General features: G+C 42.0%; 1 protein-coding gene across 1 annotated transcript; it reads left to right on the top strand.

Annotated features, from left to right (window-relative positions):
* Positions 1 to 37872: 37872 nt before the first annotated feature.
* LOC126260227 (ribosome biogenesis protein SLX9 homolog) lies at positions 37873 to 135788 on the top strand. Its single transcript, XM_049957530.1, has 4 exons — positions 37873 to 38027; positions 82352 to 82673; positions 83339 to 83531; positions 135582 to 135788. The coding sequence occupies exons 2-4, from the start codon at positions 82361 to 82363 to the stop codon at positions 135700 to 135702; spliced, it is 627 nt and encodes a 208-aa protein (XP_049813487.1). The 5' UTR covers positions 37873 to 38027; positions 82352 to 82360; the 3' UTR covers positions 135703 to 135788.
* Positions 135789 to 144179: the final 8391 nt, after the last annotated feature.

Genomic DNA, 144179 nt, shown 5'->3' with positions numbered 1-144179 from the left:
CAATGGCACGCTGTTGGTTACTAAGGGCAACACCTTCTGGGGGTGTCTAGCACCGAAACAGTGGTCGCATACATGACTGCTATGTGAGGAATCAGTCGAAATGGCACACAGAGCCATCAACTATTCCGTATCTGTGACAGATGAGTTTCAATGTAGAGTTCGTCAATCATGTTCGGACTGCAGTTTGGAAATGTTGTCAAACTCTTCCAGTTTCCTTTTGTTGCAACTGTCTTTTATTTCAAATCATGCAGTGTGTGTGGTGTGTTATGGTAGCAGCAGTAACAACCTGATTTACACCGTACGACGTCTAATTTTCTGCGAGAGGAAATGGATCAGAATGTGTTAATGTCAGTTTAGAACCTGACACAGACCTCGAAATCGTGGCGGAAAAACAAAATGTATGGCAGTGTACAAAGCGTGTTACAGCAGAGAAAACAATGTTTCAAACAACGACACGTGATCACAGGGAGTGTCTCTTGCGATTTACAGTATAGTCTGTGGGATATGATCATTCTCCTATAGTACAGGCGATGACACTTTAACTCTGTTCAAACATTAATGCTCGCTTCCATTCTTCATGCAGTGAGCTGTGGATGCACTCCTCAGCTGAATGAATGCACGTAATACAGTTATTTAAACTCCCCCTGTCTGGCACTAACATCTTGCTAATTGAACACATGCTCCTTCCACACCGACAGCTCAAGAAGCACTGATATCTCAGCCTCTTTTGATGGTAACACCACATTAAGCCGCTATTGCTGTAGGTCGACAATAAATATCAACAAATATCGACAAAATTAAACAAATTTAAACAAATTATATTGGAAATGAATGATATCATGAGATGTCTCTAGTAGGGGCAAAACCTTACGAACTACCCTCAGTTGCAAAATTCCCTCAAAAATTCGAAATTGCCGCCCAAATATCCAAGAGGATAATGCGACAACATGCGAAAAGTCGTAAAGGGGAGGTGGGGGACTACCAGGTGACCCATAGAAGCACATAATTCAATTTTCCACCAAAATTCGAACTTCCTGCCAGGGGGGGCATGGCACTTTGCCGCAAAAAGCCGCCATCATAGATAACGGTACTCGCGCCATCTTGGATTATGTCATGCGATGTTGCCAATTCTACAAGCCGCCATATTGGATGACGTCATCGCCGCCATCTTGGATACATCTGGCAACAATGGAGAGTGGGGTGATACATAGTTTGTTCCACTACTGACAAGTTCAACACATCCCTTGATTCGAGTTACATAATGTACCTGGATGTAAATAACTTATATGAGCACATCTTGCAGCAATCATTGCCAATTGGTGAGTTTTGATAGGCACTCAAAGAGAAATGCAAGTGGTTTTTTGAATAAATTATAGGGGGTATGGCTGCTGATTCTGATGTAGGGTGTGTGGTCGAGGCAGAACTCATGTACCCTATTAGTTTGCATGATGTGCACGCTGGTTTGCCATTGTGTCCAGAACAACTAGTTCCACGTGGAGGCTCCACTCCAGAACAGATGACAACGCTGGGGAATAAGTGGTGATACATTATTCATTGTCCTAATCTCCAGCAGTGTCTCAGCTTAGGGATGGAGCTGTTTAAAATCACCCAAGCTACCTCCTTGAAGCAGTCCCCCTAGTTGGAAATGAGAGTATGGCAGTGAAATGCCTGGGCTAGCAGGACAGAGCGGATTAGGTTGTGGAAAAGGGCCAAAATAAGTTGCTATCAGTTGCACTCAACATACAACTTTATTTATCAACACACAATATTACAACAAGGATGCAAAACACTCTTTTTATTAACCTTTGATCGGCTGAAGGCCACATTCAAAATCCAATACACAAGGCCTAAGCAAGAAATTGAAATACAAGTTTCTTCTGGAGGTTTCACCCAAAAATATTTTCTAAATCTTCAGTCTAAAGGCCTTAGCAATTTAATTTTAATAGAACTTGGATGGAGGCTACATATTAAGCAATAACAAGAGATTCAATCAAAAGGCAGAAGGCCTTGTCTTAAAACATTTCATCCAAAATTCGGCTGAAGGCACCATAAAAAAGCATAACAATCTCGTGCCTTAAGGGCAAGACAAGAAAATTAATTTAAGAGATACTGAAACTCGGCTGAAGGCCGCACATCAACAAATAATTTAACTGCTTAAGTCCTAGAAATAAGAGTTTCAATTTTAAAAGGCAGAAGGCTGTATCTTAAAACATTTCATATAAAATTCGGCTGAAGGCCCCTATGAAGAATAATAATCCTCATGCCTTAAGGGCAAGACAAGAACATTAATTTAAGAGGTATTAATACTCGGCTGAAGACCACATATCAACCAAATATGTTTAACGGCTTAAGGCCTAGAAAAGGAGTATCAATTTAAAAGGCAGAAGGCCTCATCTTATAACATGTCATATAAAAATTCGGTTGAAGGCCCCATATAAAAGAACAATCTCATGCCTTAAGGGCAAGACAAGAACATTAATTTAAGAGGTATTAATACTCGGCTGAAGACCACATATCAGCCAAATATGTTTAACGGCTTAAGGCCTAGAAAAGGAGTATCAATTTAAAAGGCAGAAGGCCTCATCTATAACATGTCATATAAAAATTCGGTTGAAGGCCCCATATAAAAGAACAATCTCATGCCTTAAGGGCAAGACAAGAACATTAATTTAAGAGATATTGATACTCAATCAAATCACTAAAACCCAAACAGGGAAATTACTATGTAACACACAAGGAACGGCGCTCAGACGTTTCCGAGAGTCGGCCTGGGATTGTAACACTAACGCCCATTTAGGTGAGACCATGAGATTTCAATACAAAGACACGCAGAATTTTGGCACTCACAACGACCAACAACACATCAGCTGTCGAACCACACACGACGAGGAAAATACACTGTCGAAAATTACATCAACGACCAGGGTAGGTAACCAGAACGTCAACGGCCATAAGACAGAAAATACCGCTGGTCAACTGCAATAACAGGGAATAAATTAAGTTAAACTCCACAGGAAGACGGCTGGAATCTTGGCCAACTTGAATACACACACGTTGTTGCTCGCGGGAATGGCCCAAAAGCGACAACCAGGATCAAACGAAGAAATGCAAACAGTTGAGGCTCGATAGTAGGTTAAGTGAGGACTCAACATTTATGTCCAAAATCGGTGGGTGACGAACTTGGTAGCACTCACAAGCAGCACCTCACACTCCAACCGCACACGCACACAGCTACCGGCTCAGGCCAGAGTACGCTCGACGGAGACTTCCTTGCTGCTCCACGCCAACCGACCGACTGGTCACACACTGCCAAGCCGGAAACTACACTCCTGGAAATGGAAAAAAGAACACATTGACACCGGTGTGTCAGACCCATCATACTTGCTCTGGACACTGCGAGACGGCTGTACAAGCAATGATCACACGCACGGCACAGCGGACACACCAGGAACCGCGGTGTTGGCCGTCGAATGGCGCTAGCTGCGCAGCATTTGTGCACCGCCGCCGTCAGTGTCAGCCAGTTTGCCGTGGCATACGGAGCTCCATCGCAGTCTTTAACACTGGTAGCATGCCGCGACAGCGTGGACGTGAACCGTATGTGCAGTTGACGGACTTTGAGCGAGGGCGTATAGTGGGCATGCGGGAGGCCGGGTGGACGTACCGCCGAATTGCTCAACACGTGGGGCGTGAGGTCTCCACAGTACATCGATGTTGTCGCCAGTGGTCGGCGGAAGGTGCACGTGCCCGTCGACCTGGGACCGGACCGCAGCGACGCACGGATGCACGCCAAGACCGTAGGATCCTACGCAGTGCCGTAGGGGACCGCACCGCCACTTCCCAGCAAATTAGGGACACTGTTGCTCCTGGGGTATCGGCGAGGACCATTCGCAACCGTCTCCATGAAGCTGGGCTACGGTCCCGCACACCGTTAGGCCGTCTTCCGCTCACGCCCCAACATCGTGCAGCCCGCCTCCAGTGGTGTCGCGACAGGCGTGAATGGAGGGACGAATGGAGACGTGTCGTCTTCAGCGATGAGAGTCGCTTCTGCCTTGGTGCCAATGATGGTCGTATGCGTGTTTGGCGCCGTGCAGGTGAGCGCCACAATCAGGACTGCATACGACCGAGGCACACAGGGCCAACACCCGGCATCATGGTGTGGGGAGCGATCTCCTACACTGGCCGTACACCACTGGTGATCGTCGAGGGGACACTGAATAGTGCACGGTACATCCAAACCGTCATCGAACCCATCGTTCTACCATTCCTAGACCGGCAAGGGAACTTGCTGTTCCAACAGGACAATGCACGTCCGCATGTATCCCGTGCCACCCAACGTGCTCTAGAAGGTGTAAGTCAACTACCCTGGCCAGCAAGATCTCCGGATCTGTCCCCCATTGAGCATGTTTGGGACTGGATGAAGCGTCGTCTCACGCGGTCTGCACGTCCAGCACGAACGCTGGTCCAACTGAGGCGCCAGGTGGAAATGGCATGGCAAGCCGTTCCACAGGACTACATCCAGCATCTCTACGATCGTCTCCATGGGAGAATAGCAGCCTGCATTGCTGCGAAAGGTGGATATACACTGTACTAGTGCCGACATTGTGCATGCTCTGTTGCCTGTGTCTATGTGCCTGTGGTTCTGTCAGTGTGATCATGTGATGTATCTGACCCCAGGAATGTGTCAATAAAGTTTCCCCTTCCTGGGACAATGAATTCACGGTGTTCTTATTTCAATTTCCAGGAGTGTATATCGGCCACACCAAAGATCGTACAGCAGTACAAGTATCGATACACGCTGCTGCTGCCACTCGTGGAGAGGACAGCAACATTATGGTGATAACCGCAGGAGAAATAAAACCACAGGACTGCAACCAAGGTTTAACCCATGACAAGCATGACTCGAGCCAGCCACGGCTCAGGCATTGTGGGCTGGGAGCCCCCAATTCGGGGAAGGTCGGCCGCCGAGGGCAAGTACTTATTGCATTCGACGCCACATGGGGCGACTTGCGCGTCGGAGATGGAGATGAAATGGATGAAATGATGATGAGGACAACACAACACCCAGTCCCTGAACAGGGAAAATCTCCTGCCCCAGCCGGGAATCGAACCTGGGCCCCTCGGCAGGGCATTCCGCCGTGCTGAGCACTCAGATAACGGGGGCAGACAGTCTCCCTGGTTGAAGGAGTGTATTGATAGGAATACGAGACAGCTTCTGCAAAGTGTGACTTTGAGAAAGAGTTTTATAGATTAACGAATAACTCAATTTTCGGCAAAACAATGGAGAATTTGAGTGAACGACGTGAAATTTTGATTAGAATCGCATGGGATGGGCGTTATGGTTTAAGAAAACGCATTGCCAAACCAAATTTTAAGCAGGTCACCATATTCAATAAGATCTTTGTTACGGTGGACTTGGCGAAGACTGCAGTAGAGTAAGAGAAGAGGGGCACGAAAGGGAAGCAGTGGTTGAGAAGGGAATAAAACATGGTTGTAGCCTATCCCCGATCTTATTCAATCTGTATATTGAGCAAGCAGAAACGGAAACAAAAGAAAAATTTGGTGCAGGAATTAAAATGCACGGAGAAAAAATAAAAACTTTGACGTTTGGCGATGACATTGTATTTCTGTCAGAGACAGCAAAGGACCTGGAAGAGCAGTTGAACGGAATAGGCAGTGTCTTGAAAGGAGGATATAAGATGAACACCAACAAAAGTAAAACGAGGAAATGGAATGTAGTCGAATGAAGTCAGATGATTCTGAGGGGATTAGATTAGGAAATGGAACAATTAAAGTAGTAGATGAGTTTTGCTACTTGGGGAGCGAAATAGCTGATGGTGGTCGAAGTAGAGAGAACAGGGCAAGGAAAGCGTTTCTGAAGAAGAGAAATTTGTTAACGTCGAATATAGATTTTAAGTATCTGGAAGTCTTTTCTGAAAGTATTTGTATGGAGTGTAGCCATGTATGGAAGTGAAACATGGAAGATAAATAGTTTAGACAAGAAGAGAATAAAAGCTTTCGAAATGTGGTGCTACAGAAGAATGCTGAAGATTAGATGGGTAGATCACGTAAGTAATGAGGAGGTACTGAATAGAATTGGGGAGAAGAGGTAATTGTGACACAACCTGACTAAAAGAAGGGACCGGTTGGTAGGACATGTTCTGAGGCATCAAGGGATCACCAATTTAATACTGGAGGGTATCGTGCAGGATAAAAATAGTAGAGGTAGACCAAGAGATGAATACACTAAGCAGATTCAGAAGGATGTAGGTTGTAGTAGTTTCTCAGAGATGAAGAAGCTTGCACAGGATAGAGTAGCATGGAGAGCTGCATCAAACCAGTCTCTGGACCGAAGATCACAACAACAACATGTCGATATTACTTTCTTGTAGCAGTATAACTGTGAATGTGTATCTGTAAACGTTTTAGTGTGATTTCCAAATGAAAATGTCAACTGACGTCAATGAACGTGAAGTTGCTCACAAGCAACTAATTAAATTGCATGCCTGTGGAGTAGTGTCCTAGTTGCGCAACTGTGATTTCCCATCAAAAAGATCACTGTATGTAGAAGTGATATCCGGCGATTGCAAGGAAGTGTTACAGCCGCTCCTCTGTTCCTGATCTAATAAGCGATTTAGGAGACAATCTGAGCAGCCCTCTTAGACTGTTTGCAGATGGTGCTGTGATTTACCATCTTATAAAGTCATCAGAGATTAAAACAAATTAGAAAATGACTTAGACAAGATATATCTATGGTAGGAAAAGTGAGAATTGACTTTAAATAATGAAAAGTCTGAAGTCATCCACATGAGTACTAAAAGAAATCCGCTAAATTCGGTTTACATGACAAAATACACGATTCTAAAGGCTGTAAATTCAACTAAATACTTATGGATTACAATTCCAAACAACTTAAAATGCAACTATCACGTGGGTAACGTTTGTGGAAAGCAAATCCAAAGACTGCGATTTATTGGTAGAACACTAAGAAAATGCAACAGGTCTACTAAAGAGACTACTTACACTATGCTTTTTGGTCCTCTTTTGGAGTATTGGTGGCAAGTGGGTGATCCACAGCAAATAGAATTGATCGAAAAAGTTTAAAGAAGGGCACCTCGTTGTATATTTTAGCGAAATATAGAGACTGTCACAGATGTGATAAAAGAATTGGGGTGGCAATCATCAAAACAAAGGCGTTTTCCGTTGTGGCAGTCGCCAACTTTCTCCTTAGAGTGTGAAAATGCATTGTTGGCGCCCACCTTCATAGGGAGGAATGTTCATCACAATAAAATAAGAGAAATTAAGGCTCACGAGGAAAAATAAAAGCGTTCGGTTTCCTGCGCACTGTTCGAGAGGGGAACGGTAGAGAAATAGCTGGAATATGGTTCTATGAAGGCTCTGCCAGGCACTTAATTGTGGATTGCAGGACAATCAAGTAGGTATACATGCTTCACAAGCAGTCGATGAGGTTTATGTCCCGCATTTATATCTACATCTACATCTACATCTATACTCCGCGAGCCACCTTACGGTGTGTGGCGGAGGGTACTTATTGTACCACTATCTGATCCCCCCTTCCCTGTTCCATTCACGAATTGTGCGTGGGAAGAACGACTGCTTGTAAGTCTCCGTATTTGCTCTAATTTCTCGGATCTTTTCGTTGTGATCATTACGCGAGATATATGTGGGCGGTAGTAATATGTTGCCCATCTCTTCCCGGAATGTGCTCTCTCGTAATTTCGATAATAAACCTCTCCGTATTGCGTAACGCCTTTCTTGAAGTGTCCGCCACTGGAGCTTGTTCAGCATCTCCGTAACGCTCTCGCGCTGACTAAATGTCCCCATGACGAATCGCGCTGCTTTTCGCTGGATCATGTCTATCTCTTCTATTAATCCAACCTGGTAAGGGTTGTGAATCTGAAAGCGATGCTTCTATTTTTGACATTTTGAAGGCTCAAGAACGAATTGCAGAAGCACACATCGGCAAGAGAACTGTACAGAGAACAGGAGCTGTAGAAACCACAGGAAAATTTGTTTTCGTGTCGTCTGAAAATCATGCAAATCGTAAGAAACCTTAACACAAATAGATGGCTTTGACAACGATGTTTCAAAGCGCTCCGTGTTTGAAATGTATATAAGAGGAGAATACCCAACATCACAAACACTTGTTACAATCATGCCTGAGCATATTGGCTTCAAAGGTAGCGTCTCGTCAAGGTAAAAAAATTTAAAATACATTGGTTTTAAACATGTTAAGAAGAGAGTGTTTAATTGAAAGAACTGACATAGAAGCAGCACGAAGCACGTCTCTTATAAAGATGCAGGATAGAAGATGAGAATGTAGTTCTCAGCGCATTACCTTGATGGAACATGTGTGAATCAGAATCATTCCATGAATACCTGCTGGAAAATGAGTGATGGTACTGGCGGTTTTAAAGTTCCCTTAGGAAAAATTTCTCGGACACTTATTCTGCATGCTGGCTCTTCTTCTGATTTGGTTCCAGAGAGTAAGTTGTACACACATCAAAAAAAGTTTTACATCACCTAGGACCCGAGAGGTCCGGATCCTGTACATAAAATTGGAATAGAGATGAATATAAACATCACTTCGGCTCTTTTTATTGCTCATGAAAACCACACATTGCATGTTGTACCACCATACAGCGAGACCATCGGAGATGGTGGTCCAAATTGCTGTACACGGCGGTACTTCTGATACCCAATAGCACGTGCTCTTGCTTTGATGCATGCCTGCATTCGTCGTGGCATACTATCCACAAGTTCATCAAGGGACTGTTGGTCCTGATTGTCCCATTCCGCAACGGCGATTCAGCATAGATCCCTCAGAGTGGTTGGTGGGTCACGTCGTCCATAAACAGCTCTTTACAATCCATCCCAGGCATGTTCGATAGGGTTCATGTCTGGAGAACATGATGGCCGCTCTAGTCGAGCGATGTCGTTATCCTGAAGGAAGTCATTCACAAGATGTGCACGATGGGAGCGCGAATTGTCGTCCATGAAGACGAATGCCTCGCCAATCTGCTGACGATATGGTTTCACTATCGATCGGAGGATGGCATTCACGTATCACACAGCCGTCATGGCGCCTTCTATGAACACCATATAATGCTACCCCAAAACAGCAGAGAACCTTCACCGTTCTGTACTCGCAGGACAGTGGCATTCAGCCTGACTGGATTGCCTCCAAACACGTCTCCGACGATTGTCTGGTTGAAGGCAGATGCAACACTCATCAGTGAAGAGAACGTGATGCCAATCCTGAGCGGTCCATTCGGCATGTTGTTGGGCCCATCTGCACTGCGCTGCATGGTGTAGTGGTTGCAAAGATGGACCTTGCCTTGGACGTCGGGAGTGAAGTTGCGCATCATGCAGCCTATTGCGCACAGTTTGAGTCGTAACACGACATCCTGTGGCTGCACGAAAAGCGTTATTCAACATGGTGGCGTTGCTGTCAGGGTTCCTCCGAGCCATAATCCGTAGGTAGCGGTCATCCACTTCAGTAGTAGCCCTCGGGCGGCCTGAGCGATGCATGTCATCGACAGTTCCTGTCTCTGTATATCTCGTCCATGTCCGAACAACATCGTTTTGAAACTTCCTGGGAGATTAAAACTGTGTGCCGGACCGAGACTCGAACTCGGGACCTTTGTCTTTCGCGGGCAAGTGCTCTACCAGCTAAGCTACCCAAGCACGACTCACCTCCCGTCCTCACAATTCTGCCAGTACCTCGTCTCCTACCTTCCAAACTTTACAGAAGCTCTCCGAGTTCGAGTCTCGGTCCGGCACACAGTTTTAATCTGCCAGGAAGTTTCATATCAGCGCACACTACGCTGTAGAGTGAAAATTTCATTCTAGTAACATCGTTTTGGTTCACTCCGAGACGCCTGGTCACTTCGCTTGTTGAGAGTCCTTCCTGGCACAAAGTAACAATGCGGACACAATCGAACCGCGGTATTGACTGTCTAGGTATGGTTGAACTACAGACAACACGAGCCATGTACCTCCTTCCTGGTGGAATGTCTGGAACTGATCGGCTGTTGGTCCCCCTCCATCTAATAGGCTCTGCTCATGCAAGGTTGTTTCCATCTTTGGGCGGGCTTAGTGACATCTCTGGTCAATGGGACAACGTCTATCTTCAGGATATCTGGGAACCGGAGTGATGCAAAACTTTTTTTGATATGTGTGTTTAGGTGTAAGAAAAACTGAAGTGACTACCATTCGGAAATGAACGCTGTCACTTTCTAGAAGCGATTAACTGAACAGTTTTAGCCATACCTAGCTTCGAAGTCAGTCATTGTAATTACTGTGCCAGTTATCATTCAGTTGTTACAGAGAAATGACCAAGTAGGAGCATGAGCAAAGTGGATATTGTGCTCTGGTTGAAAAATAAAAATATTCCGTAGAATATAAGCGAGACTCGTGCTGAACTCCTTGAGCTCATTTATTTATAAAAGGCACGCGAGAGATTGTAGAAATTTCACTTTCCTGCATGTGAATGTGGTCACACAGTTTTACGTATTACTGTCAGTATAATCCCATAGAATAATTTGTGCACATGTGGCGGGAAAAAAACATTCAAGATAATAGACACTGAAAGGCTTGTGCAGTGTGGGCACACTGTGTGTGTCACTCTGAAAAGTTTCAAAAATAAGACTTTCACAGGGAGGTGAAGATGGATAAATTTATAATCAGATGGTTTGGAAATAGACTCAGATAGCAGATGGTATTACGATGTGGACTTGAAACAAAGCAAAGTAATGATCTTTCTTGGTTTTAAAGACTCATGGTTTAAGAACGTTTTTGTCAACATATCAATTGCATACACTGTACATGAGAACATCCTAGCTTTTATTGATCAGGAATATGTAGCCTGTGAAGTATTCAGAGTATAGTGTTCAACGCATTGCCCAAGGAGAAGTTAAGCTTTTCCCAGACTGTTGTATTACTTGCGAGAATGCGGCTGGATAAATTCGTCAAAAGCTCTAGTATTTCGACACGTAAACCCCTGTCATTTTCATAGCACGAATTGTAAAATTACTGGAAATAAAAGAGAAGGTTACCTGTCGAGATATCAGTGGTTTTCGGCGTTATCGGCCAGCGTCTCTTTCGACGTTATCGGTCAATACTCCGTCGAGTGTTAGGTTAGTTAGCACTAGTTAGCACTTGCTTGTTCAATGGATCATAAATGCGTTCTCCCACTGTAATGTCGAACGAGTTAATTTAAACTCATAACGCCTGTTGACACCGAAAAATATAACATACGGTACTGACAATTTTTATGATAGTCTTTTGCACTAGTGCTAGCTACCAGTAATTCTCTTTTATACATGGTGATTAACGTTGAACAGCAGTGGAACACACCCAAATACGCTCATTAAACACATTTAAGAAATGTGTGGAGTAGAAGCAGTTGTCAAACAATTATAATGATTCCGGTTTGAGTTTGAAGTTTATTTTGTTATGTATTAATTTTTTACCTGTAATACAGTCCAAATCGCAATAAATGCCAATTATTGCAACTACTTATTGTGATCTTGTCGTTAGACAATCGTCGTTTTGAGAAAATGTGTTCTTGATGTCTTCACAAAGCTGTATCAGCTGTTCTCGCCCTCCAGTGTCACACAGACAATTGCTGCAGAGCAGTGGACCCAACCTCTAGACTCACAAGTAAGATTTCTCTCATGTAGACGAATGATCGAAATCGGTTTTAAAATGTGTTATACCCTCATAGATTTGAACGTACAATACGATGTACTGAAGGCAAATGATCATGACTGTTGTCTGCAACAACACAGTTCGGCAACACGGACTTCGTTTGCCCGGTCTCTGCCTCCATTCCTCCTTATCGCTCCGCCTCTATGCGCGGAAGCGCCAACCTACGTGAAGCAGGCTATAGCTGCCGGGACTGACTCACAAACAAGACCTTTCATCTCTGCTGCGCTGCCTATTTGCTGCTTCTCTGAAAACTACAGCTTTTAGTTCACCTAGCAGAGAATTTTCATTAAAACTGCACAACATTACACTGTTTTTACTAACATTAACAACAATCTCTAACAAAAATTTTGACATATGTTACCTAACAGAACACTACTGTTAGCAAGGCATCTATCTGTGATTTAAACGTCGCTCCACAATGAGGTGTGGATAATGGGGCTCTATTTTCAGGATTGGTGCACTGCACAAATTATTACACACACAACATTTCAGAAGACCTACCTGGATTTAGTCTTATCCACACCTCCATAGCAAACAGCTCACAACTATGTAACCTTGCCTTAAGAGAGATTCACTGAAAGAAAAGCTATATCAACGAAAATTGTTTTGGTCACCAGCTCTGAAGCACCAATTTAAATACCTCCTTTCAGTTTAAGATTATGAATGTGCCAGAAGTATATTTACTTTAATGACTTTTTTGGGAACAACTTTTCTTGAAAACAAGATGGTGCCATACTGAGATATTCTTTTTTTTCTTTTTTTTTTTTTTTTGAGTCATCAGTCTTCTGACTGATTTGATGTGACCCACCATGAATTCCTCTTCTGTTGTACGTTCTCAATTATTTGCTGAATGTCTTCCAACCACTGTCTTACTCTACAGCTTTTGCCCTCCACAGTTTCCTCTAGTACAATGGAAATCATTCCCAGATGTCGCAACAGATGTCCTATCATCATGTCCCTTCTTCTTGTCAGTCTTTCCCACATATTTCTTTCCTCTCTGATTCTGTACGTACTCTCAAACTGGAAGAATAGGCTTCACAGCGCAACATGGCAAATTGTCAGCAGCAGGGATGACCCAAAAGCGGCAGTAATAATCACGAACGAATCATTGCAGGCAACTACTCTCTCGCAGTAAACTAACAGTCACTGCAATGTAGTGGAAATGCAATCTCCAGCAAGAGTAATAACTCTCATAAACATGTACTTTCGGTATGGAGACAACATCGAGCTACACTTAAACCATCTCACGGCATTGTGGGGACGAAAAGTAATTGTAACTGCAGGTATAAATGCGAAGTCCTCCCTATCATACAGTGGCACAAGAGACCCAAATGGAGTCTGCAGCTCGTGGTCGTGCGGTAGCGTTCTCGCTTCCCATGCCCGGGTTCCCGGGTTCGATTCCCGGTGGGGATAGGGATTTTCTCTGCCTCGTGATGACTGGGTGTTGTGTGATGTCCTGAGGTTAGCTATGTTTACGTAGTTCTAAGTTCTAGGAGACTGATGACCATAGATGTTAAGTCCCATAGTGCTAGAGCCATTTGAACCATTTGAAGACACAAATGGAGGAAAAGCAGAAGAATCGATCGTGGCCTTGCAACTTGTGGTGGCCAACGAGCCTGGTAACCCTCCCACCTACACAGTGGGAGGGGGACAAGGCACAAATATCGACGTAACGTTAACTACACCAAACGCCGTCAACATCATAAAAAATTGGAAGCTCGAAGATAATGCCAATACAAGTGATCATAATCTCATCAACTTCACCTTAGGCGACAGAGAGTGCCACTGGACCATGGGGTGGGAGGTTCAGTTTCACTATGACAAAGCAGATTGGGAACGCTCAGTGAGAGAGAGCGACATTCCTGCATTACCAGAAGGTGACCTACACTATGACATAGATGTGAACAATTATGCCAAAGAGCTGGTGAGTGTGATAACTAGAGCACTGAATGCAGCTGTACCAAGTAGGAGGATGGCCATGGTGGCCTCTCCACCACCATGGTCAACTGAATTAGAGGATATGCTCCAGTCTGTCAGAAGGCTGACGTGGCACTACCAGCCCAGTGTCGTCTGGTGGAAAGGCTAAGATGGCTGCAGCAGTACTGGGAGGCTAAGGAAAGTTTCCGAAACTAACATCGTGCTGCAAGGGTACGGAGCTGGGAAAGCCATGTACTAAATCAATTAGCTATAGGCCCATGCCCCCCCATGAACCATGGACCTTGCCGTTGGTGGGGAGGCTTGCGTGCCTCAGCGATACAGATGGCCGTACCGTAGGTGCAACCACAACGGAGGGGTATCTGTTGAGAGGCCAGACAAACATGTGGTTCCTGAAGAGGGGCAGCAGCCTTTTCAGTAGTTGCAGGGGCAACAGTCTGGATGATTGACTGATCTGGCCTTGTAACATTAACCAAAACGGCCTTGCTGTGCTGGTACTGCGAACGGCTGAAAGCAAGGGGAAACTACAGCTGTAATTTTTCCCGAGGACATGCAGCTCTACTGTATGATTAAATGATGATGGCGTCCTCTTGGGTAAAATATTCCGGAGGTAAAATAGTCCCCCATTCGGATCTCCGGGCGGGGACTACTCAAGAGGACGTCGTTATCAGGAGAAAGAAAACTGGCGTTCTACGGATCGGAGCGTGGAATGTCAGATCACTTAATCGGGCAGGTAGGTTAGAAAATTTAAAAAGGGAAATGGATAGGTTAAAGTTAGATATAGTGGGAATTAGTGAAGTTCGGTGGCAGGAGGAACAAGACTTTTGGTCAGGTGATTACAGGGTTATAAATACAAAATCAAATAGGGGTAATGCAGGAGTAGGTTTAATAATGAATAAAAAAATAGGAGTGCGGGTTAGCTACTACAAACAGCATAGTGAACGCATTATTGTGGCCAAGATAGACACAAAGCCCATGCCTACTACAGTAGTACAAGTTTATATGCCAACTAGCTCTGCAGATGATGAAGAAATAGATGAAATGTATGACGAGATAAAAGAAATTATTCAGGTAGTGAAGGGAGACGAAAATTTAATAGTCATGGGTGACTGGAATTCGTCAGTAGGAAAAGGGAGAGAAGGAAACATAGTGGGTGAATATGGATTGGGGGGAAGGAATGAAAGAGGAAGCCGCCTTGTAGAATTTTGCACAGAGCATAACTTAATCATAGCTAACACTTGGTTCAAGAATCATGAAAGGAGGCTGTATACATGGAAGAAGCCAGGAGATACTGACAGGTTTCAGATAGATTATATAATGGTAAGACAGAGATTTAGGAACCAGGTTTTAAATTGTAAGACATTTCCTGGGGCAGGTGTGGATTCTGACCACAATCTATTGGTTATGAACTGCAGATTGAAACTGAAGAAACTGCAAAAAGGTGGGAATTTAAGGAGATGGGACCTGGATAAACTGAAAGAACCAGAGGTTGTAGAGAGTTTCAGGGAGAGCATAAGGGAACAATTGACAGGAATGGGGGAAAGAAATACAGTAGAAGAAGAATGGGTAGCTCTGAGGGATGAAGTGGTGAAGGCAGCAGACGATCAAGTAGGTAAAAAGACGAGGGCTAATAGAAATCCTTGGGTAACAGAAGAAATATTGAATTTAATTGATGAAAGGAGAAAATATAAAAATGCAGTAAATGAAGCAGGCAAAAAGGAATACAAACGTCTCAAAAATGAGATCGACAGGAAGTGCAAAATGGCTAAGCAGGGATGGCTAGAGGACAAATGTAAGGATGTAGAGGCTTGTCTCACTAGGGGTAAGATAGATACTGCCTACAGGAAAATTAAAGAGACCTTTCGAGAAAAGAGAGCCACTTGTATGAATATCAAGAGCTCAGATGGAAACCCAGTTCTAAGCAAAGAAGGGAAGGCAGAAAGGTGGAAGGAGTATATAGAGGGTTTATACAAGGGAGATGTTCTTGAGGACAATATTATGGAAATGGAAGAGGATGTACATGAATACGAAATGGGAGATATGATACTGCGTGAAGAGTTTGACAGAGCACTGAAAGACCTGAGTCGAAACAAGGCCCCGGGAGTAGACAACATTCCACTAGAACTACTGATGGCCTCGGGAGAGCCAGTCATGACAAAACTCTACCATCTGGTGAGCACGATGTATGAGACAGGCGAAATACCCTCAGACTTCAAGAAGAATATAATAATTCCAATCCCAAAGAAAGCAGGTGTTGACAGATGTGAAAATTACCGAACTATCAGTTTAATAAGTCACAGCTGCAAAATACTAACGCGAATTCTTTACAGACGAATGGAAAAACTGGTAGAAGCTGACCTCGGGGAAGATCAGTTTGGATTCCGTAGGAATGTTGGAACACGTGAGGCAATACTGACCTTACGACTTATCTTGGAAGAAAGATTAAGAAAAGGCAAACCTACGTTTCTAGCATTTGTAGACTTACAGAAAGCTTTTGACAATGTTGACTGGAATACTCTCTTTCAAATTCTGAAGGTGGCAGGGGTAAAATACAGGGAGCGAAAGGCTATTTACAATTTGTACAGAAACCAGATGGCAGTTATAAGAGTCGAGGGGCATGAAAGGGAAGCAGTGGTTGGGAAAGGAGTGAGACAGGGTTGTAGCCTCTCCCCGATGTTATTCAATCTGTATATTGAGCAAGCAGTAAAGGAAACAAAAGAAAAATTCGGAGTAGGTATTAAAATTCATGGAGAAGAAGTAAAAACTTTGAGGTTCGCCGATTACATTGTAATTCTGTCAGAGACAGCAAAGGACTTGGAAGAGCAGTTGAACGGAATGGACAGTGTCTTGAAAGGAGGATATAAGATGAACATCAACAAAAGCAAAACGAGGATAATGGAATGTAGTCAAATTAAGTCGGGTGATGCTGAGGGAATTAGATTAGGAAATGAGACACTTAAAGCAGTAAAGGAGTTTTGCTATTTAGGGAGTAAAATAACCGATGATGGTCGAAGTAGAGAGGATATAAAATGTAGACTGGCAATGGCAAGGAAAGCGTTTCTCAAGAAGAGAAATTTGTTAACATCGAGTATAGATTTAGGTGTCAGGAAGTCGTTTCTGAAAGTATTTGTATGGAGTGTAGCCATGTATGGAAGTGAGACATGGACGATAACTAGTTTGGACAAGAAGAGAATAGAAGCTTTCGAAATGTGGTGCTACAGAAGAATGCTGAAGATAAGGTGGGTAGATCACGTAACTAATGAGGAGGTATTGAATAGGATTGGAGAGAAGAGAAGTTTGTGGCACAACTTGACCAGAAGAAGGGATCGGTTGGTAGGACATGTTCTGAGGCATCAAGGGATCACAAATTTAGCATTGGAGGGCAGCGTGGAGGGTAAAAATCGTAGAGGGAGACCAAGAGATGAATACACTAAGCAGATTCAGAAGGATGTAGGTTGCAGTAGGTACTGGGAGATGAAGAAGCTTGCACAGGATAGAGTAGCATGGAGAGCTGCATCAAACCAGTCTCAGGACTGAAGACCACAACAACATAGGCCCATGGGGAGTACCCTAAAAGTTAGTTAGAGAAAAGATCCGCTCTCCAATGGTGAAATCAACAGTCAGGCATGGGGACAGGATGACAGAAACATGGCAGGAACCGCTGAGGTCCTCCTCCAGTCCCTACTGCCTGGCGACAGTGCAGATGGGGATACCGAAAGTCAGCGCCAATTAAGAAATGATGGTCTTGACAGATATATTAATGGTAAGGCAGTTTATCCTTTTTCTGAAGAGGAGATACCTGTCCACATTAAATCCGCTCAGCTGGTAACAAAACTCACCCAATTATTCAATGAATGCAAAGCTTCCTGAAGACCTGGAAAGCTGCAAATGTACCATCAAAAAAAGACCCGATAAAGACCCAGTTGAAACTAAGTCGTACAGACAAATCTGCTTGTTGGACTTGTTTGGAAAATTACTAGAAACTGTTGGCTGACAGACTGACTGCGCATTGAGTGTTGTGCAGATGAGTGGCAGGCAGTTCGGCTTCAAGCCTGGGCGGTCAGCATCTGATGCGATCGCCCTGGCAGCCGGTTTCTGTGACTCAGCCCTGTACAAGTATTTGGTAGGCATCATGGTGGAGCCTTGGTCAACCTGTGGTGACCTTCGCTCTTCTCCTGTCTAAGGGAGAAAGAGTGTCCAGGGAAACTATACGGTTGCCTGAGAAGCTATTGCGAAGATAGGGAGATCTGGCTATCATCCCCTAGCAGGAAAACTGGAAAAACAATAACAAAGAGATGCCCCCAGGGTTTCGTGTTAGGCCCCCTGTTCTGGGACATACACATGGAACCACTACTGGATAATCTACAGCAGAGCAAAGAGGTGCTAGAGGCGATAGCCTACGCAGTTGACCTCCTCCTGTCGGTTGGCGGCCATAGCTGCCAAGGTATAGAACCAAAAATAGAAAGGGCAATGGAAAAATTACAACTTTGGTGCAGGAATACAAAAACGACAATTTCACCGAATAAGTCAACATATTTTCTGATAAAAGGACAACTCATAAGGAACCCCACCGTGAGAATTGAGGGCTCAGCAGTTCTTCGACGAAGTGAGGTACGCTACTTGGGAACCATCATTGATGAAAGGTGGAACTTTGGAAAGCACTTCGAAACTGTAATCCAAAGAGCCATACGAGTACTTAATAACCTTATCTCCATTGGTCACAAAAGATTTCATCTTCCCCCTCATTTCATAAAACTATATCACAACAGCATATTAATGTCAATAGTGGGTTACGGCTCGGGAGTCTGGGCGCACAGGCTCACAAGGGTGGTACCAGCCATGTCAGTAAGAAGAGTGCAGAGTAATATGATATTAAGGTCAGTGGGGGCCTAAAATCTCCAGGTGGGACCCTGTTAGTGATAATGGGGCTCTGCCCTCTGGACATCAAGATTAGAGAGCAGGCAGCATGGTTCTGGGCCAAGAAAGTGAATACTGAGAAAACTGAGGCCATTCTGGGTGTTCGGGTTGGGGACAAGAGTGCGATTAGGAGAAGAGGTGAGGAAATGTGGCAGGAATAGTGGGAGACTGATGATACTGATGGTGGAACATTTTAAAAAAATTATTTGATATAAATCTGTCAACTGCTGTTGATACTATTTCTTTGAATTCAAGCCACATCTGCTCTACACTTACATTGGCAGTTTTCTGGGAGTGAGGATATTCCCTAGGAAGGTTTGATGCATATTTTTATCTGCTTTTTTGAATACCTGCATTTTTTGTTTATTTTTGGGAATTTAGGAGTTAAAATATTCAGTCTTGCTATGACAACCCTGTGTTTGCCAATCCCTGAATCCGTTTTGATGCTAGTTATTAGCTCAGAATTATTTGTTGCTATGAGGTCAAGTGTGCTTTCACAACTGTTTACTGTTTGAGTGTCCTCACGAACTAATTGCTCGAAATAATTTTCAGAGAATGCGTTTAGCACAATTTTGGATGATGTTTTATGCGTACCTCCGGATTTAAACATGGATTTTCGCCAACATATCGAGGGTACATTAAAGTCACACCATCTGTAATTGTACGAGTCAGGTACGTGTTTGAAATTAAACTAGATTTTCTTTGTATCATCTGACTTGAGAGGTCGGTCCAATTATTATTTTATTCCGGTTGTCAGTAATGACCCCTACCCAGACTAACTCACAGGAACTATCTACTTCAATTTCGCTACAAGTTAAACTACTTCTGAACACAATTAGGTACTTCGCTAAAATTTTGGGCTGAACACATCTCCGGTTTTGCCGAGCTTTCAGTACCTATAACGATTTGAGCATCAGTGCTTTCTGTTACCGCTTGGAGCTCTGGTGCTTGCCCAACACAGCTATGAAATTTTGCAACTGTTATTCCAATGGTTTCTGTATCTCCGTTTTTCCTGTGTTAGGCTTGTGCCCTTTGAGACTGAAGCCCTTTCTGTGTATCCACGAGACTCTATAACCTAAACAATCACCCATTCCACGCCACACAGACCCAGCTACTCGTGTAGCCGTCTCCTTGGTGTAATGGACTGTCGACCTATTCAGCTGAACCCAAAACCCAACCACCCAATGGCTCAATTGAGGAATATGCAACATACACGGTCACAGAGCCGTCTGAGCCTCTGATTCAGACCCTGCTCTCATTCTGTACCAAAGATCCGCAATCGGTCCTGTCGACTGCACTGCAAATGGTGAGCTCCGCTTTCATCTCACAAGCAAGACTGGCAGTCTTTACCACTTCTGACAGCTGCTCGAAACCAGAAAGAATCTTCTGATGCAAAGCGACACACATCATTGGTAGGGACATGACCCCACACCTGCAGTTGGCTGCACCCTGTGCTCTTCATGGCATCTGAAAGGATCCATTCCTCATCTGGAATGACTCCACACGGTATGCACACTGAGTGAACATTGGCTTTCTTTCCCTCCTTGGCAGCCATACCCCTAAGAGATCCCATAACGTACCTAACATTGAAGTTCTCAGCTATCTATAATCCCTCCTTCTGTGACTACTCAGATCTTGACACTGTTGTACTTTACTAATCTACATCTACATTTACATCCATACTCCGCAAGCCACCTGACGTGTGTGGCGGAGGGTACCCTGAGTACCTCTATCGGTTCTCCCTCCTATTACAGTCTCGTATTGTTCGTGGAAAGAAGGATTGTCGGTATGCCTCTGTGTGGGCTCTAATCTCTCTGATTTTATTCTCATGGTCTCTTCGCGAGATATACATAGGAGGGAGCAATATACTGCTTAACTCCTCGGTGAAGGTACGTTCTCGAAACTTCAACAAAAGCCCGTACCGAGCTACTGAGCGCCTCTCCTGCAGAGTCTTCCACTGGAGTTTATCTATCATCTCCGTAACGCTTTCGCGATTACTAAATGATCTTGTAACGAAGCGCGCTGCTCTCCGTTGGATCTTCTCTACCTCTTCTATCAACCCTATCTGGTACGGATCCCACACTGATGAGCAGTATTCAAGCAGTGGGCGAACAAGCGTACTGTAACCTACTTCCTTTGTTTTCGGATTGCATTTCCTTAGGATTCTTCCAATGAATCTCAGTCTGGCATCTGCTTTACCGACTATCAACTTTATATGATCATTCCATTTTAAATCACTCCTAATGCGTACTCCCAGATAATTTATGGAATTGACTGCTTCCAGTTGCTGACCTGCTATTTTGTAGCTAAATGATAAGGGATCTATCTTTCTATATATTCGCAGCACATTACACTTGTCTACATTGAGATTCAATTGCCATTGCCTGCACCATGCATCAATTCGCTGCAGATACTCCTGCATTTCAGTACAATTTTCCATTGTTACAACCTCTCGATATAGCACAGCATCATCCGCAAAAAGCCTCAGTGAACTTCCGATGTCATCCACAAGATCATTTATGTATATTGTGAATAGCAACGGTCCTACGACACTCCCCTGCGGCACACCTGAAATCACTCTTACTTCGGAAGACTTCTCTCCATTGAGAATGACATGCTGCGTTCTGTTATCTAGGAACTCTTCAATCCAATCACACAATTGTTCTGATAGTCCATATGCTCTTACTTTGTTCATTAAACGACTGTGGGGAACTGTATCGAACGCCTTGCGGAAGTCAAGAAACACGACATCTACCTGGGAACCCGTGTCTATGGCCGTCTGAATCTCGTGGACGAATAGAGCGAGCTGGGTTTCACACGATCGTCTTTTTCGAAACCCATGCTGATTCCTACAGAGTAGATTTCTAGTCTCCAGTAAAGTAATTATACTCGAACATAATACGTGTTCCAAAATTCTACAACTGATAGACGTTAGAGATATAGGTCTGTAGTTCTGCACATCTGTTCGCCGTCCCTTTTTGAAAACGGGGATGACCTGCGCCCTTTTCCAATTCTTTGGAACGCTACGCTCTTCTAAAAACCTATGGTACACTGCTGCAAGAAGGGGGGAAAGTTCCTTCGCGTACTCTGTGTAAAATCGAACTGGTATCCCATCAGGTCCAGCGGCCTTTCCTCTTTTGAGCGATTTTAATTGTTTCTCTATCCCTCAGTCGTCTATTTCGATATCTATCACTTTGTCATCTGTGTGACAATGTAGAGAAGGAACTACAGTGCAGGCTTCCTCTGTGAAACAGCTTGGAAAAAGACATTTAGTAATTCCGCCTTTAGTCTGTCATCCTCTGTTTCAGTACCATTTTGGTCACAGAGTGTCTGGACATTTTGTTTCGAACAACCTACCGCTTTGACATAAGACCAAAATTTCTTAGGATTTTCTGCCAAGTCTGTATAGTCTGTCTGTAAACTCAAGAGCGAGCAGCGCTTTTGGTGGGGGAAGTGGCCTTTCCCAGAAGAACGCTGCCACCGGCCTACAGGGGCACCCAAAATGTGTTGCCCATTATCGGTCTAGCGGTGTTGATCGGCGTGCAGTGACATACGTCGTTTCTGTTCGTGGGATCTTAGTTGCCAGTGTCAGTGAGTTAACTTTGTATACTTACTGATGTACTTCGATATCCGGAAGTGATGGATAATAGTCTAGCATTGCAAAAAAATCTGCAGAATACGAGGAAGAGGAGGTATTTGGGGAGTGACGAGCGTTCGATCGTCTCTAATGTTATTACAGCGTGCATTAAAGAGGCGACCCAGAAACAAGTATTGGCTAATGTTACTAGTCCCAATTAAAGGGCTGCAATCTATGCAAACGTCAGTCTCACCCAATACGACACATAAGTAAGGAACGGAAAAATAAGCCGCATGGTTTACTGGAATCGCCACGAAGGAAAACTAATAATTTTGGGAGGAAACCCATCGGTATAGACAGTTTCAAAATCATGTAAAACCTTTGATGCTTATGGAACACCAAATCTGTATCTCGGTCACTATTCACCTGATTCTAAAACATATAGCTTAAAACATGTGCGTAATAGCTATTCTAAACATTGCTGAAATTTCCTTCGAAACATGTATACCGATTCTGGACTTCTAAGCATAAAGCTTGACATTCGAGGTGCGTTCACATATTCATTTTTATTTTTTGGTAAGAACTTATGCCAGTGCTTTTTCCAATTCCCGAAACACTTTAGGAGCTGTTTCTTCAGGATAGTTTATAGGTCTCTTAACTGTGCACTTTTAATCTCATCCATGCTTGTAAAACCGCTGTCCTTTAAGGTCTGCTTTGAAATGTTTACACCACTTGTCTGCCCTGGTTTACTCATAACAGGCTCACCAAAAGCAATATTTACCATTTCTAAAAATTTCATACACTTTATTCCATTCTTTAACAGAATTTAATACAGATTCTCTAATTTTTTTATAAAAAACAAATAATCTTTGATGCTGCCAAAACACATGTAACCTTTCTGACAGCTGACAACAGAGTAAATACCCAATATGCATAACATTATACACGTACTTTAGAGGCATGTTTACAAAGGCAGTGACAAAAAAGTGGTGCAAATCGGACTAATACAACATAAAAAATTATAAATTTCTGCTAACTTTTTAAACACTCTTTGTGTTGCAAGAATTGTTAAGTTTCAATGCAGTCCTTCAAAGAAAACTTCGACCTTTTAGTAGAAACACAAAATTAGTACAAGCCTTAAATTCTACAGATTAATTGCATTATATGGGGTTCGTTTTACGAATAGCAATAGAGGAACATCCATTCAAATGAACAGGCATTTGGTTCTATGTTTTAGTAGAATCCTGACTTCCGTTCTTATGTTAATAATATTTACTCTATAATGTTGTGTTTAGGAAGAAGCTACCTTTTTTTGTATTCCTTATGCTCTTAATGCATTTGTCTAAAAATAAACGCAGTCGGAACGTATCTGTACACGGCGTCGCCACAGATTTAAAGCACGCGCCGCGGCAGGGCCGGTACAACGTTGTGAAACAGACTGTAGAAGCGCCCTGTGACGTAGTTGGGTTGGCAGAGTGGGGACTCGCTTGCTCGCTCTTCAGTTTACCGATAGACTATACATAGAACTTTACTTTTGAATTCATTGAACGCCTCTTGCAAAGACCCTCCTCACACTACATTTCGCTTCGCGTAATTTTTTTTTGTCTGCAAGGCTTTGGCTATGTTTATGTTTTCTGTGAAGTTCCCTTTGCTTCCGCAGCAGTTTTCTAACTCGGTTGTTGTACCACGGTGGCTCTTTTCCATCTCTTACGATCTTGCTTGGCACATACTTATCTAACACACATTGTACGATGGTTTTGAACTTCGTCCACTGATCCTCAACACTATCTGTACTTGAGACAAAACTTGCGTGTTTAGCCATCAGGTACTATGAAATCTGCTTTTTGCCACTTTTGCTAAACAGAAAAATCTTCCTACCTTTTTTAATATTTCTATATTACGGCTGAAATCATCGATGCAGTAACCGCTTTATGATCGCTGATTCCCTGTTCTGCGTTAACTGTTTCAAATAGTTCGGGTCTGTTTGTTACCAGAGGGTCTAATATGTTATCGCCGCGAGTCGGTTCTCTGTTTAACTGCCCAAGGTAGTTCTCAGATAAAGCACTTAAAAAAATTTCACTGGATTCTTTGTCCCTGCCACCCGTTATGAACGTTTGAGTCTCCCAGTCTATATCTGCCAAATTAAAATCTCCACCCAGAACTATAACATGGTGGGGAAATCTACTCGAAATATTTTCCAAATTATCCTTCAGGTGCTCAGCCACAACATCTGCTGAGCCAGGGGGCCTATAGAGACATCCAATTACCATGTCTGAGCCTACTTTAAAAGTGACCTTCACCCAAATTATTTCACATTTCGGATGTCTGTCAATTTCCTTCGATACTATTGCACTTCTCATCGCTATAAACACGCCTCCCCCTTCACTGTCCAGCCTGTCTCTGCGGTATACATTCCAATCTGAGTTTAGAATTTCATTACTGTTTACGTCTGGTTTCAGCCAACTTTCTGTCCCTAGTACTATGTGGGCATTGTGACCGTTTATTAATGAGAGCAGTTCTGGGGCCTTTCTATAGGCGCTCCTGCAGTTTACTATTAGCAGATTAATATTGTTATTCCCTGTTGCATTTTGCCTACTCCTACCTTGCCGCATTTCAGGAGGCGTCTTGTCGGGCCTAGGGAGGGAATTCTCTAACCTAAAAAACCCACTTGTGCACTCCACACGTACTCTGCTACCCTTGTAGCCGCTTCCTGCGTGTAGTGCAAGCCTCACCTATTCAGGAGGACCCTACATTTCTCCACCCGATAGCGAATGTCGAGAAATTTGTACCCCAGATCTCCGCAGAATCGTCTGAGCCTCTGGTTTAAGCCTTACACTCGGCTCCAAATTAGAGGACTGCGATCGGTTCTGGGAACGATACTACAAATAGTTAGCTCTGATTCCACCCCACGAGCGAGGCTTTCCGCCTTCACCAACTCCGCCAACCGCCTGTATGAACTGAGGATGACCTCTGAACCCAGACGGCAGGAGTCATTGGTGCCGACATGAGCAACAATTTGCAGTCGGGTGCACCCAGTGCCGGCAGGGCCTCCTCCACATCTCGGCTGAGACCCCCCAGCAAGCAGACAGAGTGAACACTGCCCTTCTTCCCCGACCTTTCTGCTATTTCCCTAAGGGTCTCCATCACCCGCCTAACGTTGGAGCTCCCGATCACTAATAAACCCCTCCCCCCATGTGCCTGCTCGGACCTTGCTGAAGGAGCGGCCACATGTCCACTCACAGGCAGAGCGGGCGATGCCACACGGCCAGCCTCCACATTGACCCCCCGCCTCTTGCGCCGCGAACGCCGCTGAACCTGCCATTCCCCTGGGGGAGAGGGTGGCCCAACCGCGCCCGGTACCCGCGAAGATGTCTCGACAGCAGGGACAGTGGGTGAAGCATGTAACACCTAGGGTGTACCATGCAACGCACTAGACTCCCCACTGCCGCTACACTCGGAGGCAGCAGCCTGAAGACGGCTGACCGCGGCCATCAACACGTTCAGCTGGTCGCGAACAGTGGCCAGCTCCTCCTGCGTCCGTACACAGCACTCACACATCCTATCCATCCTAAGAAATCAATTTACTGTAGAGAGTTAATCAAATTTTAACTAGACTGATAATTCACTAAAAGCGGCTGATAGTTGACTAAACTGTGGTTACTAGATACTTCTTGTAGAAAACAATGAAAATAGTACTACCTGTCTCTGGACTGTATTAGAAACAAACACTAGCACTACTGGCACTGTGGCTGACTAAAGGGACTCTCTCTGACTGTATTCAAATCAAACACGAAATCTATGGAACACTATTACTAGCACTCAACAATTAAAGCTTCCTAAAAGCAAAAACACACGGAAGAAGAAGTGACAAGTAAGAAAAATACAGTTAATACGTAAATTAACGTAGCTCGCTGCACAGCAGACGTGACGCAGACGGCGGTTATGACGACACTGACACTACTGGCACTATGGTTACCTAAAGGGGCTCTCTCTGACTGTATTCAAAACAAACACGAAATCTATGGAAAACTGTTACTAGCACTCGACAATTAAAGCTTCCTAAAAGCAAAAACACACGGAAGAAGAAGTGACAAGTAAGAAAAATACAGTTAATACTTAAATTAATGCGATGTTGCGGGATGTAATACTTAATCCACACCGAAAGGATTTGTTTCCAGCTTTCCTCATGACGGATTTACGATTTCTGCCTCCCCTCTTGACTATCATATGCTGGAAATTCGCATCACAGTGTACTTTTACAGTCAACTGTGCAGAAATCTGCAATGTTTCCACAGTACCCTTCAGAATTACGTAACTCGAACCAGTCATAACCAGTAAATGGCCGTAATTAAAAATCCATCTTAAAAGCATTCTAGTAAAGTGTGACACAGACCCGATTTATAGCAGGACTGTTCGCCGCTTTTATTTTCATAAAGTGAAATGAGAAATGGCACACAACAGTGGAATGAGATATCTCTGTATCTCCGTATCCAATTAACATTTTGAGTTTGACTACAGAGTGCTGCATTAGCACAGACATAATACTAACGGACAGAGACACAGCTAACGATGCCAAGAACGTTCCTCAGTAACATACATAGTATCAGAGCTGTCAGACAGGCACTAACCACTCTTTGCTGGGAGGAGTTAGTGTCTCTCCGCATTTGCACAGAAGTTAAGACGAAATGACATGTCAGTCAATGTTCCCACAACAGTCAACAGCAACAGAAAAATAAAAAGCCTTCTAGATGCTTATTGGCTTTCGTCTAATTAAATGCCAGTTAACGACACATCGACGGTAAAACACTTCTGCAGATCAACGACACTATTGTTGAAATTTGTATGTGTTTATTATGGTGGGGTGCTCAGGGACGTGAGTTATGGAGTCAAAAGGAGTAGGTTCGCGTTTGTAACACATTATGGAACTTTCCTATTAGTAATCGAAGTATGTTTTGCAATATTCGATATCACTTACGTTTATGATCATTCTCTCTCTGGAATGAGTTTTTTCGATTTTGTGACTAATCTGAACAAAAAACAAAGATTAATTTGCTGTGAATGAGATGAGCAGCTATAGCACTTATTTTCTTACTTATCACAGATAATAAGGATTGTTTGAAGACCACAGTGCTTTACTAAGAATTGTCCTAATGAAAATAGTATGCCCTAGGCATCCTGTGGCACTTTTCACTGACTTACCCCATCAGTTACATGGGAATCTACAATTTAACAAGGATTTCAAACTGCAGAGCAGTTAAGAATTTTTCACATAAGCATGTCCTTGCAAAGGTGAAAAAAATTATCTGTGGGAGAAAAATTCCTATGAGAGACTAGGATTGAGTTTCAGACCTTTACATCTGTAGCCTGGCACTTAAAAGCACACAGAAAGACTTCATAAAAGTAGTGTCACATTAGTTATAGGACTGGAGGATATGAGCTTACTCAGTTTTCAGTTCTTGGCAAAAAAAAAGCTTATATTCAAATTTCACAATAGAGATAGCAACAGATATCATGCAAAGTACTTCTTATATGCGACTCTGTGAGAAGACATCAAAAGAGCACTAAAAGACCTCACAACAGGGCCCCTGGAGTAGATAACATTCTATCGGAACTACTAATAACCTTTGGAGAGCTAGCCATCACAAAACTATTCCATCTGCTGTGCAGGATGTATTAGAGAGGCAAAATAGACTTAAGGAAGAATGTGATAATGCCAGTTCGAAAGAAAGCAGGTGCTGACAGTTGTGAATATTACTGAATTATCAGTTTAATAAGTCATGGTCACAAAATAATAACACTATTCTGTACGGAAAAATGGTAAAGCTGGTTGAAGCCGACCTTGGGGAAGATCAGTTTGTGTTCCAGAGAAATGTAGGAATGCATGAGGCAATACTGATACTATGGCTTACATTAGCAAATAGGTTAAGGAAACACAACCAAACACTGAGAAAGCTTTTGATTGCTGAAAATCTGAAGGTAGCAGAGGTAAAATACAGGGAGAAACAGAAATCACACAGCAGCTATAATAGTTGAGGGACATCAAAGGTATGCAGTTGTTGAGAAAGGAGTGAGACAGCGTTGTAGCCTTGCACTGATGTTATTCAATCTGTACATTGAGCAAACTGTAAAGGAAACTAAAGAAAAATTTGGAGTAGGAATTAAAATCCAGTGAAAAGAAATAAAAACTTCGAGGTTTGCTGATGACATTGTAATTCTCTCAGAGACAGTAAAGGAAGTGGACGAGCAGCTGAATGGAATCTACAGTGTCTTGAAAGGAGGATAAGAGATAAAAACATCTACAAAAACAAAACAAGGATAATGGAGTATAGTAGATTTAAATAAAGTGATGCTGAGGGAATTAAGAATAGTAAACGAGACACAGAGTAATAGATGAGTTTTGCTGGTTGGGCAGCAAAATAACTGATGATGGCCAATCCAGAGTGGTCGTAAAATGTAGACTTCCAATGCAATAAACGAGTTTCTGAAGAAAAGAAATTTATTAATATCAAATGTATATTTAAATGTTCGGAACTCTTTCAGAAAATATTGTGTGGAGTGTAGCCATCTATAGAAGTGAAACATAGACAATGAACAGTTTAGACAAGAAGAAAATAGAAACTTTTGAAATGTGATGCTCAGAAGAATGCTGAAGATTAGATGGATAGATTGCATAACTAATAAGGAGGTACTGAATAGAATCGGGGAGGAAAGAACCTAGCTAAATAAAGGGATTGGTTGATATGGGACACTCTGAGACGTCAAGGGATCTCCATTTTTTATTGGAAGGAGGTAAAAATGATAAGGGAGACCAAAAGATGAATACAGTAAACAGATTCAGAAGGAATTTGCTGTAGCAGTTATTCGGATATAAAGAGAGTTGAACAGGAAAGAGTAGCATGGAGAGCTGCATCAAACCAGACTTCGGACAACAACAACAATCAGAGAACCTGAAATTTATCAACTGCCCAGGCTAATTTTGACTTCCAAATATTTCAGATGGAAATAGATTTGTATGCAAACTAATGGGCTCTTAGATAAGACAAAAACTGCTACCAGGACACCGAGAATCTGGATAGCTTTTATCACAACCGATAGGTCTACGCAAAATCAGCATATAGTCCATAAAGCACCAAACAAAACCCACAGAAAAGCAACAATTTATAAAATATGTGAGACTTGTTTAAAGTCAGCAACTGGACAAAGTGACAGGGAATTTTTAATCAGACATACCTCTGCAAGAGACTAGTAAGTCTCAATGGCCACATTCAAACAAAACACACTGTCCTTCACACACATTAAACAAAATTTTAATGATTGCAGCAGTTAAACAAAAATAAAAGAATAAATCTAATAGGAGAGAGTCTTCATGCCTGTTTGACTATTACACAATGGTGAATAGGTGTAAATTGTGACAATTTTCTTCTTAGATGTACTAAGGGCATCAACCGTCAATATTTAACAAATGCTAAAAAGAATGACATATTTTTGATAGATCTTCAATGCGCCGCTGCCCTGAAATTACATACTTTTACAACCTGCAAAACCTAATGTGAAAGCAATCAAATACAATTCTTTACCGCTAACATAACGTTTTTCGTCATTTCGTCATTTTGTTTTCACAAATTCTACTAGTAACGACACGTTTTCGTACAGCGCTCTTTCCGGAGTAAATCGTCATTGTCTATAATTTCCAAATTATCCATGAACTAAGTAATTCAAGTAAATATTCAAAACAAGTTGATAAGCTAGTAAAACAACGTGACACCTCGAATAAAAAACATAGATAAGACTGACACACATTAAAAAGAATTTAAATGTGGCTTAGTCTCAATTGTCTGTGAATGATAAAAGAAAATTCCATACTAATTGTTTTAGGAGACTTATTTTCTAAACAAGAATGTTAATTAGAGTAAATAGCCTATGTAGATGACATATATTCTATTAACAATACAGGGATGTGTCAGCTGGTTTTTTTCCTCATAGTTTCAGTTACTTTCAAGTGGAAAGAAAGGATACTTTTCTGGCAGTGAATTGTGATTTTCCGCATAAATTAGAACATAACTAATTTATTTACTTTGACTTCTGGCCTGGTGTGATTGATATCTCCAAATTAAGACATATGTCACACAACTAGCGCATTTCCAGAACGAGATTTTCATTCTGGAGCGCAGTGTGCCCTGATATGAAACATCCTGGCAGATTAAAACTGTGTGCCTGACCAAGACTCGAACCTGAAGTTTCAACTAGCACATTTGTTTACCATTGGAGAGATTCTAGTTTTACATACTTAAATAACGAGTGTGAAGTAGGTAACTTCTGACTCTCAAAGAAAGAAGAGGCAGCAATAGTTTCCAAAATTACTATGACTAAGCCAGCTGAAGATATAATGACAGCTCCTGCTTTAAATCATCTGCTACAATGGCTACCAAAGTACATCTTAGAAAGGATCACAGCCAAAGTACCTCTCGTGATGTATATATTATTGTAAAAGTAATATAATTGGAAAAACCTAGAATTAACTGGTAAACCTAAGATTTACCGTCGCACTGTGGTAAAAGTCCGAAAATTACCTTTATATGCATAGATTTCGAACTCTTACCAAGAAACATTGGCAAATCTTAAGATTTACGAATGTAAATTGATAAAAGCTGGATCAAAGACTCCTGCCTCCGTTGTGCAGGTTCATACAAGTTTCATTGTTGCCTATTTCGTGTTCAGATTCGTTTCTTTGTGAGCAATTTTGAGTTCTCAATCCGCTTATCACTTCGTACCTTCAGTCAGTGCTGAGCATTGTGTGAACTGTAATCTTCGCGACTCATCTTAGTGGTGTTTCTTCTGCAGCTTTGCATCAGAATGAGTGATGTTATGTGTAACAGATTTTAAGAATTTTTAAGTGTGTCAGTGAATAAGAATAAGGACAACAATTTTTATGTCACTGCTGAGCAATATAATATTCTATTAAGTGAAGCGAAAAATGCAAAAATCGTTTGCAATAAAAAGTCTCTTCACTACAGACATTTGAAGTGATACGACTTTCTCAACATCAGAGGTGAAGAGAAATTCATAGCACTGGCGTCTGTTGGAAAAGAAAAAATTCTTTATTATATTTGTTTTGATGAACTGTTTATTGTACTACATAAGACCCACATTGCTATAGGCCATATTTTGAAGTAAGCTATTAGGATGGCAATCTACAATACAATGTTTGAAACATTGTTATTCTGAGAATGTTTTTGTCTTCTACTTAACCCTACCATATTTTCCCCATGAAAATACAGGAACTCCTGTAAAGCTGTGATAAACTAATCAGCAGTTTCACAAATACTGTAAAATGTGTGGGCCTCTGTATGTAAAACCCGATTCTACTTAAATTTCTTGTAGAAATTACGGGTAAGTATCAAGTCAATCCTCCATTACTGTAATTAATGTGAAAGCTCTGTGGTCTTCAAAATCTGAGCTTTGATTTAATGACACCCATTTAACAAAACATGTTGATACTGGGAATTGTTTTACATTTTTAAACACACGTTTATACGAAAAGAACATAAACAGAATTTCTAATAATGTGTGAAATACACTTCACAACAGTTTAAAATATTTATTTATTTATTTACTTAGTCACTTTTTTGGCGAAAAAAGAAGAAGAAACCAGCTTTTGTTTTTGTCATTTATTGTGCTGCAGCCTAAACGATATCAAAGTTCCCATTCTGTGCAATCGAGTAGTATGTGGCATTGCAAATTTTATATTTAACTTCTCAACTAAGCTTTTTTTCTTTGAGGAAAGGTTATTTTTATTTTATGTTGCAACATAAGGGGCAATTGCATCTAGACATAACACCAGTGTTCACACACGTGACATCAGCTGCCAACAAGACTACATAAACTTTGTAGTCTGTCTTCTCTGCCCACAGAAACCACTAAAATGTTACAAGAACAAGTGGGATAAGAGACGATCCAGCACACATCACTGCAAGAAATTATAAAAATTATTTGCTTTTTAAATTAGAAAGACAGTGTCAAGAATATTCAGAACATATCTGCGTCCCAGCTAAAATTCCGGCCAAAAAAGGAACCATCCCGTTTTCTTTACGAGACAATTCCAGCCGGCAGGTGTACTTCTACTGTTCACTGCCAACAGAGGAACAGGTGACAATGAAATTAAGTTATTCTGCATTGTCGTTCTTTCATAGCACAGTTACGTCGAGCAGTCCGAGTTGATCAGTTCATCGCTCCGTGTTTAAGGGAAAAATCTTTGTGCTCGTATTTCGTGTTTAAAGTAACAAGCTTTGTGCTCTTGTGCGGTGTAGTACGATTGTAACTGGATACAGTCTTTCGCTTTTTCCTTTTACACATTTTTCTTCTTTTGTTTTGACTGTTGGTTGACAATTATGTGAGTATCTTAACATGAATAACAGTGGAAAAAGCAAACGAGCAAAATTAAGTGGCGCAGTATTTCGGAAATGCGAGAACGAGAAGCCAATGGTCTGAAAACGCTTGGCAGAGTAGATAAATTTTTCGAAAAAACTGTTGCTGATTCGACTTCGAATTCAAGTAGTACAGATGACATTTCTGGCACTACAACTGTTGTAAATGAAGTAAATTCAGACGAAAAACATGAAGAAAAGCAAATTGTTCCTAATTTCGAGTTCCACGAAAAACTAAGTGTCGAGTCAGAAATTACAGAAGGAAATAACCTCATTAGTGATGATCCTGCAGAACAGTGTGTCAATGAATCAATAATCGACATTCTCTTACAACGTGGCATTAATCAAAATTGTAACGGTGATTTTTCTAATTCAAGAAGATCAATAGGCAATAAAACCAGATATTCGAACACAAATGTATTTTACCATAAACTTTTAAAAGGTGAATCAACTTTGTGTGATTATCTAGTATACTCCTGCAGCAACAGTGCTGTTTTTATGCGCCATGTAAATTGTTCTGAGGTAAGGCCGCAATTGCTACTAATGGTATTACAGATTGGAAAGATATTTCCAGTTTTTTATCTCATCATGAGAATTCACTTCAGCACAAAAATTCTGAGTTATCACTCTTAACAAAAATAAAGTCACTTAGAACAATAGGTAACCATTTCAAGTCATATGCTGAGACAGAAAAAATGTACTGGTGTAGTGTTTTGAGAATGATGTTTGCAGTACTGAAGTCAGGGACTTCCCCTACGTGGTCACGTTGAAAGATTCCATTCATTACATAATGGTCAATTTATGATGTCTCTTGAACTTATAGCCGAGTTTAATACTTTTCTCACAGAGCACATTGAACAATATGGAAATCCAGGGCATGGATATACAAGTTATCTTTCTTCAACAATCTGTGATGAAATAACAGAGCTTCTTTCTGAATGAATAAAAAGAATTATCATAAGTGAAATAAAACATGCCAAATATTTCTCTATAATTGCAGATTCTACTGTGAACATTTCACATATCGATCAATTATCTTCCACATTAAGATATGTAAACGAGAATGGTAAACCTCTTGAACGTTGCCTTCTGTTTTTACCAAACCCAGGATAGAAGTCCGAGAACTTAGCTGAGGCCATACTAAAATTCCTGTCTACAAATTCCACTGAAATTACTGACTGTAGAGGCCAGTCATATAACAACGCAGGCAATATGTCAGGAACCTACACTGGTTTGCAGGCACACATTAAAGAACGAAATCCGAATGCGCGTTATGTGCCTTGTGCAGCACATTCTTTGAATTTAGTTGGCACTAGTGCTGCAAGCTGTTGTCGCGAAGCGCGTTCATTTTTCAATGTAGTGCAGAACCTTTGCAATTCTTTCTCTGGTTCTACGCAGCACTGGGATAAACTTCTTTCTTTCATTAAACCAGAAAGCAAAACGTAAAAAGTTTATCAAAAACACGTTGATCAGCAAGAGAAGAAGCGTGTGTAAGTCTATATGAAAACTGGGAGGGCCTTATTAATGCCCTCACACATATTGACAATAATACATTTGAAAACCACTCTTGCAAAACGAGGCTTCAGCTTTATTGAACCAACTCAGCAGACTAGAAACAGTATTCATGATGACAATTTGAAAAGACATACTCCAGAGATTTAATAGTGTAAATCTGAAATTGCAAAGTGTAAATATTGATACTAAAACAGTGCATGAATGCACCTATAAAAGATCACGAAAACGCAAACTTCATGATGACGAAGAAGTGGAGTCTGAAGAAGTTTTTCTGACTGGAAGGGAAAAATTTAGACTCGAAACATTTCTCCCAGTACTCGACAACATGTACGCCGAATTAGTGAGGAGGAAGGAAAGCTATAGAACCTTGGTGGACTCCTTTACAGTTTTCAGTAACATTAAGAACACTTCACCTAACGATATTGCTGAACGTGCAGCAAAACTCCAAGTGTCATATGACAGATTTAGAGCCTTCCTTCCCTAATGAATATGTACATTTCGCGAAACTTTTGAAATCTTCTGAGATTAGTAATATACCGATCGAAATGAGTAAATTTTTACAAAAAGAGAGGTTACAGTCCGTATTTCCGAATGTTGACATTCATCTTAGAATATTTCTGTGTATGGCACTTACAAATTGTTCAGCAGAACGCTCGTTTTCGGCTCTTAAACGATTGAAATCGTACCTATGTTCTATGTTGGCTGAGGAGAGACTGAACGTCTTGTCCATTCTTCCTATCGAAGCTGACCTTCTAACTGATAACTGTCTGAACTATGAAGATACAATCAACGAGTTTTCTGCTGTCAAAACCAGATGCAAAATTTGCTGACTGGTTAGTTTTTTTATTAATTCATATTAGTTCTAAAAATTTAAAATTGTAATGTGATTTTTATTATAAAGTAGAGCACATTCATTGGATTTACACACTATGTATTACCTGTTTATTTTACAACTGTTGATGGCAGAACGCGGAACTAAACCTCGTTTACGTGCAGACGTGACCAAAGGCGCCCGAAAATACTAAACAATATCGAAATGACCCAGGCCGCTGTACAGTCAGGTTATACTGATACTGTAGTATATTACAACTGATACATATTCTTGGCGTCTGCTGAAATGTGTAGCTATCGTGGAAATATACGTTATCGGAGAGTACGCTCAGATGAGAAAGTGTTAATAAATAACGTAGTTCAGTTCTGTCGATAAATATGTAAAAGCTTTCCTAATACTGTTAGAATGAGCTATGGTGAGAGCAGTAGCTGTAGTACAAAACTGTCCAGCCTTTACATGTATTAAAGGTATTGTGTACACTTATTATGCAGCATCTAGCTACACAGACAGTAATGCTTTACACGTTAACTATTAGACTATAAAAAAAGATTTTTCCATACTAGTCTGTGAAATCATATAATAGCAAATCTAGTTCTGTGTTTGTTCGTCTATATTTACTTATTACTTTGTGCACCGTAATCTCTATTTTATTTTTGTTTCTTGTACTTTCCTATAGATTCTGTATTAATACCGAATGTGTTTTTTTTAAAATCTGCTGTACATTCAAGTTATTAGATCTTAAAACGACAGTTTAATTTTAATTTTGAATGTGTCTCTGTAAAAGTACATATTAATTTCTAACGTATGACACGTTCGCTTCAATTTTTAGATCGTAACACAACTTTTTTATTTTAATTTTCAACGCTTTCGTGTAAAAGAACATATTAAAAGTGAATGTATAGCAGAAATCCGTTGTCTCATACATGCCTTGCTGAATTTTTAGGCCATAAAAGAAAAGTTGTTTTCCTTGTATTCGTTTCTATTGTCTTTTGACAGAAGAATGTGTTAATGCAATGCAGTTGTAAGTTTGTTTTATCTGCTGCCATACACCAAGTACAGTTAAGGAACCATCTTACATTTTGATTGAGAGCGACTAGACCACTGACGCGTCCTTCAGAACAACGAACAGCAGAGTATGGAAACAGCTCACAGTGCTCTCACCCAAAACGGCAATTGTGAAGTGATCGGGTAATAGTTATTATTTAAAACATGTTTTTTTGGGGAGGGCGCAAAATTTTTAAACCGCCACTGAAAAGGGGTGTTGTTGTGAAACCTATCATACACAGTGAAATGAATTCACGATACCAAACTGATTTAATCGATATGTGGGCAATCCTGGAGAAAAAGTCGAAGTTCATACTGTAATACCAAGATCATTTGACAAAATTTGTTATCCTCCGCGCACTAGCTTCTAAAAGGAGTGATTGAGTAGCAAATCATCTTTTGGACATTTTTACCACCTTCGGTTCCCCAAGTATCCTTCATTCTGATAATGGTAGAGAGTTTTGTAACCAAGTCATTCACAGTTTATGTGGGTTGCGCAGTGATATAAAGATAGTCCACAGGAAGCTGAGGCACCGTCAGTCTCAGGGATCAGTCGAAAGAGCAAATCAAGATATCGAAAATACGTTATCAACTTGGATGGAAACAAATGAAACTTCAAAATGGTCCGAAGGGCCGAGGTTTGTGCATGCAAAGAAAAATAGGGCTTACCATGAAAGGATCAGATGTTCATCATATGAAGCCATGTTTGGGGTTCCAATGAAAGTAGGCATTGCAACCTCAGTTGTTCCACGTGATTTAATAAAAGAATATAAACACTGAAGAAGACTTGGAAACAGTGTCAAACACAACTGCCACTGACTCACAGGAAATTGAAAATGACGAGCTATGAATTGCTGCCAGTGAATCAAGTACTGGAACAGAGGTAAAAAGTACAGCTGCAGCAGGTGAGGAAGCACCAGAGACACAGAATTTGATGACAGTTAAGAACTAGACACCGGCAACAGCTGATGGTTGTGACGAGACGCTGCCAACTTCCAACGGTGTTAATAAAGTGAAGAGGATCCGAGAAGCTGCCAAAGAAGGTCTTCAATTGCAGGCAAAGAAAATGAAAGCAACCTCATGTAACAAAATGCCAAAAGTTTCATTTGGACAGAATGTGAGAATTAAAGCATCAGATGTAGACAGGGCAAAAATTATTGCAAAATATATAATAGCTGTAGTGATAAATATTCAGGGTGATGAATTTTATCAACTTGGTACAAAATCTGGTAAACTGAAGTCATTGTAAACTAGGAACCAATTTACATTGTGCAAGGAAAATTTTATCAACGGCGAAGAAGTAGCAAGAGAAGAAATTAGTCTATAGGAAGTGGTTGCCAAACAATCTTTTGTTGAAGTACAAGGGTTCTAAAAGTGCAAATGCTTAAAAAAGTGTTCAATTTAAAAAATGTTTGTGTAAATTGTTTTCCATATTATGTAATTCGAAATGCCACAATAGTCAGCCTTGTTGTAACAAAAATTAACGTTACAAGTTAACATTTTGTACAACATTTTTCACTAATATGGAATATTGCTCATTAGAATCACATTGGAACGCAAAAAAGTTAAAAATAGATAAATTTACAATAAATATAAACTATTTCAATAAATTGCTAAGCTGATTTAGCTTAATAAATCCGGTTTTACCAGTTGGTGTGGGTACATCCTAAGATTTAGGAACGTCTCTAGGTAAAAGTTCGACATCTATGCATAAAATAAGAAATTTCGGACTTTCACCACAACGTGATGGTAAGTTTTAGGTTTCACCAGTTAATTCTATGATTTACCAATCATCTTACTTTAGCAGTAACATATATACAAATAAAGTCAGATGTTAATAAGGGCACGGCACCTCGGTGCGCAAGGCAATGTTTGATCAAGTCACAGATTTTGCAATTCTCGCACGTTTGCGATGGCCTTAGGGATCGATATCCTCAGGTTGTTTAGTGTTTACTAACTTCAGGGTTCAGGTGTAGGATAAACAAGTATACACAACGTTGCCTTCAAGCGCATCTGAAGATATCTTGATAGCATCGTATTTGTAACTGAGAAGGTGGGTACTTGCGTTTTTGATAACCCACTGGATCATATGCGTTTCAGTGTAGATTATAATCTGGAGTTTGCATTTCTATATGATAGAATATCAGTTATTGAATAATAATAGAGCTTCTGTAGGTATTTTCGTAGAAATCTATAAGAAGCCTTTTTATTTGCAATGCATTTCATGTTTTACAACTTCTTGAACAATTTTATTCCCATATTATGTGCACCTTTCTGACGTATGAACTGCCTGAGTTAACATAAAAGCTTCTTTTTAATCTTGTGTTGTGAATGTGTATGCGTGAACAGTCTTCGTCATACTGTCAGCCCTCGTCACAATTTTTGGTTAGAATGTGATATATGATAACTATCTCCCGTCGAAATCTTGCTCTGCCAACAGAACAATGTGTAGCAGCATTTGCTGTCGGAGTTGGATTGCTTCGTGGTAATCTACATAAGTGATGGTTTAGCAAATATATGTGAAGCCGAAATAAATTTATGTGGTAATAGATTTATCCGTAGCGTAGTCCGATGTCTACGTTCGCGACATATTTAACGCACATTTCATTATAAAAACTCCAAGGTAAATTCAGAAAAATTGTTTTACATAACATAAAATATTTAACGAATATGGCCTATACTAACTACGAAAAATGCAAGAGATGGTCCCTGTGTAATACTGACTCTGAATGGTTGAAAGGAACATTTAAAGGACTTGACATTTGGCAAAGCTTGTAAATGATGTCGTGCTTGAGACTTCAATTTTGTTAGGAGAATGTTAGAGATGCAAGATAGGAAGAAGGGCAGCATCTGCAGTACATTTTTAATCTGTTTATTGCAGGTTGATTTCACTGCTCTTTAGCTAACTTCAGTGCAGTCATGACGACTCACTGTAAATGTCATTGTTTCTTATCTGTAATGTCTATGGGAGTACTATGTGTGATTTTATTTATTATGAGCCATCATGTCTTGGATACAATTGCACTGAAAATAGCAACGCAGTAGCTAAAATCAATCTACAGTAAACAGATTAAAAATTTACAACCAGTGCTACCCTTCCTCCTCTCTTGGATCTCATGAACCATTTCAGTGGCTGTTGGGGACATACTTCCTACTAAATGTTTTTCTGTACAGCATTTAAAGGAATACTGTACGTGTAAACTAAATTGACACACTGGCGCAGTGGCTGGTGGGAGCAACTTCAGAGGCATTTCCCATTTACAGCCGCTCCCATCAGCCAGCGCACCGAGTGTTAGATTTGTTTGTGCATTTAATATGTGTTAACACTTCTGTACGCCCCTGGCTTTAGTGGCAGTCCACTGCACCAACTGTAGCTTCTGTTTGTAGTGAAATATATCCTTCAGGACTGTGGGAAGTATATATCCCACCAAACAATGGTGTTTTAATGATTATTGAGAAATATTGTTGCCACCAAAATAGTATCTGGAAGGGGCTCGAGAAGTATACTTTCCACACAATTAATCTGTCATTTGTGGTCCTTGGGAAGTATACTTACACCAACTTAGGGGTATCCCAAAGCTTTTGGGAATACTTCTTCCCACCTCTGTCTATGCCTGACTTCTTGTGCTAGTACACTGCACCAGGTGTATGAAAACTGCTACAACAATCAGTTTTTGTTTGTCAAGGGATCACTATTATTGTTGGAACACACTGCTTCACTTCTGCAATATACCTGTATCAGCTCGTTATTGTGTGATAAAGTTTCAAGGATTGTTTTCACATTGTGGTAGGTAAACTTGAATATCGGTAACAAGTATTTTTTAAATAAAGTAAAAAGGAAAAACAAAATAAAAACAGAAAACACTGTTCATTATTTTTTTATGTGTAATGGCAGCACACAACAGTACACAAAGGGGAAGTGGGAAATCCATTTATCACCACAGTTTTAATACCGCACAAAGGTGCTGTGGTGATATGTGTACCAGAATAGTTTTTGGTCCTAAATCACAAAAATGGCAGCACACAACAGTACACAAAGGGGAAGTGGGAAATCCATGTACCACCACAGTTTTAATACCTCACAAAGGTACTGTGGTGATATGTGTACCAGCATAGTTTATGGTCCTAAATCACAAAAATTAAATTATCAAAAAATAAATATAGGCCTAGTCAATTGATCACAATTGTAATAAGATAAAAAAAATTTGCTCTGCTGCTACAAGAAATGTGTCCGCAAAACGGTTAATAAGGTTGTGTAACTAGTTGTTCCTGATGGAAACAAACGTGAAGGGTATTAGAATTTATCGTGTTGATTCCTTTAGATTAGTCCTAAAAAGTGCATGCTATTTACTGTTTTTTTGTGTATATTGCTTTTGAAACAGTGTAAATGCCCTTTTAATTTACTCAGTGGATAGATTTCTGGGGTCGACAGAAGCGTCCGATCCCACGCGTCGGCTTTGACCTGTGACGTAAGGGTGTTGTCGTGTGTGACGTCATGACGGCGCGGAGTTTGGTATGAGTGTGGCTGTCTCCAGTTCTGTTTTATCTTATTTTATTTACTTTTCTGATCTGTTCGTTCTATCTCGTGAGATTTTTTTTTATTTAAAAACACTTATTACTTATTTTAATTATCTGTTTCCTCCAATTTCTGTTTTAGTTTATTATATTTATCTTTCTGATCTGTTCGTTCTATCCCGTGAGATTTTTTTTAAAAAAGACAAAAAACACTAATCAGCTACTGAAGCATCTTTATCTTCTATGGGTTGCAGGGCTTACGACCCCTGGGGAGGTGGGTGGGTATTCATGCATGGCTTAAATATAAACAAATTTAGACGCCTTGCGTAGCTACAGCGTGTAAGTGAAGACAGCCATGCATGAATACCCACCCACCTCCCCAGGGGTCGTAACCCGTGCAACCCATAGAAGATAAAGATGCTTCAGTAGCTGATTAGTGTTTTTTGTCTTTCTAAAAAAAAAAAAAAAATCTCACGGGCTAGAACGAACAGATCAGAAAAATAAATATAATAAACTAAAACAGAAATTGGAGGAAACAGATAATTAAAATAAGTAATAAGTGTTTTTAAATTAAAAAAAAAAATCTCACGAGATAGAACGAACAGATCAGAAAAGTAAATAAAATAAGATAAAACAGAACTGGAGACAGCCACACTTAAACCAAACTCCGCACCGCCATGACGTCACACACGACAACACCCTTACGTCACGGGTCAAAGCCGACGCGTGGGATCGGACGCTTCTGTCGACCCCTGTCTTCACTTACACGTTGTAGCTACGCAAGGTGTCTAATTTTGTTTACATTTAGTTTGTCCCCCCTACCCAAAACACCCCATTTCCCACGCTTGTCCCGTTAGTGTCATTAGGCTTCTTGTGGAAAGTGTGTGTGTTTGTTTTTGTTTCCGCCATATTTGTGACGTCATGGGTCAAAGCAGACGGGCGGGATCGGACGCTTCCGTATTTCCGATTTCTGACTTTCTAAACCTTGCTGGGAATTAATTTGGTTTAATTTTGATAATGAACTTTATCAACTTATTGTTCATTACTTTATCCAGCATATTGTTAAAACTGGAGGATTTGTAGTTGGTTGATAGATAATCCTTATATCTTTCTCACTAGCTTTGAAAGTAGTTTTTACTTGGATATTTTGAACACTCACAGAAAAGACACCTGATTATAGTGCACACCATTTAAATTTCAATTTATTTTATTTGATGAATCAGCTTCAGCACTACATTACACCATCTTCAGACCCCCTGACTGATGTATAACAAGAATCCCAACTATGGTCCAGCCAAAATAAGTGCCAGCATTCAGTGGCTGGTATCCGTAGATTCCTTCATAACACGGGGATCCCTTCAATCATCACTGTGTTAAGAAGAAATCTATAGATACGATCACTGAATGCTGACCCTTATTTTGGCTGGACCATAGTTGGGATTCTTGTTATACATCAGTCAGGGGGTCTGAAATGACATAATATAGCGCTGAAATTGGTTGCTCAAATAAACTAGCAACTGCAAATTCAGATAGCTGAAGGTTTTTATTCGACATCTTATACTGAACAGCTGATGCCCCACAACCATCTGTATAAAGATGATCTGACAGAGACTTAAGTATGTTGTTTTGTGTGACATCGTTGAGGCTTTGAAACTGATTGTGTTTTTAGAGGGCATGCTGGAGGAAGCAGTGACGCATGCTAATGTCAGATTATTTTTATTTATTTATTTATTTTTTTGAGTGATGGTAATGCTGCAATGGAGTTTTCCCTATGTAGTTTTTGGTGATTTTGGAGGTTCTTGGTGGCATGTAAATTGGTTATTTAATTTCAGTAGTTACTGGATAACAATTTCTTTTTTTGGGGAGGGGGACTTTTAGTTTATTTTTGAAATTTATTTGTTGAATTAAATTTTGTGTTTGTCATTCATTTTTAGGTATAATCTAACCATTAAATTCAACATTTGTTTGTTGTTGGCAGTGATAGTGCAGGATATGGGTGCCACCACAAAGTTTTAAAGTTGTACGGTGTAATTTCCCAGAGTGTTCGGTGTCACCAGTGTGGTGCGTCGATGCAATTAACAAGAGGTCCTGTTTATTGAACAGAGAACTTTATGTGTGAGGGTATCGTCATGATAATGTTTGGAGGTCCGTTAGTAGATTTCTTGGTTAAAGCAATCTAGGCTAGCCTCGCAGGATATTGTATTGTTAACTAGCCATTGGTGTTATTGTTATTCTATTGCATGCATGATAAAAGTGTGACTGATAGGTGTGTCCTGGATTGGTATTCTTTTTGTCGTGGGGTACATACTTAGGTTTTTTTGGTAGAGGTGTATTTAGAGGGCTGGGAGTATTTGGAGAAATTGATTAATTGCAGTTTGAGAAGATTAAGCACGAGAGGGGTGACCATCCTATGGAAACGTGTGGAGGCTGTTGTCTCCAGGGGTGGGTGTTCTTATGTGGTTTTCGGGTGGGTTAATAGAGAAGTGTATTGCAGAGGGGTCAGCTATAGTTGGATTGTTTTTCTTCATGTAGGGATTTGGTTAGTAGGGGGTTTTCATCATTTAACAGTAAATCATATTGTAGAGTTTAAAGACTATTCAATGAGGGACACATTAAAGATCTGGTGTATGTACCGCCTCTACCGTGTGGTGTAGCAGAGCTCCAGGAGAGAGTACGGGAAGCGACTGCCAAAATCAACGTTGCCATGCTGGGACGGGTATGGCAAGAATTCGATTACCGTACTGACATATATGCCGGGTCACTCATAGTTTGCATATGGAATGTTTGTAAAAAATACTTTCAGAGTTTCTCTTCAAAATGCAGTATGTATGACATCCGTACAATGTTTAGTTCTTGTGCAATAAATAATTGAAAGTGTTCCCAGACTTTATGTAGAACCTGTAAGTGCTGAATTTTCTATCAGCTGACCAATTTTCTCTCATTGGTGAGCCGGCCGAAGTGGCCGAGCGGTTCTAGGCGCTACAGTCTGGAACCGCGCGACCGCTACGGTCGCGGATTCGAATCCTGCCTCGGGCATGGATGTGTGTGATGTCCTTAGGTTAGTTAGCTTTAAGTAGTTCTAAGTTATAGGGGCCTGATGACCTCAGATGTTAAGTCCCATAGTGCTCAGAGCCATTTGAACCATTTTGATCTCATTGGTGATGAATTAGTTTATGCTATCGTGATGAAAATTCCTGCACTTTGAGCATGCTGTTCTTTAATAGTTCTGAAAGTTGTTGTTGTTGTGGTCTTCAGTCCTGAGACTGGTTTGATGCAGCTCTGCATGCTACTCTATCCTGTGCAAGCTTTTTCATCTCCCAGTACCTACTGCAACCTACATCCTTCTGAATCTGTTTAGTGTGTTCATCTCTTGGCCTCCCTCTATGATTTTTACCCTCCACACTGCCCTCCAATACTAAATTGGTGATCCCTTGATGCCTCAGAACATGTCCTACCAACCTATCCCTTCTTCTAGTCAAGTTGTGCCACATACTTCTCTTCTCTCCAATACTATTCAATACCTCCTCATTAGTTATATGATCTACCCATCTAATCTCCAGCATTCTTCTGTAGCACCACATTTCGAAAGCTTCTATTCTCTTCTTGTCCAAACTAGTTATCGTCCATGTTTCACTTCCATACATGGCTACACTCCATACAAATACTTTCAGCTGAGAGTGGCCTTCCTTCCTTTCCGGGCTGCATACCTTCCCTTTCCGCATCCTTCCCCATCCCCCATCTTCGCCCCCCCCCCTCACCTCTGGCTCTTTCTTTCCCTTTCTCCCCCTCTGGGGTTATGGTTTGTGCCTACGTCCGGAGACGGACGCTTGTAAATATACTACATTCTTCGCCTTCCTTGCTTGTAAGTCTTCATCCTTCCTTTGCCCTTCTCTTTTCTTTACCTCTTCTCTCTACCCTTTTCTCCGCTGCGGCGTTTGAGACCTCTTCTTTCCTTTCCCTTTCTCTTTCTTCCTCCCTGTGCGTGTCTGAAGGCCGACCCACGCACTTCCATGCGTAGCCGGTGACGGGGTAACCCGTAATTCCCCGCCCCGGGTAGACAGGTAGGACACGTACGTACCCCCTGGTAACGGCCAGGCCCAGGGAGGGGTGATTACCCGAGCTGATACCTTCTGAAAGTGCCGATTGGTCCCTCCGTCCGTTTGTCGGGAGGTGTGACCTGAGGTGTGAACAATCACCTAAGGCGGGAGTGCCCTCAGAGAGGGCCCCCACAAGGGAGGAGCGCACCATCGGAGACACCGGTAATCATGGGGGATTCTTCCGCAATGGTTTCCTCACCTTCCACAATGTCTGCTCACAAACGTAAGTTCACTGAGTCTCAGCCACAGTCAGTTCTTCCATCGTTGCCACAGTTCCTTGTTGTTTCTCGGTCTGACGAAGGTCACGACTTCTCCACGGTCAACCCTTTCATTATTCAGAAAGGTGTCGACACAATTGCAGGTCCAGTAAAGTCTTGTTCCAGATTACGGAATGGCACCCTGTTGTTAGAAACAGTCAGTGCCCACCAGGCCCAAAAATTGCTGCGTACCTCACTACTACACACTTTCCCTGTCCGGGTGGAACCGCACCGTACCTTAAATTCCTCGCATGGAGTCGTTTATACATGCTCCCTCGATGGACTGTCTGACGAAGAAATTCAGCACTACCTGTCTGACCAGGGCGTAACGGCTGTTCATAGGGTTATGAAAAGGGTTGACACGAACATCATTCCAACCCGCACTGTCTTCTTGACATTTGACAAAGTTCAACTCCCATCGAAAATCAAAGCAGGCTATGAGATAATTTCCGTTCGCCCTTATGTCCCAAACCCTATGCGTTGCTATCGGTGTCAGCGGTTCAATCACACCAGCCAGTCCTGTTCCAATCTGGCCAAATGTGTTACGTGTGGCAAGGATGCCCATGAGGGTGCTTGTCCACCTCCATCCCCTCGCTGCATCAACTGTATGGGTGACCACGCTGCTTCCTCTCGAGATTGTCCCGTTTTTAAGGACGAAAAGCTCATCCAGGAAATTAGAGTAAAGGAAAAGGTGTCGACCTTTGCTGCTCGACAATTATTCGCCAGTCGACAGCCCACCGTGCCTCAGAAAGGAAAATACAGCGCTGTCCTTGCTTCTCATCGGCCAACAAAGGAGGCGGCCACGCAGACATGCGACCTCACCTTTAGTGCCACGGTCGTCAGTTCGGCCAGCGCAAAGATCGCACGTTCAACCTCACCACTTTCGCCTGCCCACTCTCTGGCTCACCCTTCGTCGAGTTCTGCTAAATCTCGAGCCCAAAAGTCAGACACCAAGACTTCGAAAAAAGAGCATACTCGTGACGAGTTTTTACGTACGGCAACTTCCCAACCATTGGTTCCTCCTTCCTCTAAACATCATACTTCCAAGAAGGCTACAAAGAAACCCAGTTCCTCTCCTTCTCCGCCAAGGCGTGTCCCATCTATAGCACCACCTGGCGGAAATCGCCCTCGGCCATCTTCTGTGTCGCCGAGGCGCACTGCTGGCGGCCGATCAACCGGCCGGTCGCTTGTGGCAGGAGCTGCTCCGGACCAACCTATGGATCAGGATCTTCTGCCTTCGGCTGAATGCCATTCCATGCTGTCGGTCACACGCTCAGAGCAGTCGTTGAGTTGACAGCGACCTTGGTCACATTCCTCCATTTTCTGTTCACCCTATGTCCATTATCCACTGGAATATCCGCGGTATTCGAGCCAATCGGGATGAATTGTCGATCCTCTTACAATCCCACTCGCCGGTCATCTTCTGTCTTCAGGAAACAAAGCTGCGTCCCCAAGACCACTTTGTTCTCCCTCATTTTCAGTCCGTCCGATATGATCTCCCCTCTGTTGAAGGCACTCCAGCACATGGAGGACTCATGATTCTTCTCCATGAAACTCTCCATTATCACCCAATCCATTTAAACACCTCCTTCCAAGCTGTCGCCGTCCGTCTTTCCCTTTCCGGATACACATTCTCTCTTTGTACTGTATACATTCCATCGTCCACACCAATGGCACGAGCTGATCTCCTTCATCTTCTTGGTCAGCTTCCACCCCCATATTTGCTGGTTGGGGACTTCAATGCCCACCACCCGCTTTGGGGATCTCCACATCCTTGTCCACGTGGCTCACTATTGCTAGACGTCTTCCACCAAGCAGATCTAGTTTGCCTCAACACTGGGGTCCCTACATTTTTGTCTGCCTCCACGACAAATTTATCTCATTTGGACCTTGCGGTCGGTACTGTTCCGCTAGCTCGGTGCTTCGAATGGTTCGCCCTTGATGATACACACTCGAGTGACCACTTTCCATGTGTCCTTAGACTGCAGTCTCAACTGCCCTACATGCGCCCGCGACGCTGGAAGTTTGCCCAAGCCGATTGGACACTTTTTTCGTCTCTAGCGACATTCGATGACCGTCACTTTCCCGGCGTCGACGATGAGGTCACACATATTACCGACGTTATTCTTACAGCTGCGGAACATTCAATACCACGCACCTCCAAATTGCCCCGGCGCCCCCCAGTTCCTTGGTGGAACGAGGCATGCCGTGATGCACTACGTGAGCGGCGACGTGCTCTCCGCGTTTTCCACCACCATCCTACTTTGGCCAACTGTATCCGCTATAAGCAGCTCCGAGCGCGATGCCGTCGTGTCATCCCCGATAGCAAGAAGGCAAGCTGGAAATTCTTTATTAGCTCATTTAACACCTTCACTCCCTCCTCGGAAGTTTGGAGTCGGCTTCGACGGTTCTCAGGCGCGCCTAGTTTCTCCCCGGTCTCTGGGCTCACTGTCGCGCATGACACATTAGTGGACCCCGTCGCAAAATCTAACTCGTTGGGTCAGCACTTTGCTGAGATTTCGAGCTCTTCAAATTACCCGCCAGCGTTTCTCCCGAAGGAACGTGCAGCGGAAGTGCGACCTCTTGCTTTCTCCTCTCAAAATCGCGAAAGCTACAATATTGTTTTCTCCATGCGGGAACTCCAACATGCACTCTCTTCTTCTCGCTCCTCCGCCCCAGGACCGGATGGTATCCACGTCCAAATGTTGCTACATTTATCAACCCATAGTCTGTGTTACCTCCTTCGCCTTTATAATCGAATTTGGACCGACAGTACTTTTCCCAGACGATGGCGGGAAGCTATCGTTGTTCCTGTTCCGAAACCTGGAAAGGACAAACATCTCCCCTCTAGCTATCGCCCCATTTCTCTCACGAGTAGTGTCTGTAAGGTTTTGGAGCGTATGGTGAATTACCGTTTAGCGTGGTGGCTGGAATCCCGCAGTCTTTTAACACCTGCCCAATGCGGATTCCGAAAGCATCATTCTGCAGTTGTCCATCTTGTTGCTCTCTCCACTTATATCATGAACAATTTTCTCCGGAAACGCCAAACAGTAGCAATATTTTTTGATCTGGAGAGAGCATACGATACCTGTTGGAGGACAGGCATCCTCCGCACACTGTTCTCTTGGGGCTTTCGAGGTCGGCTGCCCCTTTTTCTTCGCGAATTTATGGCAGAGCGCACATTTAGGGTGCGGGTGAACACTACTCTCTCCCGTACTTTCTCCCAAGAAAACGGGGTACCCCAGGGCTCCGTGCTGAGTGTTGTACTGTTTGCCATTGCCATCAATCCAATTATGGATTGTCTCCTTCCTGATGTCTCGGGCTCCCTCTTTGTGGACGATTTTGCGATCTACTACAGCTCTCAACGGACCAGCCTTCTTGAACGACGTCTTCAAGGATGTCTCGATCGCCTCCACTCTTGGGGCATCGACACCGGCTTCCGTTTTTCTCCCAGTAAGACCGTTTGCGTTAATTTTTGGCGATGTAAGGAGTTTCTTCCGCCCTCCTTACATCTAGGTCCTGTCAACCTTCCGTTTTCCAACGTCGCTAAATTCTTGGGTCTTATGTTTGACAGAAAACTGTGCTGGTCCTCCCACGTTTCCTATCTTTCGGCTCGCTGTCTGCGATCCCTTAACACCCTCCGTGTCCTGAATGGTACCTCCTGGGGAGCGGACCGAGTGGTCCTTCTCCGCCTCTATCGCGCCTTAGTGCGCTCGAAATTGGACTATGGAAGCATAGTCTACTCCTCTGCTCGGCCGTCTATTCTTCGGCGTCTCGACTCTATCCACCACCGTGGATTACGTTTAGTGTCTGGAGCTTTTTACACCAGCCCTGTGGAAAGCCTTTATGCTGAGACTGCTGAACCTCCACTGTACAATCGGCGAGCAGTTCTTCTGAGTCGTTATGCTAGCCATCTGTCTTCCATGCCTGCTAATCCAGCCCATGACCTTTTTTTCGACGCCTCCTTTGATGTACGGTATGCAGGCCGCCCCTCCTCCCTACTACCACCGGGAGTCCGCTTCCGTCAACTGCTCCATTCTCTTTCCTTCCGCTTTCCTAAAACCTTCTTGACAACTTGGGGTACAGCACCACCTTGGCTCCGTCCCCGGATCTGCCTGCTCCGTGACCTTTGTCGATTTCCCAAGGATGGTACCCCTTCACTTGTTTATCGTCGGGCATTTGCTGCTCTATGTGCACAAATGACAGACGCCACATTTATTTACACCGACGGCTCGAAAACATCGTTAGGTGTAGGGAGTGCCTATATTGTTGGCGACACCCCAAATCACTTTCGGCTTCCTGACCAGTGTTCGGTTTATACTGCGGAGCTTTACGCTGTTCTCCAGGCCGTCCACTACATCCGCCGCCATCAGCGGATACAGTACGTTATCTGCTCAGATTCTCTCAGCTCTCTCCTCAGTCTCCGTGCTCTTTATCCTGTGCACCCTCTGGTCCACCGGATTCAGGACTGTCTGCGCTTGCTCCACCTGGGGGGCCTCTCGGTGGCGTTCCTCTGGCTCCCAGGACATGTTGGTATCTGTGGAAATGAGGTGGCCGATATTGCAGCCAAGGCTGCAGTCTCACTTCCTCGGCCAGCTATTCAGTCGCTTCCCTTTGCCGATCTACGGAGCGTTCTATGTCGTCGTGTTGTTCATTTATGGGACACGCATTGGTCGACACTTACCCATAATAAATTGCGGGACGTGAAAGCTCTTCCTTGTGCTTGGACCTCTTCCTCCCGAACGCGTCGTCGGGAGGAGGTAATTTTAACTAGACTCCGGATAGGGCACTGTCTTTTTAGCCATCGACATCTTTTAAGCGGCGATCCTCCCCCACTATGTCCCCACTGCTCTCAGCTGTGGACGGTAAGACACCTTTTAATTGAGTGCCCCTATTTTAATCCGTTACGCCCCCGTCTACAGCTATCGCCTGATATATCGTCGATTTTAGCAGATGACACGCGCTCTGCCGACCGCGTTCTCAAGTTTATTAGTGCCAGTGAAATGACGTCAGTCATTTGAAGCTTTTTTTGGGGACAACCAACCCCTTTCTGTAGTGGATTTTTAAGCCTTCCTTCTGCTTTTAGTTTCTCCAATTTTATGACTTTCGTTCTCATTGCTGCTGGTTTTAAATTTCGGTTTTTTACTGTTTCCTAAGTCACGGACCGGGCGCTAATGACCATAGAAGTTTTGCGACCCCCCCCCCCCCCCCCCCCAAAAAAAAAAAAATACTTTCAGAAACGACTTCCAGACACTTAAATCTATACTTGATGTTAACAAATTTCTCTTCTTCAGAAACGCTTTCGTTGCCATTGCCAGTCTACATTTGATATCCTCTCTACTTCGACCATCATCAAATCTTAAATTTTCAAGCTTCATGGTCATTGAATTCTGTATAACTTTTATAGACAACATGAATTTATGTGTACTGTGGAACTTCGATTATATGCCCTCCAGTTTTATGTTTTTCGTCATTCTATGCCATCAATTCATAGCCCCTGTGAAAAGCACATAAGATCAATGCTAAAAATTCCTTGATTTTCCATTTCTTCCTAGTAAGGTTGCCTCGATTCTAAGTTCCTACCTGATGTCCTGCTTGACTTCATAATGTTTTCTTCCTATTTACCTTTGGTATGACACAAAAGACAGATGGTTTGTACCACGGATGGCGGTGGAGTTAAGGGAATATTTTAGTCAGTTGCGGTGAGGTCAGATGTGAGAAAGGAAATGCTGATGTAATTCATGATCAGTGTTGCCACCACAACTTCCAACATTTAGCTTAACTGTGAATGCAGTGGTAATGAGAAAACAAGACAGTCGACATGAAGTGTTCTGGACCGAATCAATATATGACAAAGAGGTTCAGCCACCACCTTTTCTTATGCCACTTATAACTTGGTCTCAACTTTTTGCATGTATTTCCGATGTGCTGTATTCAGCTACAGTATCAATTGTCAACCTTTTAAATTCAAACACTGAATGTGGAAGAATATGCTTGATCATAATAGAGGAAACATCACCCATTTCTGGCTAGTGAAATCTTATTGGCTGGTGAGCTGTTGTTGGATGGTGACTTGTTAAGTCACCCAATAGCCAGCGCAGCCACCACACCACACTAACACATGTAAAATGAGCTTGCCTACTGGACATGTGAAGAGGGATAGTGGCCCTTCAACAATGGGAGTGCAGTTAGGGGTGAAAGCATTTTGTAAAGTGCTGCAAATATACTTCTTGTGCAGATGATGTGCTATCACAAAGATGTCACATGGAAATAGAACAAGGGTTTTGCAGTGGCAAATTTTTAAAGACTTTTGTGTTCAAATTTGACACGATACAGTTGCACCATGCACACCACACACTGTAGAGCGTAAAGACTGGTACCAGTGATAGAGGGCATGTTGCAAAACTGTAGCACCTGAGCTTTCTTTCACATTTACATTTTAGGCAGTGTACAGAATTTCACTGAGCCAACTTCTAACAAGCTTGTAATGTCAGCTGGGGAAGTAAACTCATTTTTTTGTGTCTCTGTTTCTCTAATCAAGCCTAAAATAGAAATTTAATGCTGGTGAGCTTATGAAGTGCGGCTCATAAGAAAAGCATTAAACAGTAACAATGATGGTGCCAAATTTTGTCATTAAGAAGATGTTCACATTTATTTTTATTGTTTAACCCCTTAGCTGCTGTGATGTTTTTGGTTTAATTCAACATAATCGTCAATTTTTGCTTTTTTTCTGGGTGAGCACGAAGGATGATATCTCAAAAAACGCGTGTGCTGAATGTATAGTTTGTGGTCATAGAATGTTGGAAAATAGCTCTATTGCCTTGCACCCAGGTACCAATTTCAGTTTTTTGATGAGTTTTCACTTGCCGTTGCACATCTGTGATTTTTTAAGAACTGACGAAATTCATTACCGCAAATTATAGTATAAACATTGTATCGCACATTTAATTTTCTTCACTTAGACAGATTTTATAGAAAGTATTGCAGAGGATTGCGATTTTTCATCATATACATGCCAATTAATTCTGATTTTGCTCTTATTTTGAGAGGCTTTAGCATTTTCCTCGATTCTGAGTTTTCCTCTATTTTTCCTTTTTTAAAGACTGGGGTGCATGAATACGTAAAATAGGGGTTTCAGTATATCACTTAGTATTTGCTCCATCTCTGATTGGTCCTTGTTATAAGATTTATAGGGTGATTGATTCTATGGATACTGGATGTCAGCTGTGTCCCATAACATAATGACAATGTGGCTTGTGACGACATACATGCACAAAAGGAAAGAGGACAGACACTAACAGTATTTCTTATGTGTCTTTAGTAGTTTTTGGACTATAGGTTGTGGTGACAGTGTAGTTCGAGGTCTGTGTTAGGTTGAATGGTGGCAGTTTGGTGGTCACATGGTATCGGATGCTTCTGTCAATCCAGATTCGCTGTAACAGTAAAGTTGTATGGCCTGATGAAGTTCAATACAGTGGTCTACTTTTTACATTTACTAAGGAAGTAAACATTACAGAATACTGAAGACCTAATAAAACTTACCTTGTTTGAGAACCATTCCATTTTCTCCAGCAATTATGCTAAATTTCCTGATGGGGAATGGGAGGTCTATACAGCAGCTTTTATTGCTGCTGTCTCAGAATGGTTCTCACTGCTCTGGAAGTACAGTTGATATCTTAATGACTTCTGTATCATAGATTGCTACTTACTGTAAAGGAGACACGTTAAGTTGCAGGCACACACAATTAAGACACTTACATAATCCTTTCGGCCACAGCTTTCATCAGCAAAAGACAAACACACACCATTCATACACACATGACCGCCACCTCCAGCATCTTGAACTGGAATGCTGGAGCTGATGGTCAAGTGTGCATGAGGTGTGCTTGCTTGTGTGTATGAATGGTGTGAGTTTCTCTTTTGCTGATTAAGGCTGTGGCTGAAAGCTTTATGTAAGCGTTTTTTAACTGTGCCTGTCTGTAACTTAAAATGTCTCCTTTGTGGTAAGTAGCAGTCTGTCTTTCCCTACATTGTTGATGTTCCACTGTTTGACTTATGTATCAGTCAGACTTGAAAATAGTGTTAAGGGAAGGAAAGTAGATGTATATGAGATGAGATAAATAATGTTGTGAGAAGAATAAGACAGCCCACAGAATGACTGAAGGCAATAAAAGGCCCCTGGAGATGAAAACATTTTCTCACAATTATTGAGATACTTGGTATAACACAGTATAGCAGCACTTGGGGAAAATGTGTTTTTAACCATCAGCTGTTTATTATGAACCTACATATGTACCAGCTTCAGTTATAGACCATCATCACAGGATATAACGTGAAAACAGATAAAGTGAGAGCATATTTCATATTACATCAGTGTTACCAAAGTAGAAGTCTATAGTCAATAGTAGAGTGCAGCATTTCAAATGATTACACAATATCATAGTTACTGTGTAACTATTGTAAATGCTGTGCTTTACCATTGACTTTCATTGTCATGATGTTACATGAGTCCGCAAGGAACATGAAATGTGCTTTCACCTGATCTATGATGATGGTCTGTGACTGTTTATAATAAACAGCTGATGATTAATAATGCATTTTCCCAAGTACTTAACAGCTGTAGGTTGTCACTTAACCAAAATTTTAAATTACATGACAGAACTGTTCCATCGGGTGTGCAAGATTTATGAGACAGTCAAAACAATTTAAGAAGAATATAATTGGTTGCATAATGCTGACATGAATTATTCACAGAAGACTTCAGAGAAGATCAGATTGATTTCTGAAGAAACATACGAACGTGTGAGGGAGTACTGATCCTACGATTTCCTTCAGAGAGCAGTTCTAAGATCTGAAAGACATTAGAGGGAAGCACTGGTTGAGAAGGTAGTGAGACAGCATTGTAACCTATCTGCACTGTTCTTCAGTCTGTACATTGAACAGCACTAAAAGAAACCAAGAACATATTTGGAAAGGGAATTGAAAGTTCAAGGAAAAGAAAATCGTTGTGGTTTACTGACTACACTATAATTCTGTCAGAGAGAAAAAAGGACTAGAAAGAGCTGTTGAATGGAACAGGTAGCCTTTCGAAAATAGTTTTAGGATGAACATGAAAAAAAAAAATAAATAAAATGAGGACATTGGATTTTAGGTGAATTAAATCAGGTGATGCTGAAGGAATTAGATTAGGAAATGAGATGAGTTTTGTTATTTGGGCTACAAAATAAATGACGATGGCCAAAGTAGAGAGGATATGAAATGCATATTACCAATATCATGAAAATCATTTCTGAAAAAGATAAATTTGGCAATTTCAAATTTAAGTTTAGGAAGTCATCCCTGAAATTGACTGTGTAGAGTGCAACCTTGTATGAAAGTGAAAAGTGGATGACAGGCAGGGCAGACAAAAAGATAATAGAAGTTTTTGAAATGTGGTGCTATAAAATAATCCATGACGATTAGATGGGTAGATTGAATATCTAATGGCAAGGTACTGAATCAAATTGAAACGAAAAGAAATTTGTGACACAAATTGACTAAGAGAAGAGATTGGTTGATAGAACATATTCTGAGGCACCAAGGTATCAGCTAAAACTGTAAAGAGGTGAAGGCTTGACTGTAGTAAGCAGGTTCAAATGGATGTAGTTGTTTTGGTTGTACAGAGATGGAAAGGCTTTCACAGGGTAGCCCAGCATTGAGAGTGTCATCAGGCCAGTCTTGGGACTGAAGGATAAAACACCACCATCAGGGGGCTCACCACTCTTTGGTGAGTAGATGCGTGGCTACAAGGGGGGCCCAACCTTTGCTGCACTACTTCCTCTTTCTGTGCCGCAAACCTATTCTTCACTATCTCATACCTCCTCTGACTTTCTGCCAGATGGCTGGCCCTTTTGGTGCAGACTATAACCTGGACTTGGTTCCTGATTTTGGTCTTGATTTCCAGCTTCATTCCCAGAGCTATATTCACCTTCCAGTAACGATTATACAGTCCCCCTTCATTCCCAGAGCTATATTCACCTTCCAGTAACGATTATACAGTCCCCATTATTGCGTTTGACCTGTCATCTATTCCAAATTTTACATAACTGCGTGTTGTGCAGGGAAGTTCACTCGCTGTGGTGTATGCTGTGCCTCGCTGGGCCCTCAGACACAATGGATGTCAATGGCACAGGTATTCATCTGGTGGCAGCAGGTGACCCTGAGGTGTAGACTGCCTCATTGAGTGTTTCATGCCTTCCCAGTCTCAAGATCACATAATCCTCCAGTGGAATTGTGGCGGTTTCTTCCACCACCTGGCTGAGCTATGGCAACTGTTAAGCTTTACACCTGCTTTCTGCATTGCCCTCCAGGAAACCTGGTTCCAAGCAATGCAGACCCCTGCCCTCCGCAGCTATAAGGGATATTACAGGAACCCTAGCGGCTATAATAGTGTGTCAGGTGGAGTTTGTGTCTATGTTCTGAACTCAATATGTAGTGAACCTGTGCCCCTTCAAACCCCTCTTGAAGCTGTGGCTGTCAGGATATGGACAACACAGGAATTAACTATCTGCAATCTTCCTCCAGATGGTGCAGTACCCCTGAACGTATTGGCTGCACTGATTGATCAACTCCCTAAACATTTCCTACCTTTGGGAGATTTTAATGCACATAACCCCTTGTGGGATGGCGCCATGCTTCTGGCCGAGGTAGGGAGGTCGAAAATGTACTGTCAAAACTTGACCTCTGCCTCTTAAATACAGGTGCCCCCACACATTTCAGTGTGGCACATATTCAGCCATTGATCTCTCGGTTTGCAGTCCTGGCCTTCTCCCATCTATCCACTGGGGAGCACATGATGACCTGTGTGGTAGTGACCACTTCCCCGTCTTCCTGTCATTCCCCTGGCATCATGGCCACGCACACCTACCCAGATGGCTATAAAGAAGGCAGACTGGGAAGCCTTCACCTCTGCTGTCACTGCTGAATTTCCCCCACATGGTGCTATCGGTGTTGACGTTGGGCATGTCACTACGATGACTGTTTCTGCGGCGGAAAACATGATCTTTAGGGTGCCCCAGTTAAAAGACAGTCCCTTGGTGGTTACCAGAAGTCGCTAAAGCAATTAAAGAGCGTTGGTGAGCTCTACAGTGGCATAAGTGGCACCCTTCCCTAGAGCACCTAATAGCCTTTAACCGGGTCTGTGACTGCTTTTGCCAACCTATAAAATGATCGAAAGAGCATTGTTGGGAGCAGTATGTGTCGACCATTGCGTGCCATAAATCAGCTTCCCAAGTCTGGATGAAGCTCAGATGTCTTTTTGGGTACCAGACCCCAACAGGTGTCCCTGCAATTAACATCAATGTTGTATTATCTACTGACGCAAATGCGATTGTTGAGCACTTTGCTGAGTACTATGCTCGAGCCTCTGTGCCAGAGAACTAGCCCCCAGCCTTTTGCACCCTCAAACAGCAAATGGAAAGAAAAGTCCTCTTGTTTGCTACATGCCACAGTGAACCCTGTAACGCCCAATTTACAGAGTGAGAGCTCCTCAGCGCCCTTGCAAATTGCCCCGACACAGCTCCTGGGCTGGATCGGATCCACAGTCAGATGATTAAACATCTCTTGTCTGACTATAAGAGATGTCACCTCGTCATCTTCAGCCAGATCTGGTGTGATGGCGTCTTTTCATCACAATGGCGGGAGAGCACCATCATTCTGTTGCTCAAACTCGATCAAAACCCACTTGATGTAGATAGCTACCGGCCCATCAGCCTCACCAACTTTCTTTGTAAGCTGCTGGAACATATGGTGTGTCGGCAGTTTGGTTGGGTTCTGGAGTCATGTGGCCTACTATCTCCATGTCAGGGTGGGTTCCGCCAGGGTTGCTCTACCACTGATGGATAATCTTGTGTCCCTTGAGTCTGCTGTCACAACAGCCTTTTACAGATGTCAACATCTGGTTGCCTTTTTTTTTTACTTGCATAAAGCATACGACATGACCTGACGACATCATATCCTTGCCATATTGTATGAGTGCGGTCTCCAGGGCCTGCTCCTGATTTTTATCCAAAACTTCCTGTCACTGTGTACTTTCCATGTCCAAGTTGGTGCCTTCCATAGTTCCCCACCCCCGTATTCAGGAGAATGGCATTCTGCAGGGCTCCGTATTGTCTCTCTATTTTTGGTGGCTATTAATGGTCTAGCAGCAGCTGTAGGGCCGTCGGTCTCACCTTCTCTGTATGCGATTGACTTCAGCATTTTGTACTGCTCCTCCAGTACTGGTGTTGCTGAGTGGCACCTACAGAGAGCCATTGACAAGGTGCAGTCATGGGTTCTAGCCCACGGCTTCCAGTTTTCAGACGCAAAATCATGTGTCATGCATTTCTGTCTGTGTCGCACCATTCATCCAGAACCAGAACTTTACCTTAATGATGATCTATTCACTGTAGTGGAGACATATCGATTCTTAGGACTCGTTTTCGATGACCGATTGACTTGACTATCTCACCTTCCTCAGCTTAAGCAGTGCTGGCAGGACTTCAATGCTCTCCGCTGCCTGAGCAACACCAACTGGGGTGCAGATCGCTCTACATTGCTGTAGCTCTACAGAGCCCTTGTTCAATCCCACCTTGACTATGGGAGTCTGGTTTATGGTTTGGCGGTGCAAAAGACAAAACCAGAAGGTTTAAGGTTTACGGAGACTGTGGATCAGCTTATTACTCAGATAAAAATGGTCAACAAATGTGCCTTTCTTTGTGATAGTGCATTTCAAATATTTAAACAGGAGCAAGAAATGGAAAAAATTTCAAGATCTCACTGAAAAATATATTGGCGTGTAAATTATAATGCCTAGTCTAAGCACATTTTGCGACAACACTGATTTAATTATGTACTACTGTGACTTTCCTAATGATTATTGTTAGTTATGTAGTGATATATGCTTGAAAATTTGGTGCTTTGAAATATTAGAGATCATTGTCATCTACATCTACTCTCTGCAAAACCACCATGAGGTGCATGGCAGAGGGTACATACTGTTGTACCAGTTATTAGGGTTTCTTCCTGTTCCATTCACACATGAAGCGAGGGGAAGAATGACTGTTCTGTACACCACTGTGGTGTTTGCCCAGCATGGGAGCTTTTAGAATGAGTGGTGACCAGTGTCCTGGTGGAGGCCGGAGTCCCTCCATTGAAGATTAGGTGTGCACAACTGCTCGCCAGTTACATTGCTCACATTCATATTTCTCTTGTGCATCCATATTACCATTTCCTTTTCCCAACCATGGCGGTTCATTTCCAGCATTGGCGGCCCCAGGTCAGGGCTTACAATTATGGTTCGCGTACAGCACTCCTTGCCAGATGGCTGCAGTGTTTTCACTGCAGAGTTGGTGGCCATATCTCATGCTCTTGAGCGCATCCACTCGTGCCCTGGCGAGTAGTTTCTCATGTGTACTGACTCCTTGAGCAACCTGTAAGCAATCGACCAGTGCTTCCCTCGCCATCCTTTGGTAGCATCCATTCAGGAGTCCATCTATGACCTGGAATGTCCCGTTGTTCAGTGGTGTTTGTGTGGACCTCAGGACACATCGGAATCCCAGGCAGCGAACTTGCCTACAGGCTGGTCAAACAGGCTACGCAGAAACCACTTCTGGAGACGGGCGTCTCCAAAACTGTCCTGCATTCTGTCTTACGCCGCAGGGTTTTTTGGCTTTGGGAGATGGAGTGGCGCCCGCATCTCGTGGTCGTGCGGTAGCGTTCTCGCTTCCCACGCCCGGGTTCCCGGGTTCGATTCCCGGCGGGGTCAGGGATTTTCTCTACCTTGTGATGGCTGGGTGTTGTGTGCTGTCCTTAGGTTAGTTAGGTTTAAGTAGTTCTAAGTTCTAGGGGACTTATGACCACAGCAGTTGAGTCCCATAGTGCTCAGAGCCATTTGAACCATTTAGATGGAGTGGCACAACAAGCTGCATGTCATTTAGGAGACTACGAATGTGTGGAAGTCTTCCATGTGGGCCTCTCGCAGGAAACCAGTTGTCCTCTGCCGGCTCCGCATTGGCCATATGTGGCTAACACATGGTTACCTCATCTGTTGGAAGATCCCACCTCGGTGTCACTGTGGCTCACAAATGACGGTCGTCCACCTCTTGCTGGACTGCCCACTTTTAGCCACTCAGCGGCGGACTTTTAACTTTCCCAACACCCTACCTTCGGTGTTGGGCGCCAATGCCTCAACAGCACCTTTAGTTTTATGTTTTATTCGTGAGGGTGGGTTTTATTATTTGATCTAAGTTTTAGCACATGTCTTTTGTCCCTCTGTGTCCTCCACCCTAGTGCTTTTAGGGTGGAGGTTTTAATGTGTTGCAGAGTGGCTGGCTTCTCCTTTTTATTCTTATGGTCAGCCAGCCATGGTAATCTGCTCTCTGCTTTTGATGTCTTCTACATGTTTCTTGCATCTCTCTTGGTTTTCTTGTCCGGTTTTGTCCATTTTTGTGTTTGTTGCCCTTCTGTCATTTTTCTGGTTTTCTCCTTTCTTCCAGCTGTCTTTTGTATGTCTCGATTATTTTACTCCCACCCTTGTGGAATTATTTTAATCGGAACGAGGGAGTGGTGACCTAGCAGTTTGGTCCCTCCCCCTCTTCTAAACCAATCAACTAACCAACCATCACCATTCAACAAAACCCAACATTTTAATTTCACAAAATGGGCATATGATTAGTGAAACTGAAAAGCTGAAATCTGCAGATATTCAGATAGATAAACTGTCATGGAAAGCCCACGTTAAGGATCTTGTTCAAAGATGTAATGCTGCCATTTTTACTATTTGAATGGTGTCTGAAGTAAGTGATTGTTTGACAGCAAAAGTAGTCTACTTTGCCTATTTTTATTCACTTGTAATGTGTGGTATTATATTTTGTGGTAACTCTTCCCATTCTCAAAGGACAGTTTTGGCTCAGAAACAGGCGCTTCGGGCAATAAGTGGTGTATGTTTGTGAACCTCTTATCGACCCCTGTTCATTAGTCTGGGTATTCTGACATTGGCCTCTCAATATATATATTCTTTATTGCCATTTCTTGTTAACAATATCAGCTTGTTCCCAAGGCTTTGACCCAGTTAATACTATGCAGGAATCCAATCTGCTTTTGGATCATAATTCCTTGATTCTTGTGCAGAAAGGTGTGCAATATGCTGCTGCATCCATTTTCAATAAACTGCCACAAGAATTCAAAGATCTTAGCAGTAATCCACATGCTTTCAAATCGAAACTGAAAAGTTTCCTCATGGGTCATTCCTTCTATTCTGTTGAGGAGTTCCTTGAAAAATTAAGCTGGTTCCTGTGTTATATTGTTGATTGCATTTAAATAAACTTAGGGCTTGTCTTTTTTTGGGTTCTAAGCATTTTATTTTATCTGTTATTACTTTTATGTTGTAATTTCAAGTACTGACACATTCCCTGACCTTGAGATTTGCTCCTCAATGTGGTCCTATGGAACTAGACGTGTAAAATAAAAAATAAAATCAAGTACCTGCCCGGTGGTAGCCCCCTGACCATGCAGTGATCGCATTGTGGGTACCTGCTCTGCACACTCCCCATGTGTGCCACGGAGTATGTGCCCCATCATGACTGGAACATGAGTACTCCTGGGAATGGATTAACAGCCAGGTAGCCATTGCTGTGGCAGGTGGCACCATGCCAGATAGTTCACACGTGAATCAACTTAAACTTTCTCCTGCTGGTGCTCACACGGCTGCAGCAGTCTCTTCAAATTGAAAGGCCTCATACAATGTAACGAAGTATGATCCCAGTGCATTCCCTTCCCTTGCCATGCCGTCAGAGGAATGCAGGACTAGATGACAAGGAGCAAATCCTCCCACTAATACCTGTCTGTACCAGGACCAACAGGGACACCTTTTTGACCACAAGGCCTTCCCAGTCGTAAGTGCTGCTCTGTTGTGGAAAGTTGGGTGACATTCCTGTGACTGTCACTCCCCGCAAGAGTCTTAATATGGTCCAGGCTGTCATCTTTCTCTGTGATATGCTTTTGCAATCTGACGATGAGCTGCGGGGCCAACTTTGAGTTACAGGATGTGCATTTCATGCATCGTGTCCATTGAGGGTTATACATTGCCCGAGAAGGTCAAGGTGATGGTCTACTGGTGTGATGTGTAACTCTGTGTTTCTCCTCCCATGAGATGCTTCAGGAGTATGAAGTTTGGAAGCATGTCTCTGTGTTGCATTGCTGCCCCTGTCTGCAGGGATTATGGATGTCCACTGCACACAAATGTTCTATGTGTCCCTCCCTCCACCTGTGTAAACTGTGGCGAGCTCCACTCTCCCTGCTCACCAAATTGCTCCATTTTTAAGTGTGAGAAGAAAATCCTGGACAAGCTGTCAATCAGGGGGCCAGAAAAAAGTATGAGCATGTAAATCCCATACAAATGATACAGTGTTACGCTACAGTTGCAATGTTGTCTCCATCTCCGTCAATGGTGCCTTTCTCTGTTGTGCCTCTTACAGTGGACCCTCAGAACCACATGCTGAAACCTGTCCCCCAGGTGCTAGGAGACCCTTCTGATGCTTCCACCACACCCATTTCAGGAATATTGGCTCCCAACCAGCCAAGTTCACCAGTCCCCATCCCCAAGGTGGTGGCACCCCATCCTCCTCCAGTTTCTCTGTCTAGGAAGAGGTCTCTCAGGACTCTGCCTTCCATGGACTCTTCCTTGCTGGTCCAGGCTGCTGGCTCTCGAGCTTCTCATTCCTCCTCTGTCTCTGAAACCAATTCAGGGACACCTTCCCAGTCCTTCACTTGTAAGGAGGAGGACAAAATTCCTGTGGCCCCCACACCACTGGACTCTGCATGTACTCCTTCTGTGCCCAAGGTGGAGATTCTGGTGGCTCCTGAGGCACCAGATCTCCACAGAATCTATTTCACTGGATCCCCTGATGTCTGAACCTGTGGTAGCACATGACCGTGGGTCATAATCTACGTCCTCCCCTGCCCCGGATTGCTTTGTGCCCCCACAGTATTCAGACAGTCTGATCCACCAAGGAATTGTAATGGTAGCTGGCTGAGCTGCTCCAGCTTTTAAGCATGTACCCTGCATTCTGTATTGTCATCCAGGAAACATGTTTTCCAGCAAATCGAATTCTGCCCTTCACGGCTACTGAGGTTATTTTAAGAATTGTACCGACTATGAGAGGGTATCGGGTGGAGTTTGCATGTATGTGCTGGACCCTGTATATAATGCCTTGATCTTTGGAGGCTGTGGCTGTTCTGGTAAGGGCACATCAGTATTTTACCATCTGTAATGTTTATCATCCTCTCGATGATGTCGTGTTCCATTATGTACTGTCTGCATTCAGCTATCCCCACCTTTCCTAGTCTTGAACGACTTCAACACCCACAACCCTTTGTGGGGTGGTACAATGATCACTGGCTGTGGTAAAGGAATAAAAACTTTGCTTACCCAGTTCGATCTATGCCTCTTGAACTTGGTGCCCTCATACACTTCAGTGTGGCACACAGGACTTACTCAGCTGTTGAGCTTTCCTTTTTTCAGCCCTGATCTACCATCTATCTACTGTACAGTCCAGGATGGCCTGTGTGGTAATGACCACTTCTCGATCTCCCTGTCCTTCCCATCCCGTCGATGCCCACCCAGATGGGTTCTCCGTGACGCAGACTGGGATAGGTTCACCTCTGCTCATCCTTAGCTCCCCATTGCAATGCAGTATGGATGCGACTGTTCAGCATACGGTGGCAGCTGTTCTTTTGGCATTCGACCAAGCCATTCCATCTTCCTCGTCTGAAGATGGTACCTTGGTGTCCACAGGGACTGCTGCATCTATTAGAGATCGAGATCGTAGGAGGGCTTTCCAACACTGTAAGCAGCACCCTTCACAGGAGCACCTCATTGCCTCATGTGCCCTCATCTACTATCTCATAGAACAACAAAAGCAAGAATGCAGGGGGCAGTATGTTTCCACCTTTGGATCACATACTTTTCTATCACAAGTATGGGCAAGGATCAGATGCCCCTGTGCTTCCAGACCGCTGCAAGTGTACGAAGTATTTCCTTAGAGGGTTCCATTTATAACAATCAAGATGCTATCGCTTGTAATTTTTCCTCCTATCTACATGATTATGTAGCTCTCAATTCGTTCGAGCAATCAGTCATTCATAATATGAAACACAGTCATAGCTCATTCACTCAAAATGATTCAGAAATTTTACTTGTTAGAATGAAATCAGGCGATGATTCTTCTTCTCTGGAGGCTCGTGCTTTGCGGCAGTCGGCTAATCTGTACAAATAAAATGCCTCGTAATTTTTGGGAGCGTTGTATAATCAGTCGGGAAACCTCAGATCAAGCGGATATTTGGCTTTGATGAAGTTTAACCTTCCGAAGAAGTAATGGAGCTCTTGGATTATTAAATGCAGTTTCATATCCAGTCTTTCGGAAGTTCCCTTCTGATTAACAACTACGCAATATATCGATGAATATCATTAATTCTCAAATTTCAGATACACACCGTTTGTATGAAGGAGCAATATATATATATATTTCCCTTTCAATCGTACAATTTCATATCAGTTATCTTCTGTCATAAATCTCAATAATCAGATTAGAGTTCTTCAAAACAAAGCTCAGGCTAATGGCACGAAGACAATCTCGGAAGCTTTTTTTCTAACAACCACCAGAGAGAGTACTACAAAGAATAATTATGCGCTCATGGCATAGCTATTGTATGAAACTACTTTGCGCATGGATTCTGCGAGTATGAAGATAGAAAATTAGTAAACGTCATTCAAGGGTAGAATTGTATCAGAATAATTCATCGAATATAAAGAGATATTACAGTTGCCCCTCGCAGCGAGCAAAGTTAATGATAATACACTTTGCGAGCCAACAAGAAAAATTTGTTGGGTTGTTTATTCAAAAGAGGAATATTTTGAATTAATAGAATTTTACTATAGAGAGTATGGGTATCATGCTAAGACAGTAAGTTACGAGAATACCCAAGCTGTAGCTTTTACATGTACCGGGGTATACCCACATCCAGAGTACATAACCAGGGAATATATAGATTGGTGTAATTACGAAAAAGGTCTACCCATTTGGGAACTGGCCTTCACAGGGAAACCCTGGAAAACCCGGAAGAATAGACCCCGGCTAAGGTATTAAAGAAGATAGGAAAGCCTAAATCCAGTAATTTTGAAATATATAGAAGCTCGATATATTGCCTCATAGCCAAAAAAAAATTTACAATATTGCTCAAAAAAATTTTCAAAATTCTTCTTTCGACGATGTAGCCGGCAATCTCGTTGTGAAGTCGATGGAACAGGAACACTGGGTACGGACAGCGGGTAGGCAACGTACAGCGTTTGGTTGAGGCGGTACAGAGGACAGGCGATGGCTTATGGTACAGGATAGAAGCTGGTAATGTGCCGTAGAAACAGCAAGATGATATCTGGAACAGATGGTCAGGGACGTGAACATGGAACAGGTTTAAAGTGGAATAAGAAAAGGTTCTGACTGAATAAAAAGGCAACGAAGTCCATATTTCATCATTGAACTCAAAATCGGAGTGGATTCTTATATTCTTCCATCTGTACTAGACTGGAACATCCATCAGTCCTGACAATCGCGAATTTTTATTTTTTTTTGTAGTCCTCAATACCAAAGTTGTTTTGCATTACAACTTCTGATTGTCCAAAACATTGCCAAATAGACTGTGGGCATTTAAATCGAATGTATTCCTCTCAATTTTTTTTTTTTTTTCTAATCTTCGTTTTGTTATAGTGCAGGTGGAAGTAGAGCATTGAATCCGTCCGAGGTTTGCTTTCAATTACGAAATTATGGATAAAATTTAAGTTTACACCTGATGAAAAATTTTAAACATAGGCATATGACACTGACTCCACAAAAGGAATAATTTCTAGAAAAAAATTCTCTGAAAAATTTTCATTATTCTTATAATTAATTGATTTATAGATCCACCTGCAAATACATATCATTAATGATGACGTATGTTCATTTAACAAATCATCCACTTGCGGAATCTTCTTCATTCTCTCATGAACATTTATGGAAATATATTTCAACAATTACGTCCATAATATGAAACACACAAACTGCTATTCTTAAAATGTTAATTAATATTCTTAAATTAATTCTCCTGGTAGAGAAGGCATAATGAAAAATCTAAAAATTATAATAATTTTCTCTCACACAATCAGAGAGTTTCTTCAATTGTTTGCAGCAGTGACATTATCGACTGTTGCTTCATTTCACAGTCCATTTGTTTTCTTGCGCGAACAGCGCACATCATACTCACAGCGTATTTACCTACATATCCCACACTGTTCAAGTTTCACACGCAATTCTCACATAAGTGCCGTGTCTTGGGGAAATGTAGATGCACTTTCATTGTATATCACTATGGCTTCTGCTCATAGTCCACACTTAAAAACACTAGTATTTAACAATTTCTTCTGCCTATCTTAAAATTTTGTGCTAGACTATCAGAGGAGTAATCTCACTGTCTCTTAACCTATCACAGGAGTAATCTCACTGTCTCTTAACCTATCACAGGAGCAATCTCACTGTCTCTTACCCTCTAGACAACATAAACTTCTTGATATTTATATACACATTCGACTCATAGTCAAATTCCACTCTAAATTCTTCTCCATATTTGGTATCACAGATCTACGATCCTTCAAAAAATTTCTTAATATCATTATGCGGGAATAATCCCTTCATTCTTTTCGATTCGGGATATGCCAACAAGTATGATCCAGGATTTGGTATATTTACAATAACATATGGTCCGGTATAAATAAGATTCCATTTCTTTATGTTCTTCATCAGTTTTGAGGAATGGATGTGTCGCCTCAATAAAACCTTTTCTCCAAGATGAAATGTCTGAATTCGGTGAATCCGTTTATCATATGTCAATTTCCGTTGTATTGCCTTTTTAGTTAAATTGACAAGTGCGAGTCGAATCTTTTCCTCCCATTTTAAATTCTGGTCTTCATACTTTTCTTACGTTGCCTCCAGGTTTTGGAATGACTTAGAGCGGAGAACAATATGGACTAGTTGATTGCTCAATCAAGTTCCATTCCAACATTCTATTTATCTCCCTTTGAACAGATTGTTTTAAACGCCAGGGGATCGGATAGTGCGTATAACAGTAAGTCTGATGTGGCTTCACTTGTAGGTGACAAATATACCCTTTAATAATTCCTGGTTTCTCATCAAAAATCTCTTCATATGCCTCTAACAAATAATGAAGCTGCTGCCTTTGTTCTCCGGTAAGCTGATTTGATTCACTAGCTTTTATCATTGTTGTTTGGTTAAAGTCCTCCTGTTGTATCAAATCCTTTGAAAGCTCCTTCCAACGACCATTTGTAGTGTCAATTAATTGAACTATGGCACCACGACGATATTTCTCATGCACCGTTTCCTTTCTATTTAAAGCCAGTGCTATCTCTTCTCCATTTAATCTAAATTTAACTATTCCTTCCAAAAAATCAATCTGACAATCGTACTCCTGCATACTCCCAATACCACTAATAACTTATCCACTACAAGGAACGTGCATTTTATTGCTACATTTCCAATTTTCATCTCTAATTGTGTTTGTATTTTGACATTGGGAGAGCGTGCTCCAACAGCTCCGGTGATTTTGCAGTTCTGTACCGGCAAAATTGGTACCTTCTTCTTCCTAATAATTCTCCTAAAAAGAGTGCCTGAGATGACATTGGCGGAAGTGGCGGTGTCTAATATCACATTCGTTGGAACTTCCTCTATTTCAACAAATACTTCCGATACCGGAACACTCGATCTGTCATTATGACACGTTATTAAATCCTTTGTTAACTCTTCAGTCAACAGCTCGCCATCATTATATCTTAACAATTGTAATTTTACTGTTTCGCCCCTAACAGATCCCCTGACCGCTCCTCCGGGGCACAATGCGGTCATGTTTAGTTTGACTGATTGTTGGTCTGATTGTTATTTGTCTCTCTAGCTACTTCAGTGATTATCGGTTGTTGTGGTGAATTCGGTCTATATTGTCTTGCTTGATTCGTGTAATTATTGTTGTTGTTCTGCTGGTGTTGGTAGAACTGTCTTGTGTTGCCATACATTGGATTATATTGATTAAAATTCCTATTGCTCCTAAAATAGTCCCTCGCTGCACCATTACTAAAGTTTCCATTATGGTAATAATTATTGTTTGCATTTTGTCCATTTCTAAGTCTCCTCGGAGAGTGTAGTTGGTTATGATTATTGTTACTGCTACCATTACTGCCATTCCCATTCGAGTTGCAGCTCGGATTCGCTTCTATTACTCTTCTTTGATATGACATTTCTCTTGCCCTTTTATTGTCCTCCTCAATTATATCAATATGATCAAGCGTAGTCATAAATGAGTCTATATCCTTATCAGTTATATATAACAGCTGATTCCTTATACTGGTGGGTAGTCTGGACTTGAGTATCCTAAGTATATCCGGCAAAGGAATCGGTACATCCCAATACAAAGATTTATTAATTTATTTCTCAAAATATCTCTTTAGAAATCCTCTAGAAAATAAGAAAGGCTCAGGATATAATACTTCCTGCCTAAGTCTTTCTTGTATTCCAGCAGACCAATATTTTGCTAGAAAATCCTGCTCAAATTCTTTGTAACATTTACAAGAAGATGTTTGTTCGGATGCCCACAATGCTCCTGATCCCTGTATATATCCAGATACAAAACTAATCTTTTGCCATTCTGTCCAAGATCGTGGAAATAGACCTCTGAAACTTCGAATAAAGACTACAGGATGAACATTCTTTTTGTCAGGGATAAAGATTTGAAATTGTCTCTGTTTAATCATCTTTTCCTCAAGGTACTAAGATTCCAAAAATCATCCTGTTCGTACTCTTCCCTGTGGCTATCCGTTATATCGAATCTAACTTGTGACGTTCCAGTTCTGTCTACATCGAATCTTGACGTGGACGGAATGTCAGGCGCAGATTGAGAATTTTGTTTCCTACTTCTCGCTGTTTCTAAATCCTCCTGCGAGAGATTTAGTGATCTTTCGATATTTTCTTTCCAACGCGAGAATTCTTCGTCAAGTTGTTCATGAACTTCCTTTAACCCTTTGTTGAAAAAATTCTCCTCAGAACTCTCTGAAATTGACTTTAAAGCTACTTTCACAGTTTCTTCTATCGTTTCCGAAGGAAAATTTGGCGGCTCTAATGTCATTTCTGAAAACTTTCTCGCAAGTACGTTCATTCTATGTTCCACTGTCGTCTGTTTTTCCTTCACTTTGTCAAATTGCTTCTTTAGATTATCTTGGGATTCTATAATTTCTGGTATCATAGCTACGGAACACTGTATGTCCTCTTGAGCTTGTATTACTTGAGGAAACAATTCTACTTGTTTTTGTATGGTGTCAATTTTCACGGATACATATTCGGTTAGTTCCGCTTTTAATTTACTATTATTTTCTTGGCGTTGTTGGCGGACCTGCTCAATTTGAGCAATAAGATTCTGTTCGGTCCTTACTGCCTGTTCTTTTATTTCCTGTGTCTGGGTATTTAATCTCTGATCTAATTCGGTAAAGGTTGCTCTTAATTGATTTTGTAATTCTGTTTGATTTTCGGCTAATTGATTTTGGAGTTCATTTTGTATAAAGGATAAGTCTCGTTTTACCTCCGCTTGGCCTTCGGCTAATAGAGACAACTGTTGCATAATAACAACTAATGTGTCAACAACACACTGATCAGCTGTTGTATGAATGTTTTCTGAACCAGTGGGATTATTTATATTGCTACCGCTAGCCACAACATTCTCAGAATTGGTATCCGTGGCCTCTGCTTCTGTGCAAACAGCTGAAGGCTGTTGCGCTTCTCGTTGCTGATTCAATGACATTTTAAATGCCGCTCTAGTCAATACCATTAAATAACTGTCAATATCAGGTTCTAATCACTAAATACAGTTTCAAATTTACTGTCGTAGACACACTTAACTTTCAAATTACTTCACAGATGGTATAAAGTTCAATGTCCAGATACAAAAATCACACAATATACAGTTCTACGATCTAACTACTATCTGGAAAAAAGTTATTTCTAAATTGTTTTCAAACTATTTTAACTACAGGATTTAAAAAATTAGATTTCTCTGGCCTTGTTCTGTAGTCTCGTTGTTGTCCAATAGTTGAAATCGTTTCTTGGTATCAGCAATCTTTTACTATGGGCACTGTATCTCACTTCAGGTTCGTTACCTCTCGTTCTCATTGGTTTTCATGAAACAAAAAATACATATATTATATAACAATCCAAGAGAGTCCTGTCACGCTGGCGCCACTGTAATTTTTCCTCCTATCTACGTGATTATGTAGCTCTCAATTCGTTCGAGCAATCAGTCAATCATAATATGAAACACAGTCATAGCTCATTCACTCAAAATGATTCAGAAATTTTACTTGTTAGAATGAAATCAGGCGATGATTTTTCTTCTCTGGAGGCTCGTGCTTTGCGGCAGTCGGCTAATCTGTACAAATAAAATGCCTCGTAATTTTTGGGAGCGTTGTATAATCAGTCGGGAAACCTTAGATCAAGCGGATATTTGGCTTTGATGAAGTTTAACCTTCTGAAGAAGTAATGGAGCTCTTGGATTATTAAATGCAGTTTCATATCCAGTCTTTCGGAAGTTCCCTTCTGATTAACAACTACACAATATATCGATGAATATCATTAATTCTCAAATGTCAAATACACACCTTTTGTATGAAGGAGCAATATATATATATATATATATATATATATATATATATATATATATATATATATTTCCCTTTTAATCGTACAATTTCGTATCAGTTATCTTCTGTCATAAATCTCAATAATCAGATTACAGTTCTTCAAAACAAAGCTCAGGCTAATGGCACGAAGACAATCTCGGAAGCTTTTTTTCTAACAACCACCAGAGAGAGTACTACAAAGAATAATTATGCTATTGTATGAAACTACTTTGTGCATGGACTCTGCGAGTATGAAGATAGAAAATTAGTAAACGTCATTCAAGGGTAGAATTGTATCAGAATAATTCATCGAATATAAAGAGATATTACACGCTGAACATTTTGCTGATCATCATGTTCGTGCATTTGCATCTGAGAACTACCACCATGCCTTTCAGCTAATTAAACAGCAGTTGGAGAGAATGCACCTATCTTTTACTACCCGCCACCTGGTGCTCCATTCAGCAAATGGGAACTCTCCAGTACTCTAGTCCATTCCCCCATACTGCCTCAGGGCCAGACTGCATCCACAGCCAGATGCTGAAACATCTCTCTCCTAGAGATGGACAGTTACCACACAATCAGCCTTACTGACATGAGTGGGGTCTCCGGGATCAACTCCCGATTTTTGTCTAGACCTTCCTGTTGCACCATATGGTCTGGGTTCAAGTGGGTGCTTCACTCAGTACCCCGTATCTAAGAGAACGGGGTCCCGCAGGGCTTTGTACTAAGAGTTCCTCTCTTTATGGTGGCCATCAGTGGTCTAGTGGTGGCTGTGGTGCCTTGGTATCACCCACCTTATATGCCGATGAGTTTTGCTTTCAATATTTCTCCTCTAGTTTGTGTGTTGCTGAGAGTCACTACAGGGCGCCATAAGAAAGGTGCGGTCATGGGTTCCCAACCATGGCTTTCGGCTTCCTGCCACCAAGACTCATGTCACACACTTCTGTCACCATTGCACTGCCCACCCACACCCAGAGCTTTACCTAGACAATCAGTTACTTCTCGTAGTTGAAACACACCAGTTTTTGGGAATGGTCTTCAATTCCTGGCTGACGTGGCTTCCTCTACCTTCACCAGTCTATGTGAAATGTTGACATACCTCTATACACTTCACTGCCTCACTAACGCTATCTGGGATGCAGACCACTCTATCCTTTTGCTGCTCTACAAACCCCTGATTTTATTCTGTCTTGATTATGGGAGTCTAGCATATGGTTCAGCATAACCTTCAGAATTGTGAATACTGGACCCCATTCATCATTGTGGGGGCTGACTTGCGACAGGAGCCTTCCGAACTACCTCTCTAAACAGCCTACTAGTCAAGACTGGAGTCACTCCATTACCTATGAGGTGCCAACAACAGCTGCTGAATTACGATATATGCGTTCATAGCTTCCCTGAACATCCCAACTACCGTGTCCTTTTTCCTGGAATGGAACTCCACCTCACATAACAGCAACACAGAACTGATTTCACATTTGCTGCCTGCATCCAGTGTGCCTGTTAGGAACTGCAATTTCCTCCACTGTCACCTGTCCACATGGCGTATATCCCAATCTCAGATTTGTATCTGGCCCAAAAAAGATTCTGTTGACCCCATGATTTTTTGTTGCCTGCTCTTGGCTGTTCTAGAGCCATATCCGAGTTCAGAAGTGGTATTCACCAATGGCTCAACAGTCGACTGGTGAATAGGCTTTGCAAACACACATGCACGGTGCTGTCAACTCCACTCTCTGCTAAACAGCTGCAGTGTCATCACTGCTGAATTGATGGCCATTAAACTAACCCTTACCCATGTTCATTCTTGCACTGGCAAGGGTATCCTAATCTGTAGTGACTCCTTAGCAGCTTTCACACTATAGACCAGCACTACTCTCCTCACTCACTGGTTGTGGCTATCCAGGATCTTGTCACTGACCTCCAACAAGCTGGATGACCAATTGTTTTTGTTTGGCCTCCCAGTTATGTTGGGATTTTGCAAAATTATTGAGCCGACCTGTAGGCCAACGTGGCCACCAGAATGTCGATTTGGAGGTTGGGATTCCAGAAGCAGACCATCAGTTGCTGGAAGTCTGAACCAGAATGGTCTGCCTTGATCTCCCCAAACAAAGTGAGGACAATTAAGGAGATCATGACCATGAGGCAGTCTTCCCTGCATGCTTCTCACAGGGAATCCACTGCCCTCTGTCGACTCTGCATTGGCAACACTTTGCTGACCCGTGGCCACATTCTCTGCCATGAGGATGCTGAAGCAGAGCCCACCTGACGGTGGCCTACTTACTCATAGACTGCTCTAGTTTGGTTGCTTTTGCCTCATTGACTGCCTGAGGGTTTGGTGGGGCACCCCTCCACACCTCTCCCCCCCCCCCCCCCCTTCCTCCTCCTGGGTTCCCTTGTCAGACCTTGGTCTGTGGCCCAGCCTCTGGCCTTTCCACCTTTTTATTCTCTTTATTCTTTTTCACTTTTTGGTTTTAATGCCTTGTCTTGCTGATCTTGTCTTTGCTGTCTTTTTTCTGGGCCTTTATCTCTGTTTTTTTATTGTGTTAGTTATACTTAAGAAGACTTTCCAGGATTTACCTTTCACGTTCTTTCTTTGATGACCACTCCTGGTTTGCCAGTTAACAGATGAAGGTGCTGATGACCTTGCAGTTTAGTCCCTTTCACTCCAGACCAACCAACCAACCAACCAACTACAACAACAATGTGCCATTCTTAATGAATATGCTAACTTCTCTGCAGTGACCCCCAGAGCTATAGTTGCAGCTATTTTACCTGAAATTTTGCAGAGAGATTGAATTTATTACGTTGACATGAAGCCAACATCTGAAAAGACTAATTATCAAAACATCATCTACTGCAGAAGTTAATAATATGTTTGTTTCTGATGGTGTCAATTTCTCCTTAGATGGTCTCCTTGTCTAACACCAGTTCTTATCTTGAATTTTCTTGACACTTTTGTAAATTTTACTTTGGATGTCATATTGGTCAGTTTTTCTTTCAAAGAGTTGAAGGTCTTATCTACACCCAATTTGGTTCATGTGCAGAAGAGGGAATATTCGCCTACAGAGTTGGGTATTTTGGAAGTCAACAGATTTCTACATGAGGTGAGGCTTTGTTGGATTTGATTTGGGGAAATAATCATCTGGCTCTTCTCTTCAGTTGGTGGAAATCCCAGAGTACAACTTCTCTTCAGGTTGAGGAATCTGGTGAAGTATTCTGAGATTGCTACCCTGCAGTCCTTTTTACTGAGTTTAAATTTCCCATCTGGTCCATGGAGGTGAAGTGTCTGGGCCAAACAGGCAGTTACTTGCAGATGGATAGTTTAATGAAGGTCTCTGTTGTTCTTCTGTAAGGCCCACTCAATGATGTCCTTGTATACTCTCTCTTGGGTTTTCTGATAACTTTGGCTGTGGTTTTTCTGGTTGTTAGGAAGATTGTATGATTGTCCTTTTATTGGTGTGTCACTTGAGCCACACTTGCTTGCATACTCAATTACCTTGCCACACGCTGTTGTGTGCCACGGATGTTTGTTTTTCTTGGCCGCTGATGTAGTAGCAATTGCTGCATGTCATGGTTTTTTGTAGTTGTTAGCTAATGCATTGTTGAGAATGTCATTATCTTGCAGACAGGCTGAATTGAATCTGTGAATTGTGAATTTATTGCAGTTATTATTTCTGTGCTTTGTGAGTGGGAATTACTTTCGCCTGACCAGTGACTGATAGTGATCTGATAGTGATCTGAGTCAATTTTGGCACTGCTCAGTACCTTCATATTGAGTATTTTATTGCCATTTTTCCTGCTAATAGCAATATGATCCACTTGAAACACCCCTAATTTATTGTTCAAACAACGGAAAATCCAGGATGGAATGTGACAATATTATGAAAAGGAAAGCTGCTACTCACTATATAGTGGAGATCTCCCTTAATGTAGTGTTGTGACATTTCCATGTCTTTTGTGGGAAAATGTTCAAATGCTGTAGATCTAGGGACCAGCTTGTAGTTTCTGCACGGGTCTACCAGTCTGTTTCTTCTGTTGTGGGTTGGGTACTCTCCAGCTATTCTTGAGTTTCTTCTCCTGCTCCATTGTTTCCTACTTATCCATTGTTTCTTCTAGTTCTCTCCAGTGTTTTTGTACTTTTTCAATATCCTTCCTATCCATGTCATTGGAGGGACCATGGAAGTTAATGATTATATAGGCTTTATTGAGAGCTGTGAAGGATATGGCACATGTTCTTCCATTTGTAGATGAGAAAAAGTTGATTTTCTTACTGACAACGTTTCTTATTCTTGTAAGAATGTGTAGGCTGTAAAGAGTACATAAGTGAGCTTACCCCAACATATGTGAATGTTGACTGATTACCACCTGGTGTATACATTCTGTTTGTTGTTTGTCCATATTACTAGTAGTGTGAAAAAGTTTGCATATGGTTACCTGAAGGGAACATTATGTTAACTATGAAGGTTTTAAGCCTAGAAGTCACCTGCATTGATTGGTTTGCTAACATAAGTTTTCAGCTGGGATTGGTTACCCAATCTTCTGCTAAGTTACTTGCATAACACTGGCATCTTGTGTGGGTTACATGCTGGAACTGGAGTGTAAGAGGTTAGTTGATTCTCTTGCTCTAACCAATATGTTACCACTGCAGATGATTAGCAAATGATAGTGAAATGTGTTGTTGCCAGAGTCAAGGCCTTTGATTCCTGGGATTTCATTTATTATTTTTCATACTCTTTGTAAGCTGTGGACCTTGAAATGTTACCAGGATACTGAAGAATCTGTGTTGTTTTGGCCGTGCAACCAGTCATTGTTTACTACCATGCACGATATTTCATTTAGGCACCTGGCATCAGGTGAGCCATCAAACACAGATATCGGCTACGTACGTTGCACAATTCATTATCACACTATACGCACTTTGTGCGTGTGTCATAATCATAATTGCAAGACCGACCACACTGCCAGCAGGCAATGCCATCAGTGGTGGAAACTCAGATGTCCATTGGGTTGCCGCTCGCTGTGTCCCTCGGCTTACTCCGTTGTGTTCACTGAGAGCAAATCATGGAAATAATAGGATTCCCTGTGTTAGCCAATTGATAGCCACTGGTCTGGTTAAAAGGTTTTTTGCCTGATGTATGTTCATAAAATGTTTAATAATCCCAAAGTGCATAACCAGTAGACAAAATTTTTGATTCATCATATTCAGTTGTATGCTCAGTGGATATCTAATGTTCAACAGTGGAGATTTCATTGGTTGCAACACGCGAGTGCTGCATTGATAGTGTACATAATGTTCTTCCAATGTATGTGTGATCTAAACTATTATACCATACCACACTGACAAGGGTTTACATGCTCAAAAAGTATCTGACTTTTATTGATAAAATCAATTTTTATTCACACACAATTGTTTGACAGTAGTCACCTTCAAATTAGTTCCCTTTGACTTCTACACATCTCTCCCAAAGTTGCTGCCACTTCTGAAAGCATCACAGGAAAGCTTCTTTTGACGTGGTGCACAGCTGCTCCATGGAATTCTGCATGATGCCTCCCCTCCCCAGGGGGCTCGCCACTCTTTGGTGGACTCGTGCTTGGCTGCCACGGGGCCCCCAGCCTTTGCAGCATTTTCCCCCTTCCGTGCTGCATGTCTGTCCTCTTGGTATTCTTTTTCCCCTCCCTTGGGGAACATGTCTGGGGTGCTATTGGGAATGTTGAGCATTGTCTGTCGCTGACATAAGAAAAGTCTCATCCCTGTCTTTTGTTCCCTTTTCCTTTCTTTGTTTCCCTTCTCCTCTCGTTCCTCCACTTCTTTGTTTGAGGTTCCTCTTTTTCTTCTCCCTCTCTGTGCGCTCCTAAAGGCTGGCCCATGTGTCTGATGCGTAACAGGTGACTGGGTAACATGTGAGTCCCAGCCCCAGGTCGACAGATAGGGTTTGCACGTACCAGGGGGTCACTCCGTCTTCATTGGTGTTGCCACATGATACTTAGCCTGGCCAGCCTCTGTGTCACTGGTGCGCACCACCAACAATTTTGCTGCGTTGGACTCCACAGACCGGCAGAACAAGCAAGCTGATGCTACTGTGGACCCCCATGTGCCCTGTAGCAGCAACTCTTCGCAAACTGTCACTTGGCAACTGCGGAGGTGACACCCTTTCATCACTTCCGCATCATGATTCTCTTCCAGTTTAATATTTGTGGGCTTTGGTCTCACAAAGAGGATTTATGGCCGCTTTTAGCATTGCAGCATCCCCTTGTATGCCTTCAGGAAACAAAATTGTGTCGTCATGACCACTTTGACCTTTCACATTTCTTCCCAGTTCGTTTTGACCTTCCCCCTGTGATTGGCTTTCCATCTCATGGGACCGTCATGCTGCTCATACTTGATGACATTCCAGCATCCCCTTGTATGCCTTCAGGAAACAAAATTGTGTCGTCATGACCACTTTGACCTTTCACATTTCTTCCCAGTTCGTTTTGACCTTCCCCCTGTGATTGGCTTTCCATCTCATGGGACCGTCATGCTGCTCATACTTGATGACATTCATAGTCAACCTATCTCCCTGACTACTCATCTTCAAGCTGTTGCAGTTCGCCTTTTCCTTCCTCACCTGACTTTCTCCCTCTGTACCATTTATGCCCATCCATCATTTGATGTCACCAGGACAGACTTCCTTCAGCTTATTGGGCAGCTACCTTCCACATTTCTGCTACTCGGTAACTTTAATGTGCATCATGCCCTTTGGAGTACTCTCAGAACCTGTCGGAGAGGTGCCCTCTTGGCTGATCTTCTTAATCAACGCAACTTCTTCTGCTTGGAACACCCACATTCGTTTCCGACTCCTCACACACCTATTCCCATTTGGACCTATCCTTCTGCACTGCCCAGCTTGCCCCTTCATCTTGAGTGGTCCATTCTCTCTGATGCCTACTCAAGCGACCATTTCCCATGTGCTGTCCATTTGCTGACTCCTACCCCACCTGAGTGTACTTGCAAATGGCAACTTACTAAGGCTGACTGGTGGCTTTACACCTCCCTGACGACCTTCGAAGAACAGGATTTCCCCAGTTATGATGACGAGGTGGGCTATCTCACAAACATTATCCTTACTGCTGCAGAACATCGCGTTCCTCGCACTTCCTCTTTACCACACTGTGTCCCAGTCCCATGGTAGACTGAGGCATACCGCAGCACAATTCACGCACGGAGACATGCTCTGCATTTTTAACCATCATCCTACAATGGCAAACTGCATTCATTATAAACAGATGTGTGCAAACTGTAGTCGCGTTCTCCGGGATAGCAAAAAAAGCTAGCTGGATGTCATTCACTATTTCTTTTAACAGTTCCACCCCTTCCTCTGTCGTGTGGGCCAACTTGCGACAGCTCTCAGGGACTAAGATCCATTTGCCAGTTTCTGGCCTGGCAGTAGAAGATGATGATGTCGTGGTCACTATTGCTATCTCCAACACCTTGGGCCGCCATTTTGCGGAAATTTCGAGCTCTTCCCACTATCACCCTGCCTTCCTTCATCGGAAACAAGTGGAGGAGGCTCGGGTGATACCCTTCTCTTCTCAGAATCGTGAGTGCTACAATGCTACCTTTACTGTGAGGGAGCTAGATCATGCTCGCAGTTCATTCCGATCCTCTGCCCCAGAGCTAGACGCTGTTCACATTCAGATGTTGCAGTACTTTTCTCTTGTGGGCAAGGACTTTCTGCTTAACACGTACAACCACATCTGGGCAGAGGGCACATTTCCTGGACGTTGGTGTGAAGCCACCGTCATACCCATACCTAAGCCCGGCAAGGACAAAAACCTTCCTTCTAACTACCGCCCCATCTCTCTCACCAGCTGTGTCTGCAAGGTGATGGAACGTATGATTCATGCCCGGCTAGTACGGTGGCTCATGTCATGCAATTTACTAACGACTGCACAGAGTGGATTTTGAGTGTGGTGTTCGGCAGTTGACCATCTTGTTACTTTGTCCATCAATGTCTTGAATGGTTTTCTGTGAAAATCTCAGACTGTGGCCGTGGTTTTTTGATTTGGAGAGGGGCTATTACACCTACTGGAGAACTGGTATCGTCCGTACTCTTTACACGTGGGGCTTCCGTGGCTATCTGCCCAGTTTCCTTTGGGAATTTTTAAAACACCGAGTTTTTAGGGTGCTCGTGGGTTCTGCCTTGTCGGACACCTTTATCCAGGAAAACAGTGTGCTTCAGGGTTCTGTCCTGACCGTCATCCTCTTTGCTATCGCCATTAACCCAATAATGGCCTGTCTCCTGCCGGGCATCTCCGGCTCCTGTTTTTTTGACAATTTTTCCATCTATTGCAGTTCTCCATGGACCTGTCTCACTGAGTGGTACCTTCAGTGTTGTCTTGATCGTCTTTACTCCTGGAGCATTGACAATGGCTTTCGTTTTTCCACCGACAAAACAGTCTGTATGAATTTTTGGTGGCACAAATGGTTTCTCCCACCACCTTTACATCTTGCGCTGTTGCCTATCTGTTCATTGAAACTACAAAATTCCTGGGGCTCATGCTTGATAGGAAACTCTCTTGGTCCTCCCATGTGACTTACCTGGCAGCCTGCTGTAAGCAGTCCCTCAGTGCCCTACTTGTCAATGGTACTTCCTAGGTGCCAATCGAACCACCCTCTTCTGTTTGTACTGGTCTCTTGTCTGTTGGAAACTTGATTATGGGTGCTTTGTTTATGTGTCTGCAATTCCATCCCTCTTACGTTGTCTCTACACTATCCTCCATCGTGGCATCAGTTTGGCCACTGGCGCCTTTTATACTAGTCTGGTTGAGAGTCTGCATGCTGAAGCTGCTGAACTACCACTGTGCTACCGCCATGAGTTTCTCCTCAGCAGCTATGCATGCCATTTTTCTGCCATGCAAAGCCACCCATCCTATGCCTCCTTCTTTGATGATTCCATCGATTGCCAGTATGGGGCGTGTCCCTCTTTTCCGTTACCTCCAGGAGTCCGCTTTTGGCATTTACTTCGGCAGCTTAACTTCACACTACTTGCAACTTGCCTGGTGGGTGTGAACCCTTCACCACCTTGGCTTCATGAAGTGGCCCATGTTAACCTTGGCCTTCATTCACTTCCTGAGGATGCTACTCCAGCCTCGCTCTGTCGCCTTCAGTTTCATGACCTTTGCATGGAATTTCGCGATAGAATCTGTATGTACACTGATGGCTCTCAGACTGACCATGGTGTTGGTGTGCCTTCATAATTGGCACCCACATTTTTAGATGTCGGCTTCCGGCACACTGCTCAGTATTTACAGCTGAGCTCTTCGCCCTGTAACAGGCCACGGAGTATATCCTGCAACACCGTCTTTTCAATTGTGAACTCTGCTCAGACTCTCTAAGCGCCCTTCAAAGTCTATGTGTGCTGTAACCACCCATCCGCTAGTGCAACAGGTCCAGGAAAACTGTCACTTGTTCATAATTGATAGAGCCACTGTGAAGTTTATATGGGTTCCTGGTCATGTTGGTCTGCCAGGAAATGAGGCTGCTGACACTGCAGCCCCAAGGCTGCAGTCCTCGTACCTCAGCCCACTAGTTCCTTTATTCCCTCCAATGATCTCTGTGTTGCCGTCTGTCAGGAGGTGTCCTTTTGGCATCACCATTGGTCCTCCCTTCATGGGAATAAGCTCAGGAATATTAAGCCTCTCCCAGCGGCTTGGACGATCTTCTCTCAGCCCTCCTGCCGGGAGGAGGTCATTTTTACTAGGTTGCGTATTGGGCACTGCCATTTTAGTCATCATCATTTGATAAATGGCACTCCCCCACCACTTTGCACACATTGTGCCCAAGTTTTAAATGTCTGCCACTTCCTAATGGAATGTCCATTTTTTAACCATTTACTTTCCCGCTGGGGTTTGCCATCTTGAGTTATCGGTCGTTTTAACAAATGACGCGCAGGCTGTCGACCACATTTTACTTTTTATCCATCAAAGCAATATGCCGAAGGTCATGAAATTTTTAGTTTTGGACCTCTGTTACTGTATGGTGTCTTTCATAGCCCTTTCTCCATGTCCTTGTTTTTTGCTGTCTTCTGTTATGTCATTTGGGATTGATGTATAGTCATTTTTTTAACTCCTTTCTGTTTTTCATGTTCTGTGGTTTTGATGTGGGCATGTATGACTCCAATTGTTTCTGCACCCTAAAACAAAACAAAACAAACAAACAAACAAACAAACAATGTCTTCCCTGTTCTGAAATCTGGTCCCTTTTAGGGTCAGTTTAGGGGAAAGCCAGAAGTCACTCGGTGTTAGGTGAGGGGAATCAGGAGGCTTACGAAGAACAGCCATGTGGTATTTGGTCAGAAAGTCTGAATTAATTGAGGATGAAAAGTGGGTGCATTATTATGGTGAAGGTGCCAACTGCTTGCTGTCCCCAAGTCTGGCTGTTTGTGTGTCGGTGCTTCACAAAGGCAGTGCAGAACGTCTTAGTAGTACTCATTATTGACATTAGTACTTTCAGGGGTGTTCTTGTGATGGACCATATTATGTGAGTAAAAAATAAAAAGGACAGCATAACTTCCACATTGCTGCAGACCTGCCTCTCTTTTTGGGTCTCAGGGTTGATGGATGCTTCCATTGCAGTGACTGGAACTTTGTAATTGGATTGTGCCCATAAACTCAAAACTAATCACCAGTGTTAAGTTGGGATTACTGTTCAGTGTCCAGCATGTCCTGTGTGATCACCAGACAAAATTGCTTCTGTTCCAGTCATTAACAACTTTGGCACAAATTTTGCTGAGATCCTCTTGAGATCCAAATGTTTTGTTAAAATGGAATGGATGGGTCCAGTACTAATTTTAACCTTGTCTGCAAGTTCTCTGATTCTGATTTGTCTCCCTGTACCGTCAGTGTCCTCGCTTCATTTACGGACATTTAGGACCTTCCTGAATGTGCATCACTCGTCACTGATAAGCAGCTGTTTTTGAGACTGGTGTATTATTCCTTTATCTGTGTGGTACCTATCCCCTTGTCCTCAAACACTTCTTAAATCTTGCTGAGTGTTTCAGCTTTAGAACTGCCAAGATTAAAATGGAATTTGATGCAATAACATTGTTCCACTTTTTCTGTAATTTTATCTACAGCACACAATCCGATGACTACCATTTACATGTGTTCACTTATCAACGGTTAGCCAGCTACTGACTGTTTTTGCAGGTGTGAAAAAATTGGGCAGCTGCATCACTTGTGCCTACAAACAGAGAGTGTTTGTCTTGATATGATTCTTCATGTCTAGAGTAAAAAAATATTGGATATTTTTTGAACAGCCCTTTTATACTCCATCCTTCTGCAATAACAAAAGTAATCCACTGATCAAGAATGTCCTCAGTGTTGGATGGTGGACAGAAAGCCACTGTCACTTGAACTTTAATAGGACCCTGCCTGTCTTGATAGAGATGTCGCCAACAAACAAAATGAAACTGTGGATTTTGCTGGCTTACTGTCGTCATTGTCAGAATTTTTTTCTTTTTCTTTAGTTGATGACATCCTTTTGATCTACCAAATGGAATATCAATTTTCCTTAAAGAGGGCTCTTAGATGGTCAAGTTTTTTATGCACTCTCTCAGAATCAGAAGAATATTACAACTGGAATACTAAATATAAATGCATGTGATTGGGCTTACAGTGAACTGAATGACGTTGAGAGCCATTGTCCTGTCTAATCAGAACATCATAGAATGGGAGACAAGCATATTTTCCTGTTGCTATAGTAAACAGGATGGTCTTATGAATTAAGCTGAGATGGTGCAAAAACTACATTAACAGTTTCTCTCCAAGGGGTGTCCATTATAAAAGTGTCATGAACATATTGCCAAAAATCTTTTGACTGAAGAGCTACTGATTCCAGGGCACTTTCCTCAAAACCCTACGTACATAAGATGGCCACTAAGGTTTGGAGGGAGGTGAAGTGGCAGAGGGGCAGCTTCCCACAGCTATCACTTTCTTCAAAAAGTATCTTGTTAAACATTATAGAGGTTGAGGCAGAAGAATGCAAGAATAAGGCTGTGATGTGTACTTGAAATTTGTTGCCAATCGGTCCCAGAACTTTACAAGTCGGGGTGCTGTAAAAAGATAGACCACATCAAAGCTAACTTGGAACAGCTCAGATAACTACATCTCTTGATGAAGTCTATCAAGTTGCAAATGTGGTATGAACATTTTCTCACAAATGGTTTCAAAAATGACAAAAGATGTTTAGCTAAGTAATATCTATGAGCACCAATATTTCTTGCTCTCGGCTGTAATATTTAGACCCTTGTTATGAATTTGAGTAAGTCCATACAATATGGGTGGAACACAACCCTGTTCTCTTCAGTGCTGTAGTTTATTTTCATTTATTTCTGTTCTTGTGTGTACTTTGTATCTTTTTTTTCCAAGCCATTTACTGTTTCTTTCTGTATATCTGTCTGCTGATTATTACTTCTTCTATTTGGCCAGTAGTAATCCATCCGCATGTATTTGATTGTTATTATTACTATCACTGATCAAATTAAGTTAGAAAAACTTCTACTTTACAGAATATTGCCTTTTGTCTATTCCTGTGTACCAGTCTTTTTTTTTTTTCCAGCTTCCTTACAAAGTGAAGAAACCACTCATTACAAAAGTGATATTCCTGTCACTGTTTATTCATGTGTGTACCCATTGCAAAGTACATTATATTTGTGACGCTAACAGTTTTCTTGTATTTTAGGCCTTCAAAATGGGTAAAGTGAAAAGATTGAGGAAGAAATTTCATTTATCAAGAGAGGAGCCTGAAGTAAAAGATGCTGGAAATTTCACTGTCTCACTGAAGGATGAAACTATCCCACAGGACACAGATACTTTAACACCCCTCCCAAACATATCAGAGAATAACATTTTTGCTGGAATGGATATTAAATTTGAAGACTTGAAGAAGGACCTCAGTTTTGATGACTCAAGAAGTGTTGTCTCAGTTAGCAAGAGGGAATTCAAAAACCGTATTACATCAAAGAAAGAAAGGCGACTTGCCAGGCATGAGACCTTCATTAGCAGTAAGTAATAAGTGTGAAATACAGTTTTGCTATGTTACCTGACAATAAAATTACCAGTTTACTTTTTGAACACAAAGCATTGCACACATGCGTGCCCGCGCACACACACGGTGTCATTGTTGATAGTAAATTTCTTCAGTGTATGAATGTGCTGTGAGGCTGTAATTAATATTCCAAACTTCTTAAACAGTCATTACAATATTTACTCTGTTGGATCTCACATGCAGTTTAAAGTACTTTCTCTTGTGCACTCATTAGTTTGTTGAAAATGGCATCCCCAAAATATTATTCCGTATTACATGTATGAATAAAAAGGTGCAAAATTTATTAAATTATTCCTTTAAGATGAAATTTATTCTCATGGTAGGAGCAGCTGAATCTAAACATTTTAGCAGGTCTGCTATGTACTGTTCTTCCTCTAGTTCACCCATACATTGTATTTTGTAAACCCCATAATGCTGGAACAGTGTATTTTTCCAAATTTATATAAGTCCAGTAGTGCAAACCCAGTCACCAATGTTAACCAATATTTTTTTTATTAGTTTATTTGTTGATAGCAATACAGACTATTGGACAAAACGTGGTGCTATTTCACAGTAATGGTTTTTATAGTAGTCTGGATTTCTTGAAGGGATTCTAGAAATTGATGAAGAAATCTGTTACAGAAATAAATGCAATTCAAAAGTTGAAGATAGAGGAGAAGGAAAAACGACGACGTCAGAAAAGAGCAGTAATAGGAGATTTAAAGGCTCTAGTTGATGCTCTGCCAGCCATTGAATGTCATAAAAATAAAGAAAGAAAAAGACCTGCACCTAAGAAGAGATCAGTTCCAAAACTAAAATGGAGGCAGAAAAATATGTAAGACATTATTTCTATTACATTTCTTGCATAGAGATATTTTCAGTAAGCTTTCTGTGATGCCTACCCCTAGTTCTGGCTTCAGTACAGGCATGTACTGGTAGTCAAATTTTATCATTTGTGACAGTGTCTGTAGAAACTCGGTTCACCACATAATACTCAACTTGGTAGTTGTAGTAAATCATAAAGTACATACCAGATAGCAAAAATATGTTTTACAAATCATAATTAACACTTTTTATAAAAATTTTAATTCATAGTAGCTTAGAAATCTGTATATAAATTAATAGAAATGCATAAAATATACAAAGCAGTTTAAAACTTGGTTGCCTTTCATGTTATGCAGGACACAAAAAATTGCATACTTCTCTAAGGCTGTCCTTGGCAGTTTCAGCTCTTTTGAAATTGATTGGGAACAGATGGAGAAGGAAAACTTATCGTGTAACTGTTCTAGAGGCATTTAGTAAAATGATTTCAGCATTAGAATTTCAACACTTTCCTCATGGCTACAGGCACTGCCCTGTAGATGGCTGCTGCACATGATCCATTAGTGTGATTTATGGTATCATCTACATTTACATTTATACTCCGCAAGCCACCCAACGGTGTGTGGCGGAGGGCACTTTACGTGCCACTGTCATTACCTCCCTTTCCTGTTCCAGTCGCGTATGGTTCGCGGGAAGAACGACTGCCGGAAAGCCTCCGTGCATGCTCGAATCTCTCTGATTTTACATTCGTGATCTCCTCGGGAGGTATAAGTAGGGGGAAGCAATATATTCGATACCTCATCCAGAAACGCACCCTCTCGAAACCTGGACAGCTAGCTACACCACGATTCAGAGTGCCTCTCTTGCAGAGTCTGCCACTTGAGTTTATTAAACATCTCCGTAACGCTATCATGCTTACCAAATAACCCTGTGACAAAACGCGCTGCTCTTCTTTGAATCTTCTCTATTTCCTCTGTCAAGCCGACCCACACTGATGAGCAATACTCAAGTATAGGTCGAACGAGTGTTTTGTAAGCCACCTCCTTTGTTGATGGAGTACATTTCCTAAGGACTCTCCCAATGAATCTGAACCTGGCACCCGCCTTACCAACAGTTAATTTTATATGATCATTCCACTTCAAATCGTTCCGTACGCATACTCCCAGATATTTTACAGAAGTAACTGCTACCAGTGTTTGTTCCGCTATCATATAATCATACAATAAAGGACCCTTCTTTCTATGGGTTCGCAATACATTACATTTGTCTGTGTTAAGGGTCAGTTGCCATTCCCTGCACCAAGTTCCTATCCACAGCAGATCTTCCTACATTTCGCTGCAATTTTCTATTGCTGCAACTTCTCTGTATGCTACAGCATCATATGCGAAAAGCCGCATGGAACTTTCGACACTATCGACTAGGTCATTTATATATATTGTGAAAAGCAATGGTCCCATAACACTTCCCTGTGGCATGCCAGAGGTTACTTTAACGTCTGTAGACATCTCTCCATTGAGAACAACATGCTGTGTTCTGTTTGCTAAAAAATCTTCAATCCAGCCAAACAGCTGGTCTGATATTCCGTAGGCTCTTACTTTGTTTATCAAGCAACAGTGTGGAACTGTATCGATCGCCTTCCGGAAGTCAAGGAAAATGGCATCTACCTGGGAACCTCTATCAAATATTTTCTGGGTCTCATGAACAAATAAAGTGAGTTGGGTCTCACACAATTGCTGTTTCCGGAATCCATGTTGATTCCTACAGAGTAAATTCTGTGTTTCTGTAAATGACACGATACGCGAGCAAAAAACATGTTCTAAAATTCTACAACAGATTGATGTCAGAGATATAGGCCTATAGTTTTGCGCATCTGTTCATAATTGGATGTTTTCTCTTTTACAGTTCCATTGTATAATTTTGTCTGAGCATCTCATATTTTTAGAATAAAAGCATTTCGGTTAGAACTTGTGGAGCGTTATGTGTTTGAAATTTGTTACCAGCATTAAATTAGGTAATAAAATCATTGTTGAAGGATGTGTGTATCTACTGACAACTGCAGTTCTGCAATGTTATTCTTTTCTTCTTTTCTCACCTGTTGCTGGCAGTTTGGTAGTTGATTTATTTCAGTTTATGGCGATATACGTAGAACTGAATCTTGTTTGTTGTTGTTGTTGTTGTTGTTGTTGTTGTTGTCTTTAGTTGGAAGACTGGTTTGATGTATCTCTCCATGCTAGTCGATTCTGTGCAAATCTCATCATCTCTGTGTAACCACTGCAACCTACACCCATTTGAACCTTCTAACTGTACTCAAGCCTTGTTCTCCCTCTACAGTTTTTATCCACACACACTTCCCTCCAGCACCAAATTGACGATTTCATGATGTCTCAGGAAGTGTCCCATCATTGTGTCCCTTCTTTTAATAAAGTTTTGCCTCAAAGTCTTTGGTCTTAAATTCAATCAGTACCTCTTCATCAGTTATCCAGTCTATTCATGTAATCTTCCACTTTCTTCTGTAGCAGCATATTTCATAAGCTTCTATTCTGCTCTTGTATAAACTGTTTACTGTCCACTTTTCACTTCCTTACAGGACTACGGCCCATACAGACATAATTAGAAAAGACTTCCTTACACTTAAATTTTATTAAATGTTAACAAATTTCTCTTTAGAAATGCTTTTTTCTTATTGTCAGTCTGCATTTTATATCCTCTTTACTTCAGCCATTATCAGTTAATTTGCTGCCCAAATACCCAAACTACTCTACAACTATTAGTGTCTCGTTTTTCTAATCTTATTCATATAGCATCACCTGATTTAATGAGACTACATTCTTTTACCATTCATTCATTCATTCATTCATTTCATTGTTGCCCTTATGGACAGTGTTTGAACTCGAAAATCACATGATGACACAATTTTCACTTCTTTCCTCTCTTCCTCTTCTCTTCCCAAAATCTCTTCATCCTTTGGCTGTGCTCCTGTTTCCTTTGCTCTGTCCATAATGTTCCTGTCTTCTTTCTCTCCTTTACAATAAATTTTGCACTCCTAACTTTGTTTCTGAAGTATTTCCTGTCTCCTATCATTTGCCTGTTGATCCCTATCTGCCTTAAGTCTTCGTCTATTTCATGATACCAATTTGTTTTCTTGCTTGAGCTGTTTACTACATCAAAAATTTTCTTTGTAAGTTGGTTGTTGTCCAATCTCTGTATGTGCCCATAGAAAGTTAATCTGCGTTTTCTGATCGCGTCTGTTAGTCTGTCAGTGTGCTGGTACAGCTCTTTGGTAGGTCGCTTCATCCATATGCCATCTCTGTGAATTGGTCCAAATATTTTTCTGAGAATTTTGCGTTCTATTTTTTCTGTGTCTATGATGCCTGATGCTCCAATTGTGGTTGTTTCTGACGCGTACAATGCTTCTGGTAATACAACTGTTTTGTAGTGCCTAAGTTTGGCCTGCCTCGATATGCTTTTCTTATTATAATGTGACCATGTGAGTTTGTATGCCTTCTGGAGTTTCTTCGTTCGTTCCATGTTAGCCGCCTTGTTTGATCCTCCCATTTGTATGTACTCCCCTAAATACTTAAATTTTTCGACTCTTTCTACGGATCCATATACAGTATGCATGGTGTGTACATTGTTGGTCTGTCGTTCCATATATTGTGTCTTCTCGTAAGATACCTGCAGACCTGTTTTGGCAGCTATTTCATGCAAGCATTCCAGTGCTTCCTTTGCCTCCTGTGTATTATTGCTGAGTATGGCTATATCATCTGCAAATGCCAGACATTTTATGATTGTTTTGGTTTCACGTGTTCTTCCCAGCTGTATTCCTTTAACTTGTTCCTCCCACTGCTTGATAATTTTGTCTAACACCATGTTGAACAGGATTGGTGAGAGCCCGTCTCCTTGTCGGACACCTGTGTGTATGTGGAAGGGTTCCAAAATTTCTCCCATGATCTGTTCGATGCATGATCTCCCTTTTCTGAAGCCCGCCTGGTATTCCCCAATTTGCAGATCTGCTTGTGGTTCTAGTCTGTTTAATAGCACCTTAGAGAACATTTTGTATGTAACTGGTACTAGCGATATGCCTCTGTAATTGTTTGGATCTGACTTATCACCCTTTTTATGTAACGGATGGATCAATGCACATTTCCATTCCTCTGGCACTTTCTCTGTGATCCAAATTTCGGAGATAATCTTATGGATTTTTTTGGTGATGTTTTCATCTTGGAGTTTCCAGATCTCAGCGATAATACCATCTTCTCCGGCAGCTCTGTTATTTTTCATTTGTTTTATGATTTCCTCTATCTCTTCTATTGTGGGTGGATCAGAATCGGCATTAGATGTGGTCTTTTGGAATGTTAATTTTCCTGTAGGTTTTTTGCAATTAAGAAGTTTATCAAAGTAATGTTTGAGAATTTTACAGTTTTCTTTTGTGTTTGTTTCCAGGGATCCATCTGTTCTTCGGAAGCAGAGGCTAGGGGGTTGATAGCCCTTAATATTTTCTTTGAAAGTTCTGTAAAAATTTCTTGTGTTATTTCTTTTGAAATCTTCCTCAATTTCTTTTAGTCTGTTATTGTCATATGCTCGTTTTTCCCTTCTGATTTCCTTCGATGCTAGTTTCTGAACTTCGTGAAATTCTTTCCATGTTTCTGAATTTCTGTAGCTACTGAACTTGTCCCATGCTTGCTTTCTTCTCTCAATGGCTTCATCACAATTTGCGTTCCACCACCTATGTTTGCGTTTTCTAGGTGGTTGTCCCCAGCACATAGTCTTCTGAACTGCCTTCGCCAGATCTGTCCATGTGTCTATTGAATGCCTATTAATTTCTTCAACGATTTTATCCCTGTTTATCTTCAAGTATTCCGGATCAGGTTTGACTATTTTGTTTTGCGCTGTCTGTTTCAGTCTTGGGATTGGCCTAATCTTAACTTGTAGCAAATAATGATCAGACTCGAAGACTCCTTTACGTGTTCTGACATTTAGAATTTCCCGCAAATTTTTCTTGGATATGGCCACATGATCAATCTGAAATTCTCCCCACACTGTGTTGGGTGCTTTCCATGTTGTAAGTTTTTGTCTTGGTTTTTGAAATTGTGTTGACATGATTTTGAGGTTAAAGTTTTGACAATATTTTATGAGGTGTTCCCCATTTCTGTTCGTGCGAATATGTGCTGAGTATGGGCCTGTTATTTCTCTGAATTTTCTCTCCTTACCAAGCTGCGCATTGAAATCACCCATTAAAATTTTCACATGTCTTTCTGGTACGTTGTTAGTTACTTCCTCCATGTCTTCCCAGAAGTCTTCAATTTCTTGTGGCTTCTTTCTGTTATGGTCATTTGTAGGTGCATGTGCGTTGATAATTGTGTATGCTTTATTACCTGATTTGAAGGACAGTGTCGAGATACGTTCTGATATTGAATTGAAGTCTATGATGTTATCCATGACTGATTTGTGTACTGCAAACCCTGTACCAAACAATAATGGTGTTCCTCTTCTGACCGCAGGTTTACCTTTGTAAATCCTGTAATGTTCTGTGTCGAAATGGTTTTCATCTAAGAAGCGCGTCTCTTGAATGGCAAGAATTTTGATGTGAAATTTATCTAGCATGTCTGTCAGTTGTTTTAGTTTTCCAAGTTTGAACAGAGTGTTTGCATTGAGAGTGCCAAGGTAGTGCTTGCGAAGAGGTTTTGAGAAGCTCCGACTCTTCTCCTCATGATGTTCCTGGTCCCCCAGAATCCGATGACCAGGAAAGTCCAGTCCGTTGACTGGGGCCTGGGGTAGCGGATTTCTTTCCATTTGTTCCATCATGATTACTTCAAGTTGAAGTTGGTTGTGGTGACCTTTAACAAGATCACGGTAATTGCAGACTTGATTGTTGAGATCAAGCCATATTTCACTGCCGCACCAACTAGGTAAACAGACGCAGACCACTAGTCGCTGGATACCAGAACAGACACTAATGGATTTCTTGATGTTGTGTGTTTGGTCCGCGAGAGCTATTTTATTTCGCTCAAGTCCGCCGGCAAGCCGGTGAGGACCCCCCTATCCGCCACCTGGGACGCGCCACGTCGGAGTATCACCTCTCCGCCTGCTACGACACCGTAGTAGGTTCGTGGATTCTTTTACCATTATTTTACTTTGGCTTACATTCATCTTATAACCTTTTATCAAGGCATTGTCCATTCTGTTCAACAGGTCTTCCATGTCCTTTGTCGTGTAACAGAATTATAATGTCATTGGCAAGCTCAAAAGATTGTATTTCTTCTCCCTCAATTTTAATTCCTTCTCCAAATTTCTCTTTGATCTCTTTTAATACATGCTCAGTGAACAGATTGAATAACACCAGGCATGGAAACAACCCTGTCTCACTCCCTTCTCAGTCACTGCTTCTCTTTCCTGCCCATCAATTGTGTAACTGTCATCTGGTTTCTGTACAAGTTGCATAAGGGATGTTTAGGTGAAAATGAGACAAACAGAAAAAAAGTCAATAAAATGTTCATTATTTCAAACATAATTGCCATGACAGTTAATACATTTAACCCACTGAGAGACCATACGAGTAGTGCCTTCATGGAAAACTGTTTGCAGTTCCCTACATAACCATGATTGTAATCAGCTTGCACTTCTGTGTAGGAAGCATATCAGTGGTCACAAATGTCTTTCTTCAGGACTACAACATTATGGAAATTGCTTGGTGAGAGATCGGGACTGTATGGAGGATATATAAGGGCTTCCTAGTGAAACTTCTGCAGCATAGTCGAAACAACCTTCGCAACATATGGGCGGGCAGAAGAAATGAAATTTGCAGTGATACAATAATGGAAAATATTGATTAGAATGCAAGCAGTGGCAAATGAAAAGTGCTAGTTTGCATTTGTTCTACAGTATTAATTTATTTTTTTAACCAATTTTTTGATTACAAGGCCATCATTAGACATTTACTGACTGTTGTCGTCAGAGAAGCTACAATGTTTGTAAATGACATTGGAAAAGGATTGAATGTAACAATATTAGAGAAGGAAAGTTGCTACTCACCATATAGTGGAGATGCTGAGTCGCGATAGGAACAACAAAAAGAGTCTCACAATTATAGCCTTCGGCCATTAAGGCCTTTGTCAACAATAGACAGACACACACTCACACTCACGCTACACTCTCACACACTAACACTCTCATGCAAATGCAGCTCACACAGACGAATGCAGCCTCAGGCAACAAAACCACACTGTAACAGAATTTTAATGTGTTGTTTCAGTTGCCTGAGACCGCAGTCATGTGTGTGTGTGTGTGTGTGTGTGTGTGCGCGTGTGTGTTGTTGTTGTTGTTGTTGTTGTTGTTGTTAAAGGCCTTAATGGCTGAAAGCTGTAATTGTGAGAATCTTTTTGTTGTGCCTATCTGCGACTCAGCATCTCTGCTATATAGTGAGTAGCAACTTTCCTTCTCTAATATTGTTACATTGGAAAAGGAGCTACACATCTAGATTGAACCATACACACAGTAAATGACATCTTTGGCAGTGTGGTGGTAATACAATGTAAAAAGTAAAAAGTCGAACAACAAATAAATATAAAGGAAATAAACAGGAAAAATCTTTAACACGAATTTGAAAAAGCGTGCCTACATAACGGTTTATATTAATAAACAAAACCAGTAAACTAAAATAAAGTTAGTACTTGACAATGCTACTTTAAGAGGTATAAAACATTGAGACTAATACACAAATTAATTAAAAGAAAGAATTATCAACTGTAACTACAGAATATTGGAAGAACTGAATCAGTATCTATAACATAAACAGAATGAATAAATACAGAAAAATGGAGGAATCTGAGGGAACATACAGTAAATGCTATCTTTGAGAGTGAGAGTGTTGTGGCGTAACAAGCTAGTCACGCCACACTGAGGAGGAAGCCGAAAGGCACGCGTACACACACGCCGACTGGCGTCAAGTCTGGAACAGGATAAGTTATGACTGCTATAAAGAAAATACGTATCTTTGGAATATACTTAACTTTTAATGCTTCCTTTGGTACATCTCTCTTGACTATACAAATGAGACTCGTAAGAAACATGCACTGATACAATTGGCGCCTTGCTAAGTCGTAGCCATTAACTTAGCTGAAGGCTATTCTGTCTCTCGGCAAATGAGAGCAAAGGCTTCGTCCGTGTATAGTCGCTAGCAACGTCGTCGTACAACTGGGGCGAGTTCTCGTACGTCTCTCGAGACCTGCCGTGTGGTGGCGCTCGGTCCGCGATCACACAGTGGCGACACGCGGGTCCGACATGTACTAATGGACCGCGGCCGATTTAAGCTACCATCTAGCAAGTGTGGTGTCTGGCAGTGACACCACAGAGAGTATGACGGTACTGCATTTTAAAAAGTAAAAAATTGAACAGTATACTACAAATATAAAGGGAGCAAACAGGAAAAATATCAACACTATACTCAAAAACTGTGCCTGTATAAACAAGAAAAATGAAAACATTACTTGATGAGACAACTTCAGGAGGCCCTGTAAGCTGAAAACCCACTAACAGAATAAATCAATACTGTAGAACAAAAGCAAACTAGTACTTTTTGTTTATTATAATGTTATTCTACCAAGAACCGATGGAAAATGCTGTTAACAAGCAACGGTTATTGTGAAGGCTACCATCCTTGTAGGGCTGTGAAGGGCACTAGAGACTTCTGGGAAAGAGGTCGTGAGGCTTTTGGTGAGTGAGGGCAGGGGTGGGGACTGGAATTGTCAATTCAGTAGCACACTTTGCAAAAATTTGTTGAAGAGAACTCGATGCCATTGATCTACATATCATTGTAGATGTTCCCCCATTCACCTTCTTTATGCACAGTAGTTTTTTTTTTTTTGGGGGGGGGGGTAGTGGGTTAGTACTGTTCTTTGCAGCAGATGCCTAGAGACCATATTGAACATCTGGAAATGACTGCATGCTTTTTAGGTAGACACAATGCAGTTGCCTCTAAAAAGACAGTGTGCAATTCTGTTGCATTCTCCGCAGGTTACCTGAGAACCATAACCTTCACTTACTGTTAATCAGCTGGTGTTGTGGATTGCAGACAACCACTACAAGGTGGGTCTAGAGTATTTTGTCTCTCACAATAGCAGTTTGTATGTTTGAGTGATGTCATGTGATATATGATGGATGTAGTAACTTTTTTCACTGGGGCGATTGTAGTGGCGTGGGAATTGGGAAAATGAGCGAGACTCATCAGTGGTTCTGTAGGCTGTGCAGTAGAGATAGAAAGATTGTGGAACAGGAGGGGAAAATTGCTGCCCTTCAGGCTGAGTTAGATGAGGCTAGGTGAGAACTGGGCAGGTTAAGGGGGGAGAAGGGTAAACAGGGGTGGGAAGTAGCAACAGGCATAAGGAACAGGCCAAGAAATTCTTCTGACAGCTTTGTTATTAATGTACAAAATAGGTTTGACCTGTTGCCTCAGTCAGAAACTGATGAGCCTCTCACAGATGTAGATGTAGACAGGGCTCAACAAGCTTTCAGCAGCAAATTGAATAAGAATGTAGGGAAATCTGCAAAGAGAAAGAAAGTCTTGTTGCTAGGTAGTTCGCATGCTAGGGGTGTGGGCCAACTTCTGCAGGATGAATTAGGGCCAGAATACCAGGTCACAAGTTTTTTCAAACCTAGTGCTGGACTGAGGCAGGTTACAGAGGATTTAGGTTCACTATGTAGAGGCTTTACTAAGGAAGATTCCGTGGTTATTGTGGGTGGGCCGGGCAACAGTATTGACAGAGATCCAGGATACAGCATAGAGTGTGACCTGGCGAAGATTGCATCAACATCGAGTCATACCAGTGTTGGGTTTGTGTCGGTTCTGGAGCGCCACGACCAACCTCATTTGAACTCTTCTGTCAAGAGAGTTAATTTGGAGTTGGAGCGGCTACTTGGATCTGGTGCAGGGTCACACATTGGTGTGGTTCCTGTTGATTCACTCTGTAGGTGGGACTATACTAGACATGGCCTACACCTCAACAAGAAAGGGAAGGATAAACTGGCTGGGCTGATAGCAGGAAACTTAAAGGGGGGAGGAACTACATCTCATGGTGGAAACACTTTTTTAGTGTAAGATCAGTGTCCAGTGGGAAACTCAGCCAGGCAAGTGCTAAAGATGTTAAAAAAGTTCAAGATACTCACAAAAGTAAAGTGAAAAATAATGTTAGTATATTTCATCGAAATATTGGGGGATTGAAGAATAAAATTAATGAGCTTCTGCTTTGTTTAGATGATATAGAAACCTGTCTGAGCATCACGTTGTCACTGATATGCAAAAGGTTAGCATCAATGGGTACAAATTAGCTGCACATGTAAGTAGAGATAATATGATGAGAGGAGGAGTTGCCATATATGTCAAAAGCTTCCACAGTGTAAAAAATTTAGAAACTAAAAATTTTTGTGTAGAGCAACATATGGAAGCATGTGCCACTGAACTTAAACTAAATGATGGCACTTTCATAATTGTAACAGTGTATAGGTCCCCCTCGGGGAACTTCCAGCTATTTCTAGAAAACTTGGATGCTTTGTTGTGCTATCTGTCAGACGGGGGGAAGCAAATTATCGTTTGTGGGGATTTCAATGTTGACTCCCTGAAAGAGTGTAATAGGAAGAATGACCTTGTAGTATTACTCAGTTCTTTCAATTTGAGCTCCGTCATTGATTTTCCTACTCGGATAACAAAGAACAGCAGTACATTAATAGATAACTTTTTTATAGACCAAGATAAGTTTAAGGACATAAATGCTTATCCTGTTGAGAATGGTCTTTCAGATCATGGTGCACAGCTAGTTACAGTACATGACATAGCTCCATGCAGTATATCAAATCAGACTTTCAAAGCAGTGCGTTCAATTAACAATATAAATATTGCAAACTTTAGGGAAAGCCTACAACAACTAGACTGGGGTGAAGTGTATAAGGAACCTGATGCAAACTTGAAATATAACTTATTTCACGATACATTTTTAAGGATATTTGAAAATTGTTTTCCCAAGAAAATAGTTAAACATAATTCCAAGAAAACATATAAAAAAACCATGGCTAACTAAAGGAATAAGAATATCTTGCAACCGTAAAAGAGAACTGTATCTAACAGCAAGAGGAAGTACTGACCCCGAAATTGTTCAATATTATAAAAACTATTGTGCGGTACTAAGAAAAGTTATTAAAAAGTCCAGAAGCATGTGTATCATGTCTGAGATCAGTAACTCTGATGATAAAATTAAAGCAATTTGGAATATTATTGAAAGGGAAACAGGGCAACCAAGAGCACAGGAAGACTTTAGTGCCATAAAACTGAATTACAAGTGTACTAACAAACAATCAAAAATTGAAAATATTTTCAATAATCATTTTTTAAATGTTGTGGAGAAAATAGGATCTAGATCTTCACTAGAAGAGGCAAGGCTACTAATAGAAGAGGCCATACCTGTGCAGTTTGAAACAACTGTAATTCCACCAACCTCTCCCTCTGAAATCAGTAAAATAATAAACTCACTGAAAAGTGAAAGCTCTTATGGAATTGATGGCATTTCCAGCAAGGTACTTAAAGCTTGTTCCCCACAGATAAGTAGGATTCTCAGCCACATATGTAATAGCTCTTTGGAGCAGGGTGTTTTCCCCGATAGACTGAAATATGCCATTGTAAAACCATTGCATAAAAAGGGGGATACGTCGGATGTGAACAACTACCGCCCAATCTCTCTTCTGACAGCTCTATCAAAAATTTTTGAGAAAGTAATGTATTCAAGAGTAGCCTCCCTTATTTGTAAAAATAAAGTACTAACAAAATGTCAGTTTGGTTTTCAGAAAGGCTTTTCAACAGAAAATGCTATATACGCTTTCACTGATCAAATATTAAATGCTGTGAATAACCGGACATCACCCATTGGTATTTTTTGTGATCTCTCAAAGGCCTTTGATTGTGTAAATCATGGAATTCTTTTAGATAAGCTAAATCATTATGGTTTGAGGGGTGCAGTACACAAATGGTTTAATTCATACTTAACTGGAATAATGCAGAAAGTTGAAATAAGTGGTTCATGTAATGTTAAAACAACAGCTGATTCCTCAAACTGGGGGGCTATCAAGTACGGGGTCCTACATGGTTCGGTCTTAGGTCCTTTACTGTTCTTGATATACGATACAAGTATAGTAATAACATACAAAAACCAAGAACTAAGTGATGTAATTGTAAATGATGTTTTTCACAAAATTATTCAGTGGTTCTCAGCAAACGGACTCTCTTTAAATTTTGATAAAACACAGTATATACAGTATAATAGAGGGAAACATTCCACGTGGGAAAAATACATCTAAAAACAAAGATGATGTGACTTACCGAACGAAAGCGCTGGCAGGTCGATAGACACACAAACAAACACAAACACACACACAAAATTCAAGCTTTCGCAACAAACTGTTGCCTCATCAGGAAAGAGGGAAGGAGAGGGAAAGACGAAAGGATGTGGGTTTTAAGGGAGAGGGTAAGGAGTCATTCCAATCCCGGGAGCGGAAAGACTTACCTTAGGGGGAAAAAAGGACGGGTATACACTCGCGTGCACACACACACATATCCATCCACACATATACAGACACAAGCAGACATATTTAAAGACAAAGAGTTTGGGCAAACTCTTTGTCTTTAAATATGTCTGCTTGTGTCTGTATATGTGTGGATGGATATGTGTGTGTGTGTGTGTGTGTGTGTGTGTGTGTGTGTGTGTGTGTGTGTGTGCGCGCGAGTGTATACCCGTCCTTTTTTCCCCCTAAGGTAAGTCTTTCCGCTCCCGGGATTGGAATGACTCCTTACCCTCTCCCTTAAAACCCACATCCTTTCGTCTTTCCCTCTCCTTCCCTCTTTCCTGATGAGGCAACAGTTTGTTGCGAAAGCTTGAATTTTGTGTGTGTGTTTGTGTTTGTTTGTGTGTCTATCGACCTGCCAGCGCTTTCGTTCGGTAAGTCACATCATCTTTGTTTTTAGATGTACAGTATATACAGTTCCGTACAGTAAATGGCACAACTCCAGTAATAAATATAGACTTTGAACAGAAGTCTGTAGCTAAGGTAGAATTTTCAAAATTTTTAGGTGTGTCCATTGATGAGAGGTTAAACTGGAAGCAACACATTGATGGTCTGCTGAAACGTCTGAGTTCAGCTACGTATGCTATTAGGGTTATTGCAAATTTTGGTGATACGAATCTCAGTAAATTAGCTTACTATGCCTGCTTTCATTCACTGCTTTCGTATGGCATCATATTCTGGGGTAATTCATCGTTGAGTAGAAAAGTATTCCTTGCTCAAAATCGTGTAATCAGAATAATTGCTGGAGCCCACCCACGGTCATCCTGCAGACATCTATTTAAGGATCTAGGGATCCTCACAGTAACCTCACAGCATATATATTCACTTATGAAATTTGTTGTTAATAATCCAGCCCAGTTCAAAAGTAATAGCAGTGTGCATAGCTATCACACCAGGAGAAAGGACGATCTTCACTATGCAGGGTTAAATCTGACTTTGACACAGAAAGGGGTAAATTATGCTGCCACAAAAGTCTTCGGTCACCTACCAAACAGCATCAAAAGCCTGACAGATAGCCAACTAACATTTAAAAATAAGTTACAAGAATTTCTAGATGACAACTCCTTCTACTCATTGACTCATTGGCTGAATTTTTAGATATAAATTAAGGGGGGCAGCAAAAAAAAAAAAAAAAAAAAAAAAAGGAAAAAAAAACTTAAACATTAGTGTCGTGCAACATTTTGTGTAATGTAATATCTTGTACAGACATCTTTTATTAACCGACACGTTCCACATCATTACGAAATGTCGTATTCATGATCAATGGAACAAGTATTAATCTAATCTAATCTATGTTGAATCATGGCAGCTTTCCATTTTGTGATAAATTGTCAATGGACAAATGGTCTAGCCTTGATAAGACCCTTTGAGGCATGTTGATACACATAACAGTGTACAGAGGCTGCTTTGTCCCATTCGCAGTTGGAGATGCTGCACACACTATTGAACCACACTCAGAATGCTAGATTACATTTTCATTTGTTAAATGTGTGGGTGCACGCAATGATTTATTGTGGCCAAAAGAGTATTAAGAAAGAGGCATTCAACCATCTTAGTAGTAGAGTTCCGCTTAACAGGAGTGCAATGCCGCCAGTAGCCAACAAAACAAAAGTCACACACCATTTCTGTGTCAAAGTGCATGTTATAAGGATAATGCATTTTTCATTTGATAAAAGGGAGAACCGAAATTTTGGTGGTGTGCCAGCTGGGGTAAGTTTTCTATTTCAGGGATAAGTCGATGGATAAATCTGCTAGGTCGGCAGTGTGGCAGAAACATTGTTGATTATTCTCATGTTTCTTTATCCTTTATCTCATGTTGTAATGGTTAAGGCACTTGACGCATATTACATGTGGGGTTAGATATCTTCCAGCCTATCCTCATCCATGGTTTGCTATATCATTTCTGGCAAATGCCAAAAACAGTCTGAGGCCATTGTCGGTTTCCATTTCTAGTCTCATTCATCTGAGCTGGTGCTACATGTCCAATGACTTCTAAATTGAAAAGGTGTTAAACTCTCTTTTGACAATATACAAAAAGGATAGATTGCTACTCACCATATAGAGATGTTGAGTCATAGACAGGCACAACAAAAAGACTGCTAAAGATTTGAGCTTTTGGCCCAAAGGCCTTCTTCTAACATACAAAACACACAGACATGCATGTGGGTGCGTGTCCCCTCCCTCGCCCCCCAACTCCACCCCCTCCGCCCCCCAACTCCATCCCCCCCCCCCCCCACACACACATAGGTATGTATATATATATTCATGCAAGCACAACTCACACACACATGACCACAGAGACTAGCTTCATTTGCTAGAGACAGCCATTGCACGTGCACACGCGCCTGTGTGTGTGTGTGTGTGTGTGTGTGTGTGTGTGTGTGTGTGTTCCCTGCATTAGAAGAAGGACTTTTGACTGAAAGCTGACATGTTTAGCAGTCTATTTGTTGTGCCTGTCTGCAACTCAACATCTCCTCTGTCTGGTGAGTAGCATCTGCTCTTTTCATAATAGTACCGTTATTCCATCCTGGATTTTCCATTCTTTAAACTGTCTCGCCCTTCCATTATTTTTATTTACAAATTTGACAAAGCACTGCAAGACATAAGCTGAAACAAGACAATTGGAGTTGATGACATCTCTCTGAATTGTCGAGATCCTTGAGAGAGCCAGCCATGAGGGCTAGTATATGAGAAAGGTGACATCCCGTTAGACTTCAGAAAGAATGTAATAAATCCAATTTCAAAGAAGGCAGGTAGTAAAGGGTGTGAATATTACCAGAACATTACCATTAGTCATAGTTGCAAAACACTGAAGCAGTTGATTTACAAAAGACTGGAAAAAAACTGGTAGAAGCCAACCTCGAGGATAATAAGTTTGGGTTCCAGAAAAATGTAGGAAAATACAAGGCAATACTGATGCTGTGACTTATTTTTAGAAATACACTGAAGAAAGATACTCTACATTCATAGCATTTGGAGATCTACTTCTATACTGTAGAAGCCATCTCAGGGAGTGTGGCACAGATTATTTCTGGTACCCTATCGCCCCCCTTCCTCCCCTCCCCCTTCGCTCTCTCTCTCTCTCTCTCTCTCTCTCTCTCTCTCTCACTCACTCACTCTCACACTCTATTTTCCCTCTTCCTTACAGAAATGGCACATGGGAAGAATAGTTGTCAGAAAAACCTCTTATTTCATGCTGCAATCATTTCGCATGGCATATGTGGAAGCAAGCAATATGTTGCCCTACTCTTCCCAGAATATGCTCTCTTGGAATGTTAGTAGTAAACCTCTCCATGATATACAACACCTCTCTTGTAGTGTCTACCACTGGGGTTTGTTGACTAGCTTTGTAACACTCTTGCACTTACTAAATGATCCCATGATAAAACATACCACCACTTTTCAGTTGAGCTGCTTCTATCTTGTCTATTAATCCAATGCATTAAGCATTAAGGATGCCAGACTGATGAGCAGTATTCAAGAATATGTCGAACTTTGTTTTGTAAGCCACTTCTTTCATGGATGAATTATGTTCTTTCAGTGGATCTCAGCCTGGCATCTGCTTTTCCTACAGTTTGTTTTATATGCTCATTCCACTTTAGATCACTCGGAATGATTACTTCTAGGTATTTTTCAGTAGCTGCTGTTTCTAATAATTTGTCACCAACAGTGTATTTGTGCAGCAGTAGATTTCTTTGCCTAATTATGTGTGATAAGGTACATTTAGTTTGGTTCAGGATCAACTGCCAGTCCCTGTACCAGTCATTGATCCTCTGCAGATCATCCTGCAATTCGCTAAAGTCTTCTGGCATTACTGTCTCCTTATAAGCAACCACATCATCTGCAAACAACTGTACGGATTTTATAAGGTTATCCACTAAATCATTTACATGTATTGCAAACAGTAACAGTCCTGTTGCACTTCCTTGGGATACTCCTGAAATGATCTTTATATCTGTTAATTTTGTTCCCTTAAGAGGGATGTGTTAGCTTCTCTCTGCAAGAAAGCCCTGAATGCATTCACGGGTCTGCCTGCTGTTCAGTTAGCTCGTATTTTGTTCACTAAGTGACAGTGTAGAACTGTATACTGTATCAAATGCCTCTCAAGTAACACAGCATCAGTCCAGGCGCTTATGTCTACAGCTAGAGAAATCTTTCGATAATGTTGACTGGAATACCCTCTTCATATTTTAACTGTGCTACCTTTAGAATTTCAGAGGATGAAAAGTTACTTACAATATGTACAGAAACTAGACTGCAATTATGATTTGAAGGACATGAAAAGCAAGCAGTAGTTGAGAAGGCAGTAAAAAGGGTTGTGACTTATCCTCAGTGTTATTTAAGTTGTACATCTAAAAAGCAGCAAAGGAAACAATTTATAAAATCTTGGAAAGTGGTTATAAGATAAATGTCAACAAAAGTAACACAGTGCTATTAGAATGCAGTCTAAGTCAGGAGATGCTGAGCAAATTAGATTTAAAAATGCCACACTGAAAGCAGTAGATGAGTTTAGCTTTTTGGACAGCAAAATAACTTGCTATGGCCAAAATAAAGATGATATAAAAAGCTGACTGATAATAGGAAGAAAAGAATTTCTAAAAAGGAGAAATTTATGCACTTTCAGTATAAATTTGAAGAGTTGGGAAGTTTTTTCTGAAATTATTTGTACTGAGTGTACCTTATACGGAAGTGAAACATGGATGATAAATAACTCAGACAGAGAGGGAACAGAAGGTTTTGAGATGCAGTGCCTCAGAAGAATGCCAAACATCAGGTGGGTAGATTGAACAAGTAATGAAAAGAGGTAGGGAATCAAATTTGAGGGAACAGAAATTTATAGCATAACTTGATTAAAAGAAGTAACTAGTTGAGAGGACACTTTCTGAGACATCAAGGAATTATCAGTTTTGTAAGGGAAGGATGTGTGTGTTCTTTTGTGCGTGCGTGCGTGTGCGCACACTTTGGGGGGGGGGGGGGGGAGGTAAAAGTTGTATAGGGTAATGTAGTAAGCAAGTTCAAATGGGTGTCGATTGTTTTATGTATGCAAAGATGAAGAGGCGTGCACAGAATAGACTATTGTGGAGAGCTGCATCAAACCAGTTTTAGGACTGAAACAGCAACATGTCTTTCCAGTTTGTAACACTTATCTTTTGATTTGTAAATTTTCAGTAGACCATTGTCAGTGCCCTTCAATCTTAGTTACTTCTGATGATGCTCATAGAGTTAGTCTTTCAGTCATGATTTCCAATTTTGCATAATTTTAATTCTTTAAACAGTTTGTGATTTTTTTTTTTTCTTTGCCTTTAGTCTTTACTCTGTCCAATTTATTGCCCCAACTCACACTTTTTGTCTGGTTACATTTCACTGTACCTATCTCTAGTCATTCATCTTTTAACAACTGATGCAGTCTTTTCCAAGTAATGTAAGACATAGTCCTTGTCCTGATTAGTAGTGAAGTAGTTATCATCGTGACTATGTGCTGTCTATCCATAGACTTACAGGGCCAATACAGAAATCAACAGAAAATATTACAAAATTATTGTTTTACTTGAAATGTGTTAGGATCAAAGGTAATGAGGTGATCTCGTACTGCCTTTGAAATCCATGTCAAAATAATTATAATTTAATCTTTTTCATTTGTTACTTTACAGTTGCTTGAAGCAATTAATGTCATTGTAATAGTCACATCTCAGAATTTTAAAAAGGTGCAGTAGATAGGACAATGAAAGTTTTTTTTCATATTTATTTAATATATTGCACATATTAGAAGTTGACCTGCACTACCAGCAAAAAGACATAATCTTTGCCTTTGTATTTGGACGTCTCATGCCATTCTGTGTTCCACTTCTTTCTGATTGTTGATTTCAGTATATTTAAAAGATCTGTAGCTGGTAATTTCATGTGTTCTCTCATTTCATAATAGACAACTGCTTTGCCTATCTTGTCTACTGGTTCATTGCCAGGTATGCGACAGTGTGCGTTTACCCAGTGGATAGTAATATCAGATTCATGATGTCACGTACTATTGGATGGCTGGATCTTCAGCTGTGCAGATGTACTAATAGTCCTAGTGCTGATCTCGAATTGGAAAGGATAACAAACACAGAACCCAGAAAATGGTCTCTTTCCTCATCTAGGTATTGTTCAATTGAGTGTGGTGCCAAATGTTTCAATAAATAATCCACTACTTCATTCAGAAGTGCTGTTATACTATTGTTGTTTCAAATTCTACACATATACTTAATTTGTTACCAGATGGTTGAACTGGGCATGTCTTTAAGGTTGTTACAAAAGTTTATCCATGCAGATTTCTTCCTATTTTTGAATAGTTGCTTTATTGTCACCTACTACAGTCTATTGAAGTTTATTCACTTTTCTTCTGAAGCATGCCTTCTGTACAGTTTTAGTGCTTCCCTTCATTCCAGAAGTGCATTGTTGCATACTCATCCTGCCATATCGATTATGTTCTGCTTGTCAGAACAAAGGCTAGATACTGTTGCAGCTTCTTCAATAAAAACAATGGAATTTGCGTAATCTGTTCTTGTTTCTCCACATTCTGAAAATGTCTGTATCTTTTCTGAAAGCCTAGCAGTATGCTTTTCCAGTCTGCTTTCTCACAGTTCAATTTTTAGGCTGGCCATATGGTACCATATATTGCACCCTGTGTCACATCTGAAAATAGTGGCTAGGTGATCAGATCCATGGAGTTCTGTGACTAGCTCCCTGTGAAGTCTAATGTTAAACTCGGTGACACTGAACATACATCTACATCTATAGCCCTCAGTCATTGGTTTGGTCCAGTTATCCTTGATGGGGAACCACTGTTTGAAATGAGAGTGCTATCTTCATTGACAATCATTGCTGTCACTCTTCTGGCCCTGTTTTCTTGGTGTGTGCCCCAAGCTGGGTGTTCCACATCAGAATCACCTAATGTTGTCTTCAGATGCTCTACCATATTAAAATACTCAGTTGCTGCTTCGTTAAGGTCTCCCTTTGCAAGCAGTAAACCGATATTACAATAATTTCATTCCATAATACTATGGAAAGAGTAGTTTCTACTCACCATATAGTGGAGGTGCTGAGTCGCAAATAGGCACAACGAAAGACTCAGAAAGCAAGATTTTGGTCAACAACGCCTTCATTGCTAATAGACCACACACACACACACACACACACACACACACACACACACACACACACACACAGGATCACAGTCTCTGGCTGCTGAGGCCAGACTGCGAGCAGCAGCGCACGACGGGAGAATCAACTTGGTAATGGGGATAAGGTGGAGGCTGCGGTTGGGAGAGGGAGGGTTAGCAGGGTAGGGGTAGGGACTGGTAAAGCACTGCTTGTGGGAGTACACAGGGGTGATGTGGAGAGAGGACAGGGCAACAAGGTGGAGTCGGGAGGTTAGTTGGGGGAGGGAAAAGGAGAGAAGTAAAAATATTGTAGGAGCCTTGGTGGAATAGAGGTTTGTGTAGTGCTGGAATGGGAACAGGGAAGGGGCTAGGTGGGTACGGACAATGACTTAATGAAGGTTGAGACCAGGAGAGTTACAGGAGTGTGGGATACATTGCAAGGAGAGTTCCCACCTGCACATCTCCTAAAAGCTGGTGTAGGTAGGAAGGATCCATCAGATGGCACAGGCTGTGAAGCAGTCATTCAAATGAAGAATGTTGTGTTGGGTGGTTAGCTCAGCAACAGTGTGGTCCAGCTGTTTCTTGGCTACAGTTTGTTGGTGGCCATTCATCTGGACAGACAGCTTCTTGGTTGTCATGCCCACATAGAATGTGGCACAGTGGTTGCAGTTCATCTTATAGATCACATGACTGGTTTCACAGATAGCCCTGCCTTTGATGGGGTAGGTGATGCTTGTGACTGGACTGGAGTAGGTGGTGGTGGAAAGATGTATGGGACAGGTCTTGCATCTAGGTCTGTTATAGGGATATGAACCATGAGGCCACTAGTTAGGAGTAAAGGTTGTGTAGGGATGGATGAGGCTATTGTATAGGTTCGGTGGGTGGCGGAATACCACTGTGGGAGGTGAGGGAAGGACTGCGGGTAGGATATTCCTCATTTCAGGGCGTGACGAGAGGTAATCGAAACCCTGGTGGAGAATGTGATTCAGTTGCTCCGATCCTCAGTGGTACTGAGTCATGGCAGGAATACTCCTCTGTGGCCAGATGGTGGGACTTTGGGAGGTGGTGAGTGACCAAAGAGATAAGGCACAGGACATCTGTGTTTGTACAAGATTGGGAGGTTAATTACAGTCTGTAAAGGTCTCAGTGAGACCCTTGGTATATTTTGAGAGGGCCGCATGTCACTACAGATGCGACGGCCACCGGTGGCTGGGCTGTATGGAAGGGACGTCTTGGTATGGAGATTGTGGGCAGCTGTCAAAGTGGAGGTGTTGCTGGTGGTTGGTAGGTTTGGTACTGATGTAGCCATCTTTGAGGTGGAGGTCAGCATCAAGGAAGGTGGTTTGTTGGTTTGGGTAGGACCAGGTGAGGTGAATGTGGGAGAAGGTGTTGAGGTTCTGGAGTAATGTGGATAGGGTGTACTCAGCCTTGATCCAGATTATGAAGACTTCATCATTGCAACTGAACCAGGTGAGTGGCTTGGGATTCTGGGTGTGTCGGAAGGATGCTTCTAGATGGATCATGAACGTATTGACATTGGATGGTGCCATGCAGGCACCCATAACCAATCCTCAGATTTGTTTGCAGCTTGTGCCTTCAAAGGAGAAGTAATTGTGGGTGAGGATATAGTTGATCATGGCAACTAAGAAGGAGGTTGTACGTTTGGAATTCACTGGGCATTAGGAAAGGTAGCATTCAGTTGTGGTAAAGCAATAGACATTAGGATGTTAGTGCAAGGGAGGTGGCATAAATAGTGATGAGCAGGGCACCATGTGATAAAGGAAAAGGAACTGTGGAGAGTCAGTGGATGAAATGGTTGGTGTCTTCTACATAGGAGAGTAGGTTGCAGGAAATAGGCTGAAGATGTTTGCCTACAAGAGCAGGAACTCTCTCAGTGGGGGCACAGCAACTGGCCACAATGGACAACCTCGATGGTTGGGTTTAGGACTTTAGAAAGCATGTAGGAGTGTGGGGAACGGTAGGTGTGAGGAGAGAGATGGGCTCTGTTGAGAGGTTCTGTAGCACTAATGGCCAAACCAACAAACTGTGCCCAAGAAACAGCTGGACTACCCAGTTTCGAGCATGCCACCCAACATGACATTCTTCATTTAAATGACTGCTTCATGGCTTGTGCTAACACCAGCTTTTCGGAGATGCGCAGGTGGGAACTCTCCTGGTCTCAACCTTTGTTAGTTATTGTCCTTACTCAACTAGCCCCTCCCCTGTTTCCATCCCAGCACTACACAGCTCTCTATTCCACCAGTGCACTCACAGTCTTTTTACTTCTCCGTTTTTCTGCAAAACTCCCCCACCCCCACCCCTCACCCCTCAACTCGTACCCTGTACTCAGTCTAACCTCCGAGCTGCACCTAGGTGCTCTATCCTCTCCAGCATGTGCCTGTATACTCCCATGAACAGAACTTAACAACCCCCACTCCTACCCTGCTATCTCTCCCTCTCCCCACTCCAGCCTCCTCCTTGCCTCACTACCCGGTTGTTTATCCCATGATGCACTGCTGCTCACAGTCTGGTCTCAGCAGCCAGAGACTGTATTCATGTGTGTGTGAGCTGCATTTGCACGAGTGCATGCATGCGAGCGTTTGCATGTGTGTGTATGGTGTTATCTATTTTCAGTGAAGACCGTGTTGGCTGAAAGGGTATTTTCTGATAGTCTTTTTGTAGTGCCCATCTGCGACTCAGCATCTCCGCTATATGGTGGGTAGCAACTATTCTTTTCATAATATTATCATAGTACATCCTGGATATTCCATTGTTTGATTTATTTCATTCCCGTTTGTATATAATGTCGCTATTGTAGCTTGAAGTGATGTCACTTGTCTCTCATCTCCTTGAATTTTATGTGGCGTTTCGTTTCTCATGAGAACTGCAGTTCCCCACAGCCATTGTCTCTGTTGGCTCGAATTAAATTTACCCCAGGGGCAGAAATTGTTTGTTCAGAAGCAGCCGTGTTTTAGATATCACATTTATTGGTATCTAGTTGGAGCATAAAATATGTGGGAGGCTGTGTTTGTTACTGCTAATGGGATTTAACATATCTTGCCATTGTTGAGACCCATACTCCATAGCAATCCTGTGATGAACTCGTTTTACATTACTGTTATTCAGTCTTGCATGTGGTGTACCCATTGTCCGCGAACCTCCCGCACGATGCAGGAGAAAGGTCAGCAACTTATTTTGTTTTATCGAAACTACTATTTTCGAAGCTGTCAAAGTTGCTATGAGAAATATCCTTTATTAACAGTGACTAGTTCTTATCATCAAACCATCACCTATAAACAAATTACAATGGTTCTTATAAACTTTCTTTTAAAGTGAACATTTACAGAAACAGAGGAGGTAGTTCTCACTCACATAGACAGTCACATACATTCATTGTAAGTATTGAAACGCAATACAACCAGTAATATGCTAAAAGCCATAACTAGAATTCATAAGTAACATGCACAGATCATCTACTACATACAATCAACATTTCTTGTCAACAGCATGAGGACCGTGATTTCCCTAAATCACTCCAGGCAAATGCCGGGATGGTTCCTCTGAAAGGGCACGGCCGACTTCCTTCCCCATCCTTCCCTAATCCGATGAGACCGATGACCACGCTGTCTGGTCTCCTTCCACAAAACCAACCAACCAACCAGCATGAGGACCACCGATACATACAGCAACAGCAGCTCAAAGGTAAAAAAAGTCAGAGGTCACTAGAAGTGGTACGAGAGCATACGCGTGTGCCCAGGCATGCTATGTCAATTAGCCTTACAATGGTGTTGCTACCTAGCATTAATATTTGCTTTTAAAACCTACCACTAATTATAATCTACTGATGAAACACAATTATTTATCACACACAGAACAACTTCCAAATAGTACTTGGCTAGAGTTTACAGTGCCATACTACGCTGCAGTGTAACCACATAACAAATGTTTAAAACATTTTCAACAAGTGTCACATAATAATAAATTTTGTTATTTACAAAACACCATTAGCAAGGGGAAACAAAAATGGGATGCCTCATTATGGCACACCCTAAATTTCAGTATTACAAAAACCAATAACCGATTGATGTACACAGTTCCATACTACAGGGTAACTGTAATGACATACCAAAATGCATAAAACTTGCTAGATAAGCATAAAAAATGTACAAAAATGCCATTGAAATGAGCAGTGCCCATGGAGCGCCACATTTCGGCGTGTTCTAAAGCCAGAAATTCATTGTTCAGATTAAAAGCCAGTCAGTCGTAACTAAAGCGAGAGTAGTCCCTGTAGTGAATCGAGTTTACATACGTACACCTTAATGTTCTAATGATCCAGATTCAACAAGAATTAAATAACAAAATAAAACTTCCAACCACTGTTAAGCGGTGTTATTACAAGAAATTTTATTCCAGCAGAATCATGTGACACAGACATAATGAAAACTGAACATACATACTACTTTCCTTTTTATTTTTCACTTCTATTTTGGGTCTTCAGTTATATAGGTACAATGGATGACAATGTTCACTTGAGTACGTATCCTCACAAAGATCAAACAGTGGAAAATCCAGGATGGAATATAACAATATTAGAGAAGGAATGTTGCCACTCACCATATAGCAGAGATTCTGAGTCGCGATGGGCGCAACAAAAAAGATTCACACAATTATAGCTTTTAGCCATTAAGGCCTTTGTCAGCAATTCAGCAATACACACACACACACACACACACACACACACACACACACACAACTTGCACACATGTCTGCAGTCTCAGACAACTAAAACCACACTGCCAGTGTGGTTTCAGTTGTCTGAGACTGCAGAGGTGTGTGCAAGCTGTGTGTGTGTGTGTGTGTGTGTGTGTGTGTGTGTGTGTGTCATGCTGACAGAGGCCTTAATGGCATAAAGCTATAATTGTGTGAATCTTTTTTGTTGTGCCTATCACGACTCAGCATCTCCGCTTTTTGGTGAGTAGCAACTTTCCTTCTCTAATACTGTTGTATTCTCACAAAGAGTGAGTCTTCAGAAGTATAATTTCATGTAGCTGTTTTTAAGGACAGGATGTTTGTTCTAAATGGTCATTAAACTGGAAGACATTGGCCATGATCAAAATGTAGAACAAGAATAGATTTACAGAATAAAGCTTTCCAGGTATGAAATGAGAGAGGCATGTGGTCTCAAAGATAGGTTGAACAAATGCATGTGTAAGCTTCATTTGAGACTTCTTGCACTTAAAAATGGCATTTGTACAATTTTGTATTTTTAACAAGAAAGTGGATGAGGTTGTAACCAAGTTTGGAAAGAAACTGTTCTTGAGGCATAATGGTAAAATTAAAAGATTGTGTTAAAAAATCACTTGTAGTAATAAAAATAATACTGGGAAGGTGATGGAAGTCCACTCTTTTTGATAAGGTTGTAAACCTAACCAATGTAAAATTCGCAAAGGAGGAAACAGAATTACTTAATAAAGGCATGCAGTTTGCTTGTGGTACCCAGTCTCTAACAGTGATGTAGCTGATGTAATAGCTGAAATTAAGACTGTATGTGCGAAAGAAAGATTAACTGGTACAGAGGAGGTGACTGTAAAGGCTCAGAGACTGTTGTCAAACGTAAAGTACTGACAGGGAAGGCAGTAATGATTATCATGTACAGATAGGATTAATAGAAAATGACAGGAGATTGAAGCAATGGTAATTATATTGGATAAAGGGAATACATTGGTTGCTGTAGAGGAGTATTGCAATATATCAGTGAAAATAACAAAAACATTGCAGATGAAGACCCCACTAAATTTTTCCAAGTATCTCTTGAAAAGAAAGTAGAAGGTATCCAATTCATATTGCTCCTATTTGAGAAACATAGATTTATTACTATGCCCCTGTTGAATGCCCCTAATACACCACACGAGGAAAGCAGAAGTATGTGTATTATAGTGAAAGAGAGCAATGCTCCTATGGTAGAGCTAAACAGACTTTGGTATAGAAAGCTGAAAGTTGCATCGAAGATTCAGTTTAACCACTGCATGGCAAGCAGTGTGATTTTTGTGAATGAGGCGAAAGAAATCCAAATTATTAGTGACATGCTACTTGCCACATTTGACATTGTAAAATTTAGTACAAACATCCCCATCGAGAACTCTTTAACTGTTATTTGAGAAAACTTGACACCTTATGTCGTCCGTGTTGGACTGTCCTAAAGAACTGTCACTGATGACAATAATAGTTCAAATTAAAAAAAAAATTATGAAAAAGGATAGTTGCTACTCACCATATAGTGGACATGTAGAATCACGAATCACAGATAGGCACAGCAAAAAGACTGTCACAAAATGAGCTTTCAGCCAACAAAGCCCTTGTGGAAACGCGCGCACACACACACACACACACACACACACACACACACACAGAGAGAGAGAGAGAGAGAGAGAGAGAGAGAGAGAGAGATATTCAACTCACACACACATGACCACAGTATCTGGCAGCTGGCATTCATTGATGACATCTTCATGATCTGGATCGAGGGTGAGGACAACCTACACACATTCCTCCAAAAACTCAACACCTTCACCTGCTCCTACTCAACCCAACAAGCCTTCCTCGATGTTGACCTCCATCTCAAAAGATGGTTACATCAGTACCTGTGCCCACATCAAACCTACCAACCACCAGCAATACCTCCACTGCGACAGCTGCCACAAATTCAGTACCAAGAAGTTCCTTCCATACAGCCCAGCCATCTGTAGCCATCACATCTGTAGTGACAAGCAGCCTTCTTGAAATATATCGAGGGTGTCACTGAGGCCTTTACAGACCGTAATTACCCTCTCAACCTTGTACAGAAACAGATGTCCAGTGCCTTATCTTTCCAGACACCCACCACCTTCCAAAGTCCCACCATCCAGCGACAGAGGAGCATTCCCCTCAAGACTGAGTACCACCGAGAACTGGAGTAACTGAATTATATTCTCCACCAGGGTTTCGACTACCTCTCGTTGTGCCCTGAAATGAGAGGTATCCCATCCAGTATCCTTCCCGCCCATCCCACCGTGGTATTCCACTGCCCACTGAACCTACACAATATCCTCGTCCATCCCTACACAATCCCTGCTCCCTACCTCTTGCCTCATATCTCATATCCACCTAATAGACCTAGATGCAAGACCTGTCCCATTCAGCCTCCCATCACCACCTACCACAGTTCAGTCACAAACATCACCTATCCCATCAACGTCAGGGCTATCTGTGAAACCAGCCATGCGATCTACAAGATAAATTGCAACCACTGTGCTACATTCTACATGGGCGTGACAACCAACAGACTGACTGTCCGTGTGAATGGCTACCAACAAACTGTGGCCAAGAAACTACTGGACTACCCTGTTGCTGAGCACACTGCCTAACACAACATTCTACATTTCAGTGACTGCTTCACAGCCTGTGCCATATGGTGGATAATAGTTGGTGGTGACTTTAATTTACCCTCGATATGTTGGCGAAAATACATGTTTAATTCCGGAGGTATGCATAAAATATCATCCAAAATATCATCGAATAGTAAATGGTTGTGAAAACACACTTGACCTCTTAGCAATAAATAATTGTGAGTTAATAACGAGCATCAAAACTGATATGTGGATTAGTGAACACAGGGTGGTCGTAGCGAGATTGAATATTGCAATCCCCAAATCCTCGAAAAATAAGCAAAAAATATACCTATTCTAAAAAGCAGATAAAAATTCACTTGACACCTTCCTAAGAGAGAATCTCCACCCATTCCAAATTAATAATATAAGTGTAGACCAGATCTGGCTTAAATTCAAAGAAATAGTATCGGCAGCTATTGAGATATTTATACCAAATAAACTAACAAATGATGGAGCTGACCCTCCTTGGTAGACAGAACGGGATAGAACACTGTTGCAGAAACAACGAAACAAACATGCCAAATTTAAACAGACGCAAAATCCCCAAGATTGGCGAGCCTTTACAGAAGCTCAAAATTTAGTGCGGAGTTCAATGCGAGATGCCTATAACAGTTTTCACAACAAAAATTTGTCTCGAAACCTGGCAGAAAATCCAAAGAGATTCTGGTCGTATGTGAAGTATGTTAGCAGCAAGAAACAATCAATGCCTTCTCTGCATGACAACAATGGAGATACTATCGAAGACAGTGTTGCCACAGCAGAGTTACTAAACACAGCCTTCCGAAATGCCTTCACAAAAGAAGACGAAGTAAATATTCCAGAATTCTAATCGAGAACAGCTGCCAACATGAGTAACATAGAAGTAAATGTCCTCGGAGTAGTGAAGCAACTCAAATCACTTAATAAAAGCAAGTCTTATGGTCCAGACTGTATACCAATTAGGTTCCTTTGGGAGTATGCTGATGCATTAGCTCTATACTTAACAATGATATACAACTGTTCGCTCGATGAAAGATCTGTACCCAAAGACTGGAAAGTTGCACAGGTCACACCAATATTCAAGAAAGGTAGTAGGAGTAATCCACTAAATTACAGGCCCATATCGTTAACGTCAATATGCAGCAGGATTTTAGAACATATATTGTGTTCGAACATTATGAATTACCTCGAAGGAAATGGTCTATTGACACACAGTCAACATGGGCTTAGAAAACATTCTTCCTGTGAAACACAACTAGCTCTTTATTCACATGAAGTGCTGAGTGCTATTGACAAGGGATTTCAGATCGATTCCGTATTCCTGGATATCCGGAAGGTGTTTGACACTGTACCATACAAGCGGCTCGTAGTGATATTGCGTGCTTATGGAATATCGTCTCAGTTATGTGACTGGATTTGCGATTACCTGTCAGAGAGGTCCCAGTTCATAGTAATTGACGGAAAGTCATCGAGTAAAACAGAAGTGATTCAGGCGTTCCCCAAAGTAGTGTTATAGGCCCCAATATAAACGATTTGGGAGACAATCTCAGCAGCCGTCTTCAGTTGTTTGTAGATGATGCTGTAATTTATCGACTAATAAAGTCATCTGACTGCACCTAGCTGCCCTACCCTCTCTCCATCTTGTCCCTGCACACTCCCACTACCAGCACTTTACCGTACCCCATGCCTGCCCTACTACCCGTCCACCTCCCCACCCCAGCTTCCTCCTTAACCCCACCTGGTTGCCTCTCCCAACATGCACTGCTGCTCGTAGTCTGGCTTTTGCTGCCAGAGAATGTGATTGTGTGTGTGTGTGTGTGTGTGTGTGTGTGTGTGTGTGTGTGTGTGTGTGTGTGTGTGTGTGTTGTCTATTTTTGACAAAGGCCTTGTTGCCTGAAAGTTCATTTGTGACAGTCTTTTCGTTCTGCCTATCTGTGACTCAGCATCTCTGCTATATGGAGAGTAGCAACTATCCTTCTCGTAATATTGTTATGCTCCATCCTGGATTTTCCATTGTTCAAATAAAACAATTATTTATGTCAGTCGCTGTTTTTATTTCATCCCACAATGTGTTTCGAAGATTTTACACATTCGTCTTCAGGCAGAAAAATTATATTGTATTATATATTTGCCAGCTAGATGCAGTGAGTTGCCTGTTATGGTTCCATTTTGTACAAAAACATTAACGGGCACTTGTTACTGTAATATTGCACTAAGATTATAAATTTTAAGTGGTGAAAGAATTACTTACAATCTGTTGCAGGGCACAGAACTCTGCGGCTCATCATAAATATACATTTTAACTTAATTTTTTTCACAGATCACAAACCAATGACATAAACAAACCATAGGTCATAACAATGTAAAGATACAGTGTCTTGCCTTGGAGATCATTCATTACTAACTTACATTGTGGCCCGTAGGTACATATGATAATAATAAAATTCATTCTTTACAACAGTGTGTTAAAAGTATTACTGTTGCAAATAAATAACAGTAAAGACACAAATAAAATTAAATAAAAAATTATATAAAATAATGCAGACTTAGTATCAACGTATCTAATTTTTGATGTTTGGGAATTATCTTTCATTAAGGTCACTCAGGAAGTTGAAAGTGGAAAAAGTGCATCATCGAATATATCTATGAAGCTATTAAAGAAACTCACTGCCATTGTTTCAGCTATTTCATGTAGTGTGTTCTGTCCATGTTTTCTATTGTGAATGAAAACTTCCAGTTCTTCATAAAGGCTGAGTTTGTGGCCTTTATTTATTTTGTGTAGTATTATTAGATTTTCCTCTGTTATCAAAGGAATGCCCTGTGTCCTTAATGTGTGTAGCTATGGCAGATTTATTGAATGTGTTGTATCTGAATGCATTAATGTGTTCTGTGAATCCAGCTTGTAGCTATCTAACTGATGTGCTATACAGGACATTGATTGCACTTTATTTTGTATACACCTGAGTTGGAGAATTTATCTTCACTGGTTTTTGTATTGTGTGGCAGGCTATTACCTAATTTATTGATGGTGGAGAAAGCAACTCTTACATTGTATGGTCTCAATACATTAGCAATTTTTTGTGAAACAGTACGAAGGTAGGTGAGGTGTACTTTCCTGGTGTCTGTCTGCTTCTTTTTTTTATTCATGCTTATGTATGTTTCTTTCTTAACTTTCTTCTGCATTTTTTTCTGCAAGTGTAGGTTGAAAACCATTTGCTGCTGTTACCTGTCAGATGACTTCACTTTAAATTTGGAGCATTTCATTGCTTAATGGCATTTTGTGTGCAACATGCAACATGGATCTGTAAGCTGCCAATCTGTGTGTGTGTGCAGGTGGCATGAAGAAGCATGGGTATTTACATCTGAAGTTTTGGGTTTGCTGTAAATATAAATATTTTTTTCTGTTGATGGTAAGGTCCAAAAAGTCTATAGAGTTCTGGCTTTCATATTCACATGTGAACTTAATTTTCTTGTGATTGCTATTGAGTGCGTGAATTATTGCCTCAACACCTTGTTTGTTTTCCCCTTCTGTGATTAGTAATGTGTTATCCCCATCTTTTGTGAAACTTAATGTGTTGTATACATGGGCTGTTGCTACTGAATAATTTTTGCTCAAGATGGTTAATGAATATGTTAGCTGTTGTCCCCGGTATGCTGGAGCCCATTGCTTGACCATTTGGTTGTTTGTATACTTTGTTATTGAAAGAGAAATGGTTGTAATTAAGTACCAGTTCAAGCATATCAGTGAATTCAACTACACTGCTGGCCACCGTAAATGCAACACCAAGAAAGATAAGAGGTAGCACAACAAGATTTATTTTGTAGATAACATGTTGACCAAGTATCAAATGATTACGTTTACAGACGTCTGTGACATGTGGTTCCTGCCAGAATCAGTAGCCAGAGTAGCCGCCATTGTTGGAGATCACCGCTGCCACACGTCTCGGCATTGAGTCAAAGAGACGTTGGATGTGTTCCTGGGGTACAGCAGCCCAAGGAGCTTCCACACGTTGCCAAAGATCATCTGGTGTGGCAGCTGGGGATGTAATCTGGGTCACTCGTTGAGCAACCGTGGACCACATGTTTTCTATCGGCGAACGATCCGGAGAGCGAGCCGGCCAGGGAAGCAATTCAATCTGGTTATTGACGAAGAACCTTTGGACAATGCGTGCCACGTGTGGTCGTGCATTATCCTGTTGAAATATGGCCGTGGCCGAGCCCTGAAGGTAAGGAAGGACAACTGGCCCCAGCACCTCGGATATGTAGCGCCGGCTATTTAAAGTACCGGCAATGCGTACTAGAGGCGTGCGAGAGTAATATCCAATACCGCCCCATACCATAATACCCGGTGCAAGACCAGTGTGGCGGTGCATGATGCAGCTGTCCAGCATCCTCTCTCCACGGTGTCTCCACACTCGAATCCGACCATCGTGGTGCTGCAGACAGAAGCGTGCCTCGTCAGTAAAGGCAATGTCATTCCATTCTGCCGTCCACATCCGTCTGTCATCACACCATTGGCGACGGAGACGTCTGTGGTTCTGCGTCAATGGTAGACGAAGCAATGGACGTCTTGTGGACAGACCACTCTGCTGTAAACGGCGTCGAATGGTACGCGCAGACACTGGATGATGCGTTACAGACGCAATGTGCTGTGCTATGGTTCGGGATGTCACTGAGCGATCCGTCACTGCCATGCGCACAATTTGCCTATCAGCACGTGCAGTGGTGCACCGAGGTGAATGCGATCGACCACGTCGGTCCGTCGTACCCTCCTGCATCCGACGGTCACATATCCGCATTACAGTTGTTTGGTTTCGTCCAACACGACTAGCGATTTCTCTGTATGATAATCCACAATCTCGGTAAGCCACTATCCTTCCTCTGTCGAACTCGGATACTTGATCAAAAGATGTTCGCTGTTGTCTACGATGCGTAACTGATCGTCTTGTGAAACAACCACAAGGTAAACACACGTGCCGAACGTACACTCGTCGAAATCGCCAAGCCTTAAATGGCGCTATGAGGTGGCGCCACAGGCGCGCGTGATGTGCGTCTGCGCTGAAATTCTAATCAGTTGCATATCTCATCGCTGCAAACCCATGGTGTAAATTTCGCTCGATTCGGATGCTTCCTTCAGGGTGTTGCATTTACGGTGGCCAGCAGTGTATTTCGACTACTGGTAGCTTTTTGTGTTTTATAAGCTTTTGAATAACCTCCACTGCTTCATCCATGGCAATGTTTGTGTATGAATTGGTGACATCAAGTGATAACATCTGGCACTTGTCAGGAATAGGAAGAGTGTTTAGTAGCTCATGTTCGAAAGTATAACTGTTTCCAGTAGTGTAGTTGATGTACCTTCACTCATGATGCTCATGATTTCAGAGATTGTTCTTAGGTCCACTTATAGAGACCACCTGGGTCAGCATCATGGCATGCTCTGATGAGCCACCAAAGAAACAGTGTTATTTAAGTTACCACAAGTGAATGCTCGGCCTATTCTGTAACCGGTATTGCTATTGCCCAGTCAGTGTGTTCAGCACTACACACAACCTGTGCTTCATTGTCTCTTACGTGTTGCTGTATAAAATACTGTGTTCCGTAAATCGAGTTTGTTCTTGCTATAGCAGTAGTTTACTTCAAATATGTAGCTGTTCATCAGAATCTCATTTAGTTTGTGTGTCAACTTATAGCCTAGGCTGTTTCTACAGTTAACACTAAGTCTCACAGGTTCTGTCATCCTTGAGAAGCTTTAACTGTGATCTCAGTTGTGGTGCTTTTGGGTTCATGGATATACATAGGTATTTCTGCTCCTCAGTAAGTAAGAAGTCAGTTTTCTCTAAGAATACCTTGAGCTCAGCTTGGAATTTGTCTGTTGGGTCTTTCTTTATCTGTTTAAAATTGTTTTTGTTAAAGAATTCTAGTGTTTTCTTTCTCAGTATGAGTTTGTTCATGTAGTCACCATGTATAGCCCTTGTCTGCTTTTGTTGCTATTGCTTTGTGTTATGTTAGTTCACTGTTAATCATTTTGACTGTTTTGCTGTTATTGTTGGATTTAAAAATACTGTTTGGGGCCATTGAGTTCTCTTTCTAATAAACTATTTACCTTTTGTGCTATTGTAATTTTCGTATTATTGTCAACCTTTGCTGCATTCTTTGTGGCTACTATTATGTGTCATTGCGCCATGTATTTGCAGTATTAATACTTTTAACAAATTGTTGTAAGGAGTGAAACAATTTTATAATTGTTATACACATCTGTTGTCCTCAGTGTAAGCTACGAGGGCAGTTCAATAAGTAATGCAACACATTTTTTTTCTGAAACAGGGGTTGTTTTATTCAGCATTGAAATACACCAGGTTATTCCCCAATCTTTTAGCTACACAACACTATTTTTCAACGTAATCTCCATTCAATGCTACGGCCTTACGCCACCTTGAAATGAGGGCCTGTATGCCTGCACGGTACCATTCCACTGGTCGATGTCGGAGCCAACGTCGTACTGCATCAATAACTTCTTCATCATCCGCGTAGTGCCTCCCACGGATTGCGTCCTTCATTGGGCCAAACATATGGAAATCCGACGGTGCGAGATCGGGGCTGTAGGGTGCATGAGGAAGAACAGTCCACTGAAGTTTTGTGAGCTCCTCTCGGGTGCGAAGACTTGTGTGAGGTCTTGCGTTGTCATGAAGAAGGAGAAGTTCGTTCAGATTTTTGTGCCTACGAACACGCTGAAGTCGTTTCTTCAATTTCTGAAGAGTAGCACAATACACTTCAGAGTTGATCGTTTGACCATGGGGAAGGACATCGAACAGAATAACCCCTTCAGCGTCCCAGAAGACTGTAACCATGACTTTACCGGCTGAGGGTATGGCTTTAAACTTTTTCTTGGTAGGGGAGTGGGTGTGGCGCCACTCCATTGATTGCCGTTTTGTTTCAGGTTCGAAGTGATGAACCCATGTTTCATCGCCTGTAACAATCTTTGACAAGAAATTGTCACCCTCAGCCACATGACGAACAAGCAATTCCGCACAGATGGTTCTCCTTTGCTCTTTATGGTGTTCGGTTAGACAACGAGGGACCCAGCGGGAACAAACCTTTGAATATCCCAACTGGTGAACAATTGTGACAGCACTACCAACAGAGATGTCAAGTTGAGCACTGAGTTGTTTGATGGTGATCCGTCGATCATCTCGAACGAGTGTGTTCACACGCTCTGCCATTGCAGGAGTCACAGCTGTGCACGCGGGAGATCAGACAGTCTTGCTTGACCTTGCGGCGATGATGACACACGCTTTGCCCAACGACGCACCGTGCTTTTGTGAACTGCCAGATCACCGTAGACATTCTGCAAGCGCCTATGAATATCTGAGATGCCCTGGTTTTCCGCCAAAAGAAACTCGATCACTGCCCGTTGTTTGCAACGCACATCCGTTGCAGACGCCATTTTAACAGCTCCGTACAGCGCTGCCACCTGTCGGAAGTCAATGAAACTATACGAGACGAAGCGGGAATGTTTGAAAATATTCCACAAGAAATTTCCGGTTTTTTCAACCAAAATTGGCCGAGAAAAAAAATGTGTTGCATTACTTATTGAACTGCCCTCGTAGTAATGAATGATCTCTGAGGCAAGACACTGTATCTTTACATTGTTATGATCTTTCATTTTTTTATGTTATTGGTTCGTTTTCTGTGAGAAAACTTAAGTTAAAATGTACATTTATGATGAAGCACAGGGTTCTGTGCACTGGAACAGATTGTAAGTAACTCTTTCACCATTTAAAATTTATAATCTGAGTGCCATGTTATGCTAATAAATGCCTGTTATACATTTTTGTAGCAAAATGAAACCATAACAAAGCTAGCAAATATGTTGTGCAATATCATTGTTCCACCTGAAGATGAGAGCATAAGCTCTCAAAACATGTTGTGGGATGAAATAAAAGAGTAACAGATGTGTATAATTGTTTTATTAAAACTTAACATGTAACGGCTCTGTGGGTATGGGGGAAATTGTTGAATTTTTTGATCTTCTCAAAGTCAGTTTAGAGTAAAACTTCTTTGAGTTTAATGAGAAAGTTTACCAGCAGAGAGAAGGGCCTGTGATGATAAATTTCCTTTTTGGCTTGTTGGCTGATATTTTCATAAATGACATGGAAATGAAGGTATTCGTGAACAATCCATGGTTGGTCTGACAGATAGTCTTTTATAAATGGTATGGGAATGGCACTGTTCTTCTAATCAGAGAAGAGGAAGCAATATTATATGCCTTACATTCTATTCTTAACCAGCAGCATACTGACATAAATTATTTTATTATCATTTTCTCTCTCAAGCATATATTTTATTTTTGATTTGACTGTGACTAGGGAGGGATATGGATTAGGTTTCACAACATCTTGCAAACCCACACTCACACTGATGGGATAGTTGGGAATGATTCTAACCATCTGGTGCCACACAGAAAGGCTTTTTCATGTGATAGTTACATGTCTTTGCATGCTACTTCTTAAGGAGAATGAAGTACAGAATCGACTTGGTATTATCAAACAGGTAGCAGTGGCCAACGGTTATAAGATTAATCTTGTCATGCAAATATATTGGAGACATAAATAGGCTAAAGTTCTACAAGAGGAGAAAATTTTTATGACACTACACTGCTGTGGGCCTCTAACAGGAAAAATTATATCAGCTTTTCCAAAGAGATTTCAGATGTGTTTCAAATGGGTGGGCTTTTGAAGTATAGGTTAAGCAATAGATTGTGAAAGAAGGGAAGGAACAGTAATGTGAAGAAATATGATGTATATTGCATCCACATATTGAAATATAAAACCTGGAATAAATTTTACATCGGTCATGGGAAGATGTTTCACAGCTGGTTTCAGGGAACATTTTGCCTCTGCTAACAGTTTTGGTCAACATTTGTGTTGTGAGGGTCACCTAGGTAGCATAAGATGATGAAGAGATTGCATGGTGCCTCTAAGGGCTTAAAGATCGACACTTTGGAGGAATTTGAGATCCGTAAGAGTAAGATTAAGGAAGTAGATAAGCTGGTTAATGAACTGTCTGATTCAGATATGGTGCATATTTCACTTTCTTCAAAAAGGAATTCTAACATAGCCAGATCTTCTAGGTTTAGTGACCAGCTGTGTTGTATGTCTTCTGTACGTAAGTGCCAATGTATATATAGTTAGCCTTTTGATGACTCACTGTTTGTGAAGAATATGAAAATGAAATATGGATTGTCATCCTGCATAAGTGAAAAGTAAAGTGTTGTTGCGGTCTCCAGTCCAAACACTGGTTTGATGCAGCTCTCTGTGCTACTCTACCTTGGTGCAAGCCTAGTCATCCTTAGATAACACCTACAACTTCCATTCTTCTGAATCTGCTTATAATCTGCTTACTGTACTTATCTCTTGGTCTCCCTCTACGGTTTTTGCCCCCTACACTTCCCTCCAATAATAAACTGGTCATCCCCTAATGCCTCAGAATGTGTCTTGTCAACTGACCCCTTCTTCTAGTTAGTTTTTGCCACAGATTTTGCTCTAAACTGTTTATCATCCATATTTCACTCCCGTACATAGATGCACTCCATACAAATACTTTTGGAAACGATTTCTGAACACTTAGATCTATATTTGGTGTTAACAAATTTCTCTTCTTCAGAAATGCTTCTCTTACCAGGGCCAGTGTACATTTTATATCCTCTTTAGTTTAGCCATCATCCTTTATTTTTGCTGCCCAAATAACAAAACTCATTTGCTACTTTAAGTGTGTCATTTTCTAATCCAATTCTTCAGCACCACCCAATTTAATTTGACTACATTCCATTACCATTCTTTTGCTTTTGTTGATGTTCATCTTACACCATCTTTTCAGTACACTGTCCATTGCGTTTAACTGCTCTTCGAAGTCTTTTGCTGTCTCAGATAGAATAATGATGTCATCACAAAACTTCAAGGTTTTTATTTCTTCTCCCTGAACTGCAATTTCTACTCCAAATTTTTCTTTTATTTCCTTTACTGCTTGCTCAATGTGCAGATTGAATAACACCGGGGTTGGGCTACAACCCTGTCACACACCTGCCTCAACCACTGCTTCCCTTTCATGCCCATCAAATCTTATAATTGCTATTTGGTTTTTGTGTAAGTTGTAAATAGCCTTTTGCTCACTGTATTTTACCCCTGCTACCTTCAGAATTTAAAAGAGTATTCCAGTCAGCATCGTAAAAATCTTTCTCTAAATCTACAAATGTTAGAAACATAGGTTTACCTTTCTTATCTGTTTTACTGAGTGAGGTGGTGCCGTGGTTAGCACACTGGACTTGCATTCAGGTGGACAACAGTTCAATCCCATGTCCGGCCATTCTGATTTAGATTTTCCATGATTTCCCTAAATCGCTTCAGGCAAATGCGGGATGGTTCCTTTGACAGGCATGGCCACCTTCCTTCCCCTTCCTTCCCTAAGCCGATGAGACCGATGACCTCGCTGTTTGGCGTCTTCCCCGAAATCAACCCCAACCCCCCAGCCTTTCTTTAACCTATATTCTACAATAAGTTGGAGTTTCCGTACTGCCTCGTGTGTTCCCACATTTCTTCAGAATCCAAACTTATTTTCCCTGAGGTCAGCGTCTACTAGTTTTTCCATTCTTTTGTAAGAATTTGTATCAGTAAAATGCAACCATGACTTATTAAACTGATAGTTCGGTAATTTTCACACCTGTCAACATCTGTTTTCTTTGGCAATGGAATTACTATATTCTTCTTGAAGTTGGGGGTATTTCACCTGTCTCATACATCTTGCACAGGAGATGGAAGAGTTTTGTCATGGCTGACTCTCCCAAGGACAAATTCTGATGGAATATCGTCTAACCCCAGAGTTTTGTTTCAACTTAGGTCTTTCAGTGCTCTGTCAAATTCTTCTCACAGTATCATATCTCTCATCTCATCTCATCTTCATCTACGAGCTCTTCCATTTCTGTAATATTACCTTCAAGTTCACCTCTCTTGTATAGACCCTCTATATACTCCTTCCACCTTTCACCTGTCCCTTCTTTGCTTAGGACTGGTTTTCCACCTGAGGTCTTGATATTCATACAGCTGTGTCTCTTTTCCCCAAAGACATTTTTAATTTTCCTATAGGTGGTATCTGTGTTTTCCCTAGTGAAATATGCCATGTTCTCTAGCTATTCCTGTTTAGTCGTTTTGCACTTTTTGTCTTATTTTTTAGACCCCTCAGGGGCTCAGCATTGATTTGCTGGGTATGGGGTTGGTGACCCTGGGGTTCCTGAGCTGGGGACTGGTAAGCACCACCAGTCCCCTGTCACCATAAGCTCTAGGCATGCTTCAACAACCACCACACAGCTAGGCAGAGGAACATTGTGTGTCTCAAGGAACAGGGATGTTGGCCGCCTGGATCGTGAGGATGGGATAAACCTCTATAAAAAGCCCTCAATCTCAAGGTGTGCTGCATGCTGATGAGATGCATGGCTGTTGTTGTGGAACAGTCATTAGCAGGCAACCTCTGGGGCAAACTGCCACATCTCAGTTGTATAAGGCTTACTCAGGCACGCGTGGCTCTGTCTGAGTGGACCCTTATTTCCCTAACTGCTCGTGGAACCGAGATGGAACCATCGGAATCATCATCTCCTCCCAGTGGGAAGGGTGTACCGCCTGGAAGTATTCACAGGCATTCATCCAAAAGAATGAGATGGGCTGGTCCTCCTGATAATAAGAATACTTTGGACTGCAGTAACAGGGCTCATTAGTCATGAATAACAATGTGTTTCTGGTGGTAAAGAGGAATGAGGGGAAATTTGAAAAAGTGTCTCCCTTTTATATCCATAAGGGTTTGGAAGGCGTTGCTGAAACGTTGAAATCTATAAAACGATTGCGTAACGGCTCATTGTTGGTTGAAACTAACAGGTCAAAGTAGGAAGACCTTAAGAAATCACTGAAACTGGGTGATTATGATGTCATTGTTGAGATTCACACCTCTCTCAACTCCACTAAAGTCATTGTCACATGCTGAGATATCATGGACATAGACATAGCAGAACTGAAGCAAGAATGGGCATCCCAGGGAATCGTCGATGTGAAACAACAAACTCAGAGGAATAATGGAGCAACTGAAAAGACTGCCACTTTCATTGTCACATTCAATTCTCCGACACTGCCTGAACATCTTATGGCGGGATTCCTTCAGCCTTACATTCCAAACCCTATGTGGTGCTATAAATACCAGCATTTTGGCCGTACAACCTTGAGTTGTGGAGGTGAAGCGATCAGCAGGAACTGTGGAAAAGCTGCTCATGACACTGGGACTGACTGCCCATCTCCGGCAATGTGCATCCACTGCTCTGGGAACTACCCAGTCTGGAGCCAAAAATGCCTTGTTATTGCTGAAGAACACAAAATACAGGATATAAGTGACCAAAGAGATCCGCTATGCTGAAGCCAAAAAAGAATATAAGGTGACGAAACCCTCCATCTTTACCATCTTGTATTCTTCCATGGTGCAAAAACGTATTCCCAAGGCAACACTTTGACACAGACAATGCCTAGTGTGCCTGTACTGTATCCACCACATGCACCTGTATTTGCACGTGTATGTGTCAAGAGACAAAGAGTAAGGACAAAGCAATCCAGGCAGCTGCACCAGGAAAGACCAACAACAGTTCCGCAGCGAGCATCCAGAAGGTACAAGAAAAGCAGAGTGCCTCTCAACACCCACTTTCCGCCTCATCCTTGTAGGGACAGGGTGCAGGGAAAGGCTCACAACGTTCGGGTCAAAAGCTGTCCCAAGCGCTGCCAGAAGTCATTCTCTCCCGTCTGACTAATGAGGAGGATACCATTGAGTTACTGTTTTGGTTGACAGGAGAGCCAACACCGCGTTACTAGAGGAGGCCGAAAGGCATGCGTTTTAGCTCACGCAGGCTGGCGTGAGGTCTGGAACAGGACAAGGAAATTAGAATTTAGAAAAACGGACGTAGCTGGTGGAATACTTAACTTTAATCCGTTAATGAAGAACGTCTGTCTTGACGGTACATGAATCAATATAAATAGTAACTGATAATGGCACCTTGCTAGGTCGTAGCAAATGACGTAGCTGAAGGCTATGCTAAACTATCGTCTCGGCAAATGAGAGCGTATTTTGTCAGTGAACCATCGCTAGCAAAGTCGGTTGTACAACTGGGGCGAGTGCTAGGAAGTCTCTCTAGACCTGCCGTGTGGCGGCGCTCGGTCTGCAATCACTGATAGTGGCGACACACGGATCCAACGTATACTAACGGACTGCGGCTGATTTAAAGGCTACCACCTAACAAGTTTGGAGTCTGGCGGTGACACCACAGTTACATGCCTTGGATCCAGGCAGCCCCTCCACTCCCCCTAACTCTTCAAGTGCTTCATGTCCCTGGTGCAAAGGTAGGCGTAAATTAAAATTACACCAATGACATGGCTTCCATACTGCAGTGAAACATGAATGGGTTCAGGACTCATGTGGAGGAACTGAAACTCCTAGCACAGGCATGTCCCTTGTGCTTTTGTTTACAAGAAACACATTTCAGTGATACAGATCTCCCTGTGTGAATATACGCTGTACCGCAAGGATGACCTATTGGGGGAAAGGACCAAGAAAGGTGTTGCAGTCCTCACGGATCTTATCGCACAACTCCCGCAACTATTCCTCCTCTTGGGAGACTTCAATGCCTATGATGTCCTGTGGGGCTTGACCAATACTTGCCCTCGGGGTTGGGTTTTGGAGGGCTTCGTGACATCTCACAAGCCGTGCAACCTCAACACGGGTACTCACACACATTTCTCTACTGCTACTAGGTCATTCTCAGCCATCGACCTCTCTTTCTGTTCTCCCGCCCTCGCCAACTCTGTTCAGTGGGAGGTCATTGAGTACCTTCATTCCAGTGACCATTTCCCAATCTGCCTTCACCTACTAAATGGCTCAAAATGGATGGTCAGCAGGGCTAACTGGATGTGTTTCAGCCAGCTGATTGTGTTCAAACACTGCTACAATGTCCAAAGATAGGTGGGGCACATCACATGAGTGATCCATTTTGCCACTGACTTTTCCATCCCACAGTCATCAGGTCATCTTAGGAGGCGACCAGTACCATGGTGGAGAGATGAGTGCCATTCCGTGATCTGAGAAAGGTGTGCGGCTCTTTGACATTTCAAATGCCGACAGACAGCAGACAACCTTAGGGCCTTTAGAGTCGCAAGGGCCAAGCCTGAACACATCATTTGGAAGGGTAAGAAAAGGTCATGGCAAGCGTTCCTGGACTCCATCAATCGTTCCACTTTTTTTATAAAAGTATGGCAAGCCATCCAGAGGATTTCTGGTAAACACAGCCGTTTACTGATAGCAGCATTGCTGAAACAGAGGTGCCTCCAAACAACATCCAGAGACATTGGACAGATGCTGTCCAAACATTTTGTGTAAACTGCTGCCAATGCAAGCCAGGATCTGGTGTTTCATCGCTATTATGTGACTATAGAGAGGGAAAAGTTGGACTTCAGGTCCAACAGTTCTGAGGCCTGCAACTCCCCTTTCTCCATGTGGGAGCTCGAATCGGTACTGACTGAGATTCTTGACACTGCACCCAGTCACGACCAAAACTGGTACTGCATGCTTCGACATTTGCTGGTGGCATCAAAGGAAATCCTCCTCAAATGTTATAATCGAATATGGCAGACAGGCAACTTCCCCAACTCGTGGAGGGAGGCAATTTTGTGATCCCTCTCCTCAAACCACAAAAGGACTGCACATGGCCCAGTAGTTATTGTAGTATCACTTAATGAGCTGTGTAGGAAAGACCCTGGAGCAAATGGTTAACCATCATCTGGTCTGGTTGTTAAAGACCAGGCAACTCCTTAGTCTCTCCAATGTGGATTCCGAAGATTTTAGTCCACTGTTGACAAACTGCCCTTCCTAGAGGCGGCTATTCAATAGGATTTCCTCTGTAAGCATCACTATATCAGTATATTCTTTGATATAAGCAAGGCATACAATACTACTTAGCACTCCGTCGTCAGGCCACAAGTGGCCCATCGGGACCATCTGACCGCCATGTCATCTTCAGCTGAGGATGCGGTTAGGAGGGGCGCGTGGTCAGCACGCCGCTCTCCCCGTCGTTATGATGGTTCTCTGTGACCAGAGCCGCTACTATTCGGTCGAGTAGCTCCTCAATTGGCATCACAAGGCTGAGTGCACCCCGAAATACGATACTACTTGGAGACACTGTGTTCTTGCACAACTGCACCAGTGGGCCTTTCGTGGCCACCTCCCCGTCTTCACACTGTCTTTTCTGTCTCAGCAGTTTTTTAGGACCCAAGTGTTTTAAGTGTTACTCTCTTTGCCATAGCCATCAACAGCATCACATCTTTGGTAAGGAGTCCTGTGCAGTGCTCCTTATTTGTAGAAGACTTTGCTGTTTTCTGTTCCTCCTCCAGTGTTGCAACGGCGAGCTGTCAGTTACAATTTACAGTGCGGCAATCAGAGGAGTGGGCTGCAAAGACAGGTTTTCAGTTTTCTGCAGATAAGTGTGTGTGTGTGTTCATTTTAATCGTTCTCGTTGTCTTTTTAATTTGCCTGCCTTGAATATGGGTACACCATCATACATTGTACATACACATTGCAGTTTCTGGGCCTCATTTTTGACTCCAGGTTGTCGTGGTTACCACACCTGTGGAACCTGAAAGCCAGAACCCTGAAGGCACTGGACATCATCAAGTGCCTTAGCCACAGGTCTTGGGCAGTGGACAGGGCACATCACCTTCAGTTTTATCGGGCATTTGTTCATTCGCGGCTGTACTACGGTTGCACATTGTATGGATCAGCAAGGCTCTCTTACTCGCATGCTATTGGCACTGTCCATCATGAGGGGATTCGGCTGGCCACGAGTGCTTATCGGACCAGTCCCATATACACTCCTGGAAATTGAAATAAGAACACCGTGAATTCATTGTCCCAGGAAGGGGAAACTTTATTGACACATTCCTGGGGTCAGATACATCACATGATCACACTGACAGAACCACAGGCACATAGACACAGGCAACAGAGCATGCACAATGTCGGCACTAGTACAGTGTATATCCACCTTTCGCAGCAATGCAGGCTGCTATTCTCCCATGGAGACGATCGTAGAGATGCTGGATGTAGTCCTGTGGAACGGCTTGCCATGCCATTTCCACCTGGCGCCTCAGTTGGACCAGCGTTCGTGCTGGACGTGCAGACCGTGTGAGACGACGCTTTCATCCAGTCCCAAACATGCTCAATGGGGGACAGATCCGGAGATCTTGCTGGCCAGGGTAGTTGACTTACACCTTCTAGAGCACGTTGGGTGGCACGGGATACATGCGGACGTGCATTGTCCTGTTGGAGCAGCAAGTTCCCTTGCCGGTCTAGGAATGGTAGAACGATGGGTTCGATGACGGTTTGGATGTACCGTGCACTATTCAGTGTCCCCTCGACGATCACCAGTGGTGTACGGCCAGTGTAGGAGATCGCTTCCCACACCATGATGCCGGGTGTTGGCCCTGTGTGCCTCGGTCGTATGCAGTCCTGATTGTGGTGCTCACCTGCACGGCGCCAAACACGCATACGACCATCATTGGCACCAAGGCAGAAGCGACTCTCATCGCTGAAGACGACACGTCTCCATTCATCCCTCCATTCACGCCTGTCGCGACACCACTGGAGGCGGGCTGCACGATGTTGGGGCGTGAGCGGAAGACGGCCTAACGGTGTGTGGGACCGTAGCCCAGCTTCATGGAGACGGTTGCGAATGGTCCTCGCCGATACCCCAGGAGCAACAGTGTCCCTAATTTGCTGGGAAGTGGCGGTGCGGTCCCCTACGGCACTGCGTAGGATCCTACGGTCTTGGCGTGCATCCGTGCGTCGCTGCGGTCCGGTCCCAGGTCGACGGGCACGTGCACCTTCCGCCGAGCACTGGCGACAACATCGATGTACTGTGGAGACCTCACGCCCCACGTGTTGAGCAATTCGGCGGTACGTCCACCCGGCCTCCCGCATGCCCACTATACGCCCTCGCTCAAAGTCCGTCGACTGCACATACAGTTCACGTCCACGCTGTCGCGGCATGCTACCAGTGTTAAAGACTGCGATGGAGCTCCGTATGCCACGGCAAACTGGCTGACACTGACGGCGGCGGTGCACAAATGCTGCGCAGCTAGCGCCATTCGACGACCAACACCGCGGTTCCTGGTGTGTCCGCTGTGCCGTGCGTGTGATCATTGCTTGTACAGCCCTCTCGCAGTGTCCGGAGCAAGTATGGTGGGTCTGACACACCGGTGTCAATGTGTTCTTTTTTCCATTTCCAGGAGTGTAGGTATCTGTGCTGAGGTGGGGGAATGGCCACTTACCATCTGGCGCCAGCTCCTCATGGTGCGTCAGGCTTGTAAGTTCCTTGCAGCTCCAACGTCACCCACACACCATACTGTTGCTCATCCACCTCTGGAACACCCTTTTTCCAACTGTCCATGAGCCATGATGCCATTTGGGATCCGTGTGCAGCATTTGCTGGAGTCACTCGATGTGGATCCAGTACGACCCCAAATCCAGGGTTTTAACCGCCTGCCGCCATGGTTACTGGAGAGGCCCAGAGTGATTTTAGATTTGGTGCAGTACAGGAGAGAGAGCACTCCTGCTTCTGTTTTTAATGCAATATTCTCTGTATTTTATCTGAGTACCACGACCATGTAGCTGTTTTTACAGATGGGGACTCAGTTGGTTGCTCTGTTATTTTCCCGGATCATTTCCTCAATGTCAGACTGCCTCCAGAATTTACCATCTTCGACACAGAATTTTATGCGATCTTGCAAGCACTGGAGCAGATGAGACATTCTCCTGGTGTTAGATTTCTTGTCTGCTTAGATTCTCTGTGTGCCCTTTATTCTCTCCAACTTTTGTACCCAGCAGATACAGTAACCCAAAATATCCATGATGCCCTCCAACAACTACAATGACTGGGGAAGGAGACGTCTTCCTGGTGGGTACCTGGGCACATTGGAATTGTGGGGAATGACAGGGCAGATTGAACAGCCAAGGACGCATGTCGTGATCCTCTGGTATTTCGGTGCGCTATCCCCCCTGCATGCCATCAGCTTGCTGTTGAGGTACAAAGTTATATGTCGATGGGAAGACGAGTGGCTGGACTGCATTTTATTTGCTGATCAGCGGACTGCGGCGGATGTACCGGTTGATCTGCTGTCTATTTTATGTAATGATCAAATAATTGTGGTTAGGGTTTTAAAGTATTGTAAATTGTCCAACGTTTTTAACAAGATTTTAGGGAGATGTTCTTAATGTGTCAAAGGGTGGCTGGCTCATCCTAGATTTTTGTAAGTGGTCAGTCAATCGCATTTCCCTGTGCTTTTCTTTTAGTTCTTCTGTGTTTTGTTTTCTCTGTGTTGTAATTCCTTGATTAGCTCTCTTCCCTCATAATTGGTTTTAGTTATGTGAGAGTGCATGTGATACGGAATGGCTGTGTGGTCATTTCGAGTGCATGCGTGTACAACACTTTTTGTTCATCTCCATAGTCTTTTGTTTTTATAAGTGTAAATTTTTTGTCCTTTCATCAATTAAATTCAGTATCTCTTGTATTATCCAGAGATTTTTATTAGGCCTTGACTGTTTACCTATCTGATCCTCTGTGATGTTCACTATTTCATCTCTCGAAGCTACCCATTCATCTTGTACTGTATTTCTTTCTCTTGTTCTAGTCAGTGTGAAACTCTCAACAGCATCTGGTTATTTCAACTTATCCAGATCCCGTCTCCTTACTTTCCTACCTTTTTGCAATTTCTTTAGTTTTAACATACAATTCATAACCAATAAATTGTGGTTAGAATCCACATCTGCCACTGGGAATGTCTGACAATTTAAAATCCAGTTCCAAAATATCTGTCTTACCATTATATAATCAATCTGAAACTTCTGTTGTCTCCAGGGCTCTCCCACGTATACAACTTTCATTCTTAAACTTCACTATCTGAGTAATTTCTTTTATCTGATCAGACATTTCTTAAATCTCTCCGTCACCTGTGGAGCTAGTTGGCTATAAACTTATACTACTGTGGTGGGTGTTGGCTTTGCTTCTGTCTTGGGTATGATAGTGTGTTCACTATGTTGTTCATAGCAGCTTACCTGCATTCCTATCTTCTTATTCATTATTAAATGTGCTTCTGTGTTACCCCTATTTGATAGGACACATTCTGAGACATCAAAGCATTACCAGTTTTGTATTGGAAGGAATTGAGGGGATAATGGTTCAGAGGGGTGAAGTCAGAAATATATAATAATAAAAAAGAAAAAAATAACAAGTAAAAAAGAAAATAGATTGTATGGTCAATTCCCATTAGGTTCATGTTGTATGACCATTGCTATTTAATACCCGTGTAATAAAATTCTTGTAGTAGCCCTGCTTACCAGTGTTGGAATCTTTATTCTACAAGTCTGTTCTTGTTCTACATTTTGCTCATGGTCAATGTCATCTGGTTTAATGATAAGTTTGATTGTACATAGTGTCCACGAGAGCAGCTATGTGAAATTGAACTTTTGATGACTTACTGTTCAAGGGAATACATATAACAAGTATACAAGTGTACCTGTATAAGTGAAAAGTAAAAAAAAAGTAGTGAAAAATGAAAAATGAAAGTAGGATGTATGTACAGTTTTCATTAGATCTGTGTCGCATGACCACTGCTTTTGGTTGTAATGTAACACTACTTAACAGTGGTTGGAAGTTTTAATTTGTTATTTTATTTTTATTAAATCTGGATCATTAGGACATTAAGGTGTACATACGTAAACTTGACTCACTATAGGGAGTATTCCCACTTTAATTATGATTGATCATGAGCTTTAATATGAATAATGAATTTGTGGGATTTTGAACATGCCAAACTGTAGGGCACCGTAGGTGTTGCTCATTTCAATGACTTTTTGTAAGTGAAAGATTTTTGCTGTTTTATGATTTCATGCTTATCTAGTAAGTTCTAAGCATTTTGGTATGTCATTTTAGTTACGCCGTACTATGCCGCTGTGTACGTAAATCGGCTATTGGTTTTTATAATACTTATATTTAGGATACAGATTACGCTGTAATGTGGAGGTCTGTATTTGTTTCCCATTGCTAATGACATTTTGTTTTTAACATTTATTATGTGGTTACAGTTGTGCCATAGTATGGCACTGTAAACTCTAGCCAACTATTGCTTGTAAGATATTTTATGTGTGATGAATAATTGTGATTTATTTGTAGATTCTAATTAGTAGTAGGTTTCAAAAGCAAAAATCTATTATGTGATCAAACTTATGTTATAATATCATTGTAAGGGTAGTCAGCAGAGTGCACCTCAGGGCATGCATGTGTTCTCATGCCACGTTTAGCGACCTCTGACAAGCTTACCTTTGAGAGCTGCTTTTTCAGGTATCAGTAGTCCTAGTGCAGTTGACAGGTAACATTGGTCGTGTTTTGTAGATAATATGTACACATTACTTACGATTGCTGGTTATGGCTATTGCATTTCAGTAGTTAACGATTAAGGTACATGACTGTTTGTTCATAAAAGCATTAACTGTATCCTCTGGTTGTGTAAATGTTAATTTTAAATGAAAGTTTGAAATATTTATTGTAATTTGTTTGTATGCAATGGTTTGATTGAGGATGTTGTATCCGGAACTAGTTACCATTAATGAAGGATATTTCTCATTGCAACTTGACAGCTTTGCAAGTAGTAGTTTTAATACCCACTATCTATCTTAGTACATGTATTACTATATGATAAATAGCTTGTATTATGCTGTTCAGAATAATCGAGCCCTTCTGAAGCCTGTGGGGCTGTTTCGGCTGTGAGTTATTTCCCACTGGAGTTCTTTTGTACATATTAACTGGTACCAAATGTACTCTTTTACATTACTGTCTCCACTGGAGTCCTATTTTCCTCAGTATTGCCTCTTGAATTGTTAAAAATGTGATAACTTTGTGACATTGGTAAAACATGCATCGTTTGTTGTAGCGTCTGACTTGTTTAGTCGTTTCATGGTGTCTGCATGTGTCATGTGACTAGCTACATTGGGCCAGGAGTGTACAGATGTCTGGGACACTGCCAAGTTTTCTGTGACTGTTTGTGTACGTTATGAAATTTATTTTTGGGTCTACTTGCTTGTGTTCTGTGCACTGTTTAATTTCCTTCCATCAGGCATACTCTGGAGACACTGTAGAGTTAGACAGATGCCCTCCTGAGCAATGGACACAAAAGGGAGGTGTGTACTTGTCACACTCAATAATGCCATGCAGCCCAGAGCAGGTAGCACAGCATTTCATACTATGGCATTGTTTACTAGGGGACCATTTGTAGGCAGTTGAAGGATTACAGATCAGTACTCACATATGAGTCAACAGAACAGCATATGCCATATATACACACACAAAGTGTAGTAGAACTGTTCACGTTACGTCGCACTTCACTTAGCGTAGACCGGGACTGTGTCCTAGGCATTCCCGATGTTAACTCACTGGGCACGGCCCGTGCTGCTGGAGTTGTTGTTGTTCTTGTTGTTACGCTGGCAGAGGTCGCGTCCGAATTCTCACGTGCCCTCTGGTGGACGGGACTCTACTTGCGGCAACTACCGTCCGTGACGCGCCGTGCCAATGTGCGCGTCCCGCGATATTTCTGGTGGCTACACAAAGTCTCTGCACTTTGATGCTTATAAGACACATTAGGCAGGGAGTCTGTCAGTTTCCCTTGACTTTGTTAATATACCATTTGAGTTGGAGTATTGGATATTCACACTGGATGGCTTCCTTTATTTCTTCTTTTGACGATTCAATGACGACTTCTTTTATAGTTCCCTATTGTGAATCATATAATGAGTAACTGCTGCTGTCAATAATTTGATTTCAACACGATTACGTAATTTACATAACACTAATGTTTGAGTTCTGCAGATCTAGTTTATACATATATCAGCCAACCTGTAGCCATCAGAGGTAATCTCTCATTGATTCTCTCTTTATGTGTTCTTTCAGTTAATACATTGTAAGGGCGAGCATCATACTGTTCATAGAAATTTTTAGCAATGCTTCCTATCTTTTGCTGGTGATGTTCATTTTCAGTGATGGATGTAATTGTGACTGTGCTCTTTGCTAGTTGTGAAGCTGCATCAGGACTATCTGACACATGTGGAAGTTTATTGGCTTTGTTGAGCAGGGGTGGGTCCTCCCCATCTTGCTGTTTCATAAGTGGCTTGGTGGCAAGCATTGCACATGCAAAATACGGCTAATACACGGTTGTCACCACAAAACTGAAATAATATCTCAGAATCACTTAAAACCTGAGGAATGAAATTTGAGTGTGGTCTCCACATAACGGTAATTGCTAGGCAACTGTCTATAACAATTTTAAGCTGATAGAAGAAAGGATGAGCATCTATAGACATTTTTGTAAGAATGGACAAGATTCTAAAATTATCATTCTTGATATAACTGATTCAGTTAGTTTGAAAATGTGTCATAACTCACAAACTAAATTTGAGAAGAATTACATAAAAATCATTGTATGTCGAATGATCAGTAATTATCATTTAAGCATGTTGTGTGCTATGTATCTTCTGCATCAGGGTGCCGAACTGCTACCTTTCTGCAGCTCAGTAAGGGCTGTACAAAGGAGTGACAGAGAAAAAATTGAGGTCACTATATCGGCACAGTTCTGCAAAGATTTTCAACCATCTTGATTGCAGAAGGACACTGAAACTATTGTTGTACCAAGGAACTGGCATAATTTCCTGTCGTCAATGTGACAACCAATAAAAAATAAGACTTATTGTGATTGCTGAAGGCACTGTACTTCGCCCTGTGCTCAGCTGTGTTATATCTGCAGTATAGTGGAGTCACAGATAATCACTGCTATAAATTTGTGAAAATTCTGTAATAAATAAATAAAAAAGAACCACCTGTGCACATTTTCCTGTAGGGAGCAAGTGCCTCCTCTTACTCCCCCCCCCCTCCCCCTCTCCAAATTGTGAACACATAGGCAGATAGGACAGGCTAAAATGTATGTAAGCTAGAGGATTTGACAATGCTTAGTATGTTGCGCAGGAAGGAAAACTGATTGGTTTTCAAGAAAGATTCTGTATCTGGAAATGCAGGGCTTGGGTGATAGATAGCGTCAGAGTCTGAGAATGAGTGATTGTGGTGGTTTGTTCTGATTAATTTTGGTATGGTTTGTTCTGATTTATTTTTGGTGTCTTAATGCAGAAGGTATGCAGCACTCTAGCCATGTGTGTTCTGTGGATGGATAACATGAGCCTAATAACATTTCTGTGCATATGCTACATTCCTCCACACAGCCCTTGTGTGCAGCCTACTGTGGACCTTGTTTGGTCTGCCAATGCAGTAATGTTATTAACAGCAGCGTGACATGTACCAGTACACAGCTACAGAAATAACTGACACAATCCTTGCGTAAGACAAAGTGGATTGTGATTGGTGAGCTGCTGCAAGATTGTACATGAAACATCTTTCCAAAAAAGATGTACCCCACCCCAGTGTACTGTTTGTCCCCTGGTAGGCATGGAAATGTGATGTGGCTCAATCACTACAGTTGGAGGCGGATGTGCTGACAATATTCAAAGAAGTCCAAACCACCAGCACCAGGCAGCTGGCACAGGTGCTGCACACAGTTAAAAGTACCAAGTGGCATGTTGTCCATGAACAATGACTCCATCCATACCATCTGCAGCAAGGAGGAGGACTACCCACGACAGGTACAGTTTGCGCACTGATATTTACAATAATGCATACTCCAGCCACAATTCCCTTGGTTGGTGTTATTCACAGATGAACGCACGTTTACTAGAGACAGCATACTAAACATGCATATTTTGCTGTATGAAAATCCACATGCAAGGTTGATTCAAAACCACTAACACAGTTTGGTATTAATATTTTGGCCAAGATAATTGGTGACCATATCATTGAGCCATATCTGCTGCCAAAAAGGCTAACAAGACAGATGTACCTCATTTGTATTAGAGATGTTTTGCCTATGCAATTGCATGTAGTGCCACTAAATATTCATATGGTCATATGGCTGCAACACAATGTAGCTTCAATGCACGCTGATGTCGATGTACAGAATCACCTCAGCACTGCATCTCCCAATCAATCAACTGGTAGAGTTAGACCAGGTCCATGGCCACCATGGCCACCAGATCTGATACCTCTTGATTATTTTCTGTGGTGTAGTGTGAAGAATATGGTGTATGACACCTGGAAAACAGCAGAGGATCTTATTGCTCAAGTCTGCAGAGTGATTGAAATACTTCAAAGACAACCACACATATTATCTCATGTGCATGAGGCTGAGGACTGCCAGTGTAGGCTCTCTCTGTGTTGACATAGGAGGTATGCTGTCTGAAACCCATTTGTAATGTAGACAGTGCGATGTGCTACTCATATTGAGTTTATTAAAGTAATGTGGTGTTCCACATTACTTATCTCTCTCAGGCATATCTAGCTCAGGCTTCAATGCTCTCCAGTACCCAAGCCGTGCATTTCTGGAGATGGAGTTCCTTTTCTTGAAAACTGGTCAGTGTGACTTACCACAAAACGTACTAAAGGTGTTGTTGGTGATTTGTTGGCACTGTGTGTGTGTGTGTGTGTGTGTGTGTGTGTGTGTGTGTATATATATATATTACGGACTGGGTATAGATGACACAGTTACAAGTATGCTTGCAGGTGAAGGTTGCCACTGAATAGTTAATGTAATATACATTCTGGATAAAAAGTTGGTTTCTGGAGATTTGAAGTAGATAGTGTATATCCTATGATATTACTCTTCAAGTAATAATAGTGTTACAACATTTTACTTACAGGTTACATGATGTTGCCAGTTTTAAGAGGCTGCTTCACGACCCCAGTTTTAAAAAGGACCCATCAGCAGCTGTTGCAAACCTCATTCAGGAAAAGATCAAACAAAATGTAGAGAACTCTTAATATATAATGTACTAATTTATACAGTAAATTATTGCATATTATTGTACATATCTCTCTTCAGATTAAAAACAATTTTATGAACTGTTTTGAATGAGTTTATACAATGATGACCATCTACTTTCAGTGTTTAAAGTTGTAAAAGTACACTTTGTGAATGTTACTGTGAGGTGGTCAGCTTTTTGACAGTGGAGGAACGATTATGGTCCTGTTGTGAAGTATATGCTGACAAAGAGACTGGGAAATTACTCAGATGATTGCTTTTCTAAATGCGACAGAAACTTTCCACATGCAAGATTAAGAAAAGTGATCTGATGCAGATTATACACACATCAAAAAAAGTTTTGCATCACCTCAATTCCAAGAGCTCTAGAACTTGTACAGAAAATTGGAATAGAGATCAAGATAAACATCATTTCCGCCCTTTTTATTGCTCATGAAAAGCACACATTACATGTTGTACCACCATACAATGAGACCTTGAGAGGTGGTGGTCTAAATTGCTGTACACACGGGTACCTGTAATACCCAGTAGCATGTCCTCTTCCGTTGATGCGTGCTTGTATTAGTCGTGGCATACTATCCAAAAGTTCATCAAAGCACTGTTGGTCCGTATTGTCGCACTCCTCAATGTGGCGGTTCGGCATAGATCCCTCAGAGTGGTTTGTGGGTTACGTTGTCCATAAACAGCCCTTTTCAATCTATCCCAGGCATGTTCGATTGGGTTCTTGTCTGGAGAACACGCTGGCCACTCTAGTCGAGTGATGTCATTAACCTGAAGGAAGTCTTCACAAGATTTCCACGATGGGGGTGCGAATTGTCATCCATGAAGACGAATGCCTCACCAGTATGCTACCGATGTGGTTGCACTATTGGTCAGAGGATGGCATTCACATATCGTACAGCTGTTACAGCGCCTTTCATGACTGCCAGTGGCATACATCGGCCCCACATGATGCCACCCCAAAACAGCAGGGAACCACCACCTTGCTGCACTTGCTGGACAATATGTCTAAGGTATTCGTCTTGACTGGGTTGCCTCCAAACAAGTCTCCGATGATTGTCTGGTTGAAGGCATATGGGACACTCATTGGTGAAGAGAATGTGACACCAACCCTTAGCGGTCCTTTCGGCATGTTGTTGGGCCCATCTGTACCGTTCTGTATGGTATTGTGGTTGCAAAGATGGACCTCACCATGGATGTCGGGAATGAAGTTGTGCATCATACAGCCTACTGCGCACAGTTTGAGTCATAACACAATGTCCTGTGGCTGCACAAAAAGCATTATTCAACATGGTGGCATTGCTGTCAGGGTTCCTCCGAGCCATAATCCGTAGGTAGCGGTCATCCACTGTAGTAGTAGCCCTTGGGGGGCCTGAACGAGGCATGTGATCGACAGTCCCTGCCTCTCTGTATCTCTTCCATGTTCGAACAACATCGCTTTGGTTCACTCCAAGGCCCCTGGATACTTCCCTTTCTGAGAGCCCTTCCTGGCACAAAGTAACAATGTGGATGCGATTGAGCTGCGATGTTAACTGTCTAGGCATGGTTGAACTACAGACAACACAAGTCGTGTACCTCCAGTGGAATGATTGGAACTGATTGACTGGTGGATCCCCTCCATCTGATAGGCATGGTTGTTTACATCTTTGGGCAGGTTTAGGGAAATCTCTGAACAGTCAGAGGGACCGTGTCTGTGATACAATATCCACAGTCAATGTCTATCTTCAGGAGTTCTGGGAACTGGGGTGATGCAAAACGTTTTTGATGTGTGTAGTTACCACAACTGTTTAGCAAACCACTACACATTTTTGTCATGTTTATTTTGTCTACTGTCCTTATGGCAAGAGAGGATTTCTGACTGTAAAATAAGGCTTGGTGCAGCTGCTTCACTTGACTGCCATGACAAATCACATAATATGATTTTGTGTACATTCCTATGGCAATAACTTAATGTTGCCCCTGTGATAGGCAGATCTGACTTTTGGTCGACGTTGCAGTAGCCATTTGCACTTTGTGGCCTTAAGTTGGCTACAGTGCTGGTAGCTGTCAGAAAACTTCTTTTGCTGTACAGATTGAAAGCAGTAGAAACTTATACATTTTGGTGTTATACATTTTGCCTAACCGAGCCATGACGCAACATGTACAGGAATTAAATAAAGGCATTATTTATCAGCAGTGTTTCCACTGGGGCTATCGACCATTTACCACAACTCTCTCACGCCCCTGAGTGCAACTACACTATTCAAACGTGTTAGGGGTGCCAAAGTCGCCAAACTAAGCAGCAGACAGTGTGACACACCCGAGAGCGCAAACATCCGAGCCACAACCCGCAGTATCGTCATTTAGGGTGAGTGAGACCATTTTTGTTCTTGTGTGGTGACAGTAAGGTTTAGGGGGCGTGATTATACGAGGGTTACCTTTGTAAAGCCGGAGGAAGCAGTTGATTTGTCGCAGTTGAGGGGCACTGCTAGGCACGAGCAGTTGGTGCCTGTCTCTTGTACACAACGCAATTTGCTTCCGAATCTTTAGTTGTCATTTACTTTACAAGTAATCATTTTGGACACACAGGTAAATAATATGGAAAGCCCAAGTGGTTCATGGCTAGGCAAAAGAAGTAGATTGGTAATACACGAAGCTACAGAGCGCTCTGTCTGTGTTAGTGTTGGGTTATTATTTTTGACTTATTATTTCTGAGTATTAATAATGAGTAACTGTGAGGCAATGGCAAAATCGGAGACATAAGGTGTCAAGAGAGATGAGCCTTATAGAGTCATTAGTGAATCAGGTAGCTCAAGTAAGGGCAGACAGCGTGTTTGCGGATACTAAACTGACAATGAAATATGAGGAGGTATAATTGTTGAAATCATAGACTCTAGGTGGATCCAGCTGTTGTTAACCTGGTTTCTTTCTTTTCTGTTGGTCGTCTCCGGATGTGTTAGCGTTCAGCATTTGGCTGACGTATAAGGTTGGTTAGATAAACAATTATTGGAGATTGCAAGGTTGTGTTTAAGGGGATAGGCGAAGTTGTTCGTAAAGTGCACGGAAGCATTATGCTGTCCAGAAACTCTTGTTCACATGAGACATTGGCTGGAGGAAAAATGTAGGAAATAAAACAGTGCAATTCGCGAGCAATTGGGTATGGCGTCTAGAAGGCATAATCAGGCAGAAGATGAATTGCGGATAGAGTCAGGAAGTTGAATTTTCACACCTCTGAGATGTCACACACTGTGTAGGTGAAGAAACTGTTACTACAGGAGGCCAAGCAACGAGCGCCTGATGCTTTCTGAGAGGTTTAGCTCCAGAAATGTAGGGTGTGTGTGTGGGGGGGGGGGGGGGGGTGCACATTGGAACGTCGAAAGATACTCATCCAGTGGTTAGATTAGTACTGAAGTACGAAGAAATCGACAGGGATAAGGGATCAGACGCATATATTTGCATCAAATGTAGTTTTAATTGTGGGCATATGGGGTGTATGCAGAGGTAATGCTACCAGCCACGAAGGAGTGATGGTCTACCAACGAATATCAGTAGTGGTAATGTAGGTCATCGACAGTGATATAGGGGTAGTGGTGGAGGCGGTCTGGGGGGGAAAGCGATAGGAAGCTTAAGAGGAAAACCCATAGCAGCTGACAGGAGTTCCCAGTGAAAATAAATTCAGTAAAAACGAATGCAGAGGCGGAATGTGGCATAACAGATGTGATAAGTGGTAGAGAGTATAAAATTCTGTTGGGCACAGGGAGCGTATGTGTCAGTTACCTTAAGACAGTTAGTATGTGGGGGGCGTTGGATCGCATCATATTAAAAGTTGCGTTTAGTAAAGGATAATGATATACGAACATGGGGGTGATTAATGATGAACTTTTAGTTTGAGACAAACGAGTTTACACCGTGTATGGAAGTGGTGTCCGACGTAAGTGGGGGCTGCACCGTGATCCTAGGGTTAGATTTCCTGCATTAACATCATGCCGTAACTGACCTTCAATGAGGTGTAGAGGAGCTTATTGGGAAGAGATTCCAGGCAGGGAAAGCTGTTATCAGTGTTGATCTGACACGAGAGGTATCTGGCAGACGAGACAATCCAGTGAAACACCGAGTGCCATCAAGACTTTATCCACATGATTGTGTGTCAAGTGGCACTGGAAAGTCTCTGTAGGTGAATGCGGAGCATGTCGTACCAGTTAATATGTCGTGTATAGTGGAACCGCTGGTAGAAAGTGGGGCGTTTGAGACAGTGTGTTGTTTGGTGCAACGTAGTAATATACGCATAAAGAGAGGGATAGAGGCAAGATTGTACTCGTCAATGTAGATAATTATGGCGAGGGGGTTGTTATTCAAAGGAACAATGTGGGCCGTATTGGAGATTTCAGATCAGAAAAACTGCCGAGCAGGATGTGTAAGCTGCAGATGGGCCAGGATACTGCTAGTACTACATTTTGTGATATATTGAAGCATTTGGAAGGAATACAGAGGACACAGATGGAGGACCTGTTAGGGTGTTCCAAGATCTCTTTTTTCCACAAGGGCTGTTGCCTGCTACGTCTGTAACACATACAGATTACTATGAGATCTGCAACCAGTTTTGGAGGAATTTATAAATCAATACTTGGCTGACAGGATAATGCAACAAAGTAGTAACCATGGGGGGGGGATTATAATTGTGCCCTAGAAGTCTATGGTGGGATCGAAGACGTATCGCTTTTGTTGCGATTACCGTCATTTGAATGGTGAGAATGCAACAGATGCCTACCCAGTTCCGAACATCACAGGTACGATGGAAAATTTACGGTAATTCACTACTTCTCGACAATGATCTTGAAGAATGGATACAATAAATTACAAGTTGCTCTGGAGGATCGACCTGAAACGGCGTTTTCAGCACCTTGGGGATTCTGTCAATAAAGAAACACGCCAGCAACATTCCAATGGTTATTGGACAGAGTGCAGAAAGGATTAAAACGCATCACTGTCTATTGTATCTCGATGAGATACTCGTGTTTTCAAGGAATATGAAGGAGCAAAGGCAACGAGTGAGGGAAGTATGCAAGAGATTACGAGCAGGTGATTTAACATTAACAAGGAATTCCGTGAGTGCGAGATAGCAAAAGGCCAATGATATTTACGGCATTAAACGACCGTCATCTTCTCTGCCGTGCAACAATATTGTCTACTGATGGCAACAGGGGTCAGGATTGGAGGTATCCAATGGTGAGCGCAACATGAGGCTGCGGAGTGTAGCTGAACTGCTCAGTCGACGAATAACTCACAACAGTACTACGGTGCTAGTGGTGTTAATACAAAGCAGAACAGTGGCAACGATAAAGAAAGGAAACATTGCATTATAGCTACAACAACAGTTGTCGTAGTTGCCATTTCGTCCAAAGGAACCCAAGTAATTTCGAAGAGTGAGAAAGAAGCGGCGGATGAAATATTAGCGCTTCTGCAAGGTGAGTCAGTGGAATAGTTGGTGTAATATACGGTCGACTGTGCGGAAGACGCAGATGAGGAGTACAAGATAACAATATGTACTTGATTTGTTTTCAGTTCCGAGCAATCGGTATCTGAAGAGGAAATGCATATGAAAATAACCCTGAAAATTAGAGGTACCGAAGAGCTGTATGAAGATCTACTGACATATATGCCTTAATGCATTCATGTACGATTTTGGGGTGCACCCGTCGTCTGGGAGCGCTGGCACTGTACCTCAGAGTGTTCTGTCAGAGGACTGGCTATAATAAAACAAACTGAGTAAAGGAGTCAACGATGAACTTTAACGAGTGTGAAGTGACGTCCGCTCAGTCCAAATGCAATTAACAGTCACAAACAAAGTGGAAAGAAGGGTAACGCCTTTTATTACTAATTAAAACGTCCTCGGTCTCGGGTTCGAACCCCGTCATCTATTAAATCTTGAATAAAAATCATCAGCAAAGTTGGCCGAAGACTTCCGCATAAGAGGTCACCCTCATTCTGCCCACAGCCTATTCAAAGAGGGCGGAAGAGCTGGCAGGCGTTCAGGGACCCTCTCGCCCTTGAGGTGGGAAACTGTCCCTAAAGGCAGAAGAACCACCAGTGATCAATGGCATGAGGATGCAGAAGGCAATGGAAACCACTGCATTAAACGTACATAATGTATATCCACGGGATATGTGGCCCGTAATAGGAAAAGTGTCATGATGATCTCTCCATTCCGGACTAGACCCCCATGCGGATCTCCTGGAGGTGCCTGCCAAGGGGGAGGTGACCATGAGAAAAATACTGAATAACCAACGAAAAGATAACATTCTACTGGTCGGTGCGTGGAATGTCAGAAGTTTGAAAGTGGTAGGGAAGCTAGAAAGTCTCCAAAGGGAAATGTTAAGACTCAATCCAGATATGGTGGGTGTCAGTGAAGCGTAATGGAAAGAAGACGAGGATTTCTGGTCAGATGAGTATAGGGTCACATCAACAGGAGCAGAAAATGGTATAGTGGGAGTAGGCTTCGTTACGAACAGGAAGGTAGGGCAGAGAATGAGTTACTGTGAACAGTTCAGTGGTAGGGTTGTTCTCATCAGGAAGGACAGCAAACCAACACCGACAATAGTTCAGGTATACATACTGACATCATAAGCGGAAGACGAAGAGGTAGAGATGACATCGCAAGCGGAGGAGGAAGAGAGAGAGAAAGTATACAAGAATATAGAACAGGTAATTCAGTACGTAAATGGAGATGAAAATTTAATAGTCGTGAGGGATTGGAATGCGGTTGAAGGGGAAGGAGAAGAAGAGAAGCTTACAGGATTGTTAATGTGGACAGTAAACTGGATGTAAAGTTATTTATTTTGCTGCGAGAAGCTGTAGGTGCTCTACCCCCCCTCCCCCCCTCCCCCTTACGATTCTTTCTCGCGTGCGTGATCTTGCATGGATAGAAGGGAATATTTTCGTCACAGAAAGCAGGAGTGAGAAAATAGCCATAAGAGAACTGCAGCTATGGTATGAGCATTGATTTTGACCGTTAGCTGGTCAAAATAACTTGCTTTTGATTGATTCCTAGTCTGCGTATAAAAAATCATACTCCTTTAGAGCGAAGTATCTCTCCTAAAAAGTGCATGGCATTCCAGTTAGTACCACCTGGAACCACTTGACAAATTCATCCTTCGGACATTCGCTTTTTCCGTGTCTATGAACCATATTATTGCACTATCCGCAGCTGCACCTTAAACGATAGCGAGTTTCACGATAATCTCTACGACAGACTTTCGCATTCGGTTGCATCAGTTCTCATCACCCTGTTACACCAATATGATTCAATATGCAGTCTTTAAGGGTAGTTACCTAGCTGAACGGCCTGTACGATTTTTAACTTCCAAGAAGTTCGCCTATGATAGTGATGTCACGAACCTTTCTGATCACTGTAGTGCGTCATTTTTCATTCGATGTTCATGGTGCAAGTTAACGGTTTGTTTTGAATTTTTCTTGAATGTCGACGATGTCCATTTTTTGAAGTGTAATACTTACATTCCATAGAAGGTTGAACTCTGCGCCTACCGGACACTCTTTTTCTATCGCCCTCCAGATGTACATGGTGAGTCATTAGCAATTGATATTCTTCCTAATTATTAACATAACACTTTCAAATGAGCCTTACTGAACACTGAAGTTGCGACCTCGCACTAAGGGGTTTCTTCATAAGTACAGAAAAATGTCACTGTGTGCTAGGGAAAGTTAACTACTTAGACCATATCGTTAGTAAGGATGGTGTGAAGACCGATCCTACATGAATGAAAGCAGAGCAAGATTTCCCAGTATTAGGAACAACCAAGGAACTGCAATCTCTCTGGTTCTCACAAAATAATTATAGGAGGGATTTGCATATGTACATAGCGCTACCGCTTACACAGTTGTTGAGAAAGGATATTAAGTTTGTGTGGTAGGAGGTATGCCAATCGTCGAATTGAAAGAGGTGTTGACGTCGAGTCCGTGTTAGTGATTGCAGACTTTCAGAATTTCATATTATCATGTAATGCGTGGAATCGTGCTCTTGTGTGTGTTTTAAGACAGGAGGTTGATGGCGGGGAACACCTTGTTGCTTTATCATCGAGACAGTTGAACAACAAAGAGGGAGATGCTTAGCTTGGTATCAATAATATGATGCTTTGAAGTGGTTAATAGGTTTGAAGGACTCATCTAGCAGAATCATGACGTTGTAATTAAGTCTCAGTGAATTTGAGTGCGAAATAATCCACAAACTAGGGGTAAAATATGGCAATGTAGACGGGTTGAGCAAGAAGATAGAGGTAATACAAGCACTAGATCAGGGGTCTGAGGAATTGCAGGCTGCACAGACACCGACGACGAATATAAACGATGTGGCACGCAGCAGCAGTTCATCAGGCATGACAGGTTGTTGTGTAGAGAGAGTAAGTCTGGACCATGGGAAGTTACGCCAATGGTACTGACAGAGGAAGTACTACATGAAATGCTTGATCATGACTTGTCGGGC

This window comes from Schistocerca nitens, chromosome 5 (genome assembly GCF_023898315.1).
Source record: "Schistocerca nitens isolate TAMUIC-IGC-003100 chromosome 5, iqSchNite1.1, whole genome shotgun sequence".
Classification (NCBI taxonomy): domain Eukaryota; kingdom Metazoa; phylum Arthropoda; class Insecta; order Orthoptera; family Acrididae; genus Schistocerca; species Schistocerca nitens.
This window is presented reverse-complemented; position numbering and strand designations above follow the sequence as displayed.

Coding starts and splice junctions, on each gene's coding strand:
- LOC126260227 (XM_049957530.1), top strand. CDS start 82,361: ATGGGTAAAGTGAAAAGATTGAGGAAGAAATTTCATTTATCAAGAGAG. Junction 82,674..83,338: donor GCATGAGACCTTCATTAGCA/GTAAGTAATAAG, acceptor AATCTGTTACAG/AAATAAATGCAATTCAAAAG. Junction 83,532..135,581: donor AAATGGAGGCAGAAAAATAT/GTAAGACATTAT, acceptor TTTTACTTACAG/GTTACATGATGTTGCCAGTT.